Source organism: Saimiri boliviensis, chromosome 1, assembly GCF_048565385.1.
Source record: "Saimiri boliviensis isolate mSaiBol1 chromosome 1, mSaiBol1.pri, whole genome shotgun sequence".
Classification (NCBI taxonomy): domain Eukaryota; kingdom Metazoa; phylum Chordata; class Mammalia; order Primates; family Cebidae; genus Saimiri; species Saimiri boliviensis.
This window is the reverse complement of record NC_133449.1, coordinates 91,346,581-91,459,695: the sequence shown is the minus strand read 5'-3', so window position 1 is coordinate 91,459,695 and position 113,115 is coordinate 91,346,581. Positions and strand designations below refer to the sequence as shown.

Sequence of the window (113,115 nt, the reverse complement as noted above, 5' to 3'; positions counted from 1 at the left end):
TCCAAAATAATTATTACTGGAGCATGTATATACAATACAAGACATTCTTTAAGTGTTTAAAGGTAAACAAAAGATATTCCTGTTACCAGAAATATCTCTTGATTTAGCCAAAGATGAGTAAAGTGACCACAGATCTGAGTGAGTGAAGGTGGTGAGACTTGGGACTTAGGACAGGATACTGAGGAACATTGTTTGAAAGAGCCATGAAAGCATATATGATCAGTTTATAAGCTCAGTTTCAGGATTTAGAAGAATTTTTCAAAAAAGTATTAGGCCTCTTTAAAAAAATATAAGAAAATGTGCCATTTTTGAAGTAAAAACAAAATCAGAAGGAAAGAACAGGCTAAGGTGAGCATGGTGGAACTCACAGAAACTTAAAAAAGGAGAAGGCCAGGCACAATGGCTCATTTCTATAATCCTAGCACTTTGGGAGGCCAAGGCAGACGGATCACCTAAGGTCAGGAGTTCAAGACTAGCCTAGCCAACGTGGTGAAACCCCATCTCTACTAAAAATACAAAATTAGCTGGGCATGGTGGCAGGCGCCTGTGATCCCAGCTACTTGGGTGGCTGAGGCAGGAGAATCACTTAAACCTGGGAGGCAGAGGTTGCAGTGAGCCAAGATCATGCCATTGCACTCCAGCCTGGGCAACAAAGTGAGACTCCGTCTCAAAAAATAATTAAAAAATAATGATAAAAATGCAGAAGCCAAAGTGCACATTAGAAACAAAAAAAATAACATGATTGATACTTCATAAAATAGGAGAAGTATGACGAGAAAGAACAAACGAAAAGCTCTCTCGGAACTCAGAGTACATAGAGATGCTGTTAGCGAGAGTGGATGGCAGATACTAGGATAGAGCCTGGCACTTCTGTATGGTGGCATTTGGCATTTCTGAAAAAGAGAACAGAACAAGTAGAGCAGAAGCAATATTCAGAAATATAGTTGAATAAAGATTCTGGCAGCCAAAGAAAGAGCTGCATGTACAGATTGAAAGGGCTCATCATGTTCCAGAAAAACCTATGAGAAAGGGGTTCTACAATTAGATGCATCCTGGCCAAATGGTAAGCTATAAGGATAAAAGCACAAACAAAAGCCAATTACTTACAAGAAAGGAAAAACCAGGCTAGCCATACAGAATGCTGGAAGGTAATAGGGAGCTCTAGAGAAGATTTTTAGTCCAAGAATTTATCCCTACTGAAGTTGCCTTTCATAGGTGATGACAATGAAAAGACATCTTCAGACATTGGAGTGTTGAGAAATTATACGACATATGTATTACTCTGGAGGGAAAAAATGACTTAAAGATTAATCAACTTAGAGATGAAAGAAAACAGTTGATTAAATCAACCTCATGACAAAAGACAGCACTGAATACTGAAACAAATTAAATATTAATTTAAATAATTGTTATAACTCTGTTTATAAGATGGAGTGAGATGCTAAAGTCCCCCAAAGGATAAATAGTGGTAAAAGCAGCCCCCCCGCCCCGCTCTTCCTTTGTCAATCATCATGATATGTGCCGTTAACTCCATTTCTCACCATGTCTTCTCACAAGTCTTTCAGGGTCAAGTGATTTCAGGCCAAGAAACAAAAACAAAATTGTCTTATTCTCCAGTGTATTCAGATGAAAACTGGTAATAAAATCAGGTACAGTCCCAAGAGGAGACACTGGGGAAGAACCATGCTGGGTCTGTAAGGAATTGCAAATGAGATGGCACACATATTTATGCTGTATCAAGATCACTGTCATCTTACCATATCAGGCTGAGAATGTCACCAAGAGTCAGATATGTTCCATTGGGAAAATGGTTTTTCTCTTTGTTTATATCCTCTGCACTAGTAGGGTGGTTTAGTAACAAATATGTGAGACTTTTTATTTGAAAAATATTGCTTTTAGCCAGGCGCGGTGGCTCATGCCTGTAATCCCAGCACTTTGGGAGGCCGAGGCAGGTGGATCACGAGGTCAAGAGATCGAGACCATCCTGGTCAACATGGTGAAACCCCGTCTCTACTAAAAATACAAAAAATTAGCCGGGCATGGTTGCACGTGCCTGTAATCCCAGCTACTCAGGAGGCTGAGGCAGGAGAATTGCCTGACCCAGGAGGCAGAGGTTGCAGTGAGCTGAGATGACACCATTGCACTCCAGCCTGGGTAACAAGAGTGAAACTCCATCTCAAAAAGAAAAAAAAAAAAAAGAAAAAGAAAAAAAAAAAGAAAAATATTGCTTTTAAATAATGGGAAAAGCAATATGTTAGTAGTATTGGGATAAGATTAATCTAGCCTTTGTTAACAAAAACAGAATTGATGGGGCCTTGAGATTGGGGTAGAGATGAAAGAGGAGCTGTTAAGTACAATATTCTACATTATCAGAAATCTGAGTCAAGTGTTCCATTTCACTGTTAGAAAAATGTAGGATAAAGAATGCGTCTGGAAAATACCAAGTGAACTATTAAAATAAAAATAGCGTAAGTATTCTCAAAACACTGGAAAAGAAAAATGAAATATCTATATAGATATAGCAAAAAATAGAATGACAAGAACATGAACAAAAATGTTTAGGATAAATAAGGGACGTTTTAAAAATTATAAATACATTCCTTATGGTCATATGCTAATAAATTTGAAAATCTGAATGAAATGGACTGTTTTCTAGGAAAAGATAAAAATTGGCTTAAGAAATCTGCACTAGCAAATCATTGCTGTCTTTTATTTATTTACTTTTTTGTGGAGACAGGGTTTTGCCATGTTGCCCAGGCTGGTCTTGAACTCTTGAGCTCAAGCAGCCTGTCTGCCTTGGCCTCCCAGAGTGCTGGGATTACAAGCATGAGCCAGTGCACCTAGCCTACAGTCTTTTATAAACTTATCAAATAATTATTTTTTAAAATGGCTGCAAGTCCAGGTGTTTTACAAGTGGATTATTTTAAAATTTCAACATGAAATATTTAAAGTTATTTAAACTGTCCCAGGATGTAGAAAAATCATCCAAAGTTATTTCATACAGTTAGCATAAACCTACTATCAAACAGTTGGCAAAATGAGAATAAAATAGATTCAAAAGTCTCAAAGAATTATGGAGAAAGCAATACCAACTGCATATGACAGGAACATTAATCCATGATTAGGATAAAATACATTCTAGAAATACAAGATTAACTTTCTAATAGAAAAATATGTTTTGGCCAGGCTAAGTTTTTAGCATGTTATTATTATTTAATCCTCATAATAACTTTGTGATGGGTCTTTTAATTGTTATCATTTTATAGATCAAAAAAGAAATGGGATTAGGGAGATCTAAGTGACTAAGCCACTATCGTTGCTGTAACTAGAGCTCTGTTAGTTGAAGGGGAGTGAGAGGAAATGTACAATACTAGATTTTTAGCCATGTTACAGTTGTGACTGGAGTCCTTGAGTTGATCTCCTCTCTTCCAACTTCCAAATTTACTGGAATAACAAAAGAAATTTTTCTAGAGTAAGCAATATGAAATAGAAAGTTTTTGTTTTCAGCAGTGTGGTGGACTATATTTATTCTTCAGGTGCACTGCAGCTCAAAATGTCAGGAGTACCTAAGCACATGATTGATCTGGTGGCAAAGCAAAACAGTTCCTTGGAGGCCAGACTTGATAAGAAACAAATCCAAAGCAAAAGAAAAAATTAAAAAAAAAAACCAGAAATCAATGTAATTGAAAATAGGAAGTCAACAAAACCAAAGCTATTTCTTTGAAAAGATCAATAAGCTTACAGTCAGGCTAACAAAACAAAATAAAACAAACAAAAAAAAGCAAGAGAAGGTATAAAATACCAAAAATGAAAGAAGGGTTCCATGTTCTGGAACTGTGGGTTCCATGTTCATAGATAGGAAGACTCAATATTGTCAAGATTTTTCTCCCAACTTGACCTATAGATACAATGAAAATCCTATTCAAAATCCTAGCAAGTTATTTTGTGGGTACCAACTGATGTTTTCCCATGAATTATGAACTTTCTTAATGGCATCTAGAAGGCTAAATTCTTTCTAGGTTTTCATAGCTAGAGAGGAGATAGGGATTAGACATCAAGACCTGGCTTCAAAGCTTCAAAAGACAGGCTGACTCTCTTGTTAGAGTTTCATAGGGTTAGTGACTTTAACTTGAAGACTGTGCTTGTTTACCATTCTGAAAATCCTAGGGCCCTTAAGAATATTATACTAAATCTCTCCTGCCTGTGCTCTATAAATGGAAGAACAAAGCCTGGATGATGGCACATCTGTTTATAGCATCATTTCCTGAATACTTTAAGCCCACTGTTGAGACCTACTGCTCGGATAAAAAAGACTCCGCTGCAAACATTACCACTTATTAACAGTGACTAAAGAGCTCCGATGGAGATGTACAAGATTAATGTTTCCATGCTTGATAACATAACATCCATTTTGCAGCCTGTGAACCAAAACATACTTTCAACTTTCAAGTCTTTTGCTTCTCCATGTAAACTTTATAATTCATGGGAGAAGTTAAAAATACCAACATTAACAAGAGTTTGGAAAAAGTTAATTCCAATCCTCATGAATGACTTTGAGGGGTTTAGACTTCAGTGGAGGAAGTAACTGCAGATGTGGTGGAAATTGCAAATGAACTGTGAAGCCTAAGATAGCATGATCTTCCAATAGGAGGCTGTTTAAACTGCATTGAAAATCTGTTGTGTAGTGTAGCCCCATCATCAGTGGTCTTACCTCAGTCTTCTGGAGAACTTCCTACAGCTTCTACACCAGCACTTGATGCTTCATCTTGCACTTTTATGTTATGGAGATGATTTTTTCCCTAAAACCTCACGAACCAACCTCTGCTAGCTTCAAACTTCTCTTTGCAACTTCGTCAGCTTTCATAGAATTGAAGAGAGTTAGGGCCTTGGTTTGGATTAGGCTTTGGCTTAAAGGAATATTGTGACTGATTTGATTTACCAAGACCACTAAAACTTTCTCCTTATCAGTCATAAGGCTGTTATGTTTTCTTATCATTTGTGTGTTCTCTGGAGTAGCACTTTAAGTTTCCTTTAAGAACTTTTCCTTTGCATTCACAACTTCGTGGTTTGGTGCAAAAGGCCTAGCTTTCAGCTTTTCTTGGCTTTGGACATGCTAAACCTAACCATTTCTAGCTTTTCATTTAAAGTGAGAGATGTGAAGCTTCTCCTTCCACTTGGATACTTAGAGGCCATTTTAAGGTTATTAATTGGCCTAATTTCAGTATTGTCATGTTTCAGGAAATGGAGAAAGATCCAAGGAGAGGGAGAGATGGGTGGAGGGAGAGGAGGATCAGCCAGTCAGTGGAGTAGTCAGAACATACCCATTTATCAGTTAAGTTTGCTGACTTATATGGGTGTGGTTCTTGGCATCCTAAAACAATTAAAATAGTAACATCAGAGATTGTTGGCTGAGCATGATGGCTCACTCTTGTAATCCCAGCACTTTGGGAGGCTGAGGCTAGAGGATTGCTTGAGGCCAGGAGTTTGAGACCAGCATGGGCAACATAGTAAGACCGTGTTTCTACAAAAAAAAAAAAAAAAAAAAAAAAAAAATAGAAATAAACTAACCAGGTGTGGTGGCAGGTGCTTGTAGTCTTACCACCTCGAGAAGCTGAGGCAGTTGGTCTTCCAGCTGGGAAAGGCCACTTGACCTCTTTTTCTCTTTCAAAACCCAGGGCACAGCACCCTGTGAGACTACGTGAGCCCAAGAGTTGGAGGCTGCAGTGAGCTATGATCACACTACTGCACACCAGTCTGAGCAACAGAGTGAGACCTAGTCTCTTTAAAAAAAAAAAAAAGATGGATTGCAGATCACCATGACAGATAATAGTAACAGAAAAGTTTGAAAAGTTGTGCAAATTACCAAAATGTGATACAGATACACAAAGTGAGCTCATGCTGTCAGAAAAATGGTTCCAGTAGACTCACCAAATGCAAGATTGCCACAGACCTTCAATTTGTAAAAAATGCAGTATCTGTGAAGCATAATAAAGGTGAGGTACAATAAAATTAGGTATGCTTGTGTGCAGATGCAGAGCTCACACCCTTCTGATGAACAGACAGAAGTGTCAGATCCTTTTCTATGTTAGCAAAGGATTTTAAGGGTTTAGAATTATCTTAAAAGTGTAAAGCTCTTGGGAGGGCATTATTGGCCCAAGTAGTGCTTTATCTCATTCTTTTGTTTGCCTGTTCAAACTTCCCACCCATTGTAGATCCACCTGCTGTGTCATTGCAGATTAAGCCCCTCAGACCTTTTTCTCTCACCTCTTCTGTTCACCTTCCATCCCCTTTCCTTTCCATGGCATTCTTCATGCCCTTCTGATGTCTACACGTCCCTTCATTTTCTTCTCAGGCCTTCTCTTTCTCTCTTTTGCCATCTCTCTGAGTTATTGAAATTCTTGAAATCCTAAGTTGGCCTGGCACTGAAAGGTAAGCACCTGAGAGTGTCAGTCTTCCCTAGATAGATGGAACTGTGTGAAGATCTGGAAGTGCTGGAAGGGTGTGAGGTAGGGGTTTAAGGATGGTGCAAGTAGGATGGGGCTGAAGAAGCTTTGAGGATTAAACTTGGTACTGAATTCAGCAGTGTTTAATTCATTTCTTGTTTTCCACTGTACTGCATTTCAACCCATCCCCTGTGTTTTACGAGCCCAAAGCCTTTAGATATGTGTAGAGGAAGGTGTGATACAGGTTTCAAATTCTTGAAATTTGCCCAAGAAATACTTTGTGTCAAGAGGTCTGCAGTTATTTATACAAATCCCTGAAAGTATTTCATGGCAAAACTGTAGCATCCAGTTGAGATGAGACTAAACTGGAAAAATCTCTGTGGCTGTGGTTATTATCAGTTCTGTAAGATGAAGGTGGGACCAGTGACAAGAATTTGCACTATTTACTGGGCACTCACCTGCACAGGGCCACGTGCTTTTCAGACACTGCCTCTTTCAGCCTTGAACACAATGCCAGTTGTGCTATCCCTGACATAACAGATGAGGAGATGAAGATCTAGACATAACCAGCAAGGGCAGGGCTGGCATAGGACTCTTGTGTGCCGGATTCCCAGGGCTCACATGTGCAGTTTTCTCTTCAGAACAGTTAGCTTTAGCAACAAGACAGGATTTAGGATGTCCAGTTTTAGCCTCAGTGGCTGGGCTGGAATCTTCAGTTGACCTCTTCAGGTCCACTCTACGTTCCTCCCTGGCTGGGGAGGCTCACTCACATGAGCTTTCTGCTGGGCTTGGCCAGTGGGGTTGCCATCGAGAGACAATAGGGCATCTACTTCTCCATCCCCCAGGGCACAGTGCCCTGTGACTCCAGGGTCTGCCCCTCATGGTTTCCCTAAACCCCACTCCTCTCTTTGTAAACAGCCCCTTCATAAATCACCCACCTTGAGGGTGTCATCTGCTTCCTGCCAGGAGCAGGACTGACTCACTAGCATCACTCCTAAATCATGTTATCTTGTTTGTTTGTTTTTTTGTTTGAGGCAGAGTCTCACTCTCTTGCCTAGGCTGTAGTGCAGTGGCATGGTCTTGGCTCACTGTAGCTTCTGCTTCCTGGGCTCAAGCAATCCTTCCACCTTAGCCATCTCAGTAGCTGGGACTACAGGCATGTGCCACCATGCCTGACTAATTTTTAAAATATTCTTTGTAGAGATGAGGTCTCGCTGTGTTGCCAGGCTGGTCTTGAACTCCAAGTGGTCCTTCTGCCTCAGCCTCCTAAAGTGTTGGGATTAAAGATATGAGTCACTGCACCTGGCCAATGATGTAAACTTTTTATAGGTCACTTCAGTTCTCTGGGCCCAACTTGATTTTACCTGTCAAGCAGGGACCATGGTACCTGTTCTCCCACATTGTGAATATCAAAGAAAACAGATGGAGAGGCACTTTGGAAAACATAAACAATCCTCACAATGGGAGCTAACAGTGTAATTCCACAAGGCAGAGTATGGGCATTCAGTGCATAGCCTGATTGGAATTGGAGCATCCTTTGTGAGAAAAGGAAACCTCCGAGACAGTGATTTTGTTTCCATTCCAAAAAGCTTGATGCAAGCAAAATACAAGAAAAGGCACCACTGAAAAGAATAAGAGAAGAGATCTGTGTTTTGTTTTGCTTTTTGTTTCTTGATGGTAGGGACAGCGTATTTTTTTTGTAGGAACCTGTGACAAAGCTCCACATAATAAACATGAGAAAGTCAAGGCTGATGGCCTTGGCCAAGGAGCAAGTGACACATGCTGCAGCTGTCCTGGCAGGTCCCCTTTTCGAGATTGTGTCCTCTGGATAGGACTCTTCAAGCAGCTGCAACAGGCATCTTCCAGCTGGGAAAGTCCACTTGACCTGTTTTTCTCTTTCAAAAGCCAGGCACCTGTGAGTCCAGGCTTGTGACTCCTGGGCGCAGGCTCAGGAATTGAAGGTGGGTCTGCCAAGCCACATGCCCTCATTTGAAACACCTCTGCTCTGTGGCCAGGTGTTTCAGCCCCTCCCTACTCCCCATCAGCAGGAGCTTCTGGAATTTCCCTGTCTGCAGAATGAGAATAGTTACACCAAAATTTCTTCCCAATGAGCTAATTGGAATATTGCAATACAAATCTTTGTGGAGAATCAATATGGAGAGATGCTAAAGGAGAATTTAGCTCATATAATTACTAATCAGTATCTCCTTTCCAGGTACTCTTTAAGGAAGCTGAAACCTCTAGCCTTTCTTCTTATTCACAAATCCACCTTCACCCGCCCCCAGTGCTGGACTTCGTTTTTTCATGTTGCTTTTGCAGAACTTTAAAACATTTTAATCTTTCCCTGATGAGTTTTTGTAGTGAGGGTGAAGCAGGAGCAGCCACAAACAAACCTCTCAAATACCGAACAGGGAAGGAAGTGGTAACTTTATTTGGCCTGGAGCTGCGGCAGGCATAGATGCCTCAACAACCGAGCTCCCTGACAAAACCCTAGCTCTTTTAAAGCCTTACAGTCTAAGACGAGGTCCCCAAACTTTTTACACAGGGGGCCAGTTGACTGTCCCTCAGACCATTGGAGGGCCAGACTATGCAAGGTTTGACACCCTTCACAGCCGGCGCTGCTGCCTCCACTATCCCAGACAGCGGTATACAGTGTCACAGGCCCAGCACCGCCTCCAGTGCTGTATACAGGGATGGCGGTGATCAGCCTGTGACACTGTGTATACAGCGTCCTGGACATCTGCAGCAGCGGTGGGCCTCTTCTGTGGGAAGCCCACTGCTGCATGTCTCCCCTATTATAAGACACCTCCTAAAAATAAGACAGCCCCCGTCTTTTGGGGGTAAAATTAATGTAAGACAGGGTCTTATAATAGGGAAAACACGGTGTATAGTAATGTGGGGGGAGACTTTTGGGCAAAGGGAGGTTATAGGGGCCATTATGTTGTACATTTGGGGGAGTATGGGGGCCATTGTACGGTGTAGTAATGGTTATAGTGTTTGCCTTTCTTCCTACTTCTGCTGTTATTTCACACTGCTTCGGTGATGTGGGGCGCCGCAGCCACAGACCGGATGTGCGTCATATGACACGCTTCCGGAGCCATGATGCATGCGTCCTGCGTCGCAGGAAGTAGTACTGTATGTGAGCAACACTGCGCTTTGCAGTGCCGCCACATACAGTACTCCAGGAGCACAGGATGTGGATGCATCCTGTGCTCCTCTCACTGACCACCAATGAAAGAGGTGCCCCTTCCTGAAGTGGGGCGGGGGCCTGATAAATGGCCTCAGGGGGCCGCATGTGGCTCGCAGGCTGTAGTTTGGGGACCCCGGTCTAAGAGGTGCACATGTGAGAGGGTTGAAAGTGTGGGGGACTTGACTAGGTAGGGGTCTGAGCAGTTGAGCAAGAGCAACGCCTTCTGGGGAAAATTCCTCCATACCATTTCTGTGATCCATAGATAGGATTGTGGTTTGCAGTAGGGGTTTTAATCCTTAACCTGGCCAGTGGAGCCAACCGGTCCTTCCATTGACCTCCTATGCCGATCCTAGGCAAGACAAATTGTAGATTCTGGCAGCATTCAGTTGGATTGGGAAATTTGTGGGTGACAAAATCACAATGTATTATAGCCTCCAGTACCCACTGATAGACTCTGGCTCCATTAGGACATAACCTAGCACTTTGGACTAAGGAAACTGGCCCTGTGCATTTATACTGCATGACGTCCTCATAGGCATAAGCCTGAGGGCAATGTGGGCATGGGTCTCTGGGCTGTCACTGCCTGGCCCAGGGCTGGGGCCACCAGCACCATAACCCCCATGGTGCTGCTGTCCACCATGGCAGCCGCCCGGGGTCATGTGCACACATCAGGCCCCTCCCTGCGCTGCTGCCTCCAGGAACCCATGGCTGGCTTGGGTTAGCGCACCCACTCACTCTGCATGGCTCCATGGCGAGGGCAGCCACAGGGGCTTCTGGGGATAGCTGCAGCATGCAGAGACCCCGGGCCTGGCCTGGGCATGCCCTGCCCCCTCCCCGCCAATCTGCACCTGCCACGGCCCTTGACTTAGCCCCGAGAAACAGAGAGCAGCAAGAAAAGGAAACTGGTTCAGAGAAAGCCTGGCACCATATCTTTAAGTCCGGCCACTGTGCTGTTGAAAGGCTAGGTGGAGCCTGCCTAGGCGACTGCACAGGCTCGGCCCAGCCACACCTGTGGCAGCACAGCTGCTTTCTCCTTAGAGAGTTTAAAGGAAGTGAATGGGACAGATTTTTGCAAGCTAAAGGGGGTCTGCTACACTCACTGCTCTGACATTTGCTCCCGGCTGGCTGCCCGGCCAAAGGTGTAACCGGGGTGGGGGTGGGGGCTGAGCTCCTTCCCCATGCTTGCCAAAGATGTAACCGGAGGACGGGAGCAGGGCTGTGGGGCGTTCCAAAGAAGCTTCCAGTTCTCCAATCCTGTGTTTTCCCTGATGTGCCCAGGTTCTTGACTTCTCTTGCCCCAAGAATGGGGGAAGGGGCCCTGGAGGTGTGGTGAGCTTATCGTTCATGTAAGTACTGTGGACCCAAAGAGTTTAGCACAGAGCAATTTATTAGGCAGAGAGAGAGAGAAAGAGAGGAGAGAGAGCTCCCATGCTGTCGTGGGATGGGACCCAGGGGAGGAATCCGTATAGGTAAGGAATATTGGGGTTTTAACCTGGGAGTTACTCCTGCCCCATTCATGTTCTCATCTAATGAGAGGAGTGCTTTCAAATTTCCACTGGAATGATTGATCTTTGACTTGGATACTGGATTGGCTACAGAGCCCCCTCCTCCGAAAGCTTTTCAAGGGCTTTTTAAACAAAGGAGCATGCCTGGATTTTCCACCTCGCCACCTAGCCCATATGCAGAAAAGTCAAAGAACTTTACGTTCCCAGATGGGGACATGGATGGAGGCATGGCACTGGAAAGTTCCTGCCTTTGAAGCCATGCCCCGTGTGGACTCAGTTTTTCCTTAACACAGTCCTTCAGTACCATTTCTCTTCCTGTTTTATGTGGTTGCTTTACCAGTGAGTTATACTTTCATGTGTTTCCATGATGGTAAATGTTCTTTTGCTTCCAGGCTTCAAATTCTTTTGAGCATTTCTTGTAGGAGTGGTTTAGTGGTAATGAATTCCCTCAGGATTTGCTTGTCTAGAAAAGACTATTTCTCCTTTATTGTGAAGGATAATTTTGCTGGATATAGTATTCTTGGCTGACATTTTTTTTCTTTCAGTACTTTGAATATATTATACCATTCTCTTGCTGTTAGTCTGAGGAGGTTTTTATTCTTTTTTCTTTATTCTTTTTTGCATCTTGAGGCCACCTTCTAGAAGAGAACTATATTTTGTGTAATTTCTAAGTCTATTTTATAGAAGTTGCTTAAAATAAGCCAAAGTTGTTTTTAAAAAAAAATAAGAAAGAAAGAAAGAAAAAGACGGAATAATAATAATAAAAAAAGAATGAAGGATAAGAAGAAAGAGGAAGAGGAAAAGGGGGAGAGAACAGGGGTATGGCTCTATTGCCCGAGCTAGAATGCAGTCTAAAAATGGGTATGCCTATAATTGTGCTTAATAATAGAGACATAAAAAATGAGGGAAGAAAATAACTAACAAGCAGCCAACCAATATTTCATTTAAGCCTGTAAATAGGTGTGATGTGATAAGAGTGTATATTTTGTGTATTTAAAGTGGAGAGTTCTATAAATGTTAATTAAGTCTACTCGTGCCAGATCTGAGTTCAAGTCCTGGATATCGTTGTTAACTTTCTGTCTCATTGATCTGTCTAATATTGATGTTGAAATCTCCCACTATTATTGTGTGGGAGTCTAAGTCTCTTTATAAGTCTTATATATCTGGGTATTCCTGTATTGGGTGTGTATATATTTAGGATCTTTAGCTCTTCTTGTTACATTGATCCTTGTATCATTATGTAATATCCTTCTTTGCTTCTTTTGATCTTTGTTGCTTTAAAGTCTATTTTATCAGCAAAAATTGCAACTCCTGCTTTCCATTTATTTATTTATTTTTGCTTTCCATTTGGTTGGTAAATCTTTCTCCATCCCTTTGTTTTGAGACTTTGTGTATCCTTGTATGTGAGATGGGTCTGGATGCAGCATACCGATGGGTCTTGGCTTTTTTTTTTGCCTGTGTCTTTGGATTGGGGAATTTAGTCAATTTAAATTTAGAATTAATAATAATATATGTGAGTTTAATACTGGCATTTAATGTTAGCTGCCCATTAGTTGATGTAAATTCTTGATTATGTTGATGCTCTTTACTTTTTGGTATTTTTTAGAAAGCCTAATGCTGGTTGTTCATTTCTATGTGTAGTGGTTCTTTCAGAAGCTCTTGTAAAGCAGGCCTGGTGGTGATGAAATCTCTGAGTGCTTGTTTTTTCACGAAAGATTTTATTTTTCCTTCGCTTATGCAGCTTAGTTTGGCTGGATGTAAAATTCTGGGTTGAAAGTTCTTTTCTTTAAGGATGTTAAATATTGGTCCCCACTCTCTTCTGGCTTGTAGGGTTTCTGCTGAGAGATCTGCTGTGAGTCTGATAGGCTTCCCTTTATGGGTAACCTGATCTTTCTCTCTGGCTGCCCTCAGTATTTTCTTTTTCATTTCAACCCTGGTGAATCTGGCGATTATGTGCCTTGAGGTTGGTCTTCTTGAGGAATATCTTTGTGGTGTTCTCTGTATTTCCTGGAGTTGAATATTGTCCTGCCTTGCTAGGTTGGGAAAGTTTTCCTGAATAATACCCTGAAGCGTATTTTCCAGCTTGGATTGATTCTCTTCGTCACATTCAGGTACACCTATCAAATGTAGATTAGGTCTTTTAACATAGTCCCATATTTCTTGGAGACTTTGTTCGTTCCTTTTTATCCTTTTTACTCTAATCTTGTCTTCTCATTTTATTTCATTAAGTTGGTCTTCGACCTCTGGTATCTTTTCTTCTGCTTGATCAATTCAGCTGTTGAAACTTGTGTATACTTCGCGAAGTTCTTGTGTTGTTTTTCAGCTCCGTTAATTCACTTATATTGCTCTCTAAATTGTGTATTCTTGTTAACATTTTGTCAAACCTTTTTTCAAAGTTCTTAGTTTCTTAGCATTGGGTTAGAACAAGTTCTTTTAATTCACAGAAGTTTCTTATCATCCACCTTTTAAAGCCTGCTTCTGATAATGGAACATGCTCGTTCTCCATCAGGCCTTGTTCCATTGCTGATGAGGAATTGTGATCCCCTGTAGAGGGAGAGGCGTTCTGATTCTGGTTATTCTGAACCTTTTTAGGCTGGTTTCTTCCCTTTGTTATAAATTTATCCATCTGTGGTCTTTATAATTACCGTCTTTATAGTTGGGTTTCTGAGTGGATGTCCAACTTGTCGATTCCCAGAGCTAAAATCTGAGCAACCCACTGCGCTGGCCAAAACAGCAGTGTTAAGATTGATGGTGCTTTTCTGACTGCACCAAGAAGCGCCACACCAAGGCAGCGGCAAAACTGCCTCGCTGGCCACAAGAGTTGCGCTGGCAACCCATGGGGCTCCTCCGCTGGGAATCTCCTGGTGCATGAGCAACAAAAATTCGTCTGAAACTGTGGCGTCCTCTCGTTCTCTGTGCTTTCACTGGGAGCTACAATCCCAAGCTGCTAGTGATCAGCCATCTTGGATCTCTCTCCTCAGTTTTTTTTTTTTTTTTTTTTTTTTTTCTCTCTCTCCCTCTCTCTCTTTTTTTTTTTTTTTTTGAGATGTTGTCACCCAGCCTGGAGTGCAGTGCAGTGGTATGATCTCAGCCTACTGCAGCTTCTGCTTTCCAGACTTAAACAATCCTTCCCACCTTAGCCTCCTTTGTAGCTGGGACCACAGGCACAAGCCACCATGCCTGGCTAATTGTTTGTATTTTTGGTATAAACTGTTTTGCCATGTTGCCCAGGCTGAACTTCTGAGCACATGTGATCCGCCCATCTCAGCCTCCAAAAGTGCTGGGATTACAGGCATCAGCCACCACACCTGGCCAGAGGTTTTCTTTCTAGGTAACTCTATGCTTGTATCTTGCTCTTTTTAGGATTTACTCTTTATCTTTGACTTTAGACAGTTGGACTGTAATGTGTCATGGAGAAAACCCTTGCAAAATGTATCTTCCTGGAGATCTCCGAATCTCCTGTATTTGAATGTCTAAATCTCTAGACCCTTTAGGAAGTTTTCATCTATTATTTTACTAATTAAATTTTCTAATCTTTTGTTTGTCTCATTACTCTCAGAGATACTAATAACTCAAATATTTGATCACTTTGTTTTCCCAAGTGTCATGAAGGCTTCACTCATTCTGTTTTATTCTTTTTCCTTTTGTCTGACTGGATTATCCAAAATCCTGTCTTCAAGTTCTGAGATTCTTTATTCTTCCTTATCTAATCTATTTTTGAAGTTTTCAAATGTATTTTATATTTTCTTCAATGAATTCCTCAGTTCTGGAATTTCTATTTGGTTCTTTAAAAAAAAAAATCTCTTTGGTAAATTTTTCTTTCATATCCTGAATTGTTTCTCTGATTTCTTTGTATTGTTTTTCAGAGTTCTCTTGTATGTCACTGAGCTCCTTTAAAATCAATATTTCAAATTATCTGGGATTTCAAAAATTTATTTTTGATTATGCACTATTGCTGATGTTCCTTTAGAGGCATCACATTTCCTTAATTTTTCTTGAACTCTTGACCTCAGGTGATCCACCCACCTCGGCCTCCCAAAGTGCTAGGATTACAGGTGTGAGCCACAGCTCCTGGCCTTCCTTAATTTTTCATGTTTCCTTTGTCCTTAAGTGGATTCCTGCAAATTTTCAGTAACTGTTGCTTCTTCCTGTTTTTTGAATTTCTTTCAGAGAAGAGGACTTTTTCCTAAAGGTGTATCTATGGTTTTGGTTAAGTAGGGTACTTTGGCTTTGACTCTAGTTGCATGTAGTCTCTGTATGATTTTTTGGGCTGTAAATAGTGTTAGTAGCATCCATAATTTCCCCATTGGGTTAGGGTGAAGTTGTACTAGGGGTTGAGATGCCAGGTGGGTCAGTCTTCAGGCTCTGATGGTGACAGCAATGGGCCAAGTGTGCCTGTTGTGCCCCAGGGCTGTATATGCTGATGCCTCTGTTGGCAGGCTGATTTCTGGGCCTTCAGGTAGCATGTTCAGATTCTGGTAGTGGCAGCAATGGACTGGGTGTGTGGGTGGATTCTTGGGCCTTTGGGCAGCTGGCATAGCATGAGCAATGGTAGTAGCAGGAGCAGGATGATTCTTGGGTTCCAAGTGGTGTGCACTGATGTTGGTGGTTGCTATGATGGGCTGGGTGGGACAGCCTCTAAGCCTCAGGTGGCACTTGCAAGGAAGTTCCAGGTGAGGTGGTGGCAGCATGGAGTTTAGGCCCAACCATAGGCCCCAGAAAGAGTGCTCAGGTACCTGAGGTGTTGGATTGCATTGCACAGTCCCCAGGACCCCAGGATATGTGCCTTGTCTCAAAGAGTGGTACAAAGCTGGGGTGTGCAGGTTTGTGCTCAGGCCTCTTGGTGAAAGCACGCACCACTGTTGGTGGCCAGGGGCGAGGTGATCCTCAGGCCCCAGGCAGAGTGCTCAGGTAAGGGATGGTAGCAGCTGTGCTGAAATGTTGCCACTGGACAGAGTGTGGCTGTGCTCTGTGGCCACAGCCTGGGCTAGAGGGTGGGAATGTATGTCCTTTCCACAGTCGCAGTGGGGCTTGCTTTCCAGACTTGGCAGTGTTATCTCACACTCCCACCCTGGCTGCAGGAGGCCCCATTCAGCTGGTGACCAAGTCTTGGCGGCAACTTACACCCTTTCAGCTTCCCAGTCTCTGTTCCAGCAGCACTCACTTCCTGGCATCAGCAACTGCAACTCTTTCCTTGTTTGTTTCTTAGCCCTGGCTGTGGGAGTGCTCACAGCTCACTCCCCTTCCCAGCAGCAACAATCTGGGTTTCGATAACACCTCAGTCCCAGTGCTTGTGGGTCCCAGGACAGCATGCAGTCTACCCAAGACTAGGTTTGAAAATGGTGCCTTACTGTTACTTAGGTCTCAGAAAGGTGTGGGGTCCAGTGCAAGCTCCATCTCTGGAGCCGTTCCATCCCACCGTCTCCCGGCAGCTCCCTATGTTAGCTTCAGTGGTTGGGAGGGTTGAGGGGTCTCTCATGGCCAAGATTACGTGATTTCATGGTGGGGATCTGGGCCACTGGAAGTTTCTCATTCATCCTTTCCCTGAATTGAGAAGTTAACTCCCAGCTCCCAGTTGATCCTGGCTAGGCAGGCTGCTTGTCTCCCTTCTCCTTCCCTGCTTTTGGTGTTTCCTGCCACTTCTCTGTTGAATTCCAGTGTTCTCTCTTGGATAATGTATTCAAAGTGTGACTGTCTACACACTATTTTTGTTCTAAGTAGAAGAGACTGGCATGAAATATTTCTGGTAGCTATCTTTGTCTATGCTATTTCTAATACTATGTGCTGTACCTCGGTAAGTTCCTCTGGAAAAGTTGAGACCTATGTTCACAAAATAAAGGCCACAAAGTTACAAGAAGGCTCACCTATTTCCTCATGGTTATTTCAGTTTTCATTTGTTTAAGCCTATATCCATGGCTCAAAACCATTATGCAAACTGGGATTCTCATATTACTATTGATTTTAATTTTCCTTTATATTTTCCTCTGCTTCCTTTATAACTTCCTATCTGTTACTTGTCAAATCTCTGTAGAAGTATACCTTCAACAGAATAATACTGGCCTTGCATTTTGAGATGATAGCAAATGTTTACAGAACAGACAAAATTAAACTTAGCAATACACTTCAAGTAGACATATCCTGAGAGCCACTCTCTCCAAACTTCTGTTTTGCTCAAACATGGCTAAAGGGTTTTGACACTGACTTTTAATCACCATCAAATTCCTCCAGTGTGAGACCAGACCAGCCACCTAGGACAGGTCTATCCTGGCACCAAGGAATAATCAAAACTTCATTATGGTATGACTCAAGGGTTTTGGCACTGACTTTTAGTCACCATCAAATCCCTCCAGTGTGAGACCAGACAAGGATAAATCTATCCTGGCACTGAGGAATAATCTAAACCTAACTATGGGATGATTGATCGGGGATATTTTCTAAGAAAGATGTTAATCAAATGGAGGAAATGTGGAAGTTGTCAGAATTATAAAAGGAGTCACTTGTGAAACAACAAAACAAAACAAAACAAAAGCCTGACAAGTAGAGCCATGGAAGGCCAGAAAGAAGGGTTCTCATGCATAAATAACTGATAACAAGAGCCATGACAAGACAAAAAACTACAACCTTGCACAAAGGCCATCACAATCTTAAACACACACACACACACACACACAGCCTCCTGCAAGGACCTCTGCCCAGCAACTCCCTGTCCAACCTTGGACTGGCACCACCCTTATTATTGATCCTTGTAGCCAAGGATAATTGTCTCAAAATAATTATGTAATCCTCCTTATTTTTCCTTTAAAAACCTTTGTCTCTTTTTTACCTCTTCAAATACACACATAATTTACTATGGCACACGTATTCCCATTACAATGCCCTATCCCCTCACATATCGTTTTCTTTTAGAGAGCCTCTCTCTGTTACCTAGGTTGACAGATATGATGGAGTAGAGCAGCCCCAGTTAAGGTATTCCAACCGGCAGAGGCCCCAGCTGACCCACATTCAACTGAGCTCAACCTCGGTCAGCTGACTGATCCCCTACTAAACCCTAAGCTATGGTAATAGGTGACTGTTGCTTTAAGCCATTGAATTTGAATACTTTTTTTTTTAATACAGAAACAGATAAATGATACAATGCTTTATGAGCTAATAATGGCAACTTGGAAAGCAATGCTCCAGGTGGTTTTTACATGATCTCCTTGTAACGTTTGCTTCTGCTGAGTGAATGGGCCAGGCCATAACATTTTAGGCATTTTGTTTATAACTGGTTGCAATCCTACAGTCTCATTATACATAGTGCAATAATCAGGAACAGAGCAATCAGAACCTTCACCGCCCCCACACCACAAAGAGCTCACATTGCAGTAGTCTATAAATCATTTTATCAATGTGTTTATTGAGATTATAAAATACAATAAGTTATATATATATACAGAATTAGACAAAAATATTGACCATTAAGACTTCACTGTCTAAGGGCCACAGACCTACCCTGGGGTGTTTTCCAAATGTTTTAAAGTATTGCAAAATAATGAATATCTCCACACGAAAATGGCAGGATGGAGTCTCAGCTTTGGTCAATGAGAATTATTATGATCTCACTGTTCTGAATCCCATAACATAGGCTAAAGCTTGTGAGAGTAAGTCCCATGTTTCCAAATAAGTAAATGACAAGGGAATGTGTACTACATAAGGAATAGCTCCCTAAAAATGGCAGGTGGAGAGCCAATGGAACATGAGCTGATGCTGGCCTGGCCTTATGGCCACGGAATACTAATAGTGTGAAATGAGGCCAAAGCACCGGGAGCAGAGAACAGCCACCCTGGTCCTTTATTGAAAACATTCTGAGGAGGGTGCAAGCTGTTTTCCTGGAATGGCACACTCATCACAAGTGACATTTGCAGTCTAATTAAAGAGAGACTCTCATCATCATTATCACAAGGCAGGGGGAAGGGGGCACCACAGGATTTCAAAGAGGAATTAAAAGGATAATTAAGCTCTGCCGTGGAGTATTTAGCTTGCAGGATAAACCAAATAGGTTCTAAAAAACAGCAGCAAACAGACACAGTAAATGATGAAATTAAATATTCAGGACCTCATTATGATCCTCTCACAGTATGTACTACATTCATTGGCGGGAAATTACTTGTTGGTGTTAAAGATATGACTGATTTTCCCCCAAAGTGTTTGTTCAGTCATGCAACTTGTAATTTTTACAACTTCGCTTTATAAGTCAGAGACTTTGTTTTAATTTAGTAATAAACACAGTCAGACCTGCCATCAGGGAGCTCAGCAGTGAACTCTAAATTAACCCCTGGTGTGATCACTATCCTGGCTCCCGAGTTCTTGGCAGTTACAGGGATAGTAAGAGAATTTGCCAAGAACAGCGCCAGTTTATTAACTTTCTGCCTACAAATGTTACGTCAAACCATTGCAGTTACTGTGAAAATGCCAATTCTGAGTTTTTCTGTTTTTATTCCCATTTAAATGGACAACCCACATTGTATTCACTTCTATAGAGCTCCTCAAAGGCCTGGCATTTCCTACAGCTCCACTTTCTTCTTGCTCACCTGAACCCCACCTGCCCCGATTATAGAAACACTGACTAACATCTCATTTGCAGAAGAGAAACTGAGGCTGAGGCTAAGGTGACACAACTAGAGCCCCGCTTCCTGGACTCCAAGCCCAGGCTCTCATTTGCACTGTAGGACTCCACTTTCCCTGACTGGCTCAGAAGGCTGAGTTTCAGACTCTCACACCATAAGGCTAATCCACAAATCTCAGATGCTTTTGAAATCTAACATTATGTATGGCTGAACTCTTAGGAATTCATCATTTCTCTTTCTAATTAGAGTTGACTACTCATACATGTTTGAAGTGAAAACACAGCCTGACACATAATTTAAAATGCTGTGTTTTTGAGCATTGCTGCCCCTAAAAGGTCTAATCTGCCTAAGGCTGAGAGTGGAAGGCCATTCACGTGTAATGCAAACCACAGGTTTCCCAGGCCAAAGACTCATGCAGTAAATGAAATTGGCTACTGCATACATCCACTTGCTTGGACAAACACACACCTTGCATACTGGTTTTGTATAGAGTAAGCGCTTTGATTACTGACTGGAAGGGCTGTAAGAATACAGACGACCTCAAGGATAGGTAAAGTTATCCTAATGAAACCACATAGGATATTAACAGACTTGTACGAAACCTGAAATAATACCTGGAACAATGTGTCTGCATTTTGTAGCTATTTTACCAAAATGTTTGAGCTGCTTCTTCACTAGGATGCCGTCCTTCATCATGCCAGTAGGGAGTCATCTCCCCCTGAAAACGTCTACTACATTTTTTAAGCACCCCTTCATTCAGCTTGTTTGATGTCTTCCAGTGAAGTGGTTTGTAAACATGTGTTCCTTCTGTCTTCTACTGGAGTGCAAACTCCTTAAAGACAGGGGCCAGATTCTTCACTTCTGTCATTCCCACGTGGTTTGGTTCATTTGAGTTCTCAACATTGTCTCATTGTTCAGTGAGTGAGTGGATATTTACTCTGCCTTGTGAGGTACAGGCAAGCATCTGAGAGTATTCCGGATCTAGTCTTTTATCTTTGGTTAGATTAGAAGACAGGCCTCATTTTGTCTCCCTCCTTGAACATCCTAAGGCATAGGGTGACATGTCACAAAACCCTTGATTCTTGGCAGTTTGGGGCGCCACTCACAGCTCCAGAGCCCTCGTTAGATCCTTGGCTTGCCCTGGGAGGACAGCCCACAAGCACGCTTTTCAGGATGCAGCATGTGGCTGGGAGGCAGGTGGCACAACGCCAGCCCACTCTAGTATGTCTGCACACAAGGACTCCACAGCATCCAGCCGCTCAATCTGTACCAGTTTTGTGAGCAGCTCAGGGATGCTGTAGCCTGCTGTGCTGATGCGGTCAAAGAGCTGCATGCCGTCTGTCATGCCCCCAATCTCATCCCTCTTCAGGCCGAAGCTCTCAGCGAGGTGGCGCCACGTTTTCACAACAGCCTTCTCAGAGTTGTACGTGGAGCTGAGCATTCGGCTAGTCTTCTCGAGGCAATCAAATGGCAGCTCCGTGGGGCTGAGACCTACAAACACCAATAGCCACAGTTAGAGGTTGCAAGTCACAGTCAATAAAAGGTCAACACCATCAAAAATTATTTAAATGAAATAAAAATTATTCGGAAATTTTTTTAAATTGTAAAACAAAACAGATGCAGAAAGTCACCTAAAACAAATGCATAACTTAGGGCAAACGACGCCTAGAACACTGCCAGCCCCAGAGAAGGCTGTGCATGTACCCTACCCCCAATAGTAGCCACTTCCCCACTAGGAAAATGACTGCTGTATTGACTGTGATAGTAATCCCCTCATGACCATTTTTAACAGTTCTCAAAGACTTCAAGACAAGTTATCCTTAGTTGGGTAACCCTGTCTCCTATGGGGCTGGGCTGAGGAAGGGGTCAAAGGGATGGTATCATGTCTCTTTAGGGAACAGTATTCAACTTTATGGTGGGTGCTTTCAGTGATAGCCCCAGATTGGGGTTATCTGAACCAAGTCATTGCCAACTCAGTGGTCTGATGGTTTTCAGGCTTCACGGTACATTAGACTCATCTAGGAGCATTTAAAAACTTGATATTGCTGCTTCTGGAAGATAAGAGTAGATATAATTTTCCCTAATCCTCTCATTCTGAATAAAACAAACACAAGAAGTCTCTGAAAAGTGGGGAGAAGACAACCAACTAGGGAACTCGATATGGATGGGATGGTGGTAAGTACCCTAGGTTTCCTTTTGCCTCATATATTCCAGACATGGGGCAGAAAAGTCCGGAAATCCAGAAATAATAGCAAGCACAGACAAAAACAGCCCCAACAGAAGTCTTCTCTCTCTAGTTAGAACACTAAGAAAAGAGCAGCCTAGCAAGCATGAAACATTTAGACAATAATTGCTCTATTCCAGCCAAACACTACAGAAAAAACTGTGTCCCTATTCCATCCAGGGTCGCAAAGACTGAGTGGGGAGCCTAAACTTCCACCCTCACCAGGCTGTAACCCTGTGCCAGGTGGTGTCAGGAAAGGCCATATAGGGAACTGGGAATTTCTCATCAACCAGCTGGTAACAACTCCCCTGTCCCTGCGGTGACCATGTTGAGAGCCATACTCCTAAATCCCAAGTAGCAGTAAAAAGGAGCCCCCCTTGCATGTCAGTGAAGAGTGGGGAATTTGGACATCTACCTTCACCAGACAATAGCAAGACAGCACCCTCATTCTTCTGCCGCAGAGCTATGGAAAGGAGTCAGCTAAAATAAAAGGCTTAAGTTTTATATCAGGACATGAAACTCTACAGGTTTCAAAGTGAATTCACTCATCATACCAAGAACCAGGAAGATGTCAAATGAGTGAAAAAAGTAAATCAATAGATAGTTACACTGAGATGACAGATGTTAGATGATCTGAAAACAGTTTTAAAGAAGCCATAATAAAAGTGCTTTGAAAAGCAATTATGAACACACTTAAAACAAATGCAAAAATAGAAATCTTCACCAAAAATATAGAAAATGTAAGAAAGAAATGAAAATATTAACTAAAAAAAATACAATAAGCACAATAAAAAGCTCAGTAGATGTGCTCAATGGCAGAATAAAGACGGGAAAGAATCAGTGAGATGGATAATGAAAATTAGAAGTTGAAATTATTCAGTCTTAGAAAATAAACTGGAAAAACACAGAGCCTTAGGGAACTATGGGGTAATAACAAAAGAGCTAACATTTGTGTCCTGAAATTTTAGGAGAGAAGAAGAGAATGGGGCTAAATAAGTACTCAAAGAAATGATGGCTTAGAATTCCCCAAATTTATAAAGAGAAATAAGTCTACAGATTCAAGAAGCTAAGCAAATCCCAAACAGGATAAACCCAAATATATTTACATCAAAATACATCATAAATGAACTTCTGAAAACAAAAGACAAAGTCTTAGAAACAGCCAAAGAAAAACAATGTCTGACCTAGAGAGGGAAAACAATTAGAATGACAATAGATACATAATCAGAAACCTGGAGGCCAGAGAGAAGTGGTATGGTATTTATAAGTACTGAAAGAAGAGAACTTTCAACCCAGCATTGCATACCAGGTTGCAGTGAGCTGAGTGAAAATATACTTCAGGAATGCATGAGAATATCAAGACATTCAAGTCAAAGAAAAATTAAGAATTTATCACCAGCAGATCTGCCCAAAAAGAAGCAAAAGGAAATTCTATAAACAGAAAGGAAATAATAAAAGAATGAAACTTGAATCATCAGAAAAGAACATAGTGAGCAAAACTATGGGCAAATACAATAGACTTTCCTTCTCTTTTTAAGTTTTCTGAATTAGGTAGTTGAAGCAATTTATATGGTTATAAATATGTATAGAGGAAATATTTACAACTACTATAAACAAGGAAGATAAAGGGACATAAAGAAAGGTAAGGTTTTTATACTTCATTCAAATTGGCAAAATGATAACACCAGTAAGGCCAGGCATGGTGGCTCATGCCTGTAATCCCAGCACTTTGGGAGGCTGAGATGGGTGGATCACTTGAGGTCAGGAGTTTGGGACCAGCCTGGCCAACATGATGAAATGCTGTCTGTACTAAAAACACAAAAAACAGCTCAGCCTGGTGGTGCACACCTGTAATCCCAGCTACTCAGAAGGCTGAGGCAAGAGAATCGCTTGAACGTGGGAGGCAGAGGTTGCAGTGAGCCAAGATTGTGCCACTGCACTCCAGCCTGGGCAACAGAGTGAGACTCCATGTCAAATGATAATAATAATGACACCAGTAGACTGATAAGCTATATGTGTAAATGCAATGTCTAGAGGAACTACTAAAATAACTATGGAAAAAGATAAAGTAAACAACATATCGCAACAACAAAATAAAAACCATATCACTCAAAAAACACCAAAATCAAATTTTAAAATATGTTCAAGTGATCCACAAAAAGCAGGAATTAAAAAAAACATAGAAATGAAAAACAGAGACAACAAAGAGTAAACAAAATACAAAATAGCAGACTTAAGCCCTAACATGACAATGACTACATTTAATGTAAATAGTTTAAATACTAACTAAAGGCTGAGCGTGGTGACTCACACCTGTAATCTCAGCACTTCGGAAGGCCAAGGCAGGTGGATCACCTGAGATTGGTAGTTCACGACCAGCTTGGCCAACATGGTGAAACCCCATTTCTATTAAATATACAAAATTAGTTGGGTGTGGTGGGGCATGCCTGTGATCTCAGCTACTTGGGAGGCTGAGGCAGGAGAATTGCTTGAACCTGGGAGGTGAAGGTTGCAGTGAGCCAAGATCACATCATTGCACTTTAGCCTGGGCAACAAGAGTGGAAACCCCAAAACAAAAACAAAAACAAAACAACAATAGCAAAAAACTAAAAGGCAGAGCTTGGTAGAGCAGATTTAAAAATTTACCCAGTTATTTGCTGTCTATAAGAAACTCACTTTAATATAATAAGAGAAGCTGGTTGGAAGTAAAAGGATGAAAAAATACATATCATGCAAACTTCAATAAAAAGAAGGCGGAGTGGCTATAACATCAGTTAAGGTAGGCTTCAGAGGAAAAAATTACCAGAAAGTGACATTTAATATGATAAAAGGGTCAATCCAAGAAAACATAGGAATCCTAAATGAATATGCACCAAATAACAGAGCTCCAAAATATGTAAAGCAAAAACTGATAGACCTGAAAGAAAAGACAAATTCACAATTATAGTTGATGACCTTAACATTCCTCACTCAGTAACTGATAGAACAATTAGAAAAAAATCAGCAAGAATATAGAACTTGACAATCATCAACCAACAAGATCTAATCAACATTTATAGACCACTCCATTCAACAAGAGCAGAATACATGTTCTTGATAATTACTGGCCTTAAACGTCAACAAATTAAAAGAATTGAAATTATGCAAAGTATATTCCTCTACCACAACAGAATTAAAATATAAATCAATAACAGAAAAATCTTCACACATTTGAAAACTAGACAACAGTCATCTAAATAATCCACAGGTCAAAGAAGATGTCTCAATGAAAATTTTAAAATGAATGAAAATAAAAATACAATGTGTTAATATTTGTGAGACACAGTTAAAGTAGTACTGAGAGGGAAATTTATAGCACAAATCCATACAAAAGAGGAAAACTCCCAAGATAATAATCTAAGCTCCCATCTCAAGCACTTAGAAAAAGATTAACAAAATAAACCAAATATACATAGAAAGAAATAAATAATTTAAAAATAAGAGCAGTAATCAATGAAATTGAAAACTAATTTAAGAGATAAATATTTGAAAACGATATTCAATAGTTGAAAACAAATATTTGAAAAGAGACAGTTATTTGAAAAGATCAACATAACTGACAAAAAATAGAGAAGATATAAATTAACAATATCAAGAATGGAGCAGGAGATACCAGTACAGACACTGTAGATATCAATCAGATAAGGGAAAACTGTGCAACTCTAACTCTACATGTATAAATTTGACAACTTAGATGAGAATAAACAATTCCTCAAAAACCATAAACTATCACAGCTTATTCAATATAAGATAGATCATTTGAATATACTTCTAACTATTAAGGAAGCTGAATTTGTAATTGTAAGACTCTTCAGATGGGTGTGGTGGCTCACGTCTGTTATCCCAGCACTTTGGGAGACCAAGGTGGGTGGATTGCTTGAGGTCAAGAGTTCAAGATTAGCCTGGCCAAGATAGTGGCCATTTCTACTAAAATACAAAAATTAGAACCGGGCATGGTGGCTCATGCCTGCAATCCCAGCACTTTGGGAGGCTGACGCTGGTGGATCACGAAGTCAGGAGTTTGAGACCAGCCTAGCCAACATGGTGAATCCTTGTCTCTACTAAAAATACAAAAATTAGCTGGGTGTGGTGGCACGCTCCTGTAATCCCAGCTACTCAGGAGGCTGAGGCTGAAGAATTGCTTGAACTTGGGAGGCAGAGATTGTAGTGATCTGAGATCATGCCACTGCACTCCAGCCTGGGACAGAGCAAGACTTCATTAAAAAAAAAAAAATTAGCTGGGCATGGTGGCACGTGCCTGTAAACCCAGCTACTTGGGAGGCTGAGGCAGGAGAATTGCTTGAGCCTGGGAGACGGAGGTTGCAGTGAACTCAGATCATGCCACTGCATTACAGCCTGGGTGACAGAGTGAGGCTCCATCTCAAAAAATAAAAAAATAAAAAAAACTTCCCCCAAAGAAATCTCTAGATCCACATGGTTTCACTGAAGAATTCTTATAAGGAAAGGCAAAGGAACTAGAATAGCTAAAATATTTTTGAAAAAGTAAAAGAAAATGGGAGCAGTCTATTTGATTTCAATACCTATATAAGTTATTATATAACTTATTCAAGAATCAAGACTGTGTGGTATTATCAGAGGGACAGACATGTAGATCAACGTAACAGAAGAGCGACCCCAGAAAATAGACCTATACAAATATACCAAACTGATTTTCGACAAAAGTTCAAAAGCAATTCAATGGAAGAAAGATACTTTTTCAAAAAAATGGTGCTGGAGCAATTGGACATCCATAGGAAAAAAAGATGAACTTTGATACAAGTATTATATCTTCTATAAAAATCAACTCAAATGCAAAATACAAAGCTATGTGAATTTAAATGCAAAATAAAAACTATGTGGACTTAGGCTGTGTGTGGTGGCTCACACCTGTAATCCCAGCACTTTGGGAAGCCAAGGTGGGTGGACCACCTGAGGTTGGGAGTTTGAGACTACCCTGACCAACATGGAGAAACCCTCTCTCTACTAAAAATACAAATTAGCCAGGCGTGGTGGTGCATGCCTGTAATCTCAGCTACTCGGGAGGCTGAGGCAGGAGAATTGTTTGAACCCAGGAGGTGGAAGTTGAGGTGAGCCAAGATTGCACCATTACACTCTAGCCTGGGCAATAAGAGTGAAACTCCATCTCAAAAAGAAAAAAGCCAAACTATGTGGACTTAAATGTAAAACATAAAACTATAAAACTTCTAGAAAAAACTGGGAGCAAATCTCTAGGATCTAGGACTAGACAAAAGATCTTAGATTTGACACAAAAAGCACAATCCATAAAAGCAAACTTTACAATTAATTTCATAAATTTGACTCATAAAAATCATACAATCCTATTGAAAAAAAATAGGCAAAAGACATGAAGAAACATTTTACTGAAAAGGACATACAGATGAAAAATAAACACAAGAAAGGATATTCAAACAACAGGAACATGCAAATTAAGATCACAAGAAGATATCACAACACACTTCTCAGAATAGCCAAAGCAAAACTTAGTAACACCACCAAATGCTGGCAAGGGTATGGAGAAACTAGACCATTCACACACTGCTAGTTGGAATGTAAAATGGTACAACTACTTTGGAAAACAGTTTGGCAGTTTTTAAAAAAACCAACCATGCAACTATCACACAATGCGACAAATGCACTGCTGCGTCTTTATTCCAGATAAATCACGATTGATGTTCACATGAAAACCTATACACAATATTTATAGCACCTTTATTCATGATAGCCCTTAACTGGAAATAACCCTGATATTCTTCACCAAATGAATGGTTAAACCAACTCTGGTCCATTTATGCCACAGACTACTACCTTCCCAGTGTCCACCAGGCTCCACTCCTGCTGCCTGGCCGGGCCAAGGAGTCTGAGGAGGCCAGCAGTGGGAAAATCCCTGACCTCAGGGGGTTTTCATTCCTCAGCAATAGAGAGGAAAGGACTATTGATACATGGAACAAGCTGGATGGACCTCCAGTGAATTATGCCGAGTGACAAAAGCCATTCACCAACAGTTACATACTATGTGATTCTACTTATATAACACTCTTGAAATGACAAAACTACAGGAAGGGAGAATGGATTCGTGGTTTCCCGGGGCCTAGGTCAGGGTGAGGTGGGTGGGAATTGACTGTCGCTATAAAAGGGCCACAGGAGAGGTCTTCATATGAAAGCTGAGTCTAGCTTCACTGTGCAAATATCAATGTCCTGGTTGTGACTTCTGTGCATATTTTTGCAACGTGTTATTCTTAGGAGAAACTGGGTAAAGGGCATGCGGGATCTCTCTGTATTATCTCTTACCACTGCATGGTAAGAAGTATCTCAAAATAAAAAGTTTAATTAAAAGCAAAAGCAACAACAACAAGAAAGAGACACAGATGCCTGGGATTCACCCCTGACTAATCACATCAGGGTGTTGGGCAGATGAAGTGGGCTGGGTGAGCAGGGATGCTGTTAAGACCTGCAGGTGACTCTAATGTTCATCAGGGCTGGGCACTGGGCTCAGATTCTCAGCTCTGGCTGTGCAGCATCAGGCAGACCTGGGTGCTGAGGGTGGCTGAGGACATGGGGCTGCAAGCTCCCGCCCCTCTCAGGCTCACTGGAGGGAATTCTTTTACATGTGAGGTTCCTAAAATTAATTTGAAAACTCCTGCCCCAGGGGTGTGGATTCAACAATTTTTTGGAACAGAAAAGAGCTTCCTGGTGGATGGAAGGTGAGTCCTAGACCATCTTCCCCTGGTCAGCTGACAGCCGCAGGCCATGCCAGGTGAGATCAGGCAGGCTGACCTGGGACGTGTGTTTATGGAGAGATGCCACATTTCAGCAGGCAGCAAAGAATTATTGGCCCTGGAATTCATCCACAGTATAGTTATTTCTGGCGAATGAAGCACTGGACCAGAAAGCCCGCCAGGCCACAGGGGGCTGCACTACGGTGGGGTTGGGGATGGGAGGAGGAGTATTGGGAGCATTGAGGAGCTGCCCATCGTGCATCAGGCTCCACTCCCGCTGCCTGGCCAAGCCAAGGAGTCTGAGGAGGGAGGACAGCAAGGCCAGCAGTGGGAAAACCCCTGATCTCAGTCACAAGAGGTTTTTCTTTAGAGTTAATAAGTAATTTAGAGAGTGGACTTTGCAGGAACTGGAAGCTGAGGATTATGATTTCAGATAGCAGTGCTGACAGTCCTAGTCCTGTTGCCTCTCACCTGCCCACATCCAAGCCCAGGTTACAGGGAGACAGTCTGACTTGGCTCAGAAAGCTGATGGGAGGGGAGGCTGGAGGCTCCCAGGGCCATCGGACATCGGGGACACTCGAGGGCAGGGAGAAGGCAGCTAAGTCTAGGATAAGTGACTGATCGCGTTTCCCAGATGATGATGCCAGTGTGGAGACAGGCCCTGGGGACACGGGAGATCTGAGGCTGCACGGGTCCTGCTCCCTGACCCTGTGTGTCCCTGCAGTGGGTGCCTGCACTGGGCTCTCTCCACCCCATAGGGGGAAGGGTCGTGGAAGCCCTGGGAGATGCCTTCTAATATCTGGGAGCCAGATTCCATTTCCCCACTCCTGAAGTCCACTCCAGCGGCCGTTCTGACCCGAGCGCGGCAACCGGATGGGCAGCTTCCCTCAGTTCCCCTCACAGGAGCGTCAGGGCTCCAGGCACAGCCCTTCACGTCAATGGGGTGGGCACCACTTCTCTCAGGCTTTCTTTCAGCTTACCTTCTACAACTCCACAGACGTTGGCATACACATCCAAGATCTTTTTCCTCCGGCCTTGAATCTGTAAAAAAGAGGAGAATTTTCACCTCCAGAAAGGCGGCAACAGCAGTGAGGAGGCAAATCCTCCATGTCAGCAGGGCAGGGGCAGCTGCGCCCAACACCAGAGATGCTGCACCCAGATCCCCATCAGCACCCCAGCCCTGACACACAGGGAGGAGGGCTTCTTCATGTTTTCCCACTCAAACGACTTTGGGGCCCACCAGGGGTACTTCTTAGGCTCAGCTGGGTGGTCAGACTCACAAGACACTTGGGGACACCCCTGGCATCAGTCTGTTTGAAAAGATGACCATGAGACTCCCACTAGCCCTCAGGACATCTGTGCCGCAGCAGAGCCTCGCAGGGCTCCCATTCCAGATCATGTGGCTGGTGCCAGGAGACCAGGCCCACGGGTTAATAAGAAAGTAATTTAGAGAGTGGACTTTGCAGGAACTGGAAGCTGAGGATTATGATTTCAGATTGCAGTGCTGACAGTCCTAGTCCTGTTGCCTCTCACCTGCCCACATCCAAGCCCAGGTTATGGGGAGACAGCCTGACTTGGCTCAGAAAGCTGATGGGAGGGGAGGCTGGAGGCTCCCAGGGCCATCGGACATCGGGGATGCTCAAGGGCAGGGACAGAGTAGCTAAGTCTAGGATAAGTAAGTGGGCTGCAGAGTCCTGGGGCCACAGTCACCTATCTCTCTTGTAACAAGTCCACAGGCTTCCAGGGTCCCTGCAAGTGGCAGCTCCATTACAGGTGTCACTGAACTTGGGACAGGCCAGAGCATGGCATCCTAACGGGATCAGGCCAGAGCCAAGATCTCAACTGGGCGTTTTGCCATAAGTGATGTTGCCTAGCAATACAGCTGTCTGCGGCTGAAGTCTGCAGCCGGGGGTACAGATTAGAGGGCCGACCACAGGCCAGGGCCTCACAGAGCCCAAGAGGGTTCTGCTCACCTTCACTCTCACCCCCACCCTGCTCCTGGCCACAGCACATTACAGGGTGGTAGGTGATGATAAAACCCTGGGGACAGTTTCTACATGCGAGCTTGTTTTTATATTTTAAAAAATGCATACCAGAAAAGTGTGTGTGTGTGTGTGTGTGTGTGTGTGTGTGTGTGTGTGTTTAGAAAATTTTCTGGTTGGTTAAAACCCAGTATGTTTACAAGGGTCTTTTTCTGCCCTCTGGCATTCCAAGTGATTTTACCTTTTTTCTCTCTGCTTATTATTTTTCATTTTTGTGTGTGAAGCTATATAATAAAAAGAAAGTAGCTGGGGGCAGTGGCTCAAGCCTGTAATCCCAGCACTTTGAGAGACTGAGGTGGGTGGATTGCCTGAACTTGGAGTTTGAGACCAGCTTGGGCAACACTGTGAAACCTCGTCTCTACTAAAGTACAAAAAAAATTAGCTGGGTGTGGCAGCATGCGCCTGTAGTCCCAGCTACCCGGGAGGCTGTGACAGGAGAATTGCTTGAACCCAGAAGGTGGAGATTGCAGTGAACCGAGATCATGCCACTGCACTCCAGACTGAGCGAGAGAGTGAAACTCCCATTTAAAAAAAAAGTGTTCCCCCCGCCTTTGGACTATCTTGCTGTAAACCTGCCACTGTCCAGGTCTCCTATCTGGGACTTTTGGGAGAAACACCCAGTCTTGCAGGAGAACTGATTCAGTAAGAAAGCTCTAGTCGTGCAGCTATGAGGGAGCCACATCTCATAGCTCATCATGGCACCTGCAGGAGCCTCACCCCAGCTGACTTGTTGCTGGTGGCAGACTTCTCCCTGGCCAGGTGAACCAGCGACAGCAGGCACAGCTCCGGGGAGCCCTGCTTGTCAGGGGCGGGCTCCTCGTCACTGTCCACGCTCCGGCTCAGCAGCTGCTCATTCTCGGAAGAGGCATCGTTCTCGCTGCAGAAACAAGAGCAACAGTTGTTAGCAGTGCCTGGGGGGCTGCAGCCCTGACACGTTCTCCCGTGGTGAACTTATTCATCCCCTACTGTGGACAGTTGGGTACAATGACTTACTTGTTTTTCAAAAATTTACTGGGCACCTTGTGGGCGTGGGGCCAGAGGACATGAGATGCGACAGATAAACCCATGGTTCCCTGCTCTTTTCCAAACAAACAAGTCCGTGGTGGGTGACCTGCAGGTGTCTAAGGGATTGGGGCTGCCACTGAGGGTGGAAGGCATCCAAGAGCCTCTCCTTTCCTGCTGTCTAACATGCGGTGGATGCTCTGTGAAGGTTCATTAAATATGTCCTAGATCCCTGTATTTAATCCCAATAAGGATCGAGTTCAACTGGTATCTTCATGTTAAACAAATAGGTTTATGTGACTGGCACTGAATCCATGCTGGCTCTCTAGAGTCACTGAAAAGGGGACTGAATGGAGCCTTGTGCCTGGAAAACCTCCTCTTGACTAGTGGGGTGACCTGGCTGACCTGTGTGCATTGCAGGGGATGGCACAGCAAGCCCCAGCGGGTGACTGGGTGGGCAGTTGGATGCACCAAACCCAGGATCATGCTGCCCCGTGGCTCACGGCCCGCATGGGACCCAGGGTCTGCCTTAGGCACATGTGGGTTGGAGCTTAAACTCTCTTAAAGCCATTCCAAGTATGTGAAAAACAATGTTCTTTTTTAGAGGCATCCCACTTGTTTCCTGTGGTTTGGCTGAAGACTTCTTTTTTCTTTAAAAAAAAAAAAAGATTAAAACTAGGTTACAGCAATGAAGCCCATATGCAAACACAACCCTAGAGAAAGGGTAATACAAAGAAAATGAGAACGTGATGAAGTCCTGGTGGGACCGACTTCCTCATCAGGCTTCAGGGCCTCCCAAAGAGGTGGTAGGGCCCATCCCTGTCCCCACTAGAGAGCAGGTGAGGTGGCACCCACGTCCTGTCTCCAAGACCCAAGAACAAAAAAGCAGGGACAAAAGCTCACTGCCTTGCTGTCTTTTAACATCCAATCATCAGGGTTCCATTTGTATTTAGTATTTGTGTATGAAATAAGTATATATTTTTTCCTACTAGGGCTCCCGTGTTTTTCTTGTCTTCAGCTGAAACTCAAGTCATGGGGCATGTCTCTGGCCTTTTGATTTTTGGGGATAAGAAAGGCCTGAATATCAGAAGGGAGAGGCTGAGACAGAATGAGATAAGGCTGGGCTGGAGGCTAAGGAGCAAATTCAGTCTCTAGGGAAGTCCTGTTTCAGAGTTACATCCATGCAAGTGACCAGGTCCTGCCCTTGGGATCATCAGCAGCTCGGGTCTGGCACCTCCCACCAGTCATGCCCGATGGGGCTTAGACCACAGATTCCTGCAGGGGTTCAATTGGAATTCAGGCACTTGCAGGAAATAACCACCCCAACACGCACTCTGTTTTTCTTTCCTAGTATGCAGAGACTTCATATTTGTTTGCCTCCTGCCCTTGTGTCAGCGTTGAGGACACTGGAGTTCTCCAAGTGAAATAATGCACCTGGCAATACTTTATGAATGCCAAAGCGCCACACGGATGCTGGATCAATTATTATTCCTCAACATGAATGGCTATGGTGAATTGCAGGAAGATCATGGGATGGGGGCAGGAGAGGAGGGCTTAACCTCTGCTCTTCCTGTAATCAGTTTGATGATCTGGGGGCTCTGTGCCCCATTTGCCGAGGGAGGCGCTGCTGTGCGGGTATCCTTCCAGTGAAGCCTGCAGTGGCCATGGGGACGAGGCCTGGCAGGGGGTCCAGGCACATTGCTTTGCTGGGAGCTGATGCTGTGGGGTTGATTTTTGGAAGCTATGCAGGACCAAGTCCAAATAAACATCCCACTGGATGAATAAAATATTTGCTTCCTTTTACTCTTGATTTTAGAGCAGGGGCTGGTTCCACACCTTGATGTGTGGTAAATGTGGGAAAGCCTTCACCTGCCAAATCTCCTCCTCCAGAGGCCTCTTTATGCCACGTGGCTCCTCGGGAGCCTGGACTCGGACCCCTGCCCTGCTGCTCACTAGTGTGTGACCTTGGGACTTCCACACCTCAGCGTGGTATCCTATAGACAGGGATGATATGAGCACCTTGCTCCTGGGCTGTAGGGGGAGGGTGCGTTCACAGCCCTAGCCCAGCACCTGGTGGGCAGTAGGCACCAAAGCTATTAGCCATCATCACCATAGTTGTTACCAGCATTACGGTGGCAGCAGTCCTGGCGCCGGCACAAGTGGTACCAGTGTGTTGGCTGCAGCAGCAGTCACGGGGGCTGCTGCATGCATCCTTGGCTTTATGTTCTGCCCTCCCAATCTGGAGAAGGGGAACGTGGAAGTCGGATGTTAAGAAGGAAGGCCCAGGGAATTTGGCAAGATGCAGGGGCAAGGGCCTGACCCCAGAGCCATAGGCAGCCATTCCCACGAGCTCTCATAGCACCTGACCCCTGCCGGTCAGCAAGGAGGCGGCAGGGACTGGATGTTGCCAAGCGTCCCCATGGCGTCTCAGGCCAGCCTGTCAGTGCACTAGGCTGCACTCTGGCTCCCCTCCCTGCTCAGGGGCCACAGGACCCCAGCTTCACCCTGGCGGTGGGGGCTTCCACATACCTCTTGGTGGGCTTTGCTGGAGTTGCTGTCAGCTTCTCAAATTCATCCTTCTCAGAGAACATCACCACATTGTCTGTAAGGAAATGGGGAGTTTCGAGAGACAGAAATTAGAACTGGCTTATGGCTCGGCGCTCAGCCCGACCCTGCTCTGAGCTTCTTATTGGGCAGAGCTACCTGGTGTCTGCATGGCACCACCCCAGGGTAAGCACAGCATGGTTCAGCATGCAAGAGCAGAAGCAGTAAGGAGGCCACTGCCAGGGACACCCTCCGCCCAGAGACGGGCACCGCGCACATGGGGTGTGGAAGCCTTGGTTCACAGACCTGGGGCCTCTTTCTTCTCCTCGTCCTTGCTCACTGGGGCCTCCACACTCTTCCCTGGGTGGCTGGTGCAGCAGGCTGGGGAGAGAGGAGGGAGTGAGCAGGCAGGCTCTCCGACAGGGGGAGTTGAAGGAGAGTCCAGGAGGCAGGGCACCGGCGCGTGGGGGCCATCACCTGGGGCAGAGGGCTTTGTCTTCAGGATGTAGAACATGATGATGAGGACGATGGCAATGGCCATGATGAAGATGGTGGACATCGCAATGATCAGGGCAGTGGCCAGGTGTCCTTGGCCTGAGAGCTCTGCTGGTGGAGAGAAGGCATGAATGACCCAGAGCTCAGGATCCCTGCTGGACTTTCCTCCAGGACTATGGCCCCTGGAAGCAATGACCCTGCCCCTGAGATGCTTTCAGGGAACCTTGGAATCAGAAGTGCTTGCTTAATCTGAGAAACAAATCCTTCACATTCGCTTTGGCTGCCAGACCAGGACTGCCCACAGCCCTGCTCGCTGCCCTCAGACTGGCTTCTCCAGACGTCTCCGGGAACATCATGGTCTGGGGTCACCTGTCTGTTCCTAGGGAGCTTGCTCTTGCTTCTACTGCTTTGGGAACCTGAGGGCAGGGTTTGGTGTGGAGAGGAAGAAAGGCCAGTGAACAAGAGTGTCTGGAAGGGAGCACAATTCAAGTTTGGGCATTTCCAAACAAAAGTCAGCTCTGGATTCCAGGTTTGGCACCATCTTGCACCTCATGCAATTTCAACCTAACTGTCATCATAAGATCCCCAGGGCACAGGCCACCTACTCCACCTGCTCCGCCACCTCCACCAGGCAGTCACCCTGGGGGATTTTGCTCCTCAGTCACCCCGGGGGATTTTGCTCACTTCCCTGGTTAATGCGGACCTTGGATGCATAAAATGCCCTGAAGCTCATTTTCTCTCTCTAAAATAACCAATCAGGACTTGGATTATCTTGAAGTAAGATCCAGATTCGCCACCACAAAATAGACAGGAGACAAGCATCTGAAGCTCCTGGATCATCTGGGGGGGTGGTGATGCCAGAGCTGAGGACCCCGCATGTGGGCACTGAATCTCCTGTGGGTGCATTTGTAGGAAAACCAGCCTCCCAGCATCATCTGGGGAGTACCTGTAACAGCGTTTGCATGCCAGGTCTGGATGACATAAGTGTTTTAATATTCTCTGTGTTGTGAGCAACTCCCCCCGAGGCCTGTGCAAATGAGATTCATATATCCTTGCAGTCTTTCCTTTTGCTCTGCCTTAGTGTGTGGGAGAACCAATGATGAGGCTGATGAGCTGGGCCCTCTGAGGGCTCTGGAAGGCACCTCATGGCTCGTGGAGACCTGGGCCCAAAATATGCTTCAATAACAGGCTGGCTCTAAACCAGTGAGAGGGAAAGGCCAAGCCAGCTGGAGGGCTGACTCAGAGACTTATTGAATTTTGGGGTCTTCCTCAATCCCTTCTTCCTTGAAGGGTTAGGGAGAATGAAATATACTTGCTGCAGTGACTATTAAAGTGCCATAGTCAGCAAGTTTATATGAAAGCTGGTGATAGAATTGCTGGTGACTCCTGGCCAAACCAAAGCCCAGGATGCCTGGCCTCTCCTCCTGGCCAGGCTTGTAGCTGCCTGAGCTGCCCACCTGCTGTTCTGCCCCCTGCCCCTACCTTCATCATCAGCACCTCCCAGCTGGCTCAGGACACCCATGGAGGGATCAACTCCACTCCTTGCAGAGATAATTACTTCCTGCATGGGGGATTGGGGGGCACCATGTCATTCAATCACATTAGGGATGTGAGGCCAGGTGGGGAAGCACACCTTAATCATTACTCATAATCATTTCCTCTCTTCCTCTGAGCGTTATTCCGACCACCACCTAACTCCAGGTGATCGATACCTGAGCACCCTCCTTACCTTTATGGGCATGCTGGAAGGGAGACATGGTGCTGCTGCCCGAGGTGCCAGGGAAGTTGGCAGAAGCTCCTGAAGTGGCTCCCACACCTGCAAGGAAAACAGAGTCCCTCAAATGATCTAGAGAAGCGCCACCTTCAAAGATGCTGCCATAGAGCTCGTGGATCCAGATTCATGATCTTGAATGGGCATGAGGCAGTGAAGGCCAAGGGGAGCTAAATAGCTGTATTTCTTAGAGTGTTTAATGAACCCTAAAGAGTCATGGTTATTGTTCTTTAAATAAAAGCACTCATGTGATAACTGTTGAAATTAAACAGTATCAGTTGGGGAGTTTTGCAAGCCTTACCAACTCAATTTTCCTATGCTTGAAGACAAAGTATATGAAGTCCATAAAAATAAGGAACATAGAATGTGTAAATGAAAGTATTACTAGGGTGACACAATACTTGATTAATTCCTTCAATTACATAGCCTAGGCATGTATTAATACTTTTTCTGGTCATAAAAGCAATATATGCTCACTATTAAAAATCTAGAAAAGGGGCCAGCTACGGTGGCCCATGCCTGTAATCCCAGAACTTTGGGAGGCCAAGGTGGGTGGATCACTTGAGGTCAGGAGTTTGAGACTAGCCTGGCCAACATGGTGAAACTGTGTCTCTACTAAAAATACAAAAATTGGCCTAGCATGGTGGCAGGCACCTGTCATGTCAGCTACTTAGGAGGATGAGGCAGGAGAATCCCTTAAACTCAGGAGGCAGAGGTTGCAGTGAGCCAAGATTATGCCATTATACTCCAGCCTGGGCAGCAATAGAGAAACTCCATCTCAAAAAAGTAAAAATAAAATAAAAATAAAAATCTGGGAAAATAAGAACATGAGAAAGGAGGAAAATAACTACCCATGACCTCCTTGAAGGTGACTTTTGCTATTACTCTCCAGGATTTTTCCTAAGACATTTTTACATAGTTGTGACCAAACTGTTCAACAGCAAGGCAAACCTTTCCTTAAAGCTATGCTTCCTAAAACTCCCCTTCTACAGAAAAAGCATCACTTAGCAGGGATAAAATGGAAGCTGATTTTGTTTTCAGTCAAATCACTAAGAAACAACCATTCAGCAAAAACAAAACTTTCCACCACAGAACAGACCACGTCCTGTTCCAGACCTCCCGAAAGAAGGTCAACCTTCTTTTAGGCCAGACTTCAGTTTTGCAAATAATAAAACCAACATGTTTCAAAGGCGTCTCCCACTCTCTTGCTTTTGTCTCTAGCAGGCAGAGTAGCAGTTCTGGAGAAACCTGGGAAGTGCATTTAGTCTACAGAAAAGCAGCCCCTGAGTCAAGGGCAAGGCCAGCTGTCTCCCCCAGATCAAGGCACCTCCCCAGCCTGGCCCAGCCCAGAGGAATGACTTAGCCCAGCCCAGAGGAATGGCTTAGCACTGCCTGGTCAGCCCACACAGCAAGGCTTCCAGGAGAAGCAAGCTTCCTAGTTGGGTGGTTTTTTAAGGTTTTGTTTTGTTTTTGAGACAGAGTCTCACTCTGTCACCCAGGCTGCAGTGCAGTGGCATGATCTCAGCTCACTGCAACCTCTGCTTCCTGGGCTCAAGGGATCCTCCCACCTCAGCCTCCTGAGAGCCTGGGAATACGGGTGTATGCCACTACACCTGGCTAGATTTTGTATTTTTAGTAGAGAAAAATACACATTCTCTGCTAAAAATACATTTTAGTAGAGAAAAATACACGGGGTTTCAACATGTTGGCCAGGCTGGTCTTGCACTCCTCACCTCAAGTGATCTACCTGCCTGGGCCTCCCAAAGTGCTGGGATAGCATGTGTGGGTCACGATGCCTGGGCTGGCTGTTTTTTTTTAGTAGTCAGTTCTCAGGAGAAACGCACATTCTTGTTCTCTGAGTGGAGGTAGCTCAGGAGCTAGTGACCAGCTGAGCTATCCACTCCTGTCTCCCGTAAGTGGAGCGGGGCCGCAGGACAAAGGGCTGGATGCTTGTCAGTCCTCCCACCTTATAAAGCAAACTGGCAGCTCAGCCATTGAAACACTGGGCTTGGGAGGGACCCCAGCAGCTGAGAGTGCCTGGGACTGTCACAGGGTATGTGAGAAACGTCACCTGCCCACGGAGGGGCAAGTGATGTTTCCTTATGTTTCTGGATGACAAACGGAAGCCCTTTTTCCTCCTTGGCCTCAAACTTATGATAAATCGTTGTTTTCTTAATTTAGCCGCTTACTTGGCCTCGGAACCAGTGTTCTTATTAGGGAAAGAGAAAGAGCTGGCCGGGCATGGTGGCTCACACCTGTAATCCCAGCACTTTGGGAGGCCAAGGGGGTAGAATCACCTGAAATCAGGAGTTTGAGACTAGCCTGGCCAACATGTTGAAATCCCATCTCTACAAATACAAAAATTAGTTGGGCACGATGGTAGGTGCCTATAATCCCAGCTACTCAGGAGGCTCAGGCAGGAGAACCACTGGAAACCGGAAGGTGGAGATTGCAGTAGCTGAGACAGCACCCCTGCATTCAGCCTGGGCAACAAGAGCGAAACTCTGTCTCAAAAAAAAAAAAAAAAAAAAAAAAAAAAAAAAAAAAAGAGCTGGTGTAGAGGGGGGCGCGCTCCTGGCTGAAAGCCACAAGACCACATCAAACAACAGAGCGTTCCCCTCACAGACCTTACTGAATTTGCTCTGGAAGTCTCCAGGGTGATAAGGGGACTTCAGATTGTGTGCCTATTTATGTTTGCTAGGAGGTAGGCTTCCACAATTCATCAGGTGAGTGAGCATAGGGGCATCAGGGCATCGTTTCCAGCATGACATCATTTCCTTTATAAAAGCAAACAAGACATTGAAAAGAAGCTGATCTTGCTGTTCAGTGAGATGCTAAAGGGAGCTTAAGATACACCATCAGAGCAAAAGAACAGCCGTGGGCTGTCTGTGGATGTTTGTCATCTTTGTCACTTCTTTTCCCTTCCTGCCGGGGCCTGCAGGCTGCTTCAGGTGACAGGATTGGGGACACAGATACGCCCAGGCCTGTGGTCTAGAGTGGGATGATAAATGCAGCCTAGAGGGCACACAGACTTGTGGAATGCCTCAATCCTGATCACTGGACATTTTCTTCCAAACACCTCCATCTGGCACCAGCCAAACCGTCTCTGACTGTGGCGGGCTACAGGTGCAGGCTGGGTGTTCCCTGATGTGCAGGGATCCCTGAGTTGGTCAGAGAATTGCTTGCCCTGAGCATGTGCATGCAGCTGAGGAGGTGAGGGCAGGATGGGTGGGATGGTGGACCCTGACATGTCTCCAGAGCTCAGCCTCTCATGTCAGGACTGGAGCTGAAGGCCGGCATCTAGTCAGCCAGACCCTACAAGCCCCCTCAGTTTCCAAAGTTCCCAGGGCCACCAGAGCATCGGCAGGGAGACACTTCTCATGACACTGGGCAGGAGAATCCCGGTCAATAGATCATTGCCGAAGGAGCAGGAGGACATGCAGATTTCAGACTTGCCCACAAGCCACCCAGGCCACCAAAGGGCAGCAGCTCACTTCCTGACAATGGGCCTCTTCCCTGTGCTCAGAGTTCAGCAACAAGGAATGGAGCTGCCCTTGCTGCAAATCACAAATAAAGCAAAGGTGCATGAGAATTTCCAGGGTGGCAGCCTCGTGGCCAACAGGCAAGGGCTGTGCTTGCGGCAGAAAAGGAAAAGATCTGCCCCTGGCACAGCTGTATTGTATTGGGACTGCTGCCACCGTAATGCTGGTAACAACTATGGTGCCTACTGCCCACCAGGTGCTGGGCTAGAGCTGTGAACGCACCCTCCCCCCACAGCCCAGGAGCAAGGTGCTCATATCCCAAGGCCTAGCTGGCCATATCTCCCCATTTCCCAGATGGGCAAGCCGAGGCCTGGGGCCTTGCCAAAGGAGCCTGTAACGAGAGTACAGCAGGACTGTCCATTTCTCTGCTGACCTCCTTCAGGGCTGGATTCTAAGGCCCTACCTCAAGGCCTTCCTGGGAGCCGGCTTTCAGTTAATCAGGCAAGAGCTGGAGGTGGGAGTGGGATGCACTCATTTTTAGCATCTCCAGGACTCAGCTGGGTACGGTGGCTCACGCCTGTAATCCCACCACTTTGGGAGGCTGAGGAGGGTGGATCACGAGGTCAAGAGATCAAGACCATCCTGGCCAACATGGTGAAACCCCATCTCTACTCAAAGTACAAAAATTAGCTGGGTGTGGTGGTGCACGCCTGTAGTCCCACCTACTCAGGAGGCTGAGGCAGGAGAATCGCTTGAACCTGGGAGGCAGAGGTTGCAGTGAGCCAAGATTTGGCCACTGTACTCCAGCTTGGCGACAGAGCAAGATTCCGTCTCAAACAAACAAACAAACAAAAAATCTTCAGGGCTCCAGGGACTTTGCTTTCTTTCCACATGTGATAAACATCATTGCTGGACTTAGAGAGGTACCCCTGCCATTACTCGAGTCTGTTCTGGCTGCCAGACTTTGGATATTGAAGGCTGTGCCGTGTGAGAGCTCCCTAACAGAAGAGCTCCTGAGGAGGGCTGCTCCTCTCCCAGTTCCACAGGCAAAGATGGTGGGGAGTGTCTGACATTTTCCCAGACTGGTCCTTCATCCCAGAATGATCTGGCCTTGAATCAGCCTAGATCCCCACAGAGGACATGTGGGCCAGGGCAGTTGGCTTCACATGGGTCAGGCTGGCAGCCAAGCAGCAGCCTCCTCTAATTTGCGAATTAATTAGCATATGGCTGGCCAGAAAAATGGCTCTGGAGATGAGCAAACCCACGGGTACAGGAGTCATGCACTTGAGTGATTTGGAAGGGAGGGAATGGCTCTCCCTGCAGCGCAGCCCACAGCACGGAATCCTCCTCCGGGCTTGAGCAGGAGAGAGGAGATGCTGCTCCCCATTCCTGCTCCTCCCCTTCCTCCTAGCGTGGTAAGATGCAGGCCCTCCTTCTCCTGGACAACATTATTATGAGACATGGTGGTAGGTGGGGCCTTATGGAGAGCACAGAGAGGCAGGGTCCCAGGGTCAGCTCCTCCTCCACCCTTAAAGGAGCCGGAGGGTGGCAAGTGCTCCTGCAGCCTGGGGACCAGGTGTCCAGCTTCCTCCCAGCTGCCTTTGTCTCTCCCCAGACCACACATCCAAGAGTCCACACAGCACATTCCTGAGGCAGAGGTACCTGGCCCTTCCTCATAAACAGATGACCATGAAAGCCAGACTGAAAGGGGAACAGGAAAGAAACAGCCCAAGGTGGGTTTACAAACTAGTGAGACTGTTTACATGTGCTTTGCGGAATCTGTTTCATTAACTGTGATCACACTATATTTTCCTTGGTCTCACTGTCACCTAGCACCTTGCAGTACTTTGCAAAATAGTACTCTATCATCCCTTTGATTTAACCATATGAAATGGGTAGGTCAGATGTTAGTACCCCCATATTACAGATGAGAAAACTGAGGCTCATGGAGGTGAAGTGACTTGTCAGGTAGCTGGTGGTTGACCTGCACTAGAACTTAAGGCTCAGCTCTGACAAACCTCCTCGCTTCATAGACCTGCCTGGACAAGCCGCAGGGGCATTTCCACTTACGCTGTTACTGTGATTCACCTTGTCCAGGTGCCAGGATCGGCTCCTTCCTACACCCCCCGTAGTGAAAGAGATCCATGCTGAACAAATACTGTGCTGGTGGAAGGACAAAGACACTCACATTCCTTGGTGTTGGGGGGTGCCAGGAGGCAGGAATAGCAGACCATGCCGTAGATGTTCCTGGGTCTGTTCTCCAGCATGTAGTAGCTACGGGGGTAAGACAAGACAAAACAGAGACAGGTGAGCCGGACAGCACACGGGCAGGGACTGGCGCAGAGAGCACGGTGGCCACGCTGCAGGCCCACAGTCCAAGTCGGGCATGAGGCCACGCCCAGCCAGCTGCCTTCTCTGTCCAGTTTCCTTGGGGTTGCAGCCTGTCTTGAAATGAAGCATTCTTTTAACAATAATGAGCCTCCAACATGGACCTTTCTTTTAATCTAAGCTCCTTTCTGGGTCTTGTTTCTGGTGGCTGTGTTTAGTGTATGTGCCATCACTGTCGTCCACCAGAAATACCCATATGCCCCACACGTAGGCCCTGCTTAACTCCCCGAGGGTCTCACCAGGGGGTCTTACCAGGTCCTTATGGAGGAGGAACACACCCTCTGGGAGCACCCTCCCCAGAGCCTGCAGCCTGGTGGGATTATAGGCATCAATGTGTCTCTGGGACACTTGGAATTTCCAGGCCATCTGCCCTGCTGCTGAATGCCACCAAGTGGAGCTGCCACCAGAGTGCAACTGCAGGACACAGACCGTTATGCTGTCCAGAGAGGTCAAGGCAGGTGGCCCTCATGGCAGCTGGCAACACAACTGGGTTATAAGTGCCTCCTCCTCAGGAAGCACTTGACGGAAGACACTCTTGGAAGCGCAAGCCTTCATGCCAGGGTGCACACACAGCGTAAGGGACAAATCATTCACAGTAGCTCCATGTGAAGTCTTCCAGCTCCCAGTGGTGTCCCATTCTCTTTCAGCTCCCTGATATCATGGTGCCAGCCCCATGGCTGTGTGATGCTCCGGCCCTGCTCTCAGAGGTCGGCCCTGTGGCTGTGCTCCCTGCAGCTGCCCCACTTCCAGGCACAGCCCCTGCTGACACCACCCTCTCCTCAGGGCTCCCAGCTCGGGTGCCTTCCTTGGCGGTTCTGGACCCTGCCCTAGCCCAGACCCATTTTCCATAAACAAATGCTCAGTGGAGAGCATGGAGCCATTTGTCACACTGTGAGAAGTCGATTAAATAATGTGAGTGATGCCAACGCTTTCCCTATTGTGATTCAAGAGCTGGGATAAGAAGGGATGTTTCCATGGCTGTTTTCTAATCTCATTTTATTAGCCAGGCCCCACAGAGGCCCTGCTGATGGCAGTGCTAAACAGCAGCCCTGGTGGGGGTCTGTGGGCTCCTGCCTTCCTGAGCCTGGACCGTTCCCAGTAACGTTAGGACCATAATTGCCTGCCCTCCCTCAAAGCTCTTTATCCTCAGATCCCTGTGTATCTTGTAAACATTAATTATCCAATCTCAAAACACCCCCCAGAGAATCTGTGACAGCCAGTTTTACAGCTAAGCCTCTCGCAAAGCTGCCTTTTGCCCTTCCAGAAGCCACCACTCTCCATGAGGCAGGCCAAGGCGCGTGTCTGCCACGTGGTTTTGCGAGCTCACAGGCATGTGGGACGGGCCAGGTCCACCTGCAGCTTTCTAACGACCCAGGTCCACACTGACAGTTCTGAGAAATATCTCAGGCTCCTAGGCAGCTACCTGCCCCCCATCTCACCTCCTCCATGCCTCACCTCCTCCGTCTCTCGCCACCTCCTCCTTTTCTCACTATACCTCCACGCATTCTGTCTCCCGCCTAGGGGGATTGGCTCCTGTACTGGGAGGCCCTCCTGGGCAAGACTTGCTGACATCTGTATTCCTTGGACCTTGTGCTAGGTACTAAGGGAGGATGGGTCTCTGTAAACAGTGGCTGAATGAATGAATGAGACCAACTTCTTCTCCATGGAAGTTGGATGCTGAGGTGAACGGAGGCCCCAGAAGGCCTCTCTGACCATCCTGATTCACACCCCAGGCACTGGGCTTGGTGTCTGTCATGGGTGAAGCTTCAAGGCCACACGGTGGCTGTGGAACACTCAAGCTTTACGATGGGTTACCACTGGGGCCACTACATTCTGAGCTTGGGGATGGTGGTGGCTCTGTCCTATGGCTGCATCTTTGGCTCGTCCTGGGCACCCAGGCACCTTCTGTCACAGGCTGGCCACCCTCATCTGCAGTGGTCAAGCTATGCAACCTATCAATGAGAGAATACTGAAAGGTGATAAACTTTTTTTTTTTTTTTTTTTTTTTTTTGAGACGGAGTCTCTCTCTGTTGCTCAAGCTGGAGTACAGTGGTACAATCTTGGCTCACTGCAACCTCCACTTCCTAGGTTCAAGCAATTCTCCTGCCTCAGCCTCCTGAGTAGCTGGGATTACAGGCATGTGCCACAATGCTTGGCTAATTTTTGTAGTTTTAGTAGAGATGGGGTTTCACTACTTGGCCAGGCTGGTCTCGAACTCCTGACCTCAAGTGATCCACCCACCTCAGCCTCCCAAAGTGCTGGGATTATAGTGTAAGCCACCGCACCTGGCCAGTGATAAACTTTTAAAAGCACATTGACTCCAAGAGGCTGTTATGAAATTGTCCTTCCTCACTTGGTGAGTGTTCAGTGCCTCCTGACAAGGAGAAGTCACTGTTTTCTAGCACATACTGCTGCATGCAACATTTCTAAATGTTAGGATCTCTCTTTAGGACTAGCCTAAATTCCTCACAATGTGGCTTACACCTAGGTCTCTCATTCTCGGCTGTGCAGCAACGAAGAATATGCACTTGTCTTCTTCCGCCTGGGCTTGTCACCAACCCGATGTCAGGTGTTCATTTCGGGATCCCTGGTGGCATCATTTCCGGATGCCCAGCTACAGAGCATCCGGTCCCTTTGTCTTTCTGGAAAGGTCTAATTTCCTACCACTCTTTGATCTATATTTGGCTTTCTCCCTAGTTCCCCTGGCCCCTGTTCTACATGGGTTGATGAAGGTGTATAGCCCAGGACAAGAGTCAGTTTAAATGGATTCCCTGGGGTCTGTTGTTTAGGGACTGACTTTCTCTCAGTCAATAGGTGTAGATTTTCCCAGAGTTCCTTTCCTCAGGACTCTCATGCCTGTAAGGGACGCCACAGGTTCCCAGATGTTCGTTTTCCTCTAACTGTGCTGCTGTACAGAGCCAGTGCAGGGCTGCTGCGTCCTGCCCCTGCCCCCGCCATCCAGAACCAGCTCCTCCTCACCCTGGAGAGGTGGGGAAGCGTAACCTCTCTCTCCCACTTTCCTATTTTGGTTCTCAGGTCCTCCCACACAACCTCTTCCGACAGGAAAGCCTCGGGTGCTGCTCATTGTTCAGCCAGTGTCCTGGCCACGCAGCAGGGAGGGCGGAGCATCAGGAGGAGCACCTGCCAAACCACAAGCAGGGGCCGGGGCCCAGGAGAGACTGGGATGAGGCAGTCCGCATCCGTCGCCTGACAGCCACTCGGATTCAGGAATGAACGCAGCCTTTCATGGAGCTAGTCACGCCGGCCTGTCAAGACTCCTGTGGTCCTCCTCTGTGACACAGCATGACAGCCTCCCAGGAGGAAGTGGGGCCTGCAGGGTCCTACCCTGGGGAAGCCTCGTCTGCAGTAAAGGGGGTGGCATGAGCCCCTGAGAGGGGCTGGGATTTGGAGGTGAGGAGGGGGCCTTCGATTTGGTGGCCTCGGGACTGGCAGTGATGATTTGAGCAGACACAGCACATCTCAGAGTCAACCTGGAAACTGTCCCCATCCTCTGCACCCCTGTGGAGCAGGGCAAAGGCACTCTGAGGCACGTGCTGAGGCTGTCTCTGCACAGGGTCCCTTGCCTGCCCAGCAGGTATGCTGGGTCTTGCTATGTCCTGGGTGCTGAGGGTGGTATGGACTGAACAGGTCATTGTCCCATGGAGCAGGGCGGGAGGCATCAAGCTTCCAGGACTGGAAAGAGTGTTTAAAAGCCCAGGCAGCAGTCTGCCCACTAATTCTGCAGATGGCCATCTACATTCGCTTGAATCCTTCTAGAGGCAGGGAGCTCACCACCCTTCCAGTATCCAACTTCTTTAACAATTATACACTTTCTGGTAAATGTATCAGAATCAAGCACTTTGTCTTCAAGCTGCAGAATCAGCCCTGGCCTTTGAGTACCGATGGACACATTTTCGGGTCTGAACTGTAGCCGGGCCAGAGCCGGCAGCAAAGGTTGGTGATGCTCCATGCTGCACTCGCCTTCTCCCTGCCCTAGGAAGCTGCCTCGTGGGGCTCCCTTCTGCCCCAGCAGCTCTGGAACCCTGAGTGTATAGCTGACTTCCTAGTCCTGGATCTCCACCTGGAGCTTCAGGCCTTGCCACTCATCTCTGGGTTAGCTCTCTTGGTCTGGATGTCCCACAGTCCCCTCAAATTCCACACATGCAGCCTCTATCCTCCCTCCATCTTCCCACCAAGCACCCTCTTGATCCTGCCTTCTGCAGCTGAGCAACTGGCACCATGTCCACATGGCCAGCCACAGAGAAGGCTGAGTGTCTTTTCTGAATCTCCTTCCCCTTCTGCATGCCATCTGCTCCCCTGGTCAATGCTGTCTACCAGGGGGTTCTTGGACTCTTCCTCTCCCTGACCCCCGGTGCCTCTGCTCCAGCCATCTCCCTGCCCACCACATCCCTGGTCCCAGGGCTCCAGGCTTTCCCTGCTCAGCTATGTCCCTCACTGCTGCTGGGAGGACACCCTGCTGTGTCCTACCTGGCTCAGTAATCTGTGTGCTGACCTACATCAGCTTCAAGCTGAAGGCTCAAGTCTTCAGCGGTGGTTTCCAACACCTGGTTCCATTTGGTCCCTGTCCTCCTGTCCAGCTTGTCTACACTCCCAGGTGTGCACCTCTTGCTCTGGCCACAGGGACCCAATCAGAGCCCCAGGTGCTGTCCAGCTGCTCAGCCCTCTGAGCTGTGGCATCAGCACTTCCACTTGCAGGCCTCTGTCCTGCTTCTTAGCCTGACTCATCCAGGCATCACCTCCACAAAGTCTCCCAAGACCACCGCTGACACTACCTCCCCAGCCATGAGGTGAGAAGTCCTGCAACTCCTAGAACACTCTGAGTGTGTCTTATGCACTGAGCTGTGGTCACCTCCCCCATCCCCACTGGCCTCATCACTGCTGTCACCTCCCCCATCCCCACTGGCCTCATCACTGCTGTCACCTCTTCCACCTGCACCAGCTGAACCAGAGGCACCACCCCTGCTTTGAGTCTCTATCAGTAGCCGTTGCAAAGCATTATGTGTTGTGGCCACTAGGGGGAGGAAGCAGCCGTGGCGGGGGCTCAGCATTTTCTGGGGATTGAGAGTCTATTTTCCTGGTCCCTGGCAGAACTTACTGAGGGGTCCTGCCTGGGAAAAGGAAGGTTTTAACTTTCTGTCTTTCAGGCTAATTGCGTTTTCAGTTTTTTTGAAGACTTCTGATGCATAATAATTTTGGTGGGATTATGGGTATCATATGACTCAAATATTTTTATTAGTAGCTTCCACACAGTGTTCCCAGAACGTAAAAAATACTGTTTTTGTATGAAATTTTAGTTTTCTTTTTTCCAAAGTGTTTGACGTGTGTTATTGCACTGTAAGTATTCAAGCAATTTTGGTGGTCAGAAGATATATTATGTTGGTTAATGGCCACTTAAGGAGACACAGAGGCAGAGCCTGATGGGCTGCCTGTCCACCGAGGGGCCAGAACTCTCCGTCCTGGATGCTGCCCATTGTGGGACAGAATCAAGGCCAGGTGTGAGGCTGCAATGAAGCCTACAGTGTCCATGACCCCCTGTTCCCAAGGCCCTTGCCCATCGCCCGAAGGGGTTTTCTGCAGAAAGCGTCCCAGGGTTTGCGAGCAGTGCCTGTGCTTACCCAGGGAGACAAGGGCCACACTCAGCGTCGTTTTCCATGTCCCCCGGTGTCAGCACGGTGGCCCGGAAGAAGCCCTCACAGTCTTTGTGGCGCCTGCAGATCTGGTAGCCTCCTTTGGAAAACTTCTCTGCTGGGCAGGGGACGCAGCCGTAGTCCTCGTCTTTGGTGCCATAGCCACAGGACTGGCCCGGGGAAGAGGACGGGACACAAGTGAGTACAGCAGCCAAACCACATGGACTCAGCCCATGGGCCTTGGGCAGTGACATGCCAGCTGTGTCCAGAAGCTACTCTGGCAGGACTTTGGTTTCCTGATTCGTCCTAACTGCAAAGCCCCCCAGGAACCAGCTCCCTCTCCGGGCTTGCCCCTCTCCTTGCCACCCTCCGGCTCCAGATGCTGCCTCTTTTCTGAGCATCCCTGAGATGAATTCGGCAAGCTGCTGGAACGCAGGCAGTGCAGGTAGCACTTGGCGTCTGACTTTCCTCAGCTTGCTGCAAGAACCTGACCCTGAAACCCTGCAGGTTTCCCTTAGTGCTTAACAGGACACCCAGGCTTAGCTTGCCCAGAGAGGGAGGGAGACGCAGCACTCAGGAAAAATGTACTGGTACTGGAGAACATTTCAATCCTGCTTCCAGTCAGATGATCTGACACTCATTTAATCAGGGTAGAGTGGGAAAATGATCTTTAAAGACATTTCAGAACTCCCGAAAGATCTGTTTTTGAATGCTCAGCTGGCGAGCGCCGTTCCTGAGTGAGCGCCGTTCCTGAGTGAGCGCCGTTCCTGAGCGAGCGCCGTTCCTGGGCTCATGGCAGCTCTCACCATCAATCTTAATGTCCAGGGAGTGTGACAGGCTGGGTTGATATGCCCTGGCGACCCCTCACGCAGCAATGCAGGCTGAGGGCAACGATGCTGCAGGCAGGAGGGCTCCCCCGAGAGTACACCAGGCTCCAGGAGGGGCCTTACCAGGTAGGGCTCCTTACCAGGTAGGGCTCTTCCCCTGGCCCGCACAGGGGGCACTCCTGGCACAGCCCCGTAGTCTGGTTGTAGTATTCGTTCTCACCGCAGTTTGAGTATTCTGCTCGGGCCGAGTACATCAGAGACACCTGCCAACAAAGGAGGGTGTTGTGGCCTCCAAGCCTCAGAAACGTGTGTGCCTCCCCCAAGAGCCCAAAGTTGACATAGGAAGGGGGTGCCCTGTGGTGGGGGCTTTGCTGGGGGCTTGATCTGGGAAGGTGCCCGCTCGTGAGTGCTCACTGCTGCTAAGTCTCCAGGACTGGTTGATCAGCCAGGAGCCACTGGAGACTTAGCAGCAGTGAACACTCACGAACGGGAACCTTCCCACTGGCCAGCCCCCCGAGAACCACCCCTCCTCACCCCTGCTGGCCAAGCCCCATCCCACTATCAAGGCTTGCTCTGAGTTCTCCTCATCCACTCCTCATCTACGAACTTGCCAAGGTCATGGAGGAGGTGCCCCTGTCCTTCACCGTGCGTCTAATACAGTGACTCCTCAGAACGCCATCGTGTCCAAGAGAATGGGGGTGGGAGGCTGAGTCTTCTGGTTCTTTCTCAGCTGCATGGCTCCCAAGCATGGGCTCATCACGTAGACACTGGGCTGTGTGTATCACACTACAACCGAGCACTCAAGAACTTTTCTACCCACGAGACCCTATGAAGGGAGCTACCAACAAAATAAATCTAAGTTCAGCCTGGGGCAGAGTTCTGTGCTTTGCAGGCATGGTTTCATTTCACCCTCAGAAGAACCCTGTGAAGGAGGGACTGTGATCAGCATTCCCATTTTATTGCTGAAGAGGCTAAGATATGGGCCAACCATCACCAGGATGAGGGTGCTGTGGGGGTAAGGGGCTCGGAACACTTACCACCAGGACGGGGAGCCAGGGCGTCTGTGTGCAGTCCCCCACATGGGCCATCCTCTCCTGAAGGCTCACCTGCAAGACACATGTCATTAACTGGGCCCTGGTGGTACCTCCCCAACCGGGGGTCAGGCTTCCTTTATTTAACCCCACTGGATATAAGGTGTCTCCCAGCAAATAGAGGGGAAACTACACACCCTAAAATAAAAGGCAGAAGTGAAGCTGAGACTGTACCCAGGCCACTTGGGCTAACTCTGAGGCCTTCCCAGCCTCGCAGCCATGCCCAGGCAGGAGCCTGAGAGGAGGCCGGGAGCACATGGAGGGTCCATGGTGAAGCCCAAGGTTACTGATGGTGTTTCATGTGCTCAGAGGATTTGGAGAAACCCAGCCTTACATGAACTTTAAGTCTGGAGTCCTCCAGGTCCTGGCCCTTGGGCTTCAGGATACAGGAGGACCCCAGGAAAGAGTGCCAGAACTCAGATTCTTGTCTGTCCCCCTCCAGATACTCTCCCAGCCCCACCATAAGGTTCTTCCCTCCCTCTGTTAAGAACAGGTCGTCCATCAAAGTGGAGAAGTCCAACAACGTAACTGTACAGTTGAGATAGTGGAAGCCCAGAGAGGTTAAGTGACTTGCCCCAGGTCACACAGCTACTTAAGGGACTGAGCATGGCTGCAGCCCAAGTGTTCAGATGCTTTTCACCAATTAATACTACACAAATGCACTGCCTTGAAGGAGGAGTTTGTTTGTTTGTTTGGTTGGTTGGTTTTTATTTGCTTGTTTTTTCACTTTCTGAATGAAGACCTGTGTTTCTGACTCAAAGCAATTTTACCTGGGAGCCTGGTTATTAATTAACCTGGCTGTATAAAGAGAGATAATGTGCTCAGGTGGATGCCCAAATTCCCCAGTGGCCGCACTCTGGTTCACTGTCCTCTTGCTGTGACAAAACAGCAAGTCCTTTCCTAGAGGCTGGGTTGTGTGAGGAACCTTCCAGAATCATCCACTGACTCAGACCAGAAGCCCAACTGGGCCATGGAACCCAAACTCCCCAAGACCTTTTACCCTCAGAATCCTCTTGTCCTTAGCAAGCCATCAATGCTCATGAAAATCAGTAACTCCCAATACCACACACAAAAATGCCATGAGGAACATATGCCGTGATGCATGGGAGCCTTCCCTCCCTTCCTCCTTTTCTTTCAGAAAAGTCCTGCAACATCCTAAAAGCATTAGGGAGAAAAGCAGCCAAAGATTACTAATTAGAAATAAAGAAGTTAAGTTGGAGAAGGAGGCAGGAGCTTTGTAAGTCAGCAGGAACGCCAAGAGGAGAGCAAAAGACCAGGGGGCCCAGTCGGGGGTTTGACACACACACTCTTCTTTTCCAAATCCCCCAGGACTTAAGGGCTTATTCACTGAGATTTCTGGAAAAAGAGTGGCCCTTTAGGGGATACGCCCAATGCCCAAGTCCTTAGAGAAAGGCTGCTAGGGAGCTTCCAGTCAGCTGGCCTTCCTGAGGTCCCTGGGGAGCACTCCAGTCCTGCCTCCCGAGTGTGACAGCAGGTGCCTCACTCCCGTAAGAAGAGGGTGGGCAGCATCCAGGCAGGGCCTTAAGATAGCACGCTTGTTTACCATTGCAACAAATAAACAGCCAAGAAAAATCCAAAGGAACTTCAGTTTCCTGGAACACCAAGTAGGGCTCTACCACCTGTTGCTGGGTGAGAAAGAAACTGTACAGAAGAATTGCCTCCGGGTGTATTTGTAAAGTTTCTAAAAGCATGAAAGCAGATCTGGAGTGATGCCTGCTGAACTTCCAGCAAAGAGTTTTTGGCAGGAACCGAAATCGGATGGGGGTGACCAAGGACTGAGGGAGGGTTCCGGGGAATGTTCGCTTTTCATTTCATGCAGGTCTGTGTTGTCTGAACAGTCTACGAGAGTGAGTATGAATTCTGTGATAAAGGAAAAAGCATGTGATACTGGCTGCTGAAAGAACAGGCTGGGGAAGGGGGGTCCCAGGGGTGATCGCGGAGGACAGACCTGATTAGGGTCAGTGGCAAAGCACAGCGGTGGTCCTGGGTCTTTCCTTGGGCCCCTGCTCCTGGCCCAGTCACCTTGGAGGTGTCTCACTTGGTGAAGACCTTCAGGGGGCTTTGTGGGAGGGCTCTGTCTCCAGACCCTCTGGATGAGGTTCAAAAACTGCCTTTTCGCACACACTGCTTGCACTTCAGGGCTGCATTTACCATTTGGAAAACACTAAAGGGACTGAGGCAAGATTAAAGAGCCAGCCACCCCAGTGGTGAACTCGCTGGGTGTTTTCCTTCTAGCAACAGAGCAAGCTGGGGCAGGCAGCGAGGAGAGGTCAGGGTGGTGGTGGGGGGGATGAGGGGGGCAAGGGCAACCTGCAGCCCGCCAGGTGGGGGAGGGTTGGGTGCAAGCAAAAGCCTGAAAGGGAACTGATAGGAGCCTGATCCCCCGCCCAACAGCCCTGGACTTGGCTTCAGGATGGTGGGGTTAGCTGAGATAGGTTTCCACTGAGTCTGTGGATGGGGCCAGAGGCTCTCAGCAGGGCTGGAAGCCTTCCAAGAACCATATGAATGGTTTCTAATTTAATTGACTTCTAATTATAGCTGAGCCTTGGAGGGCTTCCCTGAATAACTGAGGAGGGCTGGGCCTGCTGCACCTTGGTGTCAACCAGGAGCACTTGTGGAAAGGCACATCCAAACTGTTCCCAGGTAAACCCAAGCACAGAGAAGAAAAACAAATAGATACACAAAGTATAACTGAAAGTCTGTGGCCTTAGATGTGTTTCATTATTGTTACCAATTATCTGAGAGGGTGAGTGGGGCCCGGGGGGAGCACAGGGCAGCTTGAGGCTTGGGTCCCACTTCTCAGACTGCAGATGCAGGCAGGACGTGGGCCACTGGGCGCTGGGGGTCTGACTGCTCCCAGTCGTGAGTTCCTGTTTGTTTTACTTTGGGGATTCCCAGTCTCCATCAGTGCCTGCCAGTGCTGCTGAGGTATGAGGCCAAGGAGCTGACTGAGGTGGGGCTCCAGCCTGGTGCACACTCCCATATTTGAGCTCCCATATTTGTAACAGTGATGGGGAGGGGGAGCACCTCTCTTAGTCTGTTGTGCTTCTAGAACAGAATACCACGATCTGGCTAATGAACTGAAATTTATTTGGGATTCTGGGACTGAGAAGTCCAAAAGCAAGTGGCTGCATCTGGTGAGGGTCTTCTTTCCATGTCATAGCATGGCAGAGGGCATCACATGGTGAGAGAGTGCATGGGGGGGGCAAACTGTTATAACCAGCCCACTCTCGAGATAACAAACCCACTCCTGCAATGACGACATTGAGTCATTCATGAGGACAGAGCTGTATGACCTCATCACCTCTCCACCTTTCAAACCTGTTCTCTGATGATTAAGGGATTAAGTTTTTAACACATAAACTGGGGGGTAAAACATTCAAACCACAGCAGTGTGGAAATGTCTCTTCCCATCCGAGGCAGACAAGGCTGCTGCTTAACTGGTGGAACAACCAGTTAATGGGTTAGTGACCCAGTTTGGGGGTTGTGAAGCCAGTGGCCACCCAGCAGGTTCTGTGAACACACTCTTTTGGAGTCTAGCCACACCTGTTACCTGATGCCTGTGGTTACCTAGTGCCTGTGGCCATTTCATGATATGAGATCCCATGACCAGGTAAGTCTAGAATATCTTATATCTGGCCCTTTATGCAAAAAGTCTGCCCACGCCTGCCTGAATTGACAGCTTCTCTTCCCCCACCTGCTGTCTCCTTCTCTGCCTTTGGCCCTTCCTTCCTCAACTCTATTCCCACCTGTACACAGCTGTAATCACATCAGTTTACTACTACGGAGCTCAGACCCCTGGCCAGACACCACCGTGGCTTAATCCTCACCATTGCCACTTTGTTGCTCAAAGTGAGGCTCTTGGACTAGCAGCATCAGCATCACCTGGGAGCTCATTAGAGATGCAGGATCTCAGCCCCGCCCAGACCTGCTGTCTGGGATCTGCTTTTCAACCAGATCCGCAGGTGGTCTGTGTGCACATTAGCGTTTTGAGAAGCGCTGGTCTGGACGACCTCCTATCAACATCTTGTTGGGGTGGGGAGAGAACGTTTAATGTTTAATTAATGTTTAATTCCCTCTGGGAGCCCAGGAAGAAAGCCTTGGCTGGATCTCTCCCGCTTTAAGTTCTGGTCTTCTTCCAAGGAACAAATGTCGTCATTAGCACCCCTTCTCGTACACACACATCCTCTGCATGAGACACTACGATTCCCTTACTCTTGTTTGTTAGAGTTCATTCGTTCATTTATTCAACAAAGAGCTGTGAGCTGCTACCATGTGGCAATCTTATAGGCCCTAGGGGTGGTGCCAGACAGGTAGGGCCCCTGCTCTATTGGGCCTTTGTCTGTCCAGGGAGTTAGACCTGGAAGACATCATCGTACACAAGTTTGGCCCACTTTCCTAGCTGCCCTCCCCTAGACTCAGTCTCCTGCTTGAGCTGCTCTCCTTTCGGAATGGCCTTCACCCTGGGAGGTGTGGCTCTGACTCTCTCTCCCCTTGTCACCATGTTGTCTCCAGAGCACAGACAGTGGCCCCTGCAGGAAGAAGAGGGGCATCCTTTCTACTGGTCACCACCTTTAGGAGACGCAGTCCCTGCCTGAGCTAGCAGATGGTCCAGCCTCCAGGACTTCCCATTTTTCCATTCAGTTAGCCCCCTCTTGACTGTGACGGTGCTAGCCTCTTCCAAAAGGTTCTCCCTGAAGGAGCCACACCTCGTACCTGTGGGAAGCAGCTGAGGCTTGGTAGCTGTGCGAAACCTGGGCAGGCCTAATGGTTCAAGTTACCTTTTCAAGTCTGTAGGGTGGATGTCCCTCGTGTCTGTGGCCCTTTTCTATCCTTCCAGCGTGCTCACCTGACCTGGCCCAGCAAGGCTCACCATGCCCTGGTTGACTGCATCATGGAAAAGGAGGGGAGAGGCCTGCGGCTGGCCCACCCAGCTCCATGGGCACAAGCTCCTCCACGGCAGGAGGCAAGGCACTGGCAGCTGCATGCGTCTGGGAGGTGGCCACAGAGCTGGCTGCGGCTCCCTGCCCTCCCAGCACTACTCTCCTCCCCCGGCCTCCCACGCTCTCCTTCCTCCAGGAGGACCCGAGGGGAGGCTGCTGGTGGCCTCCTCCCCACTCCCACAGGATTCCTTGCTCTTCGGCCTCCCTGAGGGCCCCCACTTCCCATTTACACAGACAGACCTCCCTGCCCTGCAGGGAGCCCACAAGGTCATCATCAGAGCAGCTGAAAACACTTCCCTTTGTTGTGATTTACAGCTCAGAATCTTCCCTGTCTCAGTGGGGTAGTGGTGATTAATGTTAGATTGTGAGGAGAGGGATGCATTCTCTTTCCACTTCTGCTTTAGTTGGGTCTGTTTTACGGGAGCAGGAGGAAGGCAGAGAAGGTAGCCTGGGAGGGGCTCTCCCCACCGCCTCATGCCGTGCTTACTGTCCTGCTGGCCTTGCCAGCCTGACGTCTTTAGCGATTTCTAACACATTTCCGGTTTGCACTGGGCCCCACAAATTAAACAGCTGGTCCTGTTCCTGGCCTCTCTGGCCAGGCAGGGGAGGCTCCCCAGGGCTGTGCCAGGGAACAGACATGCAGAGCACAGGCCAAATGTCTTGTCAAGACCATAGGCACCGTCCTTCCCAAGGCTGGAGCAGAGGGTGAGGCTGAGACAGAGGTGATTGGCAACAGAGCACAATGGCAGAGCTTCAAACAGCATCGCACGGGGGTTTATAAGCAGCAATTCTTCTTTATCACTGTACTGAAAACCTTTCATTTGCAACCTCCCTGGTGAAGATTTCGGGGCTATGAGTGGCAAACTGACCTTCGGCAGCCCCTCAAAGGTGGCGGGCTGTGTCCCTGCATCCTCTCAAGCTCTAAGTCTCTCAAGGGTGTTGCCCACCCCAAACATGTGGGTGTGAGTGTGTGCATACACGTGAGTGTATGTGTATCTATGTATGAGTGCATACGTATGAGTGTATGTATGTGTATATGTGAGGATATGTGTATGCATGTGTATATGTGAGTGTATGTGTGTATAACGGTGTGTGTCTGTATGTATGAATGTATGCATATGTAAGTGTAGATGTGTATATGTGTGTGAGTGTATGTGTGTGTGTGAATGTGTGTATGAGTATGCTTGTGTAAGTATATTTGTATATGTGTGTGTATGTGTGTGTATGTGTATATGTGTGAGTATATGTGTATACACATATAAATGTGTGAATGAATGTGTGTGTATAAGTGTACTTGTCTATGAGTGTATGTGTGTATGTGTGTGTATGAGTGTACATGAGTGTATCTGTGTATGAGTGTATGCATGTGAGTGTATGTGTCTGAATGTATGTGTGTGTGTACCTGTGTGTATATGTGGCAAACCCAGACAGGCCCCACACACAGGGCACCTGCCTGGAGAGGTCTGGATGAGGCCAAACCAAGTGGCCCTGAGCCCTTCGGTGGCACCTTCCCAAAAGATGTGGACATAGGTTGGTTTGAGTTGAAAGTTTAAAATCCAAGTTCCCAAGTTTCCTTTGTCAATTTGAATTGAGATAATATTCAGAAAATAGATATTCTTGCACACAGAATAATAAATATAATTCATGAAACACTTACTTCTAGGTTTTCTTTTGAAGGATCACTACAATACAAATAAGCATGTCCAATTCTTCAGGACTCTCTATGGATCACTGACTCTTCAGGAGAACCCAGAGAGACAGTAAGAGTATGGAAAAATCAGTATTTTGGACATATCTGTTCACATCTCATCTTTCTATTTGACTCGACTTTTTCCACTAGTCTTTATTTTCCAAACCAGTGATGACGATAATAATTTCTGAAGTGCAGTAGACAGTCAGGGCCTAACACCATTTCTGAAGACCAACATTGTTATTGTTGCTTGTCACCAGGTTTGGGCTTCTTGGAATAATAATTATGTTATGAAGCAGGGGTTTGTGCATTTGCACAGAGATAGAACTGGGGCTGGTGCCCCAAAGAGGAAGGAAGCTCTCTCTGGCATCTCCTGTAGTTTGTGCTCAGGTGCTCTGCACTCTTGGAGGATTGCTCATGAAAATAACATGGCTTACAAATATCCATCCAGCAGTTTAGAGGGAGAGCAATTATCCTCATCCTAAAGTCCTGCTGTAAAGATATGTGTTCACAGTTTCATTTCTGTTTCATTGAGTGCCTCAGAGCTGAAAGGATCTTGTCAAAGAAACAAGCAAGGAGAAGCTTTGAAAAAAAAAATCCCTACTTTTTGCCATATCAAAATTGAGGAAAACCATTTTCAGGGTGAAATCAGAAAAGTTATCATAATTAGCACATTGCTTTAAATTACAAAATGCAACTTTTTCGAGGACTTTTTTTTTTTTTGGAGACAGAGTTTCGCTCTTGTTACCCAGGCTGGAGTGCAATGGCGCGATCTCGGCTCACCGCAACCTCCGCCTCCTGGGTTCAGGCAATTCTTCTGCCTCAGCCTCCTGAGTAGCTGGGATTACAGGCACGCGCCACCATGCCCAGCTAATTTTTTTTTTTATTTTTAGTAGAGACGGGGTTTCACCATGTTGACCAGGATGGTCTCGATCTCTTGACCTCGTGATCCACCCACCTCGGCCTCCCAAAGTGCTGGGATTACAGGCTTGAGCCACCACGCCCGGCCTTTTTTTTTTTTTTTTTTTTTTTTTTGATATGGAGTTGTGCTCTGTTGTTCAGGCTGGAGTGCAGTGGCACAATCTTGGCTCACTGTAACCTCCGCCTCCCAGGTTCAAGTGATTCTCCTGCCTCAGCCTCCTGAATAGCTGAAACTACAGGTGCATGCCACCACGCCCGGCTAATTTTTGCGTTTTTAGTAGAGATGATGTTTCGCCATGCTGACCAGGCAGGTCTTGAACTCCTGACCTCGTGATCTGCCCGCCTCAGCCTCCTAAAGTGCTGGGATTACAGGTGTGAGCCACTGCGTCCAGCCACTCTGAGACTCTTATATAAGCATATTAACATGAAGTTTTGTTAAAACATGATAGCAGCCACTCTCCAGCACTTTAATACATGTGCCGCTCATCCTTCCATTTGTTTTTTGTTTGTTTGTTTGTTTGTTTTGCTTTGTTTTGTTTTGAGACAGCGTCTCTCTGTTGCCCAGGCTAGAGTGCAGTGGCATGACCTCAACTCACCGCAACCTCAGTCTCCCAGGTTCAAGCTGTTTTCCTGCCTCAGCCTCCTTAGTAGCTGGGACTATAGTCATGTACTACCACACCTGGCTAATTTTTGTATTTTGAGTAGAGATGGGATTTCGTCATGTTGGCCAGGCAGGTCTCAAACTGCTCACCTCAAGTGATCCGCCTGCCTTGATCTCCCAAAGTGCTGTTAACCTGTCCATTTGCCCATGCATGCATGCATTCATCCATCCACGTGTTCATCTCTCCATCCATCTGTTCATCCGTCCATCTGTCCATCTACCATGTATGCAATCTTTATTCAGCACCTGCTGTAGGCCAGGCTGAACAACAAACAAATCCACACTATTCCACGCTGGTTCTCTTCACGATTTGGTGGAGACCATGAGAAAGGCAACCACAACACAGTGGGGTAAGCACTGAGAAGCAGAATGAGTGAAGGTGCTGTGGGAGCACACAGTGTGTGGTGTGGGGGAAACCTGACCAGGTGGGGAGGTCAGGAGAACTGTCCCAAGTCCCAAGAAGGGATGATGGCTCGGAGTTAGCCAGGAATCACAACGGAAAAGAAGAGAGAAAGAGGGAACAGCATGGGCTAGGGCTGGGAGGAGGAGAACGTGTCCCGTTAGGAACTGTAGTTACAGTGTATCCCCTCTAGGGCCACTGCTATACCCTCTTGTCTCAGATGAATGAGTTACTTGCTGAACTGCTTCCTGATAAAACCAAGAACTCTTTCTTGTTTTCTGCCAATGGGCAACTGCGCTAGGTCCTCCCTCAGCTCTTGTCCTCATTTCTTTGCTCTTGGTTGTTCAGAGATATTTGGAAAGCAATACTTTCAGCCCACCCTGCCTCCCCTAGACCCAGCCATTTCTGTGGATCTGGACTCCACTAGAGAACAGAGTGTTGGCACCTTAAAATATTTGTGGTGTGATGGAGACGAGGCCTCCTGCATGAACGTGTCTTAGTGACACTGATTCTGCTTCACAACAAAAGCAAAACAAGAACATAATCCTTAATCACTGAAAGACATGCTGCTAGAATCCCAAGCTATGTCAGCCAGACAGAAGACATCAATTTGACAGTGATGATACCCTCTAAGTTAAGGAAGTTGAAGAAGATGAACCATCTATTGGCACCGGGATCAATAAAGTCTAAAGTACAAAGCTGCCGCAGGCAACGACGGGAGGAGGCGGTAAAGATGACTGCTGTTATTACCTGTCCCAAGGGCCTGCAGAGGGCTTGCTGCTCCTCTCAGGCTGGCTGTTGTGGGTAACTCAGAAGGCGCCCACATGGATGGTGGAGACCAAGCCTCCCAGGATAGGTGAGAGGATCTGAAGGGGAAGGTGGAGGGAGGGAGGACATACCGGGAGGCTGGCAAAGCACTTGTGGCTCCTCCATGGCTGAGCTTGCCCATGTGTCCCCTACTCCGCAGCTCCCACCCCCCACTCCCCACCTCAGCTGCCACTTTGAAGCCACTATGAGCCCAGGGAGTTGTGGGACTCTCAATGTGTGGCCTGTGCACTCTGGGCTCCCCTGGGCCATGCCTGAGCCATGGATGGGGCGGAGGTGAGGGCAGCCGGGCTCTCTGCTCCTTCTCTGTATTAAGCATCTAGTGCCATTGTCACACAATGTGAATGTGGAATCCTGGGCAGAATAACAAAGAAGCAGCTTCTGAGCAGCGGCTAAGCACAATTACAGCACGTCACACCACGCGATGATGTGGGGCTGAATGGGGCAGGCTTCCAGGGGCAACAGTGGAAAACGGTGACAGCAGAGTTCTCAGAGTCTGCACGTCCCCCAAGAACTTACAAGTTGATGTCCTGATTAATGGCACAGATTTTTGTATTCTTATTGCTAAGACAATAGTTTTTAAAATAATCAGCTTTATTGAGTTGAAATTAACTTGCAATAAGCTTTACATATTTCCAGTTACAGGTGGGAGACTTTGATAACGTATATACACCCCATGTGGCTTGATACAGAGCCTATTTCTTCTAGAGTGTCTCTTGTGCCCTCTATCATCAATGTGCCTCACCCTGGGCTGTCACCAGTCATCACTATATGTTTAAACTGATTTTGCTTGTTCTAGATCTTCATATACATGGAATCAGGCAGCTGGCTTCTTTCACTGAATACAATAGCTGTGATGCGTCTGTGTTGTGGGAATTAGGACTGCAGTCCTTTTTGTGGAATCGCATTCCATTGCATTCATAAACCACAATGTTTCTCTATTTGCCCATTCCATCTGTTTTTGTTAAGACTACATGCATAAAATGGTTTTTGGTTGTTTTCTGGACCTGGGCAGTCCTGACCTTGCTTTCGATGTCAGTGACTCAAATATGAGGCAGGTTCCCAAAGGGGTTGGCCTTCACTTTTGTCTGTATCTGCTCTGGCTCGAGGAGAGTCCTTGTAGCTCACAGCCTTCCTCCCAGTCACCAGGGCAAGGCAGAGGCACTGAGATTCCAAAGAGCTTCCCCTGAGCTGTTCTCTTTGAGGGGATTCCTGGCAACCCTGCCCGGCCACCTGGCAGCTGCCACGGAGGTTACACTCAGCTCTGAGGGTCCCCTGCACCAGCTGTGGGCATGGCCAGTAGGGAGGGATCAAAGGAGAAGAAAAACGATCTCCTTGGCCCAGAGCCACCCAGGGACTATTTCTCAAAAAGTCACTTCCAAAAGATGGTGTGTTGTCTTACAACAACCTGACTGCCATTGTAAATAATCACCCTCAACACAAGCCTTCTGTCCTAGGATGTGTGTTATGCTCGCACACAAAATTAGCTCAGAGGAGAAGCAAACAGCCCGTGTGTGAGGCCCTCACTGCCCAAGGGCATTTATGCCCTGGTCCCAGCAGCCTCTTCCCAGCCTCAGTGAACATGTGTGCCCAAGGAGGCAGGTGGGAGCTTATCAGGTCACAGCCGGCAAAGGTCTGCTGCACGGAGAGGCCTGTCCACACCACGGTTCCCTGCTGGCTAGGGAAGGCAGCTGTCTTTCAGGTGCCTCTTATGTGATGGAAACCGCACAGATGCCTAAGAGAAACTTCCTTGGGCTTCTTCTGGAACCTGTTTGGGAGCGGAGCTGCACGTATGTGTGCTAGGGGCAGAGGCCCCATTTCTTAGCCTGCAGAGCTATTCATGAAGAGCGAATCCAGTGCAGACTTGTCATTAAACCTCCCCAGCATTGCAAGGGAGGCACTCACTGCTTTCCAGTAATCTGCCACATGCAGTCAATGGTGGTTCAGAGAAGGTAAGCGACTTGCTAAGGTCACACAGACAGAGGTGGGAGAGCCGAGGCACAACCCTGGATCTGCTCGACTTTCTACCCTTCTACACAGCTTTGGGAACAGAGGTCCAGGAGCCAAGAGAAAGGCTGGCAATGGCCAAGGCTGAGGGGAAGGACACCAAGTGAGTCAAGAGGCCCGGGCATGGAGCTGCGGACTTGATTCCACCCCACCCCTGTGGACCTGTGGCAGTTGGAAAGTTCTTGACGAGGCCAGGTGAACCATGATGAACCATGGGGACAGGAGGGGCCAGCATCCCCATCTCCCTCCTGTTCTGGAAGACATAAACGGTGTCTTCACTTTGTGAGTCTGTGCTGAGCGAGGCCATGAGGCAGGCAATTCTGTTACCTGCTTCCCACAGCAGAGGCCTTTGAAGATGTCAGGACCCCTGCGGTTCCAGTGCATTCCTCTTCCCACCTCTCTTCACAGGAAGCCAGCTTAGCTCCCAGGCACAACCCTGGCCATCTGGACTCTCATGAAGGTTCATGCCCTGAGAACTTCAGGAGGGGGTGTGCTAAGAAAACTTAACCGCAGCAACAAAAACATTTTCATGCGCCCCGTCTTTTAAGTTTCAGTGGGTAGGACTTCAGTTTGTTTGTTTGTTTGTTTGTTCTGAACTATTTAATAGATGGATTTTCTCCCTGATCCTAATCCTGGGATTAGACAATGTCTTCCCAGCCCCTTCGCTGATGTGGAGGTCACCCAGCACAGATGGTGTTTCACCAGGCAGGTGACTCGGATGGTGCCGGGCTATAAATAACCATTCAATGTCCCTTTCAGAGTGGGCTTTTTCTTTCTCCCTGACATTCGAGTCCCAGCATGAAGCAAGTAACTCATAAATTTGGATCCTTCTGTCAATCTCAGGGTCTTGCTCTACCGGTTTGAAAGAGAATTCGTTTTTTCATCGTTCTCTTTTCAAGTACAGTAACGGGAAGGCCTTGAGAAGGGCAAGCTTAGCAAAGGCACCTCCAGGTTTAGCTGGAGCACCTGCGACGGATCTGCTCCAACTCCAAAGGGCTCAGCTGTATGCTGGGAGAGACGGAGGGGAGCCTTTCTATCCCTCAGTGCTTGGGGATCGTTGGGGCTCAGAGGAAAACCTTTCATTTCTGGCTCACTTTATTCTTTCTACAGTTAAATTATGCATTAATGGGATACAGATTAAACTGCAATCCCACTGTATTCATCTCCCTACCCCGTGCCTTTTTTTCAAGGTGAAAGAGCTGATGTCACTACTGAAGTCCTGGACAAACTTTTTGAAAAAGAGATTGGGAATGGGAGCATTGTCCTTGCTGGAGCAGGTGGTGACTAGTCCGAATGATCCAGAACCAGTGTGACATGGGGCAGTCACCATGGGCTTGGGAGGACTCAATTCTGAGCACAACAAAATGTCCAGAGTGAAGACTCCACGTATTTTCCATGGCCTGGTGTAACATCAGCCATTTTTTCTTGGCTCTTTCTTGGTGGCTGGTGTCTGCTCTCCAGTTTGGAGGAGATGAATCCATGGGATTGAGCACCCCTCCTTTCTCCAGGCTGCTCTGTGGTGCCCCACAGCACACCCCAGGCTGGGTAGAGGGCTGGACGCCAGCCCGGGGCTGAGCAGAGACTAGAATTGCTCTGAGCCTGTGACATCGCATGTCATTTCCACCTGCTGCATCTCCATTAACTTACTTCCAAAACAGGGAGACAGGTTTTCCTGCTCACTCATTTCTCAGAGGGTAAACTGAGGTGAATGCATATGGCAGTGTTTTGAATGTAAGAGGTTTGATGTAGACTGTGTTTTCTCAGGAATGTGCACATGTAATTGCTATCCAGCTAGGTAGGAGCAAATTCTCTGTTCTTGCCTCTGTTTGGCAGGAATGGTAAATTCTTTCAGATAATTAAAAATAGTCTGACTACGGCTGCGGCAATGATGGCCATGGAGCTGATACTGTTGCCTCTAAGCTCATGGGGCTGTTAATTTGGCTGTGGGTGAAGCAGGCTCTCCCGGACTGATAATGGGCTCCTTCACAAGCAGTCCTGGCCCACGTTCCTGCCCTCAGTAGACATTACTAAGTCCTGCTGGGCTAAGCGTTGGAGTGGGGAATAGGGTGGGCACAGGCAGCAAAACCAGGAGAGGCCTTGGGCCCTGGTGTCTTGGCGTGGGCGGGAGGGGCTGCAGCACTCCCACCATGCAGAGGAGGGAGCTGCAGCACAAGAGCTGGTTTCAGACCTTCCTGAGGTCACAGAGGTCACACCTCCCTGAGTCAAGAAGAGGGCTGAGCCAGAGAGTTGACTGAAGAGGCCAAGCTTCTAATCCCAGGCCAGGAGATAAGGTCCCCACCACCTGCAGGTCCCAGAGGAGCTGATGCCAGGGAGGTGCTTTGAGCCCTTTGATGTGAGCAGAAGGTCTAGGGTGTCCCTGCTTGGATGTTTCCCGTGATGCAAAGGGCAAGGTTTCCACAATCACCGTATTACATCAGATTAGTGATTTGTAAAAGTTGTTCCCTGATGTCTGGCTTGCATTGTACAGTCTGGTGCTTTCTGCCCTTGAATGTGCAAGGGAGTTGTGACTATGCATACAGGTGTTGCCTGTTCATGAGGCAGCCCAGGGAGCTAGATCCTGTGTGGGGACCAACAGCTATAGGGCACTCAGCCAAGCCCAGCGTGGGTGGGGGGCCGAGCTCCCCGTCCTGGGGCACTGTGTATTCCAGGGGCCAATGGCATGCTATGCCACTAAGTTCAAGCACGTAACATTTAAAGACGTCTTTTATTAGGTGTTCCATTATGCATCTGACTACTCCAGCAGTTCCAAGGCCATTTATTTATCCCCATGCCAAGAGCCCCCAGGCAATGCCAAAGCATTTTGAACTAGAGTAAGCTGGTACTAAAAATAAAATTAAAAACGGTTTTAAAGCCTGAGACTTATTAATTTATTAGATTACTAAAAAGGGACAATGTCTCTGGGTCTCTTTCCCTTTCTCCTGGTTATATGAGCTTGGTTCCTCCTATGGCAGTTGTGCCTTGAAGGGTATCAGCATCTGCCTTCTGCATTTGTCCAGGCCAATGCCATCTAATTTCAATGACCACACTACTGTATAGGTATTGAAGAAACTCTGAACTTAGCAGATGGTCACAAAGAGCCAAATTGTCAGTTATTTCTGTTAGCGGGGGCAGCACTGTGTCCAAGGTCATACAGGAATTTGACCAGAAAGGCCAGGATGTCTTATGTGATTATTGTACTAACAGATAGTGAACTCCAGGAAGGTTGAAATGATTTCAATATAAAGCACAGCTTGATGGGAGGGGCTTATTCTTATCAAAATTTAAATGTGTGTTTAAATTCATTGTTACAAATCCTATATTCAATCTTGTACAGATATTGGGATAAAGGTGATATGGTTTACAGAAAAGAGCACTGGATCAGGATGGGGCCTTGGGTAAGACACTTCACTAAAGCCTGCAATTTCTTTAACTGTAAAATGAGGCTCTTATACTAGATCATTCTAAAGGTTCTTCCATTTCTGCCAGTCCATGAGGTTTTCTCTTAGATTTATGATATGCAGTGAAAGCTCTTGGCAACCCTATATCAGAACCAATGCCTGTGTTATGGGCTACCTTCTCAAATCACAGTTATATTCTGATTAATTCAGCAGACATTATTATCTTCCCAAGGTCTCCTGAGGTTCTGAATGGCGTACAATGATGAGTAAGACATAGACTTGACCTTGACACTCTTACAGTCTAATAGGAGGGCTTAGATCCTAGACAAAGGACCATATAGGTAGTACCAAGAATATTTTCACAAAGAAGTACAAGTATGGGGTTTTTTTTTTTCTTGTCACTGCTTTGTTTTTTCATTTGTTTGTTTGATGGGAGATCAAAAGGGAAAAATCACATTGCTAGTTAGACACACGGAAGAAGGTTGCGTTGGTGAGATGGGGGCATTTGATATCATCTCAAGGACCTGAAAGAAGGGAGAGAATTTCAGGTAAAAGCACCATGCATGGAAGGGCCAAGATGAGGAGGTACAAGTGCTGGGGCAGTTTGTTTATTGATTTGGTTGAAACAACGGGTTCAAGTGAAGGGCATTGGGAGATTAGGGTAGAAAGTAGTTTGGTGACTAATTGCAAAATACCTTAAATACCAGAATTTTGTTTCCTTTAAGTACACAAGATAGGAGACAGTGGGAGGGGGGCGGGTTCTGAACAATGAGGACTTGATGAAATTTTTAAAATACTCTATTATGCAGATTAGGAAGGTTCAATTGATCTGACTTTAATTCACTGTTTCTCTCTTCTACAGCCTCCAATACATTGTTAAGCCCTTCTGGTGAATTTTTCATTTCAGATATACTTTTCACTTCCAGGATTTCCTTTTTTAAAAAAATACTCTCACTTGCTTTGCTTAGATTCTCCATCTGTTCACTTATTAAATTCAACTTTTTCTTTAAATCCTTGAACATATTAATACGAGTTGTTCTAAGGTCTTAGTTAGTTTCAACATATGGGTTATCCTGGGGTCTGTTTCTATTGAATACATTATTTTTGGATTATGGGTCACATTTTCCCACTTATTCATATGTGTAGTAATGTTTTATCGTATGCCAGACATTGAAATGATATGTGGAGTCTACTTTAAATAGCACTGAGTTTTACTCTGGGCAAGTGTCAAATTACTGGCAGATCCTCCTCCTAAACCTGTCAGGCTTGACTTTTTTCTTTATTAGTGTTGGTCTATTTATGTTTTTGCTTTTAGTTCCAAGGCATTATCCTTATTCCTGAGGTATTAATTTTTAATTTTTGTGTGTATGTAGCAGGTATATATATTTGTGGGGTACATGAGATATTTTGATACAGGCATGTGATGCGTAATAACCGCATTATGAAAAGTAGAGTATCCCTCTCCTCAAACATTTATTCTTTGTGTTACAAATAATCCATCTGTGCTTTCGGAGTCTCTGCCGAATGCCCGAAGTGGTAGCTCTGCTTCTGCATTCTGGCTAAGCCGACATTTCAGAATTGCCTAGCCCTGTGATGCATCTGAGCTCTGCTTAGCCCCTAGCCCACAAACGCGGCTCACTGCTGTCTGCTAGTTTGTGCCAAGTCTTGGCCAAGATCCACAGGGAAATTTTATGCTGATTTCTGGTACTTTCTTCTGTGCAGCACTCTCTTCTCTGGTATCCTGTTCCACAAATTCTAGATACTTTATCTCTAAACTCTGCTTCTGCATCTCATTAAGACAACTTCCCTGCTTGGCCTCACTGCAGTCTACAAATTCCCTCTGGCTAGGAAGCTGGGGTGAATGGGTATATTTCCCTTTTCTTAAGGATCACAGTTCTGTGTTGTTTGTTGTCCAATGCCTGATGACAGTTGCAGTTGTCTCCCAACTTGTCCACTCTATAGTTGTTTTTGGTGGACCAGGACACAACTAGATGATTTTCTAGGAAGACTAATTGGGTGGTGTCATTGTAGGAGGGATGTGACTGATGAGACACTGGAGGCAGCTATGTGAACAAGAACCTAAGGTAGGCTGGCGGCAATGGAAGCAAAAAGGAAGTGCCAGAAAAGTGGCGGGAGGAGAGGCCCGGTAGGCAGAAGAAAATGGTTCTGAGGTTTTGAGCCTTTCTTCTGCTCTCTAACACCATTTGTGTGCCCGAGAATCAAATGAAGTTGAACCAGACTGATAAGAGGGATCAAGAATATGGATTTCCTTTGGAATAATGTTTTTCTACATAAAATGAGTGAGACACCAAAGATTACCAAGATCCTAAAACTTGTTGAAAAGTTGTTCCTGAAAAGCATGATAAGCCTTCTAGGGTCAGACAAAGAAAATGGGTCAGACAGTCTCTCTCTGTACAAGACTATCCCCTCTACGATTTCTTGCTATGGTCTCTCAGATAACCCAATGAGGAAAAGTAACATGCTTCATCCACCAATTTCCTCATCACCTCCTTATAAAATCCTGCAGTTTTAGTAACCTAGATAACATAGATGGCAGTTTCATGCCATGTCATAGGTCATTTTACCTTCGGAACAAAAGATCCTGTTCCAGAGACCAGCAGTGGATGGTGGTGTGTGGGCAGATGGCTATATATCAAGACCTACACCCCAAGATATATGGGCTTCCATTTTCCCATCTAAATATATATGTTTGTCATTTGAATAGCTCATTACTTAAAGGAATTTCACAGACATTCAGCAGCCAACCTGCCCTCTCTTGCCCTGCTAACTTTGGATAGATGTGGTGGTCTCTGCTCCATTATGAGGTCACCAGTCCTGAAACCATCCTTGGAAAAGTCTCCCCACCTACTCTCCTTGGCAAAATTGTGAGCCACATGCTTTGCTCTTTTCATCTTAGTCAATGTGCATCCCACCCAGCCCTGTACCTGGTATGTACGGTCTCTGAATTCTGTGTCTCTGTCTGCTTTCCTCTGTCCTATTCCCTTACAGACCTTTATTCAATTTATTCAAGTAGCTGTCACTGGGAAGATAATTTTTTTTTTTTTTGAGACGGAGTCTCACTCTATTGCCCAATGGCAGGATCTCAGCTCACTGCCACCTCTGCCTCCCAGGTTCAAGTGATTCTCCTGCCTCAGCCTCCTGAGTAGCTGGGATTACAGGTGCATGCCACCACACTGGCTAATTTTTCTATATATATTTTTAATAGAAATGGGGTTTCACCATGTTGGCCAGGCTGGTCTTGAACTCCTGACCTCAGGTGATCTGTCTGCCTCGGCCTCCCAAAGTGCTGGGATTACATGCATGAGCCACTGGGCCTGGCCGGGAATATAATCTTATACAGGAACTCCTACCAGGTGGTGAGTGACTGGCACTTCTCCCCAAGGGAAGCACTCACAAGTAATTTTAATAATAGCATTCAAGGTTAGTGATTATAAGAACAGGACTCTGATGCCTGATTTCCTGGGTTCAAATTTGGGCTTAATTTACTAGTTACGCAACTTTAGGCAAGTAATTTAAATGTCTCTGTGCTTTGGTTGTCTCATAAGTAAAATTATGATATTAATAGAACCCATCTCAGCATATGAAGATTAATGAGATAAATTAAATGAGATGATGTGTATAAAGTGTTTACAACAGTAAGCGCTAATGAATGCAAAGTAATATAATTATTTTCCAATTATGGAAGAATTGAAAAATAAAAGAAAAATATAAAGAAGAAATAAAATCATAACCTATCAAATTTGGGTTTTGGCATTTTCTTTCAGTCCCTTATTTGTACAGACATATATGTATCTTTTAAAATGAATTTAGGTGGGGTACAGTGGCTCATGCCTGCAATCCTAGCACTTTGGGAGGCTGAGGCAGGCAGATCACCTGAGGTTAGGGGTTGGAGAACAGCCTGGACAACATGGTGTGGTGGTGCATGCCTGTAATCTCAGCTACTCGGGAGGCTGGGGCAGGAGAATTGCTTGAACCCAGAAGGCAGAATTTGCAGTGAGCCGAGGTCACACCACTGCACTGTAGCCTAAGCAATAGAGTGAGATCTGTCTCAAAAAAAATTAATAAAATTAGAACAATGTTCAGGCTACTTGTGCTTTGCCTGTTTCATTCCCTATTGTCTTAATTATTCTTAACAACAGCCTTTTTAATGGGTTGAAAGTATCCCCTCATATGAATAAGCCATAATTAAATCAACCAATCCCCTAATAGTTGCCCTTCAGGTTGGTTCCCAATTTTCACTCTTATAAATACCGTTGCAATGAACATCTTTGTGCCTGGCTGGTGATATCTTTTATATACATTCTGAAGAGAGAAAGTTACAGGGCCTGAGAGTGTTATGACGGTTGTAGAGGTGTCCTCTAAAACTTGGAGATGACTCTGGTGTGGTTTAGGTAGGAACACCATTTGGTTTAGAATATTGGCATTCCTGACGCCACTCAAATCCCTCCAGCTCCTCCGCTAGTGCTGCACCAAGAGTCTATCACGTCAACAGGTTCTGATATTTCCAGTCCATTCTGGGTAGCCAAGAAACTACACATGGCACTGAAATCTGGCACGGCACAAGGCTCCCTTGGGTGCTTTTCTGTTTAGATGGTTAACTGACAGTGAAATTTCCCTCACAGATGCTTGATTACGGGCAGGTCCTTCCATCTGCTCAGCAGCCTTCTTGTGTCAACAGAATTTGCTGAAAATATTTGGGTTATGATTCATTTTGTATTTTCCTCCTTGTCCTGGACTTTTATGATAGGATCCCAAAGTTTGAAGCTCAGCAGGAAAGGTGAAGACTCTCTAACTGTGGGACTTGCATGCTTGTCTACACTTTCCCCAGGCCTGAATTCCTTGCAATCTAAGTGAGGTAACTGGCCGGGGTGCCACTGACAGCCAGTTCCAACCTTCACACTGCATCTCCACCAAACTTCTGATGGGCTCCCAGTTGGCTGTTCACCCTCACTTCATGAGACAGATGAAAACCTGGAAACAGCAAAGCCTATTGTTTATGGGCAGAGGTGAACTTGTTTGAACTCTCCTGTGGAAGCTAAAGGTCTTAGTCACTAGGTTAGGAAGTCACAGGGAGGTAATGCCATCTGTTTGGGCACACCTAATCACTCTTTTGGTTTCTAATGACAGTCCTTCAAATAGAGGGCTATAAATCAAGTGGCCCTGGGCTCATGGAGGCCCCCCTGGGGGCTGGATGTTTCTATTAGGTTCTGCCTGCCATCTGATTTCTTCACCCTCCTCCCCTGCAGAGATCCTCAGGCTCCATGCTTCTGATCTGCAGCCACACATCTGGATAAATGTGGGCTAAGTGCGAGTGCCTCCAACTGCATTTACAGCATAATTGATGTGGCCTTACAAACTATTTGATGTCCAAACTCCATCCTTCACCAGGCCCACCAGGGCAGGCTAGCAGAGGTGAGAAGCCTCACGATCTATGCTTCTTAATGTATCTGACTTATTCCAAAGCAAAGGGTATTTCTTTCCCCTTTTTCCTCTAATTGATGCAGCTGTTGCTTAGCCTCATCTGCATTAAGCTAAATATTATGTTTTTGTAACGTTTTTGATCTTCATTAATTATAGCGCAGGAAAGCTGACAAAGGCAACCTGTCTCTTTAATATAAACAAGATTAATTGCACGGTTCCTGCAGAAAATGAACTACCAGCAGTTCAACAAAAAATGTTTGTCTTTAAGCAGCCCTTTGGATTAAAAAAAAATCAAAACTGTTACAGGAAGTGCCAAAGCTGCCAAATTACCATGCCCGTGAGCCTCACCCTCATTATCAGACTAAACGAACGCACACACCCCTGCACTTTCATCCTCCTCCAGGCCCGAGAAAAAAGAAAGGCGGGAGAGAAAAAAAAACAGGGGCCTTTATACAAAGAAGTGTCTCTGAAGTCTGGAATGCACCCTGGCTGTTTGAAGACAAGATTTATACCTGACACCTTTTCTTAAGCTCACTGTTGAGACTCGCCTGTTTTCAAATCAACCGCAGACTGGCTGCTTGAGGTACTTCAGCTCGTAACGACCACATAATCTAAGATAAATACACAGGGAATTGCTATCACTTTCATTAATAACCATGAAATAGTCATTCCCTCAGCAGGAAAAAAAAAAAAACAAAAACCCAGGCCAGTGCCTTCCATGGGCTGAAATGGAAGGCTCACAAGGGTGGGCTTGCTCAGGCAGGGGCAGAACTGGGGGTCACAGCAAGACCCTGGACCCAGGACACACAGCATGGAGGGCAGAACCTCCATGCCTGCCCCATTGCTCAGGACAGCTAGCTTCCTTAGAAGTGGCAGAGTCAGGAGTCAGACTCTGTAATTAAGAGGCAAAAGTCCAGATCTCAGGCCTCTGCAGGTGGCTTCTGTTGGAACACCCCAAGATATCTGGCCCAGGAGACCTAACGTCCAAGATCAAGTCTTCTGATTTTGTGAGATTCTGTGACCTTATAGCCACTTGGAAGCATCAGCAGGGATAGTGGGCTCTCCAGGCTCGTGGCCGGCTGGAAAAAGGCACCAAGTTTGGGGCAGGTGACAACATAGTTCATGAGAGAACCTGGGAGCCACATCCACATCATGGAATGACACTTCCCTGCAAGGCCTCATGAAGCAGCCTCCATGGCCAGTGGCTGAGGCCATTGGAATTGGCACCTATGAAGAACAGGACACTGGGCTCCCAAAATCATGCTTAGAAAATGGGCTAGAGCCAGAAAAACATGTGTGTCAACACCAGCTCTCTGTGGCTTCCCATGAATTCCTGACCCTGGAACAGCTAGAATTGTTCCTAATGGAGTGTACGTGGGGCATGTTGATGGCAGGTGGCCCGAGGGAAGCCAAGGCTTCAGTAAAGCTGATGGGGCCATTGCAAGATCCTGTTTGTCCAGAGGGCTGATGATGACATACGGAGCCCTGTGGTCTGGGATTTTCATATTGTACATTGAGTTTTGTATCCTGTTTTCTTATGATTTAACGAGCCTCGTCCTATAGCCTGGAAAATGGAGAGATGGCTTGGCATTGGAAATTTGTTTTTCCAAAGAGCAAGACATGAGACAGAGAAATCAGAGCTCCCCAGTGTCTGTAATGCAGGGGATGCTGTGCTGTGACTTGGGATTCTCCCTGACCCAACCCAGTTCAGGTCCTCCTGGGTGTTTCATGAACAGAATATTATATCTTTCAATGCTTTTTTTTTCTCTGTGATGCTTAAAACCTGTGCCAAGATGACTCAGGTTGTCAGGTTTCCAAGGGACCTGGTTTTCACAGCAGTCATGGGGCTGAAGGGAGCAGAGGCCTCACACACCCTTGGGGCTCCAGCCAGGCCAGTGGCGGATGTGGGGTGTGCCCTGGGACTCAGCTCTGGATGCCCAGTGAATGGCTGCTGCTAGGGCCATGGGCAGTGGGGATTTGGCCTTTCCCCAGCATACATCCGCCTTATGAGAGCCAAATGTCTGCATGAGACTCAGGAGCTTGGTGAGGAGTGCTGGCTGAAAATGAGAAAAATATGTCTTCGGAAACAGCGGCTATTCCACAGGTCTCTCAAGAAACCTGAGCTTTCTCTAAAAACCCTTACACGTACTCACAAGCACACACGTTTCCAAGTGAAACCAGCACCTACCCTACATGACATTCTCCATCCTAGACTGTGACCACAATTTTTCATGAAAGAGTAAAGAAATAGATTCAAGAAAGGGAACGGTTGCCAGCCCTTTCCCTCCTATATAATTAAGAGGGGAAGACATACTGCAGCCTAAGGTTGGGGTTCTGCCCTCAGGACCCATTAGTCCAGGCTGGCCTCCCGTTGCTCACTCAGGGACACCCGGCACTCCCACCACCAGCAGAGGCAGGCAGGGAGGAGCCAGCATTGGACCACAGTTTCTCTGGGACCAGCCACCCTCCCTGGCTGCCCTGTCCTGCTCACAGCCAGGCCCTCTTCAGAGAGAGGTAGAGCTCCTGGTTTCTACAGAAACCACAGGCTCAGCTGCTCTGGGACCTGCCTGGGAAAGCTGGTGCCACATCCTCTATCTGGACACCAGGCTACCCTCGTCAATACAAGGGCCCCTTTTGTGGTTGGGGTATGCAGTGGGTCCCCCTGGAGCAAAGGGGACATGCAGAGGACAAGCCAAGTTCTTCATGCAGCAATCGCTGCCTACATCAGATTTACATGGCAAAGGTCGAGCTGCTCTTTTGGTTATGAACGTTCTGCAAAAACAGATGCCTATATTAAATACACACTCATGGGCAGATGGAGTTATCGTTATGTTTTCTTTTCTGAAACTCTGTGGTCAGAATGCACTCATTCTCATGGGCTCAGATCCACCTTGGTTGGATGTGGAAAAGCCTGGGGAGGCTTCCCGGGAGAGGCGAGAAGTAAGTGATCAAGCTCATGTGTTGGCTCTTTTAACCTGCGGCTGCTCTTTCATGGCCTGAGCCTGGGGAGATCCTTGCGTCACACTAATGGCCCCTGTGCTGGAAACGAATGGAAGCAACGAGGCCATAGCAAGCATGGCTGGGCCAACTCTCATTTTTCCATGTTAATATTTGTAAGAAAAACTCTAGCCGTGTTCAGGGAAACTGAAGAGGGGAAGTGCAGCTGTAAGATGAGTCATGAGCTGTTTCTCCCAACACCTCTCCCAGAATCTAACAGTTCGGATGAAATCCTGGAGACATTTTTTTCCCCTGTGTAAATCACAGAAGGAAATCCACAAAAATGTTCAAGTGGGACTGTGAAGTCTGGTAGGGTAGCCTGTGGCACCCCGTCTAGGCAGCCCGCCAACCTTTCTTTAGGGTTCCCTGATGGCACATTGCATATTGCACTGAGATGCTTGGACACTCTCTCAGCCTTTCACACATATGAGCCAAAGGTCAGTCGCAGGAAAATCTTATGAAATAATAGGATATGTGGTCCCTGTCTTACAGATAAAGAAATGGAGGATTAAAGAGTTTGGGATAATTGTCAAAGCTCCAACAACCAATAAGTGATGAAAAAGAATGCAATCCAAGGGCCTTCCACGCCAAAGCCAACTCTTCCTGGCATGACACCATTGCAAACACACCCTTTACAAGGCCAACCTCAGTGCCATTCTGTCCAAGAGACTGAGCAGAGTGACGCTGAATCAAAAGCACAAATCCAAAGATCCTCACCCTTCGATGGTTTGTCAAAGATATACAAACGAGAGATCTGTAGACAATCCCAGTGTTGTTCTAGGATAAGGAGAGACAGCTTCAGAGATGCCAAGGACAGGGGGCTGACTGCACCTGTCTCACCCTTGCCAGGGCCATCTGCACCAGCGATCAGTTGAACTGAACAAAATCCCCTGTCCAGCCCTGCAGAGGCTGCAAATCGCTGCACACCCCAAACATCAACCACTTGAGTGTATGTATGAGTTCCAACAGCGGAGACACATTCAGTTTTGGGAAACTGCATCTGAAGTTTTACGTGACATGTTCTTATCTGCAATTCTATGGCCAATGTAAAAGGGCTATGTAAACAAAAATCATCACACACCACACACTTAATTAAATTGTTCATAGCAACTGTGAGAAAAGAACTCAATTTGCTTTTAAGGGCCCTTCGAAATCTGTTTCTAGGATGCCTAGAGCAGATGTTCTAAAATTTAAGAAGATTTGCATTGTAAAAATTACACAAGGACATTTTTAAAAAATTAAGCTTTCTATTTGCAAGTGGATTCACATGCAGGATTCATAATACAGAGATCCCATGTCCCTGTAACCCTGTGTACCCCAATGGTTTCACCTTGTAAAATTAGGGATGTGAAACAGGATGATGTCACCTGCACAGTCAGGTGTGGACATCAATATAGTCAAGTAGAGGACAGTTACAAGAGGGGTTTTGGAGACTCTGTTTTATAAAACTCTATGATCTGCAAGAGCCAGGAGTCTTTTCAGCAGAAAAATGAGCCTGGGAGCGCTGCAGAATGATGCAGTCGATTCTTGGCAATTCCCAGACTGTGGGTATCACAGGACTGCCTGGCCCTGGGATCTGCAACCTGCAAAGGAGGGGCCCTTCCATCTGTAGACTCCGCCTTCTCTTGGGAGGATGAGGCAAATGGGAGGTAAGTGTGAGCTGGCTGGAGAGACACCCGCACACTCAGAAGTGGATGACCATGGACTGAGAAGCCAGTAGGCTTGGTTGTGGCTCCAGCCTGGGCTGGACTCACTTCTTGAACTGTTTTCCTCAACTCTCAGCTGACGCAGCTCAGCCTGGCACCATCCAGGACAATGGCCGTTGTGGCTGCCGAGCCTGCACTATGGCCCATGTGCTGAAGCACTGAGTTTCTCATGTTAATGAATTCTACTTAATTTAAATGTAAACAGACGCATGTGGCTGGTAGCTGCCCACTGGGAAGTGCAGAAGATGGTCTTTCAGATCACTCCCTCCCCCTGAAATATTCTGATTAAAAACATTTAGGCTTGTATAGATGGGCCATGTTCTGGATTTACTCCTCGGGAAACTGAGATTCTGAGAGAGCCAGGACTTTTCTGAGATCCCACTGGTGATCTGTGCTACAGCCAGAAACCCCTGCCAGGTGTGGACTCTAGTCCAAATCTCAGTCTCTGCCATGTGATGTCACAGCTCAAAAGCAGTCCCACTAATAGGGAACTGTGATGAAAAGGGATCAGGTCACGGAGCTGTTCATCCTTCCCTAAACAGAAGAGGAAACCCAAAACATGAGAAATCAAAGTCCCTACTCTAAGAGGAAATCAGGTACTTTGGGAGAAAAAAAAACCAACAAAATCCCAAAACCGAACCAAACCACAGTCACAGTGACTGAACTGAGGATAATCTTTTAACAACAAAGGGACTGCTATTCGAAGAACTACGTTTCTCTGAGCAAATGGAGCAGCAAATAGCACTTTAGTTCCAGAAAGAAAAAGTGCTGAAGGCATGTGCACAGGAGAGCTTCTCGGAGCTGGGATCCACACTCTCTGCTAGGCCATGCTCAGTGCTAAGTGACAGCAGGGTGCAGCCCTTGGGCTGCTTCTATCCAGAGATCTGAGGCTCCTAATCAGAAGACCTTCCAGAGAGTCACACACCCCAAAGGTTTGGAAATAATTCCACAAACTGTGTAGCATGACAAAAACATACTTAACAACAGCACACCTGGAATAAGGAACAATTCATTCATTCTAATGAGAGCCTGTAAAGTTCAGCTTAACATTAAAAATATTGTAATAATCTAAAACTCTCTTTAATAGCACAATCTGCCTCTTTTGCATGAACATTCTAAAAATTTACCTTAATATTCTTTCAAACATTTAAAAAATTATGCCACCCACTTAGAAAAGTGTGTGTGTGTGTCTGTGTGTGTGTGTGTGTGTGTGTATGTGAAGGGTAGAGTGGGATTTTTTTTTTAGTGTCCCAAGTGACATGATTATGTCTTTCCATGATAATAAATGACCCAGTTGTCCCCAGATATAGGTTTTTGGGGAGAGAAAGACATTACAGACAGGAAGATCCTTAGAAGGTTTTTACTCCATCAGGATTTTCACTTCCTGGGCTCTGCTGGCTTTGGGTCTTTTCCTCTTACCTTTGGGTGTCTGTGTGCCTCCTTCCTTCTCATTGGGGTGACTGTGGCAGTGGGAGAGCTGGGCACCTTCCCTGGGTGCACAGTATTGGGTTTAATGTAGTAGGAGAGGTGAGACCGCTCTATGCATTGATGTGGTGGTAGGGGGCTGGGGTTTCAGCACATCACAGGAAATTCAAGATGGGCCTTTTGATGTGCAGCACACTCCTCCTCCCGTCCTGCATCAGGTACTCCCCCTCTACCTTTCCCTTCTGTGCTCCCCTTTCCCCCGGGGCAAAGATGTATTTCCTGAAAACTGGAAAAACCAGGTACTATCAACCTCAAATCAGTACCAATTAAATTCAGTTATAATATTCAGGCCTTGTCCCTCATCTATGAGTGACACCTTCCCCTTTACAACTGGGTTGTTAATACCACAATTAAAACATTCATTATCACCACATCCTTGGATCTAAGGCAGTTTATAGCCTTGAACTTCTGTTAAGAAAGTCATTAGCACATCAAGGTGTTTTGATAAGACCAACTTTGAAGCAAGCCTCTCCTCCTGGTCTTTTATCCCCCATGCCATCTTACGTATCAAATTTCAAGAATGCAACGACCTATCTGCTTAGAATTTTGTTGCCTATCAGAGAGGTTTACAACAGTCTTGTGACGACAAGTGACTACTCAAGTTCTGTCTTTCTTATTTCTATTATCAATATTTTAAAGTCAGATGATCTTTGCAGTTAACACATGAACTTTAGGTGAAGGGTTTAGATTTACTATGCTGAGACTGGCATTAAGTCCCTTCAAAGTTTTAAGAAAGACAGTGACATTGGAGGCCAGGCACAGAGCTCCTTTGGAACGACTCCTCCAAGGGCACAGGAAGTCTTATGATGCCACATTTCACAGGCCCCAGTGCAGTTATGCGGAGTCAGAGCCCGGAGCCCGTGGTCTCAGCCATATTCTGTGCTCCTTCAAGCTGAAGACTATGAGGAAGAGGTCATCTTCTGTCTGGACACCAGTCATCAGGGAGTTCTATGATGCCCAAGTGCATTCAGATGGTGAGGAAACCCTACTGACTTCGGGAACACTATTGTGTTTGGCTATAGGGTTTCTGAGAAAATGAGCTTTGGCTGTGTTGGCTCTGACTGTGGAGAATGGATTCCCAAACTACTGAGTCTGTGTGCGAGGTTCCCTGCGGGCAGCGGCCAAGTGCCAGCCCTGGAAGGGAGCACAGTGGAGGGAGTACTGACTGCATGGGAACCACTATCCTTGGATAAACTGCCAAGTAGGACAAACAACTCCATAAATATGATAAAGCAAGAGGGAGACAGAGCGGGACCCTCTTTACCCGGGTTTGTCCCAAAGACCAGCCAATTGTGTGGTGTTTTTTTTTTTCTTTTTAGATGGAGTCTGTTGCTCAGGCTGGAGTGAAGTGGTGCAATATTGGCTCACTACAACCTCCGCTTACCAGGTTCAAGTGATTCTCCTGACTCAGCCTCCCAGGCAACTGGGATTACAGGCATCTGTCACCATTCCAGGCTAATTTTTGTATTTTCAGTAGGGACGCAGTTTCACTATGTTGGCCAGGCTGGTTTTGAGCTCCTGACCTCTACTGATCCGCCTGCCTTGGCCTCCCAAAGTGCTGGGATTACAGGCATGAGCCACCATGCCCCAGCCAAATTGTGTTTTTGAGATCAAGTCCTTGGGATAATCAGTTGTAGGTTCACGTTTCACAGGGAAAAACAGAAAAAAAATAAAATAAAAAAATATCAAAGGCTAGAATTTTCTTTTACTTCAATAGTTCATGTTCTTCCTGAGGCTGCAGCAAATGTGCTGTAGAAAATGGTTTGAGGGCTTCTGGGCTAAGAGCAGGAGCAGAGGAAGGGGAAGCCTGCTGTTCTCCGGGTCTTTAAAGTTCGTTTTACAGTCTCCTTCTTGTCTTTTTATCCTTTTATTATTATTATTATTATTATTATTATTATTATTATCAAAGAGGTTTACAACAGTCCTGTGCACAACAAGTGACTTCCTGATTTTTCTGCCAAAACGGGGTGGCTATAAAACTTGAAAGAGCAGGGGCTGTCCATGCCTGAGAGAATGTGTCTTTGTAGAAAAATTTAAGGTGATTTTGATCCTTTAATTGCTTCAATTTTACTTCATAAACCAATTTCTTTTCCCTTTATCCCTCAAAGCTTCCGATAACACAATCTATTGGGAAAAACTAGACAGTGGATTTCTGCTTGTTTGAGGGCTTCATATGTGGATATTTTTTAAAAGGAAAGTAAGAACCCACCAAGATAAATTTCTCTTCATGTAACAATGTTACTGAGAGCAGTGACTTCACAGAAACAAAAGGTGGAAAACCCTGGAGATTAGTAAGTCTAAGACCTGTCAAATCCGGCTTTGCGGAGACGGAGGGCCCCAGCCACAGGGGTAGAAACAGCTCATGCACACGGAACAGGACACATGGAGAGATCATAGAGAGATGTGTTACTCAGAATAGGCCATGGGTCCACTGTCCCAGGAATGCCTCAGTCCCAGGCCCTAGACGGCAGGTCAGTCTGGCATGCAGCTGAGTGCAGTAAACGGACAATGTCATTTGATTTTCACAGCAACCACCTGGGAAAGGCACTGTCATTGGTCTCACTTTAGCGGAAACTGTCTCTTCTCAAAGTGGGGTCCACACACCAGCTGCATCAGCATTGACTGAGAGTCTGTTGGAAATGCAGAACCTGGAGCCCCCTAGATTTACTAAATCAGAATCTGCATTTTAATTAGATTCCTAGCTGACTCAGACACACATCAACATTTTAGATGGAATGGTTTAGCTCACAGGTCTCCAAGCTCTTTTTTTTTTTTTCGATTATGCATCCCTAAAAAAAATTGTGCTTGTATCCTTTTGACTGTAAATCAGGGATGTAGCGTTTTGTGTTCACTATGGGGAGGTTTCTCCCCAGCCGTTCTAACTAGGAGAAGGTAACAGAGCCCACAGAAACATTCTGGCTTGTTGAGAGTTGGGGCAGAAGGGTCGTAGGCATGCTCAGAGGGCAAGCCAAGGCTACGCGGGTGACCTGTCTGTCCCTGGCACCTCCTGATCATAGGCATGGTGATCAGGCCATCTCTTTTCTTCCTAGCTACTGAGGAAGAAGTGAGCTGGCACCTTCTTCCGCATTGCTTTGCACAGAATTTGCCCCCTTTACTCCCAGTAGCCTTGGGTTAAAGCTTGATGCTGATACAAAAAGCCATCCAACACTAGGAAATAAGGTCATGTGGAAGGAAACCAGCTTTCCAGGGACCCAGGCCTGCCTGAGATGATGTCATCTCCAGAGGCAGGTACTTGGACTTCACTCCGCTGTGCACTATATGGCCAAAGCCCAGGCACTGTAGGGTTTCACGTCAGCTTGCAGATTTTAGCCTGATAAAAAAGACAACTCCAAAGGTTATAAGACTTCATTGCTCTATGAGACCTCAAGCAGTTTTGTTATCTTAACTTATCCTGGGCCTCAGATACTCCTGGAATCAGCGAGGCCACCTCAAGGGCCCCCTCACTAAGCAGCTAAATGAGTCCCTGATGCACAGTCAGTTTACATTGTGTGACAGTCATGGTTTTAGCTCCTTGAGAATTGGATTCAACAAGGCTGATGAAGAAAGAAGTCACTTTTGCTCTACAGCTGCTCTTGTCTCTAGAGGCTGAACCCTGGCTTTGGCAACCATTTTCCCTTCTTTTTTTCTTCTGCTCTTCTCTCTGCCCTCAGCTCCAACCTCCACCCTACCTATTTTTAGATATGCACTTTGAGTCTGTCTTTCCAAGACCTCATTTGAAATGACCCAGTGTCTTGGCTTGTTCTTGCTGCTATTGATCTGTACGACTCATGGATGTGCTGGTTAAGTTCAGATGGTTGTATCTCCAGTGAGAGGAGAACGATTAGTGAACTCATGAATCATGCATTTGTCTAATGTTTATGGGGCCAGACACCATGCCAGGCCTCCAAAGTCATGCAGGTCCTGGACCCGCGGACTTGGTGAGGATATTGGCATGCAGCAGACTTTATATGCTATTCAGGGAGGGGTATAAAATGGGGGCCATTCTGTTCAATTTCATTTTTATTCCCTCTATTTCTCAAACTCATTTTTCATTAAGTACAGAAATTTTACTTCGAGTCATTTAAAGAAAAGTTATTTATTAAGTGCTGACTAAAGGCAAACCACCATTTCTGTGCTTAAAAAAACATGAAAGAAGTGGACGCTGGGTGTGGTGACTCACACCTGTAATCCCAGCACTTTGGGAGGCCAAGGCAGGCGGATCACGTGAGGTTGGGAGTTTGAGACTATCCTGACCAACATGGAGAAACCCCGTCTCTACTAAAAATACAAAATTAGCCAGGCATGGTGGTGCATGCCTGTAATCCCAGCTACTCAGGAGGCTGAGGAAGGAGAATCGTTTGAACCTGTGAAGCAGAGGTTGTGGCGAGCCAAGACTGTGCCATTGCACTCCAGCCTGAGCAACAAGAGGAAAACTTTGTCTCAAAAAAAAAAAAAAAAAAAAAGTGAAAGATTATGAGCTGCAGTCCCAGTGGTCTCAGCAGCTAGCTGTAAAGACAGAAACATGTAAAAAAAAAAAAAACAAATATTAATAACAATGCAGGGCAGTGTGCTATGAAGAGCGAACTGGTGCAGGGTTCCAGAAAGGGGGAAAGAATCACTGAGTTAGAGAAGACTTCAAGGAGAATCCAGAGTTCAGTCTGGGTCATAAGAAAATATGACCCAGTTTTCTTTAAATATGTCCTTAAACACAGTTAAAGAAAAGTGGAGAAATTGCTATTGGAGGGACTAGCCGGCCCAGCACAGGGTTTGGCGACATCTGAGCCTTGGCTATTTGGGCAACACGATGAGTATAGCTCAGAAGACACTTCCCCTGTGGAAAATGATGGATGGGTAGTGTGACCTCATCTCGCAGAAGCTTGCTGCTCAAGGTTTGCGCTGAGAGGAGAGCATCGCCTGGGAGGTCCTCGGACCTGGAAAATCTCAGGCCCTACCTGGGACCTGGAAAATCACAGGCCTTACCTGAGGCCCAGTGGGTCAGAATCTGCATTTTTAGCAGAACCCCAGGTGGTATGCATTTGAGTTGAAGAAGTTTCTTTAGGACCTGAGGAGATATGAGATGTTTGGAGTCAGTGACAGGATGCAGGATATATTTCAGGACTATCGATCAGCAAATGGTGTGTAAAGGCTAGCACGAAGAAAATCTGGGAGCCCAGAGTTCACCTATGAATCTGTTTCAGAGGCTGAGATATGAAGTGAGTAGGATCCTGACATTACCTTGGTTATATTGAGGCGCTGGGCAGGCAGGACACTGAGTAGAGGTCTGGGAGCTGGGGCCCCTGGACGGTGCCCAGGGAGCCTGGCTGGGAAGGGAGGTGAACAGGAGTGCAGGCATCCCACACAGCACTGGGCTCAGGGAGAGAGAAAAACCATGGCGGGGCAGGGGACCAAGGCTTGAGGTTCTGGGAATACTTCCTTCCTGCTCAGGGGATAGGAAGAGGCTTTGGTGAAGACAGAAAAACCATAAGGCAGAAAGAATAAAACCTAGGACGATGCCTACTTGCAGCCTTTTTAAAATATATTTTACTAGAATTTCCGTAAGCCTAGAATTTCACGCTATGAAGATAAGTTTGGAAAACACACTTTAGTTTGTTTGTGGTGCCAATAAATGCAGGCTCACTAAACAAACGTTTAATCTGGGGAATAGTCTACAGGACTGAACAAATACAAGTGATAGATTTGCTAATTCTTTTTTTTCCCTGTGGAAATAACTACCTTTCAGCAAAACAACTTAACTTGTAAAAGACTTGCAAAGATCACAGAAGGATCTGGATTGATGCTGTGTCCTCCTGTGGAGATGAGGGGGCGAGGCCTGATGCTGGTTCAGGGGGAAATCACAGGGTCTGGCTGGACTGTGCTCGCTGGGAGATTCTTCACCCCCTCCGACTCAGTCCAGCTGTCTGGGCCACATTCTGGGCAGGTGCTCAGGGGCTTATGGTCATGGGTGCTGACTACATGTTTCTGTCTCCAACTGGATTCCTTGCTCCATGAGGGTGGGAATTATCTTCATATTTCTGCACCTTTCTTCCAGCATCTAGAAACTTGCTCTTCAAAGTGTGGTCCCTGGGATGCACTGTACTACCTGGGAGCTCATTAGAAATGGAAAATTTCAGGCCATGCCCGAGACCTCCAGTATCAAAATCTGCATTGTAATAAGACCCCCAGGTGATTTACGTGCTCAACACATTTTCAGGTTATGACTCCAGAAGGAGGGCTCTCAACCCTGCCTGCACACCAGTATCACCAGGGAGACTTAAAACCAGGCATCAGTCTTTTTGAAGCTCCTCGGGCAGTCTAGCAGAGAGCTGAGTAAATGTTTATAAATAAATTCCCAGAATGAATGAAGGTGTGAGGGTGTGCGGGCTAAGAGGAAGGGGAGGGTCAGCTCTCTCATTTTATGGAAGAAGAAACTGAGGCCCAGAGACTTCAAATGATTTGCCCAAGATTACACAGAAGTTCAAGAGAAGTTGGTATTAAAAGTCAGGTGTGGTTTATAACACTTACACAAATTCTTTGATACCACCTTTAAAAGCCTAATTCCTCTCCCTGTGAGAATGGGCTGGATTTTAGTGACTCATTTCCAGCCAGCAGAAAGAGGGGTGGAAGGGACGGCGCAGTTACAGAGATAAGGTCGCCAAAGGCACTGAGCTTCCTGCTCTGCCCTGCTGCTGCTCAGTCACGTAGGGGCAACACAGGAGCAGCCTGCAGGGAGCTCCCGTGGTGGGGAGCGGAGGCCTCCTCCCCACAGCCACATGCAGGCCCTTCCGAATGTGGGTCCTCCAGCCCAGTCTGGCCTGCAGATGTTGCAGCCCAGCCGATTGCAGCCTCAGGAGGGACCTTGAGCCAGAACCACCCAGCAGAGCCGCTCCCTGATTCTTGACCCTCAAAAGCTGTGGGTCGGTCATGTTTGTTGTTTTAAGCAGCCACATTTTGGGGTCATTTATTACACAGCACAGATGACTAATACGCCTTCCAGTCCTTTGCTGTTTCAGCCACACCCCTGTGAGACCAACTTCTGTTCCGCAGAACTTCAATAGCCATGCCGGCCCAGTTCTCGACAAGCTTAGGATTGAACACAGACAATGACAACCAAATCAAAACACAGGGGCAGGGCACTGCATGGTGTGGTCCCCACTCCTTCCTCTCAGGCCCTGGAGCGCCTGCCCAACCCTCCCGGCTGGCTTTCGTGCCAACGTGCCAGACACTGCCCTTTCCAATCCTGCCCACTGTGGGAGTGCCGGGGCAGGGCCGGGTCGGGCTGCAACGGGCTGAGGCAGCCTAGGGAAAAAGACTATAGGTAACCTGGGTTCCAAAGCTGGTGCCTTGCTCTGCACGCCAAGTGTTGGCAAAACCAGTGTCTGCACAAGAGTGATGGGTGTCTTCCCCACTCTGCTTGCCTTGTAGTTACAGCTGTGATTGGAGAACTTGATGGGACTATTTGAAAAATAAACAAACAATCCTCATCTGATTTGTCAGCCACAAAACAATGGCTCACAGCCCACGCAGATGCCGAGACTCAGAAGCGGGTGAGAGCCAGGAGACCTCTGGTAGGGATGTTCACTCTTCCTCTACCCTCCCCAACCTTAGCTAGCTGGATTCTCCTCTTTGCCTTCTTGAACTTTCTTCTAGAGCTCTCTGAGCTGGGCATGACCAGAACAAGGCAACTTGGACTCCAAGATCAAAGAATTTCCTAGGAAGGGGTCTCAGCAGGTGTTTATGTATTTTATTTAATTTTAATTTTTTTTTTTTTTGAGATGGAGTTTTGCTCATCACCTAGGCTGGAGTACAGTGGTATAATCTGAGCTCACTGCAACCTCTGCCTCCCAGGTTCAAGTGATTCTCATGCCTCAACCTGTCAGATAGCTGGGATCACAGGCACTCACCACCATGCCCCACTAGTTTTTTTGTATTTTTAGTAGAGACAGGGTTTTGCCGTGTTGGCCAGGCTGGTCGTGAACTCTCAACCTCAGGTGATCTGCCTGCCTTGGCTTCCCAAGGTGCTGGGATTACAGGCGTGAGCCACCACACCTGGACTTGGCAGGTGTGTATTGTGCCACTTTCCTGCATTTGTGAGACAGGCCATTAGAAGCTGACTCAGAGGGATGGCTAGGGCAGGAGGACAGTGCTGAGAGAGTGGTCACCATCATCCCCTGAGACCTGGAAGTTCTGGGCTCAGTGCAGCGCTGGTTGCCTCCTGCCTTCATTTCTCCTGCTTCCCCATGCTTTCCAGCACCTGAGGATGCTGCAGGCCTGAACCCTGGCAGAATCCTTCCTGGCTGCCATGGACATTCCAGCCTGTGAGTGTGGCTCCTGGAACCCTCAATGACTTCTTCCCTCACCTGCCAGGGTGCTAACTGCCTCTGGAAGAACAGAGGAGAAATGGTCTTTCAGGGAACGTGTGTCCGAGAACCCATGCCACACATGGTGACAACTGCTTGTTCCAACTCCACACCGACTACAAAACCTGGAAATTTTTTGGTTGGAGCTACAAGCTTGACTTCCATTTCACAAAAACATGATCAGAGTTCTTAAAGGCCCTTCAACTTTTGGATCCATCACTGGCTTTTGGTTTTACGTAAGTAATAGCTCTTCCTGGGATTCAAGATGAGGCACACAGGATTTTCAGCACAAGGCTCTGATCTATTTTAAGATGACGCAGAGCTGTGAGCATCATCTTTGTTCACAACAGGCTCAACATTCTGCTTCCAGGAGAGTATGACCATCCTGTCCATTCATTCTCCAAACAGAAATAATAAGAAAAATAGAAATGCCACATATTGACTATGTATTTTGTGTTAGACACTATAGTACCCTGTTTATGAACACTAATTTAATGATTACACCATGAAAAGTAGATATGGCCAGGCATGGTGGCTCATGCCTGTAATCCCACCACTTTGGGAGGCTGAGGAGGGTGGAGCACGAGGTCAGGAGTTTGAGACCAGCCCGACTGGGATGAAACCCCGTCTCTACTAAAAATACAAAAATTAGCCAGGAGTGGTGGCAGGCGCCTGTAATCCCAACTACTTAGGAGGCTGAAGCAGGAGAATCGCTTGAACCTCAGAGGCTGAGGTTGCAGTGTGCTGAGATCACGCCACTGCACTTCAGCCTGGGCGACAGAGTGAGGCTCCATCTCAAAATAAATAAATAAATAAAAAGGAAGAAAGAAAAGTAGTTATTATTCCCATTTTACAGATAAAGAAAATGAAACAGAGGGTAGAAGGAGCTTGTACTAGCCAGTAAGTGGCAGAGCTGGGGTCTAGCTCTTCCCACCACCCCGAGCTGCCTCACCAGGCCTGCCCACAACACTTGCGTCTGCACGCCCGGACTCTAGCCTTTCTGAGGTGTGCAGGGCTCTGGTGGAGATTCATGACTCAGAAGAAAGAGCTAATCATCCCCCGAGCCACCCAGGCAGCCATTCTGCAAGCCCCCTCAGTGAGCACCATCTTTCTACCTGGCCTGGGAAACCACAGCCCCATTGTGGAATCTGCTTTTCCACTGAGCTCAGCCCCAAGTGCCACCTGGGGCGAGTGCAGCAGGGACCCCACCTGAGGGTGCTGTGCAGGGTCCAGGGGGCAGCAAGTGATGGTGCAGCACTTCAGAAGCTGCAGTCTAACCTGTCCGGAAAGGGGCAAGGGAAAAAGAAGATCTGAACACAGGGATAGCAGCTGTGGCCTCAGGCAGAAAGATGCAGGGTAAATTCCCTGCCAGCTGCCATGCTTCCGCCTGGGCTCCTGCCCATGTCTTCTATGGGTCAAATCCATCTGGAGGCCAGGGGCAAGGGAGCTTATGGGTGCAGGTCAGCACCCACTGCACTAGGAAGAGGGCTGGAGCGTGAGGTGGGGAGACATGGATAGTGCAGCACATGAGAGCAAGGGCTGCATCTAATTTATTCTGCGACCCTAGCCTGGGTCAACTCATGGTAGCTTGGTTGACCAGATGGATGCCAGAGTGAGAAGAGGTGGGTGGGTGGACTGTAGGCTCAGCTCATTCCTACCCCAGAGCTAGAAGCAGGGCAGCAGCTTCGGGGAGGCGGCTGGCACCAATAAGCCTAAAATAGATCTGGGGGAGCAGGGGTGTGGTCTGGGAGCTAAGGAGCTTGAGAAGCCCCTGGCCAGAGCTATGTGGTGGTCAGAGGGAATGACATGAGGACACATTATTCCAGCAAGAGAAGGGTGGCACTGTCGGCCAGGCTCTGCATGGCATAAGGATGTCTCATGGTCACTCCTGAACGAACTCAAGAAGTCAAGGCCACCCCTTAACCGCTGGACGGCGTTCTGTGGATGTTGGAAAGGGCAGGGCAAATGGGGGGTGACCAAGTCTAGACAAGGGATTTCTTCTGCTTTAGGACAATTTTAGATTGGCAGAAAATTTGCAAATACAGTACAGAGTGTTCCCACGATCCCCACACCAGTTTTCTTTTTAGGATCTTACATGAGTGTGATGAACTGGTACTGATGCATTATTGTTAACTGAAGTCCAGACAGCTTCAGATGTCCTTAATTTTCTCCTAAGGTTCTTTTTCTGTCCCAGGCTCCCATCCAGGTTCCCACATTATATTTAGTCATCATGTCTCCTTAGGCTCTTCTTGGCTAAGAAGACAATTTCTGACTTGCGTTGTTTTTGATGACTCAGCAGTTTTGGGGAGCACTGGCCAGGTGTTTTGTAGAATCCTCCTCAATTGAGAGTTGTCAGATGTTTTTTTCATGACAAACTGGGGCGATGGGTTTTGGGAGGAAGACCACAGAGGCAGCATGCCATTCTCATCATGTGAAGGATCCATGCTACCAGCATGCCTCCGGATTGCTGATACTGGCCTTGATCACAGGGATGAGGCCAAGACTGTCAGGATTCCCCACTCCAAAGTGACTCCTTCCAGTTCTTCTTGGAGGGAAGTCTTCAGGCAGAGAGTATCCTTAAGGGAGGGAGTTACCTGCTCCACCTCCTCAAGGGGACAGCATCCCTCCTCAAGGGAGTTCCTCTGCATGGGAGACCTGCCTCTTCTCTGTTACGTATTTGTCCATCGTCCATATTTTCCAGTGTGAACACACAGGTATTTATTTTAAACTCTGGGTTGTAATCCAATATTACATGATTTATTTTGTTGCTTAAATTGTCCCAGCTTTCGTGACTGGGAGCTCTTTTAGTTGGTTTGTGTGTCCCTTAGACATACTCCCATTTTAAATTTTTTTCTTCGTTTTCTTTCCCTAGGACCGCCTTACTTTCTGGCACTGCAAGGTGTCCCAGGCTCCTCTTGTGTGTTCCCTGCCCCAGCCCTAGGAACAGCCACTTCTCCAAGGAGCACGGGTTCCTTTCACTGGAGATTAGCATTAGAATGCCGGATCTGGGTGCACAGTGAGCACTGACAAATGCTAAGATGAAGAAGTGTCTGAGAGTGCCCCAAATACCTCTGACTTTCCTGTTTGGAAAGAACAAGCTCCCGTTTAGAAAGACACCTGTGCTGTGATCAGGATGCCCATAAGGTGGCACTGATGATTCCAGTGGCCCCCGCAGGCCCCGGGCCTCAATTTTCCCAGATGGATAAGGCTAAAGTGAGCCAATGTGCTTTGCACCCCTGGCCAGGAGGACTGACCACCCCATGGCCCATCAGCGCTGCCTGTGCTGCCCAGAGATCTGGTGGCCTCTCAGCTCAGCTCCTGAGTAGCTCACCCTTTCTGAGTGTTCCTGAACTAGAAACTGTTTCCAGGTGTGAGAAGGGACTGGGGGCATCTGGATGTCCTCCCTCTCAGGACCCGGCTCTTACTAGAGGTCACTGTTGTTTCAAATACTGACAAAGTCCCAGAGATTCCCCAGTGAACAGAAAGCTTCAGAGCTGATGGTGGAAACCGGCCTTGGTGTCTGAAGGACCCACGGTGATCTCAGGACAACTCCTGCTGAGAGCCACGCCCTCTTTTCTTGTTCTACTTCTGTTTCACACACTTTTAAAGCCTTCATCAACTGTAAGACATCAGAGTAAATGACACCCTAAAGAAAGACAGACACTTGCTTGTTCTCTTATCTACAGGCAGGATATACAGCCTCTGTGGATGTAGTAATACTCCTCAGGGAGCTTCTATTCTTGTAGAGGGACTCCAGCCAACTTCATCCCATAGAACAGGGCTGCAGTTCAAAGTTGTTCTTCCTTAACCTGACAAACAACACTGACATGGGGAAGAGCCCAGGTAAGAAGACCAGCAAAGGGCCCCAGAGGGCAAGGTTGCACAGGTACTGCCTCTGTAATGCCAAGTCCGGAGCCTGCTGAGCTACGGCCTTCACTGGGAATAGCTGCAGATATCTTTTGGGAATCCATCATGGGTCTCTGAAACAGAAAAGGATCCCGGCAGGGTGTGGAAGTATTTAAGGGGTAAAATATACCATCCAGGTCTAGAACATCTGATTACATCTCTGTGATTCCTAATAATCACCATCTTATTAGGTGGCCAGGTCTCCCATTAAGTACAAAAAGCTCATTAATAAAACAAAAATACTGAACTTGGTAGCCTTTGCATGTCTTTGCTAAACTGCATGTTTGTCTGTCATATTTGTTAGACGCTTCAAGAGTTTCACAATTTATTTCTAGAGGACAGAGCTCCAAGGGAGCCATGGTCTTAGGGAACACTCAAATCTTCCCAAGGAGGCTGAGCTTCAGAGCACCGAGGAGAAGTTCTTTCTTGTTTAACAGTGATTTTTAATAAAGAATTCATTTTAACTGTTGATATTAAAATATTAGAGTGACCTAGTTAGAACCTGAGATGCAGTGAAGTTTGGTCAGAGAAAATGGGTTCTGCAGCGAGGCAGAACACCTGCAGGCAATGCCCAGCCCTGCTTGGGTTTCGGTATGGAGACAGTCTATCGGTAAGCTGGGGAAAAGATGGGAAAATCCATTCTGAAAGCAGGAGGGCACCAATGAAGTTGTTAGTACAGCTGCAAGTATGGCTAAATTAAACCCAACAGGCAAATAATCCACATACAGAGCAGAGGAAAGCAGATAATGTAAACTCCAACGAAGACCATTTGAAAGCTTTCCAAAAGGAAGCCATTAACCCAGGAGAGTTCTCAGCAGGGCTGGAGGGGGTGTGGCGTGTAAAGTACAGACATTCCATTTCCAATGAGGCATCTACTCAGTTAGCAGAAAAGTGCCGGCTTCAAAAATGTTCAGTGTTGTGGAAAACGAGAGTCACCGAAAACTCGGAAATGGGGAACCATCTGAGGATGCTACCAAGGCTGTCCCTCCCTCTCACTGTGTTTCTCCATCCACTGCGCTTGACCCCCACCCAAGGAACAGATCTTTCTTGCTGTTGAGTAAAAGGAGAATTTGCACCTTAGAGCCCTGACGTGCAGAATTAAAGGTGCCATCTGGTTGGAGAAGTTTAGAGTCCGATTTGCCTCTTACATTTGGTGAAACTTACTCCTCCAACTCTCGTTTGCTAGGCCCTGATCTTGGGCTGCCCCTGTGGCACCACTTCCCCCAGCCGGGTCCAAGCCCCATCCCAAGCTTCTGTCACTGGCTCGCTGTCTCTCTCTCTCTCTTACACACACACACACACACACACACACACACACACACACACACACACAGCATACACCAGCAGCTGAAGGGGGTCCTGGAGAAAGCAAGCCAGTAAGCTAGGGGCATGTCAGGTGGTGGCTGGGGGCTTGAAGACCCTGAGCCAGGCTGCTGAGGTGCAGGGCTATGGAGAAGAGAATCCCCTCCAGCTTCCCTACGCAGGGTCAGATTAATCATGAAGGATGCAGACGGCAGGAACTGCAGAGGAAAGGAGGGCTTCAGCAGGGCCAGGCAGCAGTAGCCAACAGAGGAGGAGCCACTGAGGTGCACACCACCAACCGAATGCGTCTACTGAACACAGGTTCTTCACCTTGGCCATCTCACATGACATGCTTCCTGCTGGGCCCTGACAGCCAGCCTGGCTCTGATGGGCGACACGTGGGTGGGGGATGCCTGGCGTCACAGCTGGGGAGTGGGAAGTGGGGTGCTGTGGCTCCATTACCCTGGCTGAGATGACGCAGGCACATGACTCTCCTGGCCTCTGCTTCCTCACTTGAAAATCAGTGTGATGCCCTCTCACCTTCCAAGCTTGCTGTATCAGTGATCATGAACACACTCACACTTAACAGATCAGCCATCGTCAAGTTCAACCGGATGACATGGGGGCTGGGGGCGGGGGCAGCGGGCAAGTTACCACTTTCTCTGCTCTCAATCTGATATGCTGCTATTTCAAGGTCTCCTGGTTGCTCTTTAACCCCAGCTTATTTCATTCTCTTCCCTGTTTGCTTCACTGATTCTGGAAAGTTCTGCAGTGAGAGAATCTCAGGGAAGCCTACGTGAGTCACATCCCGAAACCTCTGCGAAGGTGGGGAGAGCAAAAGTCCCCTTGGGAGGCTCTGGAGAGCACAGGAGCAAACTGACACTCCTGCTCTGGTGGGCGCACCCCGCCCTTCACATCAGCAGCAGGTCGTGATTTGAAAGTAATACTTATTCCTTACCAAGTTCTGGGTTCAAATATATATATGTATAATATCTATGTATATTTATTATATAGGTATCTATCGATATACTACCTACATATGTGTAATATCTATGTGATATTGTGTGTGTATGTAGAAGTATGTATATGTATGTGTTATGGATAAAGGTAAAACAGGAGTCTGGGGATGGGAGCTGCTGTTTTATACAGTGTGGGGCCAGAGAGGGTTTCTCTGACAGGATGACACGTTAGCATAGACCTGAAGGGAATGAGCAAGACACACAGAGGTCTTGGGCAAGAGCGTTTTGAGCAGAAGGAACAAATGAGCTTGAATCAGTATGGCCAGAGTGGGGTCAGGGTGGCAGTGGTGGGGAGGTGGCCAACCTGGCACCATACTCCATGGGGGCTGGCAGAGCCTGCTCTGTCCCCCCACCAACCCGTGTAGCTGCCCCTTCGCTGCAGGGTCCTGATTGGGTTTTGAAACCTGGCCAACTTGCTAGATTGCTCCAACGGCAGAGAGTGACCTCTGATGGACTTGACTGTGGAGAGTGACTGCCAGGCAGAGGCTGACCCATCAGTGTATACGGAGCATGGGCAGGACTTCCAGCATGGCCGCGGCCTGCTCTAAGCACTCTGCCTGTCTTGGCTCTTGGAAATCTACACAATACTGCCATGAGGCAAGTACTGTGACCCTCCCTCCAGAAACTGACAGAAATTACCCAGCGATGCTGATCTGAAGCTCCACCACTAGCACAGGAAGGAGCTGGCTTTGGGCCTGTGTCCACCAGAGGCTGGGCTCCTCCCCACCCTGCTGCCAGCATTCTCTCCTGAGCTGCAGCCACCCCAGGTGGCTAGCCGACACCAGTCCAACCCCACCAGGACCAGTCCTACCTGACTTCAGTTAAGAAGAAAGGCTTCTGAAGCTGAAGTTGTCTAGTGTGTCTTGGGTCTGGTGTGACTGCTGTTGTAAGAAGAAAGTCTGGCCAGGTCTGCTCTTGGCCTTGGGGATAGAAAGAGAAGCTCCCATTTTCTGCTGTAGCTCACAGCATCCTGCAGCCCAGACAACACCTGTCCAGGGTCTGGGGCCAGCCAGCAGGGCTGTCTGCTGAAGTGTTTCTGGGAAGCTCAGTCATATTGAGCATTTTCCACATCTGTCTATACCTAGATCCCTGCTTGATATATACTGTCTCCACACCACAGATAGTTATACAAGGCTAGTCTTCAGGCTAACTGGAAACAGCCCACATCATCCCAGCTCTCATTTCTGAAAGAGCCCATGGAAAAGACACCGAGGTGAAGTCCATGAACTCACCAGGAGGGAGGTCTCAGGCACACCACCTCACCTCTCCCAGCCTTACTCTGCATATGTGTGAAGCAGTGATGATTGTCTCGATTTCACAGGATTGCTGTGCAGATGAAGCAAGATGGAAACACTATGAAAGTAACAGATGCCCAAGAATTGTGGGTTTCTTCAACATTTATTGAATACCTACTGTGTCCAACCACTGTGCTAGGTGACAGAATGAACAGAGGAATGCCCCCATCCTCAAAGAGGGCACAGTCTGTGCAACGTCAGGGACAGATGTTTAACAGCTCCATCACAGCGCAGTGCAATTTGGCTATATCTCCTATTTCCTTCTTTCAATGTTTCAGGCCATGAGAAAAGAAGCCAGGTATTCTATTTCTATTAGATCTTCTCACAAAGCCTTTAGTAAGATCTAGAGCCCATTGTCCTATGGCAAGTGCAGTAGTCACTCCAAGAAATGCTCCAGGGTGAACAGGAAAGCACACACCTCAAACCCCATCCAGCCCACACTGGGAGAGCTGTTTCCAGAGTAGAAGCCCAGGGCGGTAGGTGGAAGCCTTAGACCTTCCCTGGTGGGAGGCTGTCATGCTGCTAGAGGCCTGCATCTCCAGAGGCCCCTGCTTTAACTGGTGCCACGAGAGGCACACAGCCAGTCCTTAGAGAACTAGGGACATTGGTGTTTGCCAGTGTATCAGTTCTGTTTATTCTGTAAACATAAGGAGGAGCTCAACATTCAACTACACTTCATTTTGCAATCTGCGCAAAATAAATATTTGCCTTCAAAAGCAACAACTCTGATAATCATCAGGATAATATTCTCCAGTGCCATTTCCTTCGCACACGCCAGACACGGAAGGCAAGTCAGAGTGCTGTGTGTGGTCTGTTTGGATAATAATTTTCATCTGGAAACCTCAAGTTGGAAACAAACTGGCAGTAATTCTAGAGAAAGTTTGGTCTCCTGGTTTTTAGAGTTAACTCAAAACCAAGTGTCCTGAGTCACCTACGTCTCCTTGTTTTGGTTGCCTCTGCCCATAAAATGAGGAGCCAAATTACTTTAGTGAGTGCTGGCGAGAAACTAGGACATTGGCGGAGATCACAGTGGCCACAGAACAAGGACTGGCCCCTTCCAGGGGCCACCCAGACAGGCCAGGTGCTTGCTGCATGTGCAGGGATGGTCTCTGTCTCTTCAAATCTAAGAATGAGCTAAAATTCAAAAAGAGTTCTGCTGAATGTAAATAATACTTATTGGAGATTTTATTGCCCATAAAGAAATCCATCAACAGAAAACTACACTCTGCAAATCTACTGATGCACAATTACTTTGAGCTGCTTACAAATCCCACTCTAAACTCAGCTGTCAGTGCCCTCGCTTGGCCACGCTTCTTGGAGATACAGGCTTTCTATAGAGGATGCAGCATGTCAACAAACACATCCCCAAAGTGTACACTCTGATTTATCTTCTTCATTATGGGCAGGAGGGTTTAGGAACGGCCATTTTGAGTCTTTATTAAGGACTAAATCTTAAAGAAAATGAACCTTGGGACTCCTCTAAAGTACCTTTTAGGGATGCTCAGTGCATTTCAGTATTTTTAAGGATTAGAATTTTTCTGGGCCAGAGGTAATGTTTATTACATAAGGACACAGAGCCTCAATCCAAACAGTAAACCATAAAACCACATCTAACTGGGTAAATAAAATCAGCCAACCTAATAGACGTCTGCATCCCATTGGAGCATTCCCCATGGACTTGCACTTTTCTGTATTCACCAGACCCCAACCAGACATCAAGTCAACAATCCTGCCATTCCAGCTCCCCACCTCATGATTTATCTGTATGTTTTCACTGTCCTGGGCTTCTTAGAGACAGGTATCTTCCTCCAGGCTGACTTCCCTCCTAATCGGCCTCCATCGTCCAATTACGAGGAAGGAAATAAAACTTTCCAGGTACCGGTTGCTCCAGGAGCAACAGGTCAGGGAAACCAGATTCTCCCCAACTCCAAAGGCCATAGGGAGTCAACAGGAACAGCTGTGGCATGTTGGCCCAGGGCATCCATGATCTCTGAACCTGTTCCTCAACAATTTTGCCAATTGAGCTCTCAGGGAGCCACTGCATCCCCACCCCATCTCACATCTGATGCTGGAAGGTGTCTCTCTCTCCAAGTGAGGAGGAAGCGAGTGCAGCTGGCCAGGAGCTCTGAGACTGTTTGGGATGCCCCAGCAGGGCTGCAAGGGGGGCAATGGTGATATCTGTTGCTAAGTGTTCTTTCTATACACAACTTACTGAGTCTTGATAATCTACTTTCAGATTTTTGGAAGTGTAATCATGTGTTTCAAGTTAGGGTCTTTAGAATTTTTCTCAGAATGGATCCCTTTGGCATGTGTTAATGGCCAAGGGAGCAGGTGTTGGTGGAAACAGATCATTCCTCTCCTGCCATCCCTGCTGTTGCCTGCCCTTCCTGCCCTGCACCCCAGTCAAGCCAGCCCTCCTAGGAAGAGGCTACCTGGAGATCCAGCTCCTTAGGAGCAGATACTCAGAATACAGAACCAAGCATGGCATGGGATGGGGTGATGTGGCACTGACTGTCCCAGAACAACACAGGGCATGAGCCACCATGGCTGAACGTCTGCCCTGACTTGACTTCTATTTGCCTTCCCTTCACACTCAATGAGAGCCCAGCTCCCTTGCCATGGCCCGCTCATGCTCCTGGTTCTCCTCTCCTCCTGTTCTTCCCTCCTTCCCCTCTGCTCCAGCAGCATGGCCTTCCTGCTGGTGCGGGGACGTCTCCAGCTGACCCCACCCCAGGGTGTCCTTTCTTGTGGGTGTCCTGGTTCACTTCCTCACTTCATCTAGGTCTTTACTCGACTATTTCATTTCCCAAGAAGCTCCCACTCCCACCCTGGACACTTCTTTCTGCCTGCCTTGCTGATTTTTTTTTTTTCGTGGAGCTGGATTTGTCCATTATGGCTTCTCTCCTTGCAGCAGAACCTAAGCTCTGTGAGTTCAGGTATGTTCTCTCTCCTCACCCATGGGACCACCGTGTGACTACATCCCAGCCTCGTGCCTGGCATGTAGCAGACACACAGAAAACATCTGCTGAATGAATGAATGTGTGCTAAAGTCAACTTGAAATCCTCCCTGCTTCCTCCTGTGTATTCAGGATTCCGTGCAAATATGGGATTGGAAATATGGCAAATGGAAGGTTTTGTGTTTTTTTTTTTGAGTTGGAGTCTCACTCTGTTGCCCAGGTTGGAGTGCAATAGCGTGATCTCAGCTCACTGCAACCACCGCCTCCCAGGTTCAAGTGATTCTCCTGCCTTCCCTGAGTAGCTGAGATTACAAGCGCGCACTACCACATCCAGCTAGTTTTTGTATATTAGTAGAGACAGAGTCTCACCATGTTGGCCAGGCTGGTCTCGAATTCCTGACCTCAGCCTTGTGTGATCCACCTGCCTCGGCCTCCCAAAGTGCTGGGATTACAGGTGTGAGCCACCGTGCCTGGCCCAGCAAATGGAATTTTTAAGAGAAGAGATTTGGTAACGATCGGAGAGTCGTCAAAACAGTGCATGCCCTCTCATTTTTTTCTTGCAGTCTGGTTTTGCATATCTTTCTTCTATCCGAAGAAAGCGCTTTCTCTCAGGATTAAGGTGTTGTTGGTGGAATCAACTCTTTTTTGTTTTCAGGAGACTAATACTGTATCTTATTTCAGTATTTGTGCTCATCTTTTAGTTGCCTGTATCTAGCCGTTGAATGGTATCAGTTAGCAATGTCAGCCTTAAGCCCACTGACAAGCTTGGCTTTTGCACTGCACCTTGGGCCTGAGGGCTGTTAGTAAGAGTAACGTGACTGTGGTTGTTATTGCCCTCATTGCTGATTTCATCCCGACTCACAAGTGGAGGTGCCTTCCTGCTATGTTTGGAGCAGTCGGTCTGATTTACTGTGAAGTGAGTTGAGCTGGCATGAGCTCAGGGTGGTGCAGCCAGGGCGATTGGCACAGGTGCATCTTCCTCTGTGGGTCTCCTTTTGGCCCATCTGTTTTCCATGGTCCTCTATTTTGTCAGAAATGGAAAACAAAGGCCTCCTGGTTGGTTACATGTGTATGTAGGTGTATAAAATGATGGGCACTTCCAGAGTGTGCCTGGGCAAGGAGATCTGGGCAAAGGAGCAGGGCCCCCAGCTTCACCCACATGTGCTTGCTCCTTCCTGGGGTCCAAGCAGTGTGCTGCCACCCTCAAGCATCTAGCATTTGAGAAATAACAGGTGTCTCTGCCCCCAGAGATGGTAGCCTTGCCAAATGGGATTTGTTCGCTTATTGACTTAGGGTATGCTAATGTTTGAGCAAACCCCTTGTTCCCTACTGTGTGGTTAGAACAATTGGTGACATTTCTCTGACAAGAAAGATGAAGGAGCTCATTCATTCATTCATTCATTCATTGGATATATTTTCATGGAGTGCATGATGTGCTTGGGGTGTGCTATGACTGAAGACACTTCAGGTTGTAGGCTCCCTTAATACATGACCTAATGAATGATCAATCCCTGGAAAGAGCCAGGGCAAAGCTTTTTCCTTAGCTTTGACTGTGTGGGTTAGCTATCCTTGAGTAATGCTTTATGACACTCTAAGGAAAATGATGAAAAAGTAAATACAGTCGAGCTCATTTTTCTTCGGGGCCAGTGGGCTGTTGGGATGCCTGAGCCCCAAATTCCATTTTGAAATTTTGTTTTAGTTACTAGACTACCTTAGATCGAACCACCTACAGGATAAAACTATTTGACAGCTTTTCACTATATAACAACTACAAACACTCTAATATCTCCTGTATTACCAAACCTTTATCAGGAGGGTTCACAAAGAACACAACTGAGATTGTTTCTTTTTGATCCCTCGCCTCTGAGGACAGAGCATGTGTGTCTGGGGCTGACACGACCCTGGGAAACTAAGATACAGGAAGGGGAGTGTTTGCTCACTCTACCCTTATTTTAATAATCCCTGGTGGTTGTCATTGCACTATCTCCCTGTGGGAGCAAATGTGCCAGTGTTGGAGGCAGAGGACACAGATTCTCCTCTTAGGCCCTTCGATTACAAGTGATAGGCTCCGCACAAGGCCTGGGCATTCTGAGTGCTAACCTAGACCAGGTCTTGTGTTCCTATAAACATTTTGAGCTGTGTGACTTTGGGCAAGTTAGTGAACCTCTCTGAGCCTCAATTTTCTTATTGGGAAAATAGAGAAGACATTCACGAAAATGCTTTGTAAAGTGCTATAGAAATGTACAGCAAAGGTTAAATGACTGGGCATCAGCTTATATTTCCTTGCTTTATTTTTTAGGAAAATAGTAACCTTGGAGATTAAAAAAAAATTCCTTCCTGCAATGTACGAATTCAGTAAGAACAGAATTGTAGGCATTGAGATGGAGGCGGCATGCTCGCAGGCAGGGCTGGCTGGGGCTTTTGTCTCCTAATTGATCTAATGTGCTAAGTGGGCTTAATGTAAGTTAATTAATGATACTATTGGGGTAGAATATCTAGGCAGAGCCTCAAACAGTATCAACGAAACGAGCAGGCAGGTGTCATCCAGGATAATTGAGGCATGCAGGCAGCAACTAGACAGACTAGGAGGAGGGTGAGGGGAAACTGAGCCCAGCTGAGAGGCTGAGCCCCTTAAGCAGCAAGGCTGTCTGCCAAACACCATCCTGTTTAGAGCTCTTGTATTTGAATTTCAGATTTGCTTGAGTCTTTGAAGCTGGCTTCCTGGGCATTTCCTTGGGAATAAATTCTATTCTTTGGAAACCACAAAATGCACTCACCTGGACCCAGAAGGGAGAGTCACGTAACCCAGCTTCCGACTGCGGGCCTATGGGATCTGAGGAACTTTGACTAGAAGAGGCTCCCGTTTTAACAGAGGCAAGTCGGTTTTGTGCTCTGGGAGATGGGGTAGGACAGGTCTGTCTGTACTCCCGAGCAATGCCGGGCTGCCGCCCAACGGCAGACACTGGATTAGGGATGAGGGTACCACGACACCTGAGAAACAGAGATGAGCCCCTGACACTTCCGCACGTCACAAACATGTATCCCCAACAACATGAAAGTCCAGCTTTTACAAAAGCAAGAAACCAGGTAGTGGCCAGGGAGTGAAAATCAAGCATTTCAGGAAAATTTTGTTTACTTATTCCTCCCAAAGACCGGTCTTTCCAAGATTATCCTCCAACTGTGCTGTCACAAATTAATCCTCCCACAGCACAGCCTGGCCCATTTAGGGGTGGGGAGGGGTAGAGCAGAGACTCCCTCCGATCACCACCAGGACCCCCAAACTTTCCCAGCTGTGAAGGGTACATGTGGACCATCACTGGAACCAATGCTTATTTCCCAACCTTGACCAGAGTCACTCTCTTTTTGGTAGCCTCTGTCAAAATGTATCTTTAAACATTTTAGGTGGCTATGTCTTAGAAACCTCAGAGTATCAAGCCAGGCAAGAAATATTCTTAGAGGGCTGGATGCCTTTTCTCCTTCAGTCTATTATGGTTCTTCACCTCTTTGTTACAGTTTCATGCTTGCTTAGAAAGTGTTGCAAAAATGCCACTTGAGAGTCACAGAGCAGTGGCCTGGGGACCAGGGAAGAGGACTGCAGAGCTCCTGTCTCTCCGAAAGTCTCCTCATATGCATGTGCCCCTGGCTGTTTGGGATTCCCGACTGACCAGCATCTGCCCTGCTTGTAGATTTTAACTGTCCCTCTTGCTGCTGACTCAGCACAACATGGGCAGCGAAACCCAGCGGGGACCTTGCCTGCTGTCCTCCCTGTTCAGTCACCCTCTTCTCCCTGAGCTGACATCTCAAAGTTTGGCTGCTGCCGGAGGAGGCTGGGAATCGGAGCCCGCTCCTGTCTAGGAGCCCAAACTGCCCCACTGTCTGTCAGAGTGTTGAGAGGAACCTCTTGGCTGGAAATAAAAACCTCAATCATCACAAATAGGTACCCACTCCCTCCTTCTCTTCCTCTCCCTGCTTCCCCCACCAACACAGAAGCCAGGGTATGGAAGATCTCAGACTTGATTGGAAACCTCACTTGGAAGGTCTCTTAAGGCACAGCGGGTATGCCGGGTTGGAGGCAGGTACAGAGCCCAGCTAGAGTCCCAGCTGCGCCTGCCTTCCCCAGTAAGCCAGCACAAACCTGAACATAGTTTTCATGCTCCCTGGAGGAACCCATTGCTTTAGTAGCCCAAATCTTACAGCCTGTGAAACACACAGAATTTGGCTCCCTAACCAATTGTGCAAACAACAGCAAAACAGGGTTTCTGATGTTTTCCTGGAAACAAAGGAACAATCTCAGGTCTTAGAACTGGTAGGGCAGACATACTGCAATCGGTAAAGCTTGTTCAAACGCAACCCAAAAATGACATGCATTTCAAAAATGCACCCAGCCTGTCTCCCAGCCCCTGACACCTCGGTCTCAGCCACGGCTGAAGAGTTTAGAAAACCAGAGGAAAGGACCAAGGCTTACCTGGCTCCTGCTGGAGGTCAGCTTCAGTCCCAGAAGAGGGCGGGTCTATGAAGAAAGCCAGGCACCAAGCAGTCCTGGGTGACAGGCTTCACAGGTGGCTACCCTGGCAGCGCTCTCAGAAACAGGTACTCTATGTCCCCAGAGGCCGTCAGGGCTGCCTGGGACCTGGCACACCTCTCTGCCACCAGCCTCGCTTCCTTTCCTTTCAGTTTAAAGGGCTTCCCGGGAACTCTTCCTTGACTGCTCCCTGTCCCGTCTTCAAGTTTGGAAACTCAGCCCGTGCGGAGGGGCTTTCCCTCATTGCAAACTCACCTGCACCATCTAGAGGTCTCTCCCGGCACTGGAGAGGCTGAAGCAGGCACCTTTAGCACTGCTGCCATAGGTCTCTGGCATACCTGGCTCTCTGGACATCTGCCCCTTAAGAGATCTGTTGGAATGCATAAAAGCCATGGATATATATTTTTTTTTTTTTGCAGGGGTGGGAGTCTTGCTTCTCTCAGAGGCTTTAGGCATGGGAGTGCTAAAAAGCTAACTAGCATTCAAATATCATTAGTCAAAGCTGGTTCTTAGAAGAACCCCCTGCTGAGATGGCTACAGGCATGGGTGTCACTGCGCGGATTCAGCTTCCAGCATGTCTGTTCACATTCCTACCCATCCCCCACACATCCCTCAGGGTTTGAGTCACCAGGACTGCTCTTCCTTTCCTCTCCCTGGACACCCCACACCACCAGCATGTAACTCCAGATAACCATACATACCCCCCATATCACTAGGTAATTAGGAAGCCATTTGAAACACGAACATTTTGAAGGACATGCCTTTCAGTATTGGGCAATCATTTCCCAAAAAGAAAATGATCAGGGGAAAAAACAGCTTTAAATAATGCAATTCTCTTGTCATTTTCTCTCTCATTCACACCTACACAGATAAATACAGGAACAGAGCAGCTCCTCCAGGCTAGATTTCTGTGTTCTCCTTTTCCATCTTGTCCCCTCTGCCTTGGAAACCTACAAGGTAACTCAAACATGAGAAAGTAAGAGGTTAAGAAAGAAACAGTCCGGGCATGGTGGCTCATACCTGGAATCCCAGCACTTTGGGAGGCTGAGGCGGATGGATCACTTGAGGTCAGGAGTTTGAGACCAGCCTGGCCAACATGGCGAAACTCCATCTCTACTAAAAATACAAAAATTAGCCAGTCATGGTGACATGTGCCTGTAATCTCAGGTACTTGGGAGGCTGAGGCAGGAGAATCGCTTGAACCCAGGAGGCGGAGGTTGCAGTGAGCTGAGATTGTGCCACTGCACACCAGACTGGGCAACAGAGCAAGACCCCATGTCAAAAAAGAAAAAAATGAAAGAGTGAGAGAAGGAAAGAAAGAAAGGAAGGAATGAAGGAAGAAAGAGAGAGACAAAGAGAGAAAGAGACAGAAATGTATGGGTCTGGGGCAAGGAACTTGAGTGTAAAAGACTAATTCTGCCTCCACAGAGATTAAGCTGAACTAGAGTTACTTAGCTGACTTGACCCTTGTGGATGATTAATCCAGATAACATAAGCTCAGAAATGAGAATTTTAACTTGAATTTTTAAGTTTGATTGTCTACCCTGCCCATGCTGAGTTCAGACTGAGGGTCTGTCTGAACAGTGACTAAATTAAAGTCACCGAAATCAATTAATCAGGAACCTGGGAAAGGGAATTGGGGGTATTCTGAACTAATCTGTCCTCTGGTATAAAGTTTGGACTCGCTGGTGTGCTCACAGTGTGTTTGAGGTTGGAGATTATTTAGGTGTAACTCAAACATTTTTTCTATTGGAAATTAAATGGTGATTTAAAATTTACCAAAGAGAAATGATACTGATATTGCTCAAAGAGAGAGAAAAAAGACAGGAGAAAAAATTAAAATGGGCACAAAATATGGATGCTGTAATAGAAGCCAAGGGAGCTTTTCCTCTCTTTGAAAAAAATCCAAACATTATGGCATTAAGCAAGGCAACGGATGGTTATACTTGAAGTCTGCCTAGTCATCATATCCAATTGAATATGAGTATACAATTAATTCAGTTGATTAAGAGAAAGAATGAAATGAGAAATCATTGCTTATAAGGCTCCAGAGCTTTGAAGGTATGTGATTTTCTGTTTTGTACGTTTCCTAGGAGACTGAGGCAGAAATTGCAAAAGGTTATCAATAGCATTTTTTAATTAAGAACATGAATCAAGACTGCAGACTATGGTTGGGTGAAGGGAGTTTCCTGGGACTGTGGAAAATGAACTGTAATTTAGAACACATGCTTGGTACATACAGCAGCCCGGCCAGCCACCTGCCCCCTTCATGGAGTGTGCTCAAATGCATGGTCAGGATCCTTACGGAGGGACACAACAGGCATGCTGGCCCCAGCTCTCAGCTCTGCTGCAACAAAACTTTGCAAGTGATTTTAGAGATTCAGTGTCCTCCCATGCCTGTAGAAAATGCTCAGGGGTTGCGAGGATCTTGCAGATCAGATAATTTCCAGTGAGTGAAACCAAGCTGTATTCTGGTCATCAGGACTTTAAGTCTGTGCCTGTGTGTGTGTGTGTGTGTGTGTGTGTGTGTGTGTGTGTGTGTGAGATGGAGTCTTGATCTATTGCCCAGGCTGGAGTGTAGTAATGTGATCTCGGCTCACTGCAACCTCCACCTCCCAGGTTCAAGTGATTCTTAGCTTCCCGAGGAGCTGGGATTACAGAAATGCACCTGGGCCCATCTAACTTTTGTATTTTTAGTAGAGATGGAGTTTCACTATGTTGGTCAGGCTGGTCTTAAACTCCTGACCTCAAGTGATCCACCGACCTCGGCCTCCCAAAGTGCTGGGATTACGGGCGCGAGCCACTACACCCGGCTTAAATCTGTGTCTTAATTACAAACCTCATGTCACATGAACAGAAAGAAAACCTTGAAAGTCATGCATCCCATCAAAGTGGCGTTCTTCTATACCAACGTGTTCACGCGTTTATTCATGCAGCAAATGCAACTCGAGTCTTCTATGTGCCGGCACTGCTGCAGTTGCTGGATAGGTCACAATGAGAGCGACAGTCAAAATCTCTGGCTTCAAAAAGCTGATTCTCTGTTTGGGGAGGCACAGAGTAATCAAGTTATGAAATGGAGATGAAAAGTACTTCCTAGCTGTGATAAGCAAGGGTACACAGGAAGGCTGGGCTATTTGTGTTTGTATGTGGGGGGGATTATCAGTCAGCCGGTGACAATTTCCTGTTACTGATTACTGTCTCAAAAAGCGGTATGGGATCAAACACTCCAAAACCAAGATGCTCCCGTCTGGTAGCTGGGCCCTGATGTATGACCGGCTTTAGCTAACAACTCACCACAGCAAGTAAACTTCTGGTTACCTACAGATGAAGCTTATCCCAGAAAACCTTCCAGGAAATGACACTGCTCCAATCCTAAGACTGTGTGTGTATATTTGGTGAAATGTTTTTATGCTCATGGTGACACCCACTAAGTTATTCAGAATAAAATGATCACAGTTCTATCTGCAGTATAGAATTTGCAGCTTCAAATCTGTCCCAGGACTGGAATTGTTTTCTGGAAGAATGTTGCCCCTGCCTCATGGGACAGTGGCTCCCAGGCCTGACCTGGCCCAGCTTCTCTGCTTTCCTAAGATGCGTTTGTCCCTAGCTCTATCAGTGGTGACCTCAGAGGGTGCTTCCCTCCTCAGCAATGGTCAGCGGCATTTAAAGCATCACCTCAGAGCCCCTTCTACTCATGTAGTCACAGCTCTGTAGGCAGAAAAAACAGGAACATAAATATTTGTGATTTAAAGTCTCTCTCTTAGGAACCACACCTTCCTTGGTTTGCAAATGTGCCTAAAATATGAGAATGGAATTGGGTGGTAAGGAGGACACTAGCAAGCCAATGGCGGGTAAGGCGGTGTGAGGGACGGTGCTTTGGTTGCTGAGGAGGAAAGCTGACTCACACTGAGACTTTCGAAGGAGGAGGGAGTCCTGCAGAGTTGGGTAGGTGTTTCAGGTGGACCAAAGGGCTTATGCAAAGGTCCTGTGGGGCCAAGATCGAGGTGTGCTGAGAAAACTGAGAGGAAACTGTGGCAGTTGAGCCCAGCCCAGGAAGGGCGGTGGAGACCACATTCCACGTGGGGGGCTGGGCAAAAGGGTATGGATTCTATTCCAAGTATATCATGATTTGAAGATGATGGAAACTTGCTTTAGAAGCAGAATGGGCTTCCATCCTTAGCAAAATGAGGAAGGGGAGGGGCCAAGTCTGGGGGAGTATTTGCACAGATGGAGGGCCTTTAATGTGTCCCCTGGACACGGGAGATGAAATGCTAAGTGAATCATTGACAAGTTCGGGTAATCTGTCCTCTCCCAGCATATAATCAGACGGGACAGCTCCAGGTCAATGGCAGAGGAAAGAGCTGGGCTTTGTGCTGATTGTACCCTATGGGAGAATGAGATTCTGCATTTAGTTATTTAACTAAACTTGGAACACTGACTCCCTGCTGCTGATTAAACAAAAGCCTGGTTTTCCTTTTGCTACCTGCCTTAGCTTGAGCTGCTATAACAAAAATACCATAGGCTGGGAGGCCTCAACAACAGATATTTATTTCTCCCAGTCTGGAGGCTGGGAAGTCTGAGATCAAGGAGCCCTACAGACCCAGTGTGTGGTCATCTCCTGTGGCAGACAGGGTGAGGCAGCTGTCTGGGGTATCATTTACAAGGGCACTAATCCCATTAATGAGGCTCCATCTCTAGCCACTATGACCAAATCACTTCCCAAAGGCTCCACCTTCAAATACCATCACCTGGGAGCTTAGGATTTCAATATATGAATTTTAGGGGAGACACAAACACTCAGACCACAGGACTTCCCATTTGCCCAGGATTCCCCTTATTAAAATTGTAATAAGATGTCCATTTGCCCATGGACACCTTATTAAATATGCAAGCTGGATTTGGAACACAGCTGTCAATAATGACTCTGGTCACATAAAGGAAGGACCATAATTAACCACCTCCATAGATGAAGCAAAGCTGCAGGCCAGAGCTGAGTGCAGGGCAAAGGTGTGCCTTCCCTCAGGGCCTACGCCCTCTCTGCTCCCCAGTCAGGGTTTGAGACAGCCCCCACTACCTCCATTATGTAAGCAGTGAAAGCATAATTGAAATTGATCCTCGCTGAGAATGGCTTTAGGAGATTGAATAGTGCAAAGGTTCAAATACTAAATCTTTTTTATGACCTGTAATATTGTCATTTAGCTCAACAGTACGCATCACTATGTTTTTCTAATAAAGGAAACCACAAAAGTATTATAAAACCTATTTGCACTACACCAGAAAAATTAAGAGGGGGAAAAACTGAGTTTAGAAATATGAAATATTGATGTCTTCATTTGACAATCAACAAACTAATCCTTCCAATAGGCGAGTACATATTTCTATCATAAATCATGGCTCTAGGGGTAAGGGGATTATTGCGTCATGGGATTATCATGGTATTAACCAGTGGATATCTAAAAGCAGGGAATTATGAGTCCATGGTATAAACATATAAAATTACCTGTGTATTGGGTTATATTTAATAATATTTATTAATAAATGGATTTTTTTTTCTAGAGACAGGGTCTCACTCTGTCACCTGGGCTGGAGTGCAGTGGTGAGATTGCTGCTCACTGCAGCCTCAAACTCCTATGCGCAAGTGATCCTCCCACCTCAGCTTCCCAAGTTGCTGGGATTACAGGTGTGCCTGGCCAAATTAATGGATTTTAAAATCATACTTATTAGGATACTTTGCAGGTAATCTGTAAGGCAGAAGAAAGATCAATTTATAAAAGCCAATGTGTTCTTGGGGGGCACGTTAATTCTCCCTTACTCTTCATTTACTATGGACATGAACTTCTTGTCCAAAGATCCCCAAAACTGTGGTCAGCAAAATAAAACCAAAATAGGGGCAACCAGGCATTTGAACAGGAATTCAGCCTGGCTGGCAGAGCTGCTGCCTGCCACCTGTTCCCAGCCTCCCTTCTCCGGCAGGAATCTCCCACCTCTGCTCAGGGCAATGTGCCTGGTTAAATGGCTACATTTCTTAGCTTCCCTTGCAGTTAGATGTAGCCACCTGCTTCAGAACTGCCCAATGAGCCACAGCAGGTATCAGAGACTTCCAGGGTCATGTCAGAGACTTCCTTTCTGGGTCTTGGTTCTACCCTAAGCCAAACACTTTAGGTATCTTTACACCCCAGGTGCAGGGATGTAGGTTTATGTTCAGCACAGTTTCTCACAATCCCAAAATGGGCTGGACACTAGAGAACTCTCCTCTACTCATGCCTTCCAGGGAGCCAGTAATTTCCAACCACACTGCTTGGGAGCAGATCAAAGTATAAGAAAAGCTCCAGGTAGGTGAACAGCTACCAGGACACTGGCCTCATCAAGCAGGTCCATTAACTATATGCACCAGGGGCCTCAGCAATGGAATACATACCCCAGATGTGATCAAGGGGATTCACTGGCTGGGAGAGAGAATGTTGAAACTTCCACTTCCATTTCCCCCTAGCCCATGAGCATGGAGCCCAAGCCTGCTGTGCTGTTGTTCTGTGCCCCGGATTCAGTGATCTTCCCAGTGACATCCACCTGTGCAGGCCAACAGTGTAGAAGTAACACACACAAACCCTTAAGTCTCAGTGGCATAATACAATCAGCTCATTTCTTGCTCATGTCACATCTGATGCTGGCTAGGTGGCTTTTCCTGGTGGTTCTCCTGCCAGCAGTGACGCAGAAACCCAAGGTCCTTTCAGTCTGTGGCCCCACCATCTGCCTCTTCTCAGGGCATTTAGGAGAAAAAGCTTGGAGGAGCACGTGGGATGATCAGGACCAGGCTCAGCAGTGTCACATCACTCCCGTTTGCTAGCACCTACTCACATGTCTCCAGGCTGACTGCTGTAAGGCTGGGGAGTGCAGTGTTTTTGTGTGTCCAGGAGCAGAAAATAGGATTCAAGCGTGTAACTAGTCTCTTTTGCAAGAAACTTTCCTAAACTCCTCATCCTGTTGAAACAAAACCTCTAGCCAGTGGGTCTGAAGCATAAGACGCCCTAGTATGAGCATAAAAGATGATGGTCGCTAAGGGTTTAGAAATGTCCAGAGAACACGCTGCATTTCCAACCTTTGTTGTATCTGTCTAACAGATAGAAAGAGGCAGGCTGGCTGGCTAGATCTCTGGCTCTGGAGCCTGAAGACCTGGTGTTAAGACCCTGCTCTGAAGTTCCTGGCATGAGCAAGCTGGCTGAGTTCTCAGCCTCAGCAAGTTTCAGTGTGCGTCTCTGAATGATGGTGATTGTCATTCATGGGGTCCTGCTGAATTTCACAGTGAGATGGTTGTATCCACTCTTCAGTCTGCCGGAACTGGTGCTCTCCCCACACTGTGGGATTGTCCTTGTCTAGGTCACCAGGAATCTCCTAATTGTTAAAGCCAATAGATATCTTTCAGTCTTCATTCTCCTGGAGCTTTTTACTGCCATGAACCAAGACCATGATCTCTTCTTCTGTGAAACCTGACTCCTGGTTTATTCTTGGTCTCTTGTGGGCGATTCATCTCCACCTGCCCTTTGGATAATGCTGTTTCCAGGGTCCCACTGCCAGGGTCTCCTTGCTTTTCCAGGTTCATTGTTTCAGCAGCCTGGCGACTCCTGCACTTAATTTTGAGACCAGGCTTCATCTTTTGAGGGTTGATTCTTGTGTTCAATGGAGTGGAAAACATCTCTTTGGGAATTCTCAGAGATGCTGGAAACACAACACCCTCAACACATCCAATCCTCCTTCTTGTTTCCCGACTCAGCCAGGACCACCACTAAGCCTCTTAAAGAGAGATCATAGAACCATTTTCAGCATCTTCCCTCTCACTGTTTACCCTGCTTCTGACTTTCTCTTCCTCAACCCATGAAAGAGTCACCTCTATACTCTCACCAAGAGATGATTGTATGAACTTCATCATTTCCAGGATTGGGAAGATCTTATTGGTAAAACTCAAACTCTGAGTCCCGGCCACTGACACTAGTAATGAAGGCACCCACTCATCAGCCCCTGCCAAGTGTTCCTGGAATGCAGACCACAGAGCTCCACAAGAAATTCAAAGATCTGGATTTCTTTCTTCTTCTTTCTTTCTTCCTCTTCTTCTTCTCCTTCTCCTCCTCCTCCTCGTCCTTCTTCTTCTTCTCCCTCTTCCTCCTCCTGCTCCTTCTTATTCTTATTCTTTCTTCTTCCTTCTTCCTCTTCTTTCTTCTTCTTCTTCCTCTTCTTCTTTCTTCCTTTCTTCTTCCTCTTCTTCTTCTTTCTTTTCTTCTTCCTTCTTCCTCTTTCCTTCCTTCTTCCTTCCTTCTTCCTGCTCCTGCTCCTGCTCCTGCTCCTGCTCCTTCTTCTTCTTCTTTTTAAAGTAACTTCTTCACATTTTTGAAGACTGGCAACTTATCTGACTGTGTGGCCCAAATAAACACAAAAAATGGCTCCGGTCTCCAGGCGGCCAATTGGTGTTCTCTGGCCTGAAGGTTGAAAGCTGGACCTGTGCCTGCACCACCAGAGCCTGGTGCCCTGCTAGCCTCAGTGTCCCCAGGCTTGCTTTGATCTTCAGACTCTAATAGCAGCAAAAGGTCAATGGTCTCAAGCCATTCTGTTTTGCTGAGATGTATTTTTGCAAATAAATTTATCCGTTTTAGTGCTTATCATTGAACTGAGTAGAGTTTAAAATTCTTACTATCGTAAATATGTCAAATGTGTGGTTGATTGGAGATGCCCTGGTGCCCAACAAGCTGCATTCTCCTGGCATGGCTTCTAACTTGCTTAACTTCCGGAAGCCGTGGGTTCCTCATCTGAAAAGTTGGAAAAATCACAGTACCTACTTCATTGGATTGATGTGAGCATTAAATGAGGTAATATGAACATGGGCCTTAGGCTGGAGCTTTGCATAAGTGTTAAGTAATGTTAGCTCCTGTTCCTATAATTAGCAATTCCACTATCTCTTTCAAATTACCCAGTTCATTCCTTACTATTACCTTTGGCTATAAGCAAAATGACTTGTGGATTCAGCAGCTACACAGCAGCTCAGAACTAAATGATCTGCTCTATTTTAGGCCACTTACCTAGATGACTTTCCCACACATCTAACTGAGCAAGGTGACCCTGGTCTTGACCAGAGATTAAGCACTTGCTTTATTGTGAGACCAAACTGCTAAATGGGACTTTTAAATCTTTTAGCACAAAAGCTTGCCAGAGTCTTGGATATGGTGATGCCACATAGAGATTCTTGGTAGACTGAGGGCAGAAAGCAGAGGCTGTGTTATGTATACTTTTGGTTCCCACATTTCGTAAATGTGTGCGAAATTCACAAATATGTGTGAAATCCCTGAAAATAAGGATTTTAGACTTTCTAGAAGGCAAAGATTAGATGGTTTTTTAAAAGTCAGGGAACTTCCCATTTTGTTATTACAAAAACGTGGTGGGGGCAGTCATGGGGAGAAATGAAGTAAGTCTGGATTTCTGACTTTCTGTCAGTGGCAGAGGTCAAGGCCTTGAATCTAGGGCTGTAAGAGGTGTCTTCACAGTCCTGGGGTCCATCACAGCAATGCTTAGTTCAGTCCCATCTTACATGCCTTTGCCCAGGCTGCTGCTTGGTAAATAACGACCTGCTCTCAAAGGCCATCTGTAGGTTTTAGGTGAATCTGTACTTCCTTTATCAAAACCAGTTCTGGGAACAGGTACAGTACAGAAACGTAGCAATATACCTACAGGGCAAGCACCTGAATCCAGAGTATCCTGGGGAAAAGTTCCACCTATTAGGAATTAGAGTCAGGGCCATAATGATGTTCTAGATGAGGTGATGAGGAGGCAAATAATACATTTGGATGTAGATGGTTCAAGACCCTTAAGAGAAATGCAAATAAAGTCCTAGGCTGGGCACAGTGACTCACATCTGTAATCCTAGCACTTTAGGAGGCTGAGGTGGGAGGATCACTTGAGCCCAGAAGTTTGAGCTCAGCCTGGGCAGCACAGCAAGACCCCCTCTCTACAAAAAGTTGAAAAATCAGCCAGACATACTGATGTGCACCTGTAGTTTCAGATACTTGAGAGGCTGAGGTGGGAGGATTCTTTTTTTTTTTAAATTTTGCTTTAAGTACATACTATATCTGGCATTTCTCCCCGTTATCCCTCCCCACTCTCCCCTCCCTCCCCACTCCCCGCCATCTCTCCCCTACCCATGCCAATTGCCCCCGGTGTGTGATGCTCCTCTCCCCGAGTCCATATGTTCTCATTGTTCAACACACACCTGCGAGTGAGAATATGTGGTGTTTGGCTTTCTGTTCTTAGGTCAGTTTGCTGAGAATGATGGTTTCCAGATTCATCCAAGTCCCTACAAAGGACATGAACTCATCATTTTTTATGGCTGTGTAGTATTCCATGGTGTATATGTACCACATTTTCTTTGTCCAGTCTATCATTATGGGCATTTGGGTTGGTTCCAGGTCTTTGCTATTGTATACAGGGCTGCAATGACCATATGTGTGCATGTGTCTTTATAGTAGAACAATTTATAGTTCTTTGGGTATATACCCAGTAACGAGATTGCTGGGTCAAATGGAATTTCTATTTCTAGATCCTTGAGAAATCTCCACACTGTCTTCCACAATGGTTGAACTACTTTACATTCAGTGGGAGAATTCTTGAACCTGGAAGGCGAGACTGCAGTGAGCTATGGTTGTGCCACTGCACTCCAGCCTGGGTGACAGAGCAAGACCCTGTCTCAAAAAAAAAAAAAAAAAAACTAACAAAGCATAAATAAAAAATAATGCCTCAAAGCATGCAACAGGTTAAGTTTCTTCCAGTTGGAAACGGAGGATGGCTTCTTGGGAAAGGAGCACAGGAGTTAGGCCTTGGAGAGATGATAATAATAACATATAATAAAAGTGTCTGGCATTATCAAGTGTCTCCCATGAGCCAGGCACTAAGCACTTCATGGGACTTATCTCATATAACCCTTAATGCCACCCTATGAGATCGTCGTATCTATCACCCCATTAAGAAAATGGAGGCACACAGGGTTAGGAACATGCCCCCAGTCACCAGCTTAGTCAGGAGCAGAGCCAGGACTCAAGCCAGGACTCAACAACCAGACTGTTGGGTCAGAACTCTGAACTCCGTCAGTGCCCTGCCCTGAGGCCCAGGAGTGGGGCTGGGTTCCATGTGCTGTGCATCTCTGAGTTCAGCATCCCTCCCCAGGAGGAAGTAAAGAGCAGATCAGAGAACCCTCACCCCACTGTAGGTTTCCTGTTTGGTTCTGATAACTTTCTCCTTATCAGCAAGGGTGCTCAGAGTTTCATTGCTATATGAGTGGCTTGTGCAAGAAAATCCTAAGGGAATCAACTGTTCTGTGGGCATAAAAGTAAAGGCGCTGACAGCAAGCTCAAGAGCCATTCACTCCTGAGGCCAAGCTCCAGGCCACAGTCTGTGGCACCAATCACAGAAAGAACCAGGACTCTCGGCTGAGAATGCTCCTCCCTGTCAGCTGTGTGGCCATTGCTAAAGCTGAGGAAATGGCTCATCTAGGACAGGTGGGGTCACAGTAGGGGCAGGGAAGCTTTCACACAGGAACAGGCAAGTCCAGGCCTGGCTCTCAGGATGGCTAGCAGGCAGCAACTGCAGAAGCTTGGCCAGCCCCATGGCTGGCTGGTGGCGAAGGATGGGCAAGAGAGAGGGGCTGGACAAGGAGGGAGAGGGGGACCCTCCCACTGTGCCTATAGAAGTGGGCATTAAAAAAGCACCACAGCTACTGACTGCTATGCCGTGGCCCTGCTGCATGAAGATCCCTCATGTCCCCTAGCCTCCCTTTTGGAAGGGAGACACACAGAATTGGCCCTAAATTCTTTATGCTATTGTCTCTAGGAGGGCTTATTTTTATAATTGGCCACTGGAGCTTTTAATGGAGCCTAAAAAGCTATTCTCCATCCAAGAGCAAGGAGGACGTCGTGGCTGCCATTTGCTGCCCCGTGTGTCCCGTGGCTGCACCACACCCTTGCTGGACTCCAACTCTTTCTGCTCCTGCCTCCAGGCGATGCTTCTAAGAGGCCGACCCCTGCAGGAGGTCCCCAGAGGAGCACCCAGCTGTCTGGCCCAGGCTTGCTTGCTCCTGGAATGGTGCCTGGGGCCAGCTGTCCACCCCTGGGTGCCTCACACTGGAGAGCTGGGATTCCACTTCCCAGCTTGCTGGGCTCTTAGGTTTAATGCAAAGGGCACCACACTTGCCTCCTTCACTCACCACTTCTCCCTTGAACCATTGCTCTGGCTTCCCCAATGTCTCTTTGCTTCCATCCTCCACTCGCAACTGGAATGGCCTTTCTATGACGTTCTTCCTATCAGGCCACACCCACATTTAAGACCTGGCTCTCCACTGCCCTTGGCATATAGCCCTAGGTCACTGCCTGAGTTACCACACCTCAGTGCACCAAGCACTTCACAACCTGGCCCAGCCATCTCTCTAACCTCACATGGAGCTAGGTTCCCTCTGCTCCCTGCCACCCTCCAGCAGGTGGGAGTGTCCCTCAAGGACCAGGCACTGATGAGGTTCTAAATCCAGACCTGCTGTTGGGGTTTGGGGGGTTTTTCTTTGTTGTTTTGGTGGGATAAATAACAATCCTTCATTTCAGTTATACCAAGATACTCACAGTTTGCAAAAGCCTGTGTCACGCTGTTCTCCACTTCTAGATTCCTCCGCTCTGAATGTCCTCATCCAGTTTTACCTATGAAGTTAATGCTTCACAATGCCCCTTCACTAAAGGCTTTTCAAATGCCAGCAAAGTATACGTGCCCTTGTCTGTCTTCTTCACCAGCTGTTGGCTCTTTCCAGGCAAACAACAAGACTTTATGAGCTTAGCACAGCACTCAGTACAGAGTAGGCCCTCAGACATTCCTGAAAGGATGCATGAGTGAATGACGGACAGTTGTGGCCATCCCCGTAATTCTCAGTCTCTCTCTCTCTCTCTGAGAGGAGTTTTTCTCTTGTTGCCTAAGCTGGAGTGCAATGGTGCGATCTTGGCCCACTGTAACCTCTGCCTCCAGGGTTCAAGTGATTCTCCTGCTTCAGCCTCCCAAGTAGCTGGGATTACAGGTATGAACTATCAGGCCTGACAATTTCTCATATTTTTAGTAGAGATGGGGTTTCACAATGTTGGTCAGGCTGATCTTGAACTCCTGACCTCAAGTGATCTGCCCACCTTGGCCTCCCAAAGTGCTGGGATTACAGGTACGAGC

General features: G+C 46.9%; 1 protein-coding gene across 2 annotated transcripts; it reads right to left on the bottom strand.

The window, feature by feature from the left end:
- Positions 1-18,535: 18,535 nt before the first annotated feature.
- EDAR (ectodysplasin A receptor) lies at positions 18,536-100,106 on the bottom strand. 2 transcript variants are annotated; one of them, XM_003922761.3, is made up of 12 exons: positions 99,832-100,106; positions 49,981-50,049; positions 49,084-49,206; positions 48,105-48,286; positions 42,269-42,354; positions 36,557-36,643; positions 34,810-34,935; positions 34,639-34,713; positions 34,318-34,390; positions 31,504-31,663; positions 29,725-29,785; positions 18,536-21,235 (listed from the first exon to the last, which is right to left on the bottom strand). In XM_003922761.3, the coding sequence occupies exons 2-12, from the start codon at positions 50,029-50,031 to the stop codon at positions 20,913-20,915; spliced, it is 1,347 nt and encodes a 448-aa protein (XP_003922810.1). In that variant the 5' UTR covers positions 50,032-50,049; positions 99,832-100,106; the 3' UTR covers positions 18,536-20,912. The 2 variants fall into 2 exon arrangements, with proteins under 2 accessions (XP_003922810.1, XP_010331924.1); XM_010333622.2 differs by having other exon boundaries at positions 34,639-34,935.
- Between the last annotated feature and the right edge of the window lie 13,009 nt (positions 100,107-113,115).

Bases quoted from the DNA above. Each gene is read 5' to 3' on its own strand.
- EDAR (XM_010333622.2), bottom strand. From the start codon at position 50,031: ATGGCCCATGTGGGGGACTGCACACAGACGCCCTGGCTCCCCGTCCTG. The intron at 42,355-48,104 runs GTAAGCACAGGC...TTACCCCCGTAG, and splicing joins TGTGGCCCTTGTCTCCCTGG to CTACTACATGCTGGAGAACA. The intron at 36,644-42,268 runs GTGAGTGTCTTT...TTTTCCTTGCAG, and splicing joins ACCCCCCAACACCAAGGAAT to GTGTGGGAGCCACTTCAGGA.